Source organism: Neophocaena asiaeorientalis, unplaced genomic scaffold, assembly GCF_003031525.2.
Source record: "Neophocaena asiaeorientalis asiaeorientalis breed wild unplaced genomic scaffold, Neophocaena_asiaeorientalis_V1.1 scaffold25, whole genome shotgun sequence".
NCBI classification, from domain to species: Eukaryota; Metazoa; Chordata; class Mammalia; order Artiodactyla; family Phocoenidae; genus Neophocaena; species Neophocaena asiaeorientalis.
In genome coordinates this window covers 1-107,706 of record NW_020172492.1, presented here as the reverse complement: position 1 = coordinate 107,706, position 107,706 = coordinate 1, and the positions used below count along the sequence as shown (strand labels likewise).

General features: G+C 36.3%; 1 protein-coding gene across 3 annotated transcripts; it reads left to right on the top strand.

The window, feature by feature from the left end:
* The first annotated feature begins 14,180 nt into the window (after positions 1 to 14,180).
* CFH (complement factor H) lies at positions 14,181 to 107,163 on the top strand. Of its 3 annotated transcripts, XM_024738212.1 has the most exons (22): positions 14,181 to 14,347; positions 21,994 to 22,179; positions 22,621 to 22,726; positions 26,256 to 26,332; positions 27,867 to 28,058; positions 30,279 to 30,449; positions 37,874 to 38,047; positions 41,757 to 41,939; positions 42,379 to 42,555; positions 70,511 to 70,693; positions 72,538 to 72,714; positions 76,658 to 76,834; positions 77,842 to 78,024; positions 78,132 to 78,311; positions 80,675 to 80,842; positions 85,531 to 85,713; positions 99,582 to 99,791; positions 100,516 to 100,689; positions 101,392 to 101,568; positions 102,856 to 103,029; positions 106,103 to 106,285; positions 106,746 to 107,163. In XM_024738212.1, exons 1-22 carry the CDS (start codon positions 14,290 to 14,292, stop codon positions 106,952 to 106,954), a joined length of 3,702 nt encoding a protein of 1,233 aa, XP_024593980.1. In that variant the 5' UTR covers positions 14,181 to 14,289; the 3' UTR covers positions 106,955 to 107,163. The 3 variants fall into 3 exon arrangements, with proteins under 3 accessions (XP_024593980.1, XP_024593982.1, XP_024593981.1); XM_024738214.1 differs by lacking the exon at positions 27,867 to 28,058; XM_024738213.1 differs by lacking the exon at positions 37,874 to 38,047.
* Positions 107,164 to 107,706: the final 543 nt, after the last annotated feature.

Sequence of the window (107,706 nt, the reverse complement as noted above, 5' to 3'; positions counted from 1 at the left end):
CCCAAAAAAAAAAAAAAAAAAAAAAAAAAAATCAATTTCTTTGAAATGACTAGTAAAGTAAATAAACCTTTGATAAGATTAAGATTAATCAGAACTGAAAGGAGAATGGGTAGAATTAACCACTATTAAGAATGAAGTATTGTACATAAATAATGCTACAGAAGTTAAACAAATAATGAGGCTATTATGAACAAATGTATGCCAATATATTTGAAAATACGTGAAATAAATTCCTAGAGTTCCTAGAATTATTATTTAAGTAGAAGTTGATAAAAACGTATTTAAAAAGAAAGAGAAAATCTGAACAGTCATAAAACCATTAAAGACATTCAGTTGAAATTCATGTGCTGACTGTAAGCAGTCCTGAGAATTCTCATTATTTCACAGCATGGACCAGGCATGCATGGACTCTGTGGACCACGGCCAGGAGCCTGGGCAAGATGTGAGTCTCCAGAGGAGAGAATAAGCCCTGTCTCCACTTCATGTCACATATATTTAAGTTAGTTTAAGGGATACTTGCGAATGCATAACTTAATTAACAAAAAATGTTTCAAGAAATCGCCAAAAGAACACTACAGAGAGGTCATTCTAAGACCAAAATCTGCAAACCAAGTGCTATAGGGAAAACCTTGAACGCCAGGAGTGCTGTCATCAGTCAATGGTTTTGTTCCAGTTAAGCTAGTCAGATCTTTGCTATGCTATGAAAAGGGGCACGGACATGAGCCTCCAAACCATCCTGATGTGTCTCTCATACCCTGGGGAGACACAGTAATTGTAAGTCATTCTATTAGTTCTGATTGACACAAGCTCCTAGTGGGTTTCACGGTGTGTCTGGGAGTTGAGATGTTTGCCCACTATTTTCTGAGAGTGGAGCATCAGTGAGAAGCCGTGCAGCTGGATCAACTGGGATGTGGCATAGCCACACTTAGGAGGGATTCAGATTTATAAGGCATTGCCTAAAAGCTTTGTAGAAAGATATTTCAGGCTGTTTGTATATGTCTGTAATAGAAAGAGGAAATATTTTATTTACTTTCTTCCCCCTACTCATCTTCCAGGGTCAGGGATTTTTATTTCCAACTAGCTAAGGTCTGAATGCCCTCTTGGGAATGAGACAGACCGATTGTCCTGTGTCCAGAATAATGAATTGAGTAGGGACATAAAGCCATCATGTTGTTCGCATAAGCAATCTATGGGGCTGAGAAGGGGGTCCATAAAACCACTTGAGGCAAACTCAGTGTCCAAGGTCATGTCTGCTCAGGTGTCCTTGTTTGAGCAATACAATCTTTGCCTCCACCTACTGAGGTTAAAGCAAGCATTTAAAATTTTTTCCTTGTATCTTCAGAGGTCAGAAAAAGCACACACACGCACACACACACACGGTAGATGTTACACATATTTAACAACACTGCTATGAAAAGGAGGAAGACGTACTGTTTCTTCTCAAAATTTTCTCATTCTCCACTCCCTGATTCATGGGTTTCCAGGAGTACTGCCAAGGCAGAAGGGGTATGGGCATGTGAAACTTACAAGAATTTGAAGACAATCAGATCATTTGTCCTTGCTTGTATAATCACAAATAATAAAGGCTTTGAAAATAACACTGCCATTCTTATCTGGTTTCATTTTCTTGGTACCTTTGAGTGTACTATGTGGGCTACACCAGAAGTAATAGCTCTATGTTCTTGATTGGGCTTTGTCGGAAAATACTTTGACTGAAACATAGTCCCTTTACTTGGACATACATGTGTGTGATGTAAAGATTTAAGTTCATGAACAAGTTATTATATCCGGTTTCATATAGATGTATTTTTAGTATTATAGCCCTAAGTTCGTATCCAATAGCCTGACAATTTTTAGGCTTTTAGTGTTGGCCCACGAGTCTGTGTAAAGATGAATTTCAGTTAGTGTTGAGATGATGTGCTCTGTGTCTAGAACACTTTTGACGTTCAGCCCACTTTGCAGAGCCTCACTGCTGTGGGCTCTTGGTGGTCCATCATTATGTTGGAAGGCTGCATTAGTCCACTAAATGCGTCCTCTTTGTGTCTAAAGGTGGATTTGTTAGGGAGGCCAAGGATGCAAGGCCCTGTTTGGCTCTTATTTGGAGGTTCCATTAGAGAGTCATGACTTGTAGTGAGACAATCTCTGAATCTCCTGGGCAAGCTATAGGCCCTTTCATGCAGAATCCTGGAGGCTGAGGGGTACTGATGGTCTATGGCCAAAGGTTCCAATCAAAAAGCTGTGAGGCCATACACAGATATGTGTAATATTGTGGGTTCTGAAGGAAGTATGGGCTTCAGGACAGCACTTGAGGTATTAGTGTTTGGATTGATTTCAAGGCCTCTACCTCAAGAGATTAGGCTGTCTGTCTGTTGGCATGGTGCAGAGGCCGCAGCAAAATTTCCGCTTGTGCTATATGCTATCTGCAACATCCAAAGAAGTCGGTCAGGTGTTGGACCTAACTTCTTTATACCTGCTGGCTGAAGAACCAACAGTTCATCTCTACCATGTGTATTAGTCACTTAGGGCTGCCATAGCAAGATACATAAACTGGGTAACTTAAACAACATGCATCATTTTCTCACAGTTCTGGAGGCTGGGAGTCCAACATCAAGGTGCCAGGGTTGGCTTCTAGTGACACCCCTCCTCCTGGCTGGCAGATGGTGGCCTTTCCTCTGTGCATGTGTGGAGGGAAGAGGATCTCTGCTGCCTCTTCCTTTTCTTACGAGGACACCAGTCCTATCGGATTAGGATCCACTCTTACGACCTCACTCAATCTTAATTACTTTCTATAAGACCCTATCTCCAAATACAGTCACATTTTGGGTGAGGGTTTTGACGTCTGAATTTGGGGAGGTACAATTCAGTCTATAACATAACTATAAATTACGGTCCAGAAAGTTCCCAGAGTGGTAACTTGGTGGTACCATGGACTTTGGCTTCATTCAAGGTTGATCCATTTTGTCACTTGTGCTAGGATGGCACATGATGTGATGTAAGGGGTTTTCTCAGAATTGTTACATTCAAAAATCATCATTATAAGAAAATCTGAACATACACTGAGTCAGTATTGTTTTACTATTTGTCCAACTTATTAATGATTTGTCATTCACATGACTTAGTTTCTTTCTTCAGAGTCACTGTTATTTCAGTGTGGAAACGATAACCACTATATGCCTCTACAGTGTGAAGCGGCTCCATTGTCTGGTCAGGGCTGTTAAAATCGGATATAACTTGAGACAGTGTTTCCACTTCCACTAATGCCTCTGTGAAAAGACCAAATACTGTTTCTTCTCCTAGTCTGAGACATTGTCTCAATTGTTCAAGCTAGACAAGCATCCCAGTGACCATTCTCAGTCATGCATTACTCTGACAGAGGTCACCAGTAACTATATCCAATCAAGATATTTTTGCATTTAAGCAGCTGGAACATTTGTATCAACAATATAGAGAACCTTTTGGGAATTCCCTGGCAGTCCAGTGGTTAGGAATCTGTGCTTCCATTGCAGGGGGCATGGGTTCAGTCCCTGGTTGAGGAACTAAGATCCCTCAAGCTGTGTGGCAGGGCCAAAAGCAAAACAAAACAAAAAAGAACAACAACAAAAAAACCCAAAACAAACAAAAACCAAAAACAATATAGAGAACTTTTAGTTCCAGCAAGTCTTCACTGCTGTCCTTACAAGAAGAAAATCTGGATAAATTGAAAATCAACAATTTTTCTTGAACCCGAAAAAGAATTGAGTTTGCAGACAAAGCACTACCCTGAAATCTGGAAAGAGAGGTAAATCCAGAGAATCACAACCAAGATCTGCTTATCTGGAGCACAAGTCACTTGATCCATGAACTGGTAAGATTTAATTGATAATGTTGACAATTGTTGGAGACTAAGTATAGACTAGAGTAAGATGAGAAGCTCCTGGGGGCTTTAGCCTTGTAGGAGACCCCCACACTTTTGTGGGCTTTACTTCCCGGAACCCCATCAGGTTCTCAAAATGAAGATCTGAGAATTATTCCCCTCCTGAATCTGCAGGGACAGAGGGAGAGTAATCCTTGCAAAATATGTCCAGACCTTCTCCATAACAAAGCCCTTCCCTCCAAGAGGAAAAACTTGACCTGAGCCTTATCCCAGAATCATAGGAAGGACATTCCTCTCACTCCAGCCCCCTCTGTCCTTCCTGTCTTACCTTGAGAGGAGGGATTTTTCTAAAGGCTATACAAGAAAAAAAAAAAAAAATCCCTTGTGAAGGTCACCAGCCAAAGATTAAGGCTCACTATAAGAATGAGACTTAAATGGAAAATTACAGAACATTCACCCCACACACACACACTTTGCCACCACACCAACAGGGTTCCTGTTGATCACAGATGAAACTGCTATAAGACACATTCTTTCCATAGACGGGTATGTAGGAAAGCCTGAAGTCCAGAAGGGAGACAAAACCAAGGACGCAAGAGAAATTTGAAATCCCTGGCACCTATAGCTTGATTAAATATGAAACAAAGCTCAGATCCTGATAAGATCATAAATTCTCATGGTAGAGGCCTGTTTACCTCAATTCTTATTACCTGATATAACATGTCTAGAATTCAACAAATAAATTACTAGCTGCACCAAAAGGCAACAACAACAAAAACAGTCTGAAAAGACAAAGCAAACATTAGAACTACACTCAGATGTAACACAGATGTTGGTATTATCAGGCAGAATATCTTAAATAACAGTGATTAATATGCTAAGAGCTCTAATGGGATAAAATAGACATGCAAAAACAGAGGGATAATGTAAACAGAGATAGAAATTCTGAGAAAGAATCAGAAGGAAATGCTAGAAATCAAAAACACTGTAACAGAAATTTAGAAATGCTTTTGGTGGGCTCATCAGTAGACTGAATAAGGCCAAGGGAAGAATTGGTGAGCTTGTAGATTGGTCAATAAAAACTTTCCAAACAAAAATTCAAAGATAAAAAAATGAATAATTTGAAAAAACCACAGAACTACTAAGAACTCTGGGACAAAACAAAAAGGAATAACGTATGTATAATTAGAATACCAGAAGGAGAAGAAACATAGAAGAGAGCAGAAAAAATAATTGAAGAAACACTGGTCAAGAATTTTCAAAAATGAATGACAAACTCCAAACCACAGGTCGAGGAAGCTTAGACAATAGCAAGCAGAATAAATACCAAAAACTACTCCTAAGCATACCACATTCAAACTTAAAAAAAAAAAAAGACAAAGTAAAGAGAAAATTTTAGAGTCTAGGGAAAAGAAAAACAAAACTGATTTCTCATCAGAAAACATAGAAGAGAGTGGAGTGAAATATTTAAAGTGTTGAAAGAACAATATACCAACCTAGAATTTTATACCCAGCAAACTTAGCCTTCAAAAACGAAGAAGTAAAGACATTGTCAGACAAACAAAAGCTGAGGGATTTTATAATTGATAGACCTGCCCTATGAGAAATGTTAAAAGATTTTCCTTAGGCAGAGGAAAATAATATAGGCCAAAAGCTTGGGTCTATATAAAAAAAGAAGAGCATCAGAGAAGAAAGAAATGAAGGTGAGATAAGATCTGTTTTTCTTATTTTTAATTGATCAGCTATGTAGCATGGCCGAAGAACTGCACGTACAGTCCAGACACAAAATACAAAATAAAAGCCATATAAAATCTGGTCTCTGGCAAGTTCAAGAATGTTTGAAGTCTTCCACCTGCGAGGCAAATGGGGGACCAGATCATATACCTAATCTTTATTCCTGATCCCATCTCTGTAATTTTTTTGAAGCTCAGTCCAGATTTTTGTATCGACATGCTGAGGATAAAGTAGACTTTCTTGGGATGGAGTTGGTGAATCAAGAACTTTGTTTTATATATGTTAGGCTTAAGATGTCTATTAACTAGTCATTGATGCTTCAATTCAGAGAGTCTCTTGACATAACTATATTAATAAAGCAAAATTTAAGAAACCACTGATAGTGCCATAGATCACAACAGATATTTGGCAAACTTCAGTTATTTGGTTCTTTAATGAAACAATTAAATAAGAATAGATGGAAATTTGATGTTTAATGATGAAACACTGGAAGAATATATATTAATGTCAGGATATGACACTATAGCCACAATTATAACAAGCTTTAGCAAACAAATTAAGGTAAATAATGTGTATAAAATATGGATATGGTGACAAATTCATTAAATCTTGTTGTAGCCAGATTTGGTTCATTGAATAGCTCCATTGATGCATTAAGAAATATAACTCAAAAGAAAGTAGTTTTTCAGAGCTGGAATTCCTTATATGTTAGCAAAGTGAATGTTTCAATATTATACTCCCCTTCTCTCCCAGCCTTCATTATAATAATTCAGAGGAGAGACAATTTAAGACTTTAACCAAGACAATAAGAGATTTACTGGAGAACAAGGGAGCCAGATAATAAAAATTAGTGAGTTAAAAATTCACAATTTGTTTAGGTGAAACACAGGGGAGTTTTTAGGGCAGTGAAACTATTATGTATGGTACTGTAGTGTTAGATGATGACATGCATTTGTCAAAAGCTCATAAAACTTTATATCACAAGGAGTAAACATTAATATATCCAAATTCAAAAAAATTACAAGGTTGAGGGAACTCAGAATGAAATGCAGAATGTAAAAATTATTAAATATATTACAAATGTGTGACCGAACCTCACTGTGGGGGGGGAAGGCAGGGAAGAAAAGCTGCTGACCTAAGTAACTTTAGAAATTATTGGACCTGTAAGACTAAAGGCAAAGGAACTGTGTGTAAGCTCTACTCTAGTTGGTAAAATTATTTCTCATGTAGACATGGGTTAATAATTCTGAAAATGCTATGCATGTATACTGGAATTAAATAAAACTAACTAGATGTTAGATGTGGGAACCAGGCTTCTCACCATTGGAAAGGGAGATTATAGATAAGCAAGAAGGAAGGCTAGAATAAACCTTGTAGAACAGGGTTATAGCCAGAGCCATTAGCCTGAATTCATGTTTGGCTTAATACATAGGTGGTTAGATTTAGAAGTTATTATAGGTATATGTATAAACATAGACTGGGATACACACGTATATTTCCTAGCTCTGCCGGCTGAAAGATCCTAGAAGAAATAACACTCCAGTAAAACAAGCACAGTTAGTATCCAGATCTTTGTTTCTAATACTATTTTCCAATAAAAGGAACCAGGGCTCCTCAGAGAAATCACTGATTCTAGGGCTGGGGCAGAAATCTACAAGATGATCCTGAGTTCAGGATCGTCTTTTAGTACTAGAAAGTAAGGAAGTGCTAAAAAACCAAGATGATGGGGGCATGCCAAAAGTACACTGGAGTCAACCTAAAAGAACTCTCGATGGCCAAAGTTGGAACAATTTGAGAAAAAATATAAATATGTAGTATTGGATTATCACCTAGAGAATAAACTGAACATCCACAAATCCATGCTGATATATGTCAATGATCAAATAAATAAATAAAGGGGAGTGAAGAACAAATTTTCAGTATGGAAGAATTCCAAATAATTTATGTAAAGACTCTCCCATCAAGAGGTGGGGCTTCATTCCCCACCTCTTGAACATGAGCTGTGCTTAGTAACTAGTTTCCAATGAATACAATATAGGAAGGGGGGAAAATAGCTTCGTGTGGAAACCTTACAAACATCACTTCAGCTTAATTGAAGTTAGCATCATCAATGATGTCATGATGATAGCATGTACCTTTGATACGATGTAATGAGAATGACACTTCCTTTCTTTAATCTTCCTCCCCAAACCCATAACCTCAATACAGTCATGAGAAAAACAGCAGACAAACTCCAACTGTGGGACATTCTTCAAAACAGCTCATCATTCCCCCTCAAAATTGTCAAGGAAATACGTCTAAAAATCTGTCAGTCCAGATGAGCCTAAAAAGACATGATGGCTAAATATAATGTGATATTTATGTTTAATATAATTTGGATGGGATTCTGGAAAAGAAAGAGGACATTAGGTAACAACTAAGGAAATCTGAATAAAGCATGGAGTTTAGTTAAATACAATGTATCCATATTGGTTCATTAGTTGTAACAAAAGTACCATGGTAATGTAAGATGCTAACAATGGGGGAAACAATAGAAGTATACAGGGGTTCTTGGCACTGTCTTTGCAATATTTCTATGAATTTAAAACCATTCTATAAAAAGTTATTAAAAAGTTAACACAAAGAGAAATAGTAATATGAACATTCCTATATCTATTAAAGAAATATTCTTCATCATTAAAACCTGTCCATCAAGAAATAGTGTAATAGAAATTCATGAAAATTAGCCTGGTAAACACTTTTTCATTTTTTTCAAAATTCAGTTTCAGTGTCTTCTCAATTCTGCAGGCTTTCTTAATGTATTATTTATGTCCCTTTTCTATTCAGTTTTATACTTATTGATATATCTACATATGTAAGTTCCCAAGCAGGGACTATGATTAATTTTCTCTACATAGCCAGTGTCCAGCAAACATAAGTACGTGTAGTTACCGGTATGTGCTTATTAAATGTATGGAGATTCAGATTATGGAAGAAAAAGAACTAAAGCCAAAGTTATTGGAATAGAGGAAACAAGAAGATAAAATAAGAAGACAGAGCCAAACAAGGTTAGAGAAGATTAAGAACAGAAAAACCCAGTATCACAGAAAACAAGAAGGGGGAGTTTCAAGAGAAAAGGTCAGTAGTTTCAAATGCATCAAAGAGAAGATGGGGAATTTTTATAAAGACTGAGTGTTGTGGTTGAACCATGTCACCCAAAATAGTACGATCAAGTCCTAACCCCATACCAGTGAATGTAACCTCATTTGGAAATAGGGACTTTGCAGACGTAATCAAGTTAAGATTAGGTTAAACTAAGAGTAGGGTCCCTAATCCAATGCTTTGTGTTATAAGAGAAAGAAGAGGAAGGTTTATTCATGTAAACACAGAGACAGCACACAGGGAAGACAGCCACATGGTGATGGAAGTAGAGATTGGGGTGATACCACTGCAAACCAGGGAATCACAAGGATTGACGGCAACTACCAGAAGCTAGAAAAAAATCACTGAAGGATTCTTCCCCAGTGGCTCTGGTGGTGGTCTGGCTCTGCTGACACCTTGACTTCAGACTTTTGACCTCCAGAATTGTGAGAAAATAAATTTCTATTGTTTTAAAGTACCCAGTTTGTGATAATTTATTATAGTAGCCCCAGGAAACCAATACCTTGAAAGGGACTAAATGATTAGAGAGTACTAGGAGTGTTCCAGATAATTGTTTTCAAGGGAAGACAAAAGCCAAAATTATGAATAGCTGGGAAATGTATGACAGGTGAAGAAAATAATTACGTGAACATAAACCACTACTGCAAAAATTTTTAAGTGATCAATCCAAAAATAATTTATGTTAACTACACATCATAGGAAAGACTCACTTTATTTTCCCCAAGAAATTATTATTTCCATCTTGAAGTACATAACTTATTAGATATTTTTAGGATAACTTTCAATAAAATTACAGTCTACCAAAATGCAGCTTAATATCATTATAACACAAAATACTGTGTTGAATCTCTATGAGTCCTCATTAGAGACTGGAAAAAGACCGATTCTAAGAGTTTCCTCTCTCCAGAGGAAAAATTGATGATGAAGTTTTTGGAATAATACACACTTGGGGTCAAAAAGGTGGTGAGTCTAGTGTTTAAATATTCAACTGTGGGATCAGACAGTTTGGGTTCTAATATAATTAAATAAGTTGCTTAACCCTCTCTGAAATTCAGCCACCCTATGTGTAAAAAGGGAATGATAGAACTATCTCGTAAGGTTTCTGAGGGAGTTAAAGTACGTAATACAGTACCTGACACAAAAAATTAATCATTATTAATTATTAACAGATTAATAGTATCTGGAAGGTTGAAGCAGTGTTAGTGCAGGAGCAATCAAGTGACTTTGCTCACAGATTTCTAGAAAAGCCTCATAAATGTGCAGCTATGTTGTGTGTTGTACCCTATGGTGAATGCCTGGAAAAAGGACATTAGGGAAGGGACAACCAGTTTTCTCTGAAGGCTTTTAGAGCTTTCTGCACGTGCTCCATATGCTTGAATAAGTTGCCAAGGAGACAGCAACTTGTTTTTTCTTCTTCCTCTAAAGGGTTGAAATATTTGGAAGAGCTTGCAATCTAGTTTTAGAAATGCACCTAATAAAATAAATGCAATAGTTAGGAATTGAGGCCATATGTGTTTTCACTTCCTTGCAACTAGAATTAAACAAATCCAGAGTCACTGTTCTTCACTTCTATGCAAATTATTAAATTGGATTATGCTGGCGGTGCCCCCATAGGAAGAAGTAAAGGTACTAGCCTGCTAAGGAGTGGGAAAGGGGACTCTGGAATGTTTAGGGCTTCTCCATGCAAGTGAGGAGATATTCTGAAATAAATCTGAAGGATGATCTTTATCTAAGGCCATGCTTGTATAGTGCAACTTGTACATTGTTTTTCAGGATATCAAGGAGGAAAGATGACAAGGAAATGTGTCAGGATGTTTTAAGCTCTTTCCTAAAGGAGATCATTACACACCTGAGTAGGTAAGGGGAGGAAAAGTTAACCTCAGATCAGGAACAGTGATAGAAAATGACAAGCTGTTCCTGGTTTAAATTAATTAGAGAAAGGATAATGAACTCTTCACAATTCCTTTTCCTATTTTTTGCAACTCTAATTTGTATTTGCAATAGTAGTAGTGCTCTCAAAATGGTTGTATGAAAAAGAAGGCAACATTTTCTATAGGCTGACATTGATATATACTCAAAAGAGGAAGACGTGAGACAACAATTACCAAATTATATACAATTGTGAATGCAGAATATACCTCACTCATCTCCAACTACATGTATTCTCTCCTTGACTTCTTGGTTGAGTCCTCCAAAGCCTGTAATGCCAACTAACTCAGTGGAAATATGATGAAGGGGGAAATTAGAGTAGAAAAAGACAGTAGTTTATTCTCTTGCAATTAAGACATCTTTCCAATTTTTACAAAAATATACGACCTCGAAACAACATCACTAGGGTCCCTCTCAGGTCCTTGATGGTGTCTGTTCAAACGATAAGCTCCGAAGTGTAAACTCCACCAGCCTCAAAGGAAATCAAGCTCTTAACTCTTTTCATCAGTTTTTCCCTTTTTCCATCCGTTGAGCTTCTGTATAATTGTTGCATGTTGAATTCATCCAGTTATCTGCTTAATCTGTTCTCCTACGTCCTTTTCTCTCCATCCATCCTAACACAACGGCCAAAGCAATGCTACTTAAACTGCATTTCCTACATTCCTTTTCCTTAATTAGATCTATCAATGATTACATATTGCTTATAAAATAATTTACAAATGTTTTATCTGGAATTCAAACCTTTCCTCATTCAAAGCCCCTCTTACTTCTTCCACAGCTTCCTTGTGCAAAACCACTGCTCTGCTGTTGATATTCTCATTAATTCTAGAACACTCTCTACACTTTTCCATACCTCAGAGTCTTTGCTTGGATGTCCTCTTCCCCTAAATTAGAATTTAATGAGTAAATATTCTTGAGACCCTCCCAAATCAAGTCTTTGGAAGAAATTTCTCTTTCCTTCAACTCCTGTGGTACATAATTGACCATAATAGTCATTTGTTACTTAGTACGGATATTACTTACTTATAATTTTAAAATAGGAGAATTTTTAAAGTCTCTTAAGTCTTATAAATTTTCCCTAACTTTTTGCCCTACAAATACATAGAACACATTTGTTGAGAATGTGGCAACATGGATATTGAGAATAAATACAAGTGTTTGGGGCTTAAATTTAGTACTAACGGTTAACTATTTGCAGTCTGTTCTTGCTAATGGTAATCTAATATGGTTAAGTCCCCTACACAGGAACCTTCAAGTTGCGAACTTTCAAAGATGCGAACGTGCCCCTGTATGCCAGCTGTTGTGCTGGACTACTGTACTTTTCAAGGTACTGTACTGTAAGATTAAAAATGTTGTCTTTATTTTTGTGTTTGTTTGTCTTTTATGTATTGTGTGAAAAGTATTATAAACCTGTTACAGTACAGTGCAGTACTATATAGCTGATTGTGTTGGGTACCTAGAATAACTTTGTTGGACTTATGAACAAGTTGGACTTACAAATGCGCTCTCGAAATGGAACTCGTTGGGGGACTTACTGTACCATATAGCAACTTTGTGTTATGAAATAATAACATGTTGGTAATTTTCTTATGTTCTTCTAAATATCTTTGAAATAAATACTTGGTTTTAAAAATATTGAGGAAGATAAAAAGGAAACAAAAGCACTCAACGGATGACTTAGCCATCAGTCTCTGAAATCAAATAGAAGAGAAAAAACAGTAAAAATAACACATCTAAAAGATATTGTTGAAATTAATTTGAAGCCATTATTTTCACTTGAACAGTGGAGTGGCATCTTAAATGTTCAACAACTGCAAATAAAGTGAAAATCTGTAAAGTAAAATCACTCCTGAAAATACTTTAAATTCTCCGTAAACATATATGTGTTTGTACATTAAAAACCTGTATGGTAATATGTTTACATAATTATAAAATAAACACATAAATGTGAAGGTATTTACTAAAATACATTTGCAAATATTTATAGCATTTTAAATTATATAAAGGAGTTATTGACAATTTAATTTATATGCATTTAATAGTATGGGAAGCAAATCATTTGAAAGGCAGATCTGTATGGGTTAAAAGTAAGATTCAGGGAATCGGATCGCTGGCTTCCATCGTGGTTGTAGCACAATGTCTTTTGACTTTGAGGAAGTTGCTTAAATGGCCTGCGGCTCAGCTAAATGACCGATTGTGGCATGAAAGTCACTCAACTTCATTCCTTATCAGTAAATGCATATTAAAACCTCAGAGAATTACTGCTTCCTGCTCATCAGAATGTCCAAAACTACAAAGATGGAAAACATCAGTGTGTTGAGTGTGTGGAGCAACTTACACACTTGCTAATGGGAATGTCAATCGATATAGACCTTTTGGAAAACTGTCTGATGGTCCCTACCGCACCTAGAGATATGCATACATTATGTCCTAATATTCCACTCCTAGGTATGTACTCATCAGAAATGAGAACACGTGTTTCCCCCAAACCTCATAATTTGATGTTCACAGTAGAACTATGTGCACCGTCTCCGAACTAGAAGCTACCCAGATGCCCACTGACAGACACACAGATAAATAAAATGTGGCATATTTGAAGAATTGAATATCAAACAGCAATAAGGGTTAATAATCTACAGCAACACCCAACAGTGTGTTGGAATAATCTAAACACAGTTTTTAATGGAAGGCTCCAAGCACAAAAGAATAAATGTCTTATTATCTGATGTATACAAAGTACAAAACCAGGCAAATCTGTCCCCTGTTCACAGAGATCAGGAGAGTGTGTCATGGGGTAGGGGGGGAGGGGGTACTGAAGTGGAGGCTGGGCCTTTCCTGAGAGACTGCTGTTCTTCACCTCTGTGCTCTTAGCACGTGTGTCTTCACTTTCTCCGTATTCAGCAAACCATTTGCTTACATTCTCTTTACGCATATTATATTTCAGTACAAAGTTTAAAAAATTCAGCATTTCAATTTCTTGATTTTTGAATTATTAAACTCATTCATACCTAAGGAGAGTGAGCCTGTTGCTTTATACACACATTTATAACAAGTCCTTAAAAGACTAATTTCATGGACTGCAGGCGAAGCAGTCTCCCCAAATCAACCAGCACTGCATTCCTGGCCAAGTTTAGTTCTGTTGTCTGGGTCTTGATTGTGAAAGCATTGCCTAACCTCAAGTTCTGTAAGTGATTTCTGAAAGAGCTTTTATTTATTTAAATCTTCTGAGGTCTACCAACGGTAGATCTGAATGGGGTCTAAATAATTGGAGGGTTTATGAAATGCAGAGAGTATCACCAGTTATGCACATTCCAAGAACCTGAACGTTTCCAGTGAAGAACATGCCTGGGTTTTATAAAAACAAAACAAGGGCAGGTCACGACATTAGCTTTCAGTGGGAGTGCAGGCTCAAACTCTGGCACTGCTGGGGCTCCCGGCTGATTGTTTTCTTTTACTTTGCAAAAGTTTCTGATGGGCGGGACATCTAGCAATGGCTTTAATCCCTAAGCTGGGTTTCGACTTCCTTTTGGGGCAAGTAGTTTCCTGCACTTTCCATAGTTTTTAACCGAGGAGAGCCTGACACAGTGTTAAGCACTGTCAACTACTAGATGTGCCCCTGAAGGGTCCCCAAAATGAGATTTCCAGCAACAATTGTGTGGTTTATGTTATGGACTGTTTGTGTCGCAAAAGGTAAGATTTAAAAAGGAAGGCTTTTTTTTTTCTATATTGCAAAACATTTGCTTACATGCTTTTTACGGTGGTAATAAAAATTTGGTCTAGAAAATGTGTTTAATTACTGTGCTGTAGCCTAGTGTGTGAGATGCTTTTGGCACTGTTCAGTTTAAAAAATATAAGCAGCTTATTTGAATGGCATATCTAATTATTCATCATAATTTTATTTAATGTAGAAGTTCAGAAAATGTTTTAATAATTATTTTCAAAAAATGTGACATGTCATGATCATTTCCCTTGTGATTATCATAAAATGTAATTTAATTTTTTTGCCTAGAATTTTCACCAAAATGCCTATGTGAATATATTAAGAAGTAGGTGAACATAGAACAAGAAAATGAATTAGACAATAAAAGCCTTCAAGCTGCAATGATTGGACTTATTTCAGATAGAGATGTGAACTCTTGCTAAAGAAAAATTGATTTACCATTTACAATTGATATTGCCATGGCTTTAAAAAGTCTTGGAGACAGCCATCACTTGTATCGTTTGAATGAAAATGTATAAATTTGAAAACAAATTGAATATGCAACCTTTGTAAAATTTACTCAATAGGATTTTCTTCCCCTATGGTTGATATAAGATATGCTAGTAGGAAAGCCTTTAGGAGTAGTGAATCTGAGTGCAGGAGTTTTTTGCTGATACCAGTAAGAATTTATGGATAATTAAATTTACTTCTATCACTTTTCCTTGATAGATGAAAAAGTTTCTTCTTGGAGCAAATTTGGTTTCCTAGTTCATGATAGGTAACCAATAATGTGATACATGTTTGACTGACGTTTTTTAAAGTTATTCATAAATTCCCAACATTCTTCACTAGGTCAACAAATTTCAATTGAATGCTTATTTCAAGTCAACCTCTAGGCAGTGAGGAATATTAGCAAATAAAAAAAAACCCTGTCCTTGAGGGTCTTTCAATCTAGAAAATAAAGCCAGATGTCTTTTTTAAGTTGTATCCTTTAGTAATTTTTTTCAGGTTTTTCTCAAATGTGTTTAAGAGTTTTTGAAAGATAGTCTTTTTCTCAGTTATACACACTAATATGCTATTGCTTGATCTTTAGCTTGTAAACCTTATATCCAGCCACTTTTTAAACTAGGTGTACAATCATTTCCCTGTCCATAAGAACATTACAACTAAAAATAACTAATATTACAACACAATATACCAAAATATGATTATATTCGCAAAGAGTTCTGGAGCAATGCTAATGTTACCAATAGCAAACATCTTTTTCTTTACACAAGTGTTTTTGTCTTTTCTTTAATAGGAATACTCTTAGTGCTTCACGATTTCCATATTGTTTGCTGAGGTTTTATGTAGATTGCATTTGTCGTGCACGGAAGACTTGTTAGCTCAGGTTTAAAGCTAAGAATCCATGCTAAATTTAATGAAACTGTTTCAGGGATGACAACGTGGAATTTGAAATATTATTAAAATTGGGTGCTACAAAGTGTAAGTGATAAAAATTAAATAATAGTGATTTAAAAACTCCCTGCATCCCTAATTGATTCCAGCTGATTCATTTCACTTGTATTTTATATTTCATGAACGTATGTTGTAACGTGACAGCAGTTTCTGCTGGTGAATTGAGCATTACAGTGAGAGTGGCTGTAAATCTGGCCACTTCCCAGATAAAGTACAGCTTTGGTATTTAAAGTAACACGTACATTAGCCTCATGGCTTTCACAAAAGCTCACACAACGCACAACCAATTCCATCAGTCTAGCCCTAACAGAAGTTTTACTCAGCAGAGTGGCCTTGATCATTAAAACTATCCACATATCCTTCAACATTTGCCTCTGTTTTTGTCTCCCATGTAGAAATGACGATGGAATACAGATTGAGAAACTGAGAAATACTAAACTGAATACTGAATGCTAAGTTGAGAAAAGACAGTTGTGTATACTCTCACGATCTGCTTTACTCAACTAGAAACTGCATTTCAGCCTTTCCTAAGTGGTCTCCATCCTGTTAAGAGTGAACATTCCTCAAAAATACTAATCACTACTAAAGAGGAGTAGGAACCAACAGCAAGAATTTATAAGCTTAACTTTCTATTTTTCCCCCTTTTTAGAAAAGGATATTGGAGACCAAGCAGTACCTTTTTAACGCAATAGGTGGTCTGCGTCTTCATCTCTAGCTTTACAGGAACGTCAGCTGCTTGCGGGGTAGGTCACCCCAGGCTACTAAGAGCCGGGTCAGATTTACAGAGTTCAGAGTAACCGTTCCTGAGTTATACCACATCGTTTCTGCTTTCTGGAATATCTTGTGACCAAGCTTTTCAAGAACTTTTAGATTTAAGATCCAAAAAGCGTATACTCTTTGAAATTAGCCACGGCCCCCAAATTCCAGGCTGATTAAAGTAAATAAATCAAAACACAACTGAAATATGTCCATGCTGGCTATGTTGTTTGGAGAGATGTGTTTTCTAATTCTGGAGGTTTAAAGGGCAAAAATGTTCTTTCAGGACCTGAAATATGTTACATATCAGAGAGCTTCTATTCCAACAGAGAGAGGAGAGTTTATTTCTTTTTACTATATTGTTTCAAGTACAAGATGGTTTTGAATTTGAATTAACTAATACAAAAAAATCAATATTATGATCATAAGAATTAATTATAAATTCATAAAAATTACTCTTTTTTAAGGATAGATGTGAATATTATGTATATTCATCTAATCCAGAAAACTTGTGATAGCGGTTTATAATCCTAAATTCTATGTTTCAGTTCCAGTGTGATAAATAAGAATTCCCCATCTCCAAAAAAAATCCCACATTTTCAGAGGTAGTAGTGTGGGTATTTACCTATACGGTGGGATCTAAAGTGGAGCAATGGCCCAATTGTCTTCAACATCTTCCCTTCTCCTAAAATGTTTTACATATTAATAATACCATAAATTCAACCAGTCTGAAACTTATGTGGAGTGACAATACTCTGTGTAAGAGTTGGGACAGTTAAATTTAGTACTATGTACCACACTTATGTGAATTATTATCCACAGTAAGTTTTCTGTCTGATAAGTTTTCTGCAACAATTTTAATGGGCAGAGGTAGAACTGAATGAGGATGAGGTAAGAACAGGACCCAGCAATCCTGGAAGATGAGGTTTTCTCAGGAAGGAAGATCTGATAGGGGAAGCAGTCTCGTGGGTACTTTGACCAGGGGTAGAGGAAACACCCCCAGGAATGTCACGAGAGCGAGAGCCTTGCTGACTTTAAGTTTAGGCACAGCCTGGGAATGCACTTGCTACTCTTCTGCCTGCACGTAATTTCAAATTAGAACTAAATTATTTAAGTATTGCTAACAGTATTCTTAGCTAGAAGTAAGTTTTCAAATATACGTGGAAGCACAGTTTAGGGAGCATTCTTTATTTTGGTTCTTTGGTTGCTAGGGCTGGAGCCTCGGTCTGAGTTGGCCCACTTGTTTTATCCCCTCCATCCCTGACGGTTTCACAGCCTTGGGCATGTTTCCTTCTTCCCGGCTCTGTTTCCTTCTCCTCACCCCACACACCATCCCCACCTGCCTGCCTGTGAGAGTCTGCCAACCAGCCTACCCCGTGCTCACTTAACTAATGTGCACTTTGCCCACTTCTTAACAGCTTTAACCAGTCTCAGAACACAGTGTACAAAACGGGCGCAATGCCCCTGAAAAACTAAAGTGTTACGTTCTAGCTTAAGGTTATAAGGAAACACTATAAAAAATGGTTCAGAGAGAGTAAAGTAATGGGACAGAGAAAAAAATCACAAAACGAATAAAAAGGAAGGGAAAGAAAAAGAAGTGACAGAGCACTTTTATTTGTTTTGACATTTTGACCAAGAGAGCCAAGTTTCTCCTAACCCTTGTAAAACAGAACTGTAATAGATAGAAAAGTGATTATAGAAATGCTCCTTCAAAGGTTCCCCGAAGTTTTTTGAGCTAAATTAAAATGATACCTTACTTCAAAAAGTATAACATACATTCAAACATAGGACACATAGGATGTAGAATGGAATTTTACAGATGTTAGATTTCTTGGGTTCATGCAACAGAGGTTTAAGTGCACTAAACATTTGTTCCCTTATCTTATCTTTTATGTTTGTTACCGTCTGCAATGCCTTTTCCCCAGGTTATCCATAATCTACAGATAAAATTGAATGTCTTCAGGATAGCTTCACATTCACTCATCCATTCATTCATCTATCTATTTGCTCATTCAATGATCATCTTTTTTCTTTTGAGTGACTGCTAAGGACCAGGCACCGTGACAAGCGCTTTCCGACAGGAGGTCACTTAGGAGGCAAAACAGAAGGGACGATTATTGTATTTTATCATATAAAGTATTTTGATGGAGATAACTGAAAACACTGTAGGGTCACTTAGGGAAGGCAAGATGCTCAAACTGGAATGAAAGAATGGAGTAGGGTGGTGCTAAGAAGTTGGTTTGTAAGAGGTGCAATGAAGAGAGAGAAATATATCAGGGTTGTGATGACATCATGGGTAGGTTTTGACGGATTGTGGTGACGGTCCTTATTCTTGGGGAAGTTACATTCTGATGCGAAGATAGATACATAAACATAACTATGAACCATGAATTATGTTGTGAAGGAAGTAAAGTAGGGGCTGAGGGGAAATGACAGAGATGGGGTAGTGGGGTGTCTTGCCTACCTTGCCTAGAGGTAAGTGGACCACTTGGAGGAAGTGGCTGAAAGCTCCATGAGCTGTTTGTATATTTGGAGATTAATCCTTTGTCCGTTGCTTCATTATACAGCAGAAGCTAACACAACATTGTAAAGCAATTTTACTCCAGTAAAAAAAATAAAGAAAAATACACCAAAATAAATAAATAAATAAAGTTTGTGGAAAAAGCACCAGAGTTTTAAATATCATTTGAAGTAAAAAGTGTAATGAATATGAGAGCTCTTTATATGTAGTAAATATGTATACACAGAGTAAATATTGTGAGAATCTGGTAGAAAGACGGTATGAAAGAGGTGTATCCTTGTCTTTTATGTCTGGGTGTTAAAAGCAAGTAACACATGATTACTCTTTGGGTAAATGCATTGCTTTAATAAAAATCATTTAAATTGAATAAGTTAATTGATAAGAAAATTTTATTACTTTTTTCCTTGCATGAGCTTAATAAAAGGATAGGAATTAAATTTATCAAAATGTTAATATATTAGTGAAAAGTGGTTCAACTCCACTCACAATGTTGGCATCTACATTTGAAATTTAATTAATTTTTCCAGTAACCTAAACGCCATGAAGTGGATCTGAATTTAGAAAGTGGAAAACACACATATTATCCTGTAGTTAAACACAAAATTTCCATGTAAAAACATCCTTAAGTTGAAAAAACAAAACCAAAAACTCGGGGTTTTGGGGGGAAAGAGGGTTGCTGGTAGGAAGAGGCGCAGGCGGTTTGTGTTGTTTTATGGTAGGGTGTTAGCACCATCTAGTGGAGTAAAAGTATGTTTACTTAAATTTTAGAAATCAAAACTAATGTGGAATCATCGATTACAAAGTTTCCTAACAAATGTGCTAAACATTTGCAAAAAAGTCAAAGAAAAATTAGTGCATATGAAAGCCCACACAAGTGTTATTTATTACACAAAAATGAAGTTTCATATGGAGTTTCTGTTCTACGAAATGTAGAATGTGTTTGTAATGGGATCCAGCTCCGTTGATTATTTTTTCCCCTTGCCTTTACAAAAAGAAATTCTAGAATAGAATGTTAAACCATTCTTATAAAACCAAGTAAGAAAAGGAGTTTAACAATGAAAATTATATCAATAAATATATATATGGTGAGAAGTATCTGAATTTGCCAATTTAAAAGTAATGTGTTAAAAGTCAACTAATGAAATCACCCTAATATCAAGGGTAGTTGTATCTAAACTAAGCAGCAAGAAGTATTAAAAAGATTAGCAATTATAATCAGTAGGCATGAGTTTCATTACTAATTTTATGTATTCCCTTCTTTATATGTCATTTTATTAATGAATTACTTTTTTGGAAAAAAAGAATCATACGGTACATGCAGATTCTATTACTTTAGTATCTTTATTGTGAAGTATATGAGTGAATAAAATATGAATGTACTGTATTTTAAAATAGTTATAATTACCCATGTCAAGAAGTAGAGCATTCCCAGCATCCCCCAAATACCCTTGCGTTTCTTCTAGATTAATACCCCTTCCTTTCTTCTAGAAGAAAACATTACCTTAATATTTATGGTAATTATATTTTTGCTCTTCTTTAATACTTTTTAACCATCTATATACACGTACCTATTATATATGTCTGTTCATAACTACAATTTTCTGAAAAAAGTAAGGATTCAATTTTATTCCATTTCACCTCCGCTGGTTTCTAATTGCTAAACTGCCAGAGTGGGTTTCAATTTGAGATTGTCAATCACATTTACACAATACACTTGACCTCTCCAGTTCCAAGGTTACTGAGCTTCAAGAGATAATACAGAATAGGAGTATAGCAGCTGGTACAAGAGCTTGATGAAGATTTCGGAAACCCGGAAACATTATCTCTTTGAATTTGTAGTTAATAACTAACCTCCTTACTAGAGTGAAAACACTTTGAGAGCAGATATTTTCTCTCTTTATCCATTTTTTTTCCTTCAGAGCTTATATTAGTGCCCAATATTTCCTGAATTTAAGAAAGAATAGTATTAGAGAATGCAGTGCAGCAGTTAAGAATAATATAGTAAAGTATAATTATTTATCTGGAAAGTTATTCTTACAAATCTATGTAGATTTAATTTCTGTACAGTAAAATATATATCTTATATATATTAAGACTTACATTTGCAGATAAATGAAGGCTAACAGTGATATTATGATTAATAATAAATATACATTTTGGCCTTAATCCATGGTTCCTGGCACACAGCTCCAAAACTCTTATAATTTCCTAATTAATACAGAGCAAAGGAAGTATCTTTTGTTGATAATTTTTGGTCTTTTGTTCTCAGTCCTGAAATAGCTCCAGAGGACAAGAGGTGAAAGTAGTGTCTTTTGTTATTCACAACAAGCCTCTTTCAACCACACCTAAGTTTATGTTAATGAGGTGATTTTTGGAAAGGCCCTAGAGAACCAAATGATGGGGGCTGGTTGCCAGGAGGAACTGACCACTTGATTAGAAGGTTGGAACTTTTAGTCCCACCCTCCCCACCCTACCCCAGTCCCCAATCTCAGGGGCTCTGGGAAGGGAGGCGGAACTGGAGGTTTAGTCAGTCACCAAGGGCCAGTGCTTTGATCAATCGTGTCTATGTAATGAAGCCTCCATAAAAATCTCTAAAGAATGGCATTTGGAAGCTTCCAGGTTGGTGAACACAGGGAGGTGCTGGGAGAGTGACACACCTGGAGAGGACATGGAAGCTCCACACCCCTTCCTCCAAGTCTTGCCCTATGCATCTCTTCTATCTGGCTGTTCCTGAGTTGTATCCTTTCATAACAGACTAATAATCTAGTAAATAAATAAAAAAGAAAAGACTTACATTTGGATGGACCTGTATAGTTTTTTTTTTTTTAATAAAAAATAACCTAAACATACTGCATTTTTAATAGTTATTTAAACACCTATTGTGTTTTAATTTTTTTGTAGATTGTCAAGAACCCCCTCCAAGAAAAGAAAGAGAAATTCTGTCAGGTTCTTGGACTGAACAAACATATCGAGAGGGCACTCAGGCTACGTATAAATGCCGCCCTGGATACAGAACTCTTGGGAGTATTGTAATGGCATGCAAGGATGGAAAGTGGCAATCTCTTCATCCTTCGAGGATATGTCAGAGTAAGTCGTTCTTACATTTGTGAAATCTGTGAAAACTTTTAGTTGTGAAAATACTGGGTGCTACTATGGAAACGCTGGCTGAATTCTATCACTATTGTCATTTAAATACAAAATGATACATCCTCATTATTTTCTTTTTAACTTTTTATTTTATATCGGAGTATAGTTTATTCACAATGTTGTGTTAGTTTCAGGTGTACAGCAAAGTGATTCAGTTATACATACACAAGTATCTATTCTTTTTCAAATTCTTCATCGTCATTATTCTTAACAAGGTGTTGTCATCTTCCAAAAGGTACAGATAACTTTGCCATTTTTCACTTTTCCATATTTTCAATTCTGTCCTCTAATACAATATCAAATATCCCTGTCCTCGAACTCATGTAAATTGTTACTCCCCGTGCTGCATACTAACATTACATCCTTTTTTTTTAATTTTAGAAAAGCCCTGCGGACACCCTGGAGACACTCCATTTGGTTCTTTCCATCTTGCAGTAGGAACTCGGTTTGAATACGGTGCAAAGGTTGTTTATACCTGTGATGAGGGGTATGTAGCCAATAGAAAAATTAGAGGCTTCTAATTCAGATAATTCATAATGGAAATAGTAAATAGAAACTGTACTAATTTATGTGTTTAAGGTTACTATATTTTTCTATGAACATATTTATAAGTAACATACAAGCAACCTGAAAATTTAAACTATAATGGAAATGATTATATATTGATACAATTATCATCTCCTCAACACTGAAAAATTAAAATGAATTATGATTACTCTGGGAGAGTGTAGTTATAGGAGAGTGGGAAAATAGCATGCATATAAATAAAAATTCACTGCAATGAGTCCTCACTACATTCTATTATGTGCAGAGTATTATAGGAGTTTGATATGTCAGGGGGATCAAGAAATTACACATGGAATCATTATTCTCTTTCCATTTATTTCTTGAATTGAGGCAGTAAAATAAAATATTTTAAAGCTTAGGCTTTGGAGTAAGCCTATATTCCAAAACTCTACCACTTAATAACTATATGTATATTTTAAAAATATCTCTTTACTCCCATGTCCTCACTTATAAAAGCAGAAACATATCAAGTGCGTCACAGGATTGGTGGGAGAAATAAATACGACACACACTTGTGGCCCTTAGAAGAGTTCCTGGGATATTGTAAACACCCAATAAGTATTAGTTCTTATAACTTAGTCTCTCCTTGGTCACTACCAGAGGGAAATTTTTCAAAGAGTTTTTGCCCCAATCTCTGAAATATCCCTTTCCAATCCAGGCTAATCTTGTCCCTTTAAGTTCCACCCTTGACCTAGCAAAAGGAGTCAAAACTCATAAACTTCTCCTACTAGATTCCCTGAATCTCAGTAATAAATAATATTTATAAAATCTCAGTAATAAATATATTTATAATTATAATATCTATAATAAAGAGATTAGTGACATACATGCTTTGACTCTGGCTCTGTTTAACTCATCTTTGCCACGTTCGTCTTGTATTAACTATGGATAAACTGTCATAGACCCTGTAAGAGCGACTGTCTCCACCACCCAGCTTGGGCTTTCAACAGGACTAGATATTTGTCAGTGAAATAAAAGTCCTTGGACTGTTGTAAGGTCAGCATCAGAGGGGATATAAGTCTTCTGACCCAATAGTGGAATCTGAACATAGAGTGGGTTTACTGTACCCACGGTTTCTGCCAGCCAACCCACCCTGTGTGTCCCCTTGTCCCATCCCCCTTTTGTCTGCTGTGCACCCATTTAGCTGAATACTAGCCACTTACCAGAATACTCAATATGGAAGACCAGTTTGATCCTCCTACAGGGAGGGAGTCTTATAAGAGGCCCTCTGCACAGTGTTTCTTGTATTTTGCCAGCTTGGGGTTGCAGAAACACAAGCCCTTACTTTTCTCCAAACCAACATTTGGACAATCTCTCTATCTTTCTCTCTCCCTCGATGTACATGGGCCCTAGCATTACTGACCTTTTCGAGTCGTCTTAACAAGGGTCCTTCTGCCCGGTGTTCTTTCAGCCAATAGAATGAGACTGAGTTGGGTTCAGAAGCAAAGGAAAAATTCATTTTTAAAAAAATTATTTTTTATTGGAGTATAGTTGATTTACAATGTTGTGTTAGTTTCTGCTGTACAGCAAAATGAATCAGTTATACATATATCCCCTCTTTTAGATTCTATTCACATATAGGTCAGATTGTCATACTGAGTGAAGTAAGCCAGACAGAGAAGGAAAAATATCATATGATATTGTTTTTATATGGAATCTTAAAAAAGGGTATCAATGAACCTATTTACAAAACAGAAATAGAGTCACAGATGTAGAAAACAATCTTATGGTTACTGGGGGGGGAAAGGGGAGTGGGGAGGGATAAACTGGGAGATTGGGATTGACATGTACACACTACTATATATAAAATAGATAACCAATAAGAACCTGCTGTATAGCACAGGAATGCTTCATTCTCCCAACAGGTTGCAAGTGAGCAGGGCTGCTTTATAGGGTCTTGTCAGCTGGGAGGGGGCAGGGCAGCCGCTCTGCTCAGGATCCAGACCACAGTGCTGGGTGCAGCATCTCTGCACACGGCCCGATGCCACCATCTTGGATGGAGTGTCGTGTGCAGGGTCTGCGCATGGCCCTAAGCTGAAGTTTAGGGGCAGCCATTTTGAAGGAGGAACTCTAGTTTGAAAAGCCAGGTGCAATTCCTCGACAGGTGCGACCCTGTGAGCCAGTGAAACTAGACTAAGCACAGTGGGGGTGGGGGAGGGGGAAAGGTTAGATTTATTCCCCAGATTCTAGTTTTATTCCCCAGGAATTGTGAATGGGCTTTGCTGGTGACGCTAGGCGGTTTTGTGTAGAATTTTGCAGAACTCCTGAGAGAGATTTGGACAAGTGGATGAGTCCCTGGTGTAGATGGAAAATATTCACCAGGAAATCTTCTTTCTCCATTATAAGGTAGAGCCAAGAGAGGAACCAGAGAAGAACCTTTAATAACCAATTATTTTGTTCCTTTGTGTGACAGAGGAACAGAGTAAAAGTTTGACTTCAAGTTCTGTGACTCTCATTTACTCTGTTGAAATGTTTTCTTCCTGTAGAGAAGTAGGAGCAAATCAATCCCAATCCAAGAAAGACACAGTGTTTTTTGAAGGAGAAAATTTCTTTTACTTGTGTAATTTGCAGAACAACTCTTATTTGCAGACAAAGGAAACATTTGTCCACGTAGAATTCTTTAGAAGTTCATGAAAGACCATTTTTCAAAATTCTCTCTTTTGTGGTTATCAAAATGCCTTCCATTATTTATTTTTTGAGAAAAAGATTTTGTTTGTTTTGTTTTTTGCCTCCAACCGTCCAATGTAATAAATATTGAGAAGGATGCTTTGCCTTCATCTGAAGCATCTGGGGATGACAGCACACTGTACACCTGCCCAAGGACCTTGCGTTAAAGTACAGCATCTTTGGTTTTAAGATCAGACTTGATGAGTTACTATAATTCGACATTGAATGAGTTCTATAAGCCAACTTGACTCAGTGACTGCACTCTGGAAAGCATCTCGGATCTCGGGGATGGAGATAGGGAGATGGAGACCAGTGCTGAAAATAAGCCACACTAAGACATTTTTGTTAGCACTATCCTTGATCATGTAAAAAGCCCAAAGCATCCAGAAAATATCACAATCATGGAGGGTAGGAGTATGGATAGAAATATGGAAAAAGTGTGGACGGGGGTGACATACAGTGACCTGTTGTTTACTATCATGTTTTTATCTTCTGTTTTTGGTGATTGTTCGTGGAGCTTATTACATTGTTAAATGTACCTCATTAGTGAAAAAATAAATGAATGAAGGAATAAAAGTGCGTTGTGCATGAAACAGTAATGACTTTGTGTCATGAACCAAGGGTTATGATTATTCCAAGTCCATACACCTGAGGGTTTGAGGGCCTTTCTTAAGAAAGGAAGGAGGGAAGTATATGCTGTTAATTTTCCATGAAATGGTATCAAACTTAAAAGTGGGCATAAACATGCATTAGCTCACAACTCCGTTATTGTTGGTTTTCAGGTATCAGATGCTGGGAGAGATGAATTTCCGTGAATGTGAATCAAATGGATGGACCAATAATATTCCCGTATGTGAAGGTAGATGTAAAACTGATTTACAAGTATATTAAAACATACACTTAAAATATTAGGATTTTTTGAAATGTCTTACATCAAATATTCATAAAGTCTATAATTAAATATTTCTTACTGAAATTATTTTTGTGGATTCTACTGTAGTACAGAGTGGATATCTAGTCCTTTTATTGCTACAGTATTATGTGTTTCAATAACCAAATATAAATACAGGCTCATCTGATCTAATGGTTAATGTATTACAGATTAGAAAAATCTATTTTTTTTTTCCTTTTGGATCCTAACCACTAGAAATAACACAAGTATCACATCAAAATGAAGCTGAGAATTTCAACTTTATTCATGAAGAGGCACTCCCCCAAATAACGACCCCAGTGCAGGGATCTCTGGTAGCGGCTGAAGTGGAGAACATGATTTAGCCACCTCCTCCCTCTTGCCTGGCAAGGGGAGTTTTCCTCTGGTCTTAGTTGTACTGAAAAGAGGCAGGAACTAAGGAAGACCTCTGTCCTTTCTTACAGATCCATAAAGCAAACAATGAGAATGAGAAAATGTACATCCTGTTCCCAAATTTTGAACTAGTAATTCCAGTCTCTAGTCATCATGAAAATAAGAGATCAATCAGAATTGTTTTTCAAAGTTCCATGGTGAGGAGTAAGGAGAGAGGGAGAAGAAGAGAGAAGGAAAGGGAGACAGAGAAAGAGAGAGAAAAACAAGGAGGAAGCGGAAGAGGGAGAAGGGGAGGGGGGAGGGGGAGGAGAAAAAACATGATGACTCAAAAATCCCGTTGTCTGAAAAAGAGAGTGGATCTTTCATCTGCGGAAATGAGGGGAAGGACATCAATGTTCTAAGGAACATCCACATTGGAATCGCCTGGGGTGCTTCTTAGAAACTGAAGTTTTTGGTTAGTAAAGATGTATGGAATCAGTATCCCTGGGGTGGTAGGGCAGCCATAGAATTTCCATTTAACAAGTATCCTGGGTGATCATTGTAAAATAAAGATTGAATATCATAAGCTAAGGGATACTGGAAAATATTAAGGAAAATCAAAAAAGTGCTCAAGTTATTTTGATGCGGAAAAAGGAAAATTAAAGACTATTTATTTATTGAAATAAACATAATCAGAAAGTTTGCTTTTACACCTTTTAGGGATACAGTTTTATATTATTGTGGGACTTAAATGGAAATTTTGTATTTAATTATCCCAAACTTTATATTTCTCAATTATTTAAGAAACACTTGTTTGCTACTACAAAATATATAAACTGTCATTCAAAAATTCAAAGTAGTAATTTTCTTTGTTCACTCTCATAGAAAAGAATCAGAGATAAACTTACAGTTTTCTTTTGTTTGTTTTTTTGGGGTTTTTTTACTTAGTAGAATTTATTTCCGGCTAACAGGTATATCAAATACATCTTTAAAAAGTTTAATTTTCTCCAATCTTGCTATTGGTTATATATATATGTTATATTTCTATATACTCATTTTTCATAATAAAATTTTCCAATTCTGTTAGAAAAATTTGTATTTATTTTTTCAGTTGTTAAGTGTTTACCAGTAACAGAACCAGAGAATGGGAAAATTTTCAGTGGTGCCCTGGACCCAGACCAAGTATATACTTTTGGACAAGCAATACAGTTTGAATGTAATTCAGGCTACATACTTGATGGACCTAAACAAATACATTGCTCAGCAGATGGTATTTGGAGTGAAGAAAAACCGAAATGTGTAGGTAAGATACACTTACTGTTTGATTATTTGAATGAGTTTAGTTTCTTTTTCATGAAAATATGCCTTTCAAAACACTGTGCATCCTACAGAATCTGAAAAATACTAACTCACTAGCATTTATTCAGCACTTACTATTTCCCAGTAAGTGATCTAAGTTCTTTACACGCGTCATCTATTTTACCTTCCAAATGACTATGTGATTTATGTACTGTTTTCACCACTATTTTATAATTGAGGAAATCATGGTGCAAAGAAATTAAATCACATGTACAAAATTATCATGGCATATATGGTAGAGGTAAGATTTAAACGTAGGTTATCTGACACTAAAGTCCATGCTCTTAACTATAATTAAATTGTAATTGACTAACATAAAATCTTAAGCATTTCTGCTACAAGTTTAATATTAAAACTCCAGAATGAGTCATTTTTTTATTTGAAAAACTATCATTATTTATTTCTATTGATGTGTCATGATCACATTGTGTTTTTGAATAACACTTCTAGGAAGTGCCCCTGTTTTATACTTGCACTGGGAGTTTAGCATAAATATTGCTGAACTGAATTGAATCCACTAAATAAATCTTTGTCTTTAAAAAAAAGTTCCATAGTTAGCTAGAAGTTAGCATTTCTTTAGTTTTAATACTACTGACCTGTGCCTGATGGCCAATATGATGATTCTGGCTTTTGTAATAATATATTTTGGTCAACTTATTTAAAAGTACCATACTTCGTTTGACCAGTATTTCTTTGGCAGACATTTCTGCATATTTGTTTTTTAACATTATCTAAAATCCCCAAATTATTTACACTTTCTTAGTCTAGTCTGTCCTACAGTGAGATGAAGAGAGAAGCGTCCCTCTTCCTAGGAAGTCTTTTTTACAAAACTAGGTCTTCGAGTTAATAATGGCAAACATATTTATATTCAGTGTAGCAATTACTGTATACTCTAGAGGTTCATGGATGGGACTTATTTCTTGCAACTAAATTTCTGTGGTTAGTTAAACCTTTCTGGAATGACTGATGCAGAAGATAAGTCTTAAAGGAAGAATGAGAATCTTTCAGATGAAGTTGAGGAGGGCAAAAGCAAACCAGTCAGAAGAAGTTAGTGGAGAGGAAGGGACAATGGCCTTGAGGCGTCTTTGAGCATGAAGCTCCCCTATTCCCACTGTTTTCAGGGACCTTAACTTAGGATGGAGGCAGGGAAGAAGTTAGTGATGGAGTGAAGATTGGCAGTCCAAGGTTCTGCGGGGCTACATACACCATGCTGAAGAATTAGGCTTTTATACAGACTGAATTGGGAATCAATGAAGCATTTTAAATGGAACAATAAAGTGACAAGAAGAAAAGATCATTAAGTTACAAATAGGATAAAAAGATTAAGATGAAGGGAGAATAAAATCTGGGAAATTAGTCACTGTTGCTGGAGTCCCAGAGAAAAATTTTGGAGTGACGATAGTATGAAAGATGATGGCCAGCTCTTTATTTTTTTTTTTGGACGGAAAACTTGGATGGATAGCAAAACCACACAAGCTGATCAGTTGCTTTTTGGAGATGTAATAACAATGAGATATATTAATTTCTTTGACAAAGTGTTTTGTCAATAATTACTCTATTATCAATAACTAAAAAAATATGTAATTTTTACAGGTCACTCAGTGAAAATACATATCACATTAAACCTATTTCTTTTTTTCTTTTTTTTTTTTTTTGCGGTACACGGGCCTCTCACTGCTGTGGTCTCTCCCGTTGCGGAGCACAGGCTCCGGACGCGCAGGCTCAGCGGCCATGGCTCACGGGCCCAGCCGCTCCGCGGCACGTGGGATCTTCCCGGACCAGGGCACGCACCCGTGTCCCCTGCATCGGAAGGCAGACTCTCAACCACTGCGTCACCAGGGAAGCCCTAAACCTATTTCTGTATTCAATTTTATATATACAGTTGATGAATGTTACTGGCCACTATTTATTTCAAGAGGACTATTTTATCCCCAAACTAAATAAATTAGCAACATGATTTAAATCAGAATTTTTACTTACTTCAAAAATGAATGTTAAGAACAACCGATGAATTATTCACCAAGCATTCAAGTCAAAACAGGACTTTTGTTTAGTTGTCTGATTTACCTAATGGAAACAAGAGTTGTATCTTTATATAATTATGTTTGGGACACAGTCCTTTAATATATAACAAACCTGTTGGAATTTAATCCCTTTTCTTTAGAAATTTCCTGCAAACAACCAACCATTTTAAATGGTTATCCTATACCTCGGAAGGAAATTTATAAGGCAAATGAACGAGTTCAGTATAAATGTACAAAAGGTTTCGGATATGGTGAAAGAGGAGATGCCGTATGCACTGAATTTGGATGGACCCCAGTTCCTTTATGTAAAGGTAATGCTATGTTTCTCTTCTATATCTTTTGCTGTATATTTTTACCAGTTGTTTTAATTCATATACTCTTTATGGTTAAGCAGTTTATTTTTTCTCACAATGGAGTATTAATGCTTATAGGAATCAACTATTACAGAGACATAACATTTTATGTGTGCAAGGCCTGTTTTGAGATCAATTGGTGTGATTCTCTCACTCTGAAGATACACGTAAACAGGACCAGAAAAGTTCAATAGCTCATTAAATCTTTGGTCTATGGTCACAAAGCAAATCTAGAGCAGAGCCAGGACTGTAACAGGTTTCCCAATCCCCAGGTATATGTACCTCTCAAATAATTAGAGTCCTCTCGTAAAGCCCAACATTTCACTTTAAAAAGTAAATTATACTAATACCAGATGAGGTAATCCTCCATGGATAATGGAATTAAGTAGAAGAAACTGGAGATTTCATTAAGCACAGGCTTCATATGAATCAACTGTGGTGATGGTGCTGAAAACAGCTCCTCTTTTAGGCTTTGTAAGGGAAGGATGTTACCCAGACTCAAAGAGTTCGTTTCGACTGTGCTCTTTGCCCACCAGAAATTATGTCTGCTTTTTTGTTTTCTGCTTAGCCTACCTCATTTAGAAAGGGATAGTTTCAACTATCATGGCTTAGAAGAGAAAAATATATCAATAAATAGTTGAGGAATGTAAGAAGTCATAAGAAGAGCAGGCAGATACAGCTATAGCATGGTAATAAGAGTGTTGAGTTATTTGCAAACACTTATGAAAAGGAAGGAGTTACTTTTGATGAGGGCTGCTTCACCGAGTAAAACAAGTAACAGTATTGTCACACATGACATCCGAGACAAGTGACTTCCTAAGAGGGTGACTTTTACAGGTATTGCCACACTGTGATCTTCACCTCTTAAGAGCCCTCTGAACTTTAAATCATGCTATTCGTAATAACATATATAAACCTTGCTTTGGTGATCCTCTTTTACAAAAACTAGAGATAGCTTTTGAGCTGATTTTATTCTTAAAAAAATTTAGTTGAGCCCACAAGCAGCTCCTTGGAAAATACATCCTCCTGAATGACCTTCACTTTCAAGCATTGTTAAGAAAATATTTAGAAAGAAGTTAATGAACACAAGACAGTGATAACTGTTACCGAACCAAAACTTGGGTCTGCTCACCTGCACACAGTAAAGCTGATCTACTGACACCAGGTTGTGGTGAAGGGAAGTGCAGCATTTATTGTAAGGTACCAAGCAAAGAGTCCAGGGCAGCTAGTGCTCAAAAAGCCCAGCCTCCCCAATGGGTTTCAGCAAAGCATCTTTAAAGGCCAGGTGAGGGAGAGGTGTCTCAGGGTATGTGATCAGCTCCTGCTGATCAATCAGCAGAATAGCCGATCGTAACCCAATCAGTTATCTGATTGGTTGATGGTGAGGTAACAGGGCAGTGTCACAGGGGTTAACATCATCAGTCCTCAGGCTCCAGTAGGTCTGGGGACTACATGCTCATGGTCATCAAGTAGTTAACATCTTCCATTTGGTGGGGTTTTCAAATGTGTAAAACAACTCAGGAAATGTGCATCAGATACTATTATCTATCTAGGAAGTTCAGAGAGGAACTACAGCAGAGGATATGGGGGAGGGGTCTGTCCCGGGAAGGCCCCACAGGGTCCTGCTCGGTTACACAACCATATGAGATCTGTGTGAGGCTGATGCTGTGTGGAGTCCAGCTGTTTATCTCCGTGGCATTCGTGGCTCCTGAGCAAAGAAGGTGGATGCACAAGTTCTCTGGTGTCAAACTCTGCCATATATGCTACTTCCAGAGCCCCTCTTCTATCCATCCAATCACCAAAATAGAGCTTATAAACCACTTATTTTATATCAGGACTCTTGTCCTGTATTGAGGATAAACATTAGAACAAAGTTTCAATGAATCCCAGGTTTCAATGAATTCAAAGTAAAGCTTCAGGAATTCAATTTTACTTGGACATAGGACTCAGGATAACATGACGTAGAAGTCATTGAATTATTCCTTTTTCTTGGTCACTTACCTACCTACTTAAAACTGTTCCTTAGAACAGATCCGTATTAGTAGTGGGAAATCTCTGTTTTTCCCACAGTGTTACTACAATTTCTAGGCTTACTTCTCTTAAAACTAGACTCCTTTACACACACACATTAAAGAATCCACATTTATAAGACATTTTCCTTTTAAAAGTTCATTTTCCCAGTCACAAGTCATAACTTAAAAATTCAAGACTGTATGCTTTAAGGTCCTGCTTTCTTTAGCGAGAGAGATACCAGGATTAGGATTGGTACTCTCTCTTTTACAAGATAATTTGCTAAAGATCAATATAAGTAAAGAGTGGTTCACCCAAAATTAGATAAGCATGTTCTGTCTCTTAAAGATGCTTCATTTTATTAAAATGCAGTTTACATTAACTAGATATAGAGAAGTCTTTTATTAAAAGAAACTCCACTCTCTTACCTCAGCTAATGACACAAATACCTCTCCCTATTTTCATGGTACATTGGAAGGATCTACCTGCTGATAATGATAAATTCCAGATCTACATATCTTATTTTGTAGAACTCTATAAGAAATTTGGAATTAAGTCATAAAAGTAAATTTAAATAAAATAGTCTAGGATAAAACACTTAAATTGTCTTCTATCTGGTCTATGTTTTGTACGTGTCAGGGGTTTTATTTGAGGGTGATTTGTCAAAACTTTGGTCTCTGTATCCAATAAGGGGTAGTCTCTGACAACAAGTCACTCACAGGAATAAATAAAAGTACCAAGACCTGTTAAATAAAAGCCACCTTTGATGCAAATCTCTCTGTTCCCTGTACAGACTGGATTTTTTACGATTCACAACAGAGTGTTAACCTTGAATTAATTATTCTTATTTCAAATGCTTAATGGTTGCTTCTAAAAGTAGAAAAAATTTGGCCTTACATATTCAGACAGTCTCAAATATTATTATTATTATTATTATTATTATTATTATTTTAATAGAAGCACCTACCTAGGCTAACTTCTCTTAAACATTGCCCTGGCAATGTTTTAATAACATTATTTATTTTAATGGAGATCATGATTATTTTAATGGAGATCCCTAGAAGTTCTTCTACTCTTAAATAATTTAACAAAATCTCCCAATATTATTTAGTAGGTATCTTAGTGAAACACGTTTATTTATATATTGTGACTTTTGAGTTCAAACTTTGGTACTCAGTTCAGCTGTAAAAACTAAGACATGGGGCTTCCCTGGTGGTGCAGTGGTTGAGAGTCTGCCTGCTGATGCAGGGGACACAGGTTCATGCCCCGGTCCGGGAGGATCCCACATGCCGTGGAGCGGCTGGGCCCGTGAGCCATGGTGACTGAGCCTGCGCGTCCGGAGCCCGTGCTCCGCAACGGGAGAGGCCACAACAGTGAGAGGCCCACGTACTGCAAGAAAACAAACAAAACTAAGACATGTAAACTGGACTTCAATGTGTATATGAAAATATGATAGATATAGCAGAATGTAGTGAAAGAGAAAAAACAGAAAAGAATAAATGAACACATTTAAGGTTCATTTGAAGTTAGTGTTAATTAGTGAAGACCTATTTCACATAAAACTTGTGTTTAGGTGATCACATGTAATTTCTATTATTTCTAATATAATCGTTGCTAATCATGTTAGCAACAGAGGCATACTGAAGCTCATCTGGCAGAATGGAATATAAAGTTAAGACCAATTAGGAGACTACTGTACTACCTCTAAAAGCTGACCATACACAGTGGGGGTGTCTTATGAAAGGGAGGAGATATATAAGCAATAATACCAACTTTATAGAACATGGTGTTTGACTGAATTTTGAAGTGATGTGGAGGAAGGAATATAGGGGTAAATTTCCAGGCTTCTGTCATGAGGTTCTTGTGTCACAAATTCCAATGTTATATACAGGAAGAAAAGCATATACTGAAAGAAGGATGATGATTTAGTTTGATATATGATAAGCTGAGTATGCTTTTGAGTTTTACACATGGACCTGTCCAATGTGAGCTGCAACTGGATATATGGACTGAAGAATTTATTAGCATAACAGGGAAGCTTTATGTCATGGACAAGTCTTGAATTACACAGAGAATATGATGAGGAAAACAACAAAATCAAGGACAAATACTCATGTAGATCCAAGTACAAGGCATCTCTCTTCATTCATACAACACTTACAGGGTCTTCAGGGAAGATGTTTCTGGCGTGGTGATAAGCATCGCTATGAAGATTTAGAGGAGAATCGTTCAAGACACAAGGAGCAGAAAGTGCAAATGATAGGCCTAAGCTTGGCATGTGTGAAAACCAGACTGAAGGTTAGTGTGGTGGTAGCACAGAAAATAAGTAGGAAAGTGGTAGGGGATGCGATTGGAAAAATAGGCTGGGCCTAAGAATTAAGTGGAGTGGTGGAAGAAGAGGAGTAACTATAAGTAAACTAAACAAAATTAAATTGTGTTGTTCAGACAAAGATAAGGAGAAGTAGGACATAAAAAGGCAATGCACTGGGGAACTTCAAGAAGTCGGTGATCAGCGGTGTCAAATATTACAGAGTTTAGCTAATAATATACACCAGACACTGTAATATGTGGAATACAAAGATTTTTGAATTTGGAAATTGTAGGATATTGGTGACTTCTGTCAGAGCAATGTCAGCACAATGGTGGTGTGAGAAGCCAGATGGAAACAGGTTGAAGAATAAATGGGAGGAGGAATATAATACCTTAGTGTAGTGTAAGTGTCTGCGACATTAAACTTTTGATTGCCAAGGCATACATTTTTTTTTTTTTTTTTTTTTGCGGTACGTGGGCCTCTCACTGTTGTGGCCTCTCCTGTTGCGGAGCACAGGCTCCGGACGCACAGGCTCAGCGGCCATGGCTCACGGGCCCAGCTGCTCCGCGGCATGTGGGATCTTCCCGGACCGGGGCACGAACCCGTGTCCCCTGCATCGGCAGGCGGACTCTCAACCACTGTGCCACCAGGGAAGCCCCAAGGCATACATTTTAAAGGCATTTATCTTGAGTAAACATACTGTCAGCTGTATGACACAGCTACTGTCAAAATAACTAGTTAAGGAACCAGATTGCCGTGCCCATGAAGGTCCCTTTATAGAAAGCCCTGGGTGACCTAGATAACTGACAGCTTTTCCCTTCCCTCATCCTAATTCCCACTCTTCTGCTTTAAATTCACCAATAAAGGGTGAACCTGAGAACCGTAGACACCCACTCTGTGACCCTAATAAAAACAGAGCTGCAAGTTCGTTCTGTCTCTGTCTCTCTTTCTCTTTCTCTCTTTTTCTACCTCTGACCTCACTGTGGGGTACACTGCTCAGGTGTACTGGGTACACTTGAGTAATACTTGACCTGTGAGTAATAAATCTTGTTCTTCAGAGTTTCCTGATGATTGTTGCTGAGGGGCCTCTTGCAATCATAATAAGAACCACAGGGCTGGTCCACCCACAGCATTGACTCCTGTCGGGAAATGTCTGTGGAGGCTCCACACAAGCAGTACAGCCCAGGTGGGTGCCTCAGACAACCCAGCTGACAGCGTCCCTATGGATAGGCTGAGAATGATACAACAATTACCTAAACTTGGACAAAGGGTAGAGAGAAGGAGTTTAAAATGGGAGAAGTTTTCATATCCGTCTAAGACAGAGTGGTTGACAAAATGAGAGAGAGAGAAGAAATAAACAATGGTTCAACATCCATGGAAAAATGAGAAGTTTGAGAAGCTGTCTTGAATTTGAACACACACAAGAAACAAACAACAACAGCAGCAACAACAACACCACACCTTATTATCAAAGACTAAGGGAAAGGCTTAAGTCCAGGATAGATGCAGCTAAAGTTGAAGAAATCTTGGGAAAAAAACGCTAGGGAACTCACGACTGGTAGTCTCAATTGTTTCCTGTGAATGCAAGGACTTATTATCTGTTGATGAGAGAGCAATTGTATTAGGCGCCTTGAGCAAAGTAAGGAGACTGTGGGTCACTGACTTCGGGAAATGGAAACAAAAGTAAATTAGGAGCATATAAACAAATGAATTTCAGGCAATGCTGAATGTCCACCACAGGTTTTTAGCCCAAAATACAATATGGCACCATTATAGATGGCTCTGTAACATTTCTACAATAGTTAAAAAGCATGATATTTTATTAGAAAAGGAATATTGCAAATTGCTCCATTGTTGAGATATAGCAAAGTTGACATAAGTGACTGAGAAAAGCTTTATAAATTAGGAAAAACTAGGTAAAGGGATAACACACTATAATCCCCGTGTCAAATCCAGCCTGTCCCCTTTTTTGTAAACAAAGATTTATTGGAACAGAGCCATGCGCATTTGTGTATGTATTGTTTATGGCTACGCTTGCCCTACAATGGCAGAGCAGAGTAGTTACATCAGAGACCTTTCATCTGGCCCTTTCTATAAAAGGTTTTTCAAATCCTGGGTTCGGTTATTCTATTACAGGAAGAAAAATGTATTCCAAAATCTCAGTGGCTTAATACACTAAAGTGTATCTCCTATTCATGCTCCCTTCCAGTGTAGGTCAGAAGGGTCTCTGCTCATCATTTTCATTGTAAGAATCAGGGGATGGAGACATCACCTTTCCATGTTCTTTTTGTTGTTGTTGTGGTGGTATGTGGGCCTCTCACTGTTGTGGTCTCTCCCGTTGCGGAGCACAGGCTCCAGACGCGCAGGCTCAGCAGCCATGGTTCACGGGCCCAGCCGCTCCGCGGCATGTGGGATCTTCCCGGACCAGGGCACGAACCCATGTCCCCTGCATCGGCAGGCAGACTCTCAACCACTGCGCCACCAGGGAAGCCCTCTATGTTCTTCCTTTAATCACTGCAGCTGTGGGGAAGAGAACATAAAAATTCACACAATGACTGTTACAGTCACAATGACTGTTCCTCCCTAAAGGAAAACATATTACTTCCATATTCATTTCGTTGTCCTATGCAAGCCATGTGTTTATGTCTACTTCAAAGGGGCTGGGGTATACTATCCAACCAAGCGTTTGCGGGGAGGAGACTCAGAATATTTGTAAATAGTACTTGTGAGAATGACAGAAGCTGAGGAACTTGCAGAAAGTGGAAAGAATAGCTGAAGTGATATACCAAGAATTCATTGCCAGGTATGGAATATCATGAAGCATGTGTTGGCTTTGGAGAAAGAGGATTCAAGAATCCAGGGGGCACAAATACATTAGATGAGAAATACAATGGAGGGAAATACGAGTGATACGGCAGGAAGGGCATGAGGCTGTGCTCATTTTCATGACCTTTTGTGCTGTACTAAGAACAAATAACATCCACTTTTATATTTTTATATGCTTGATTATTTTTAATGGATAGTTATTTCTATATTGTACACATACCTTTTTTCTTTTCAGAAATAACATGTGATCCTCCTGATATTCCAAATGGTATTCACACACCTCAATTAGCCAAATACAGAGGTGAATATGAAATCACTTATAAGTGTAAAAGTGGCTTTGTTCCTGTGATCCAGGGAAATGTAGCAACGTGCACCAGCCAGGGCTGGTCACCTGCTCCAAGATGTTCCTGTAAGTTTCACTCATATCTTTTTTTTTTTTTTTTTTTTTTTTTTTTTTTTGCGGTACGCGGGCCTCTCACTTTTGTGGTCTCTCCCATTGCGGAGCACAGGCTCCGGAAGCGCAGGCTCAGCGGCCATGGCTCACGGGCCCAGCCACTCCGCGGCATGTGGGATCTTCCCAGACCGGGGCACGAACCCATGTCCCCTGCATCGGCAGGCGGACTCTCAACCACTGCGCCACCAGGGAAGCCCCACTCATATCTTGACCTACTTCTTAATTCTGAAGTTTCTTTCTCTTAAACACACAAAAATGGGGACAGAATAAATCCAAGTATTTGCCCTACTGTGTATGCAAAGTAGAGGTTTTAGAGGCATTCTTCGCTTTTCAAAGTAGACAGTTCTAAGGAGGAATAAAAACATTTTTGTAAACTAAAAACTCTTTAAATTTTTTGCTACTCAAAGTTAAATATATGTCTGTGTGTATGAATATATAATTCTCGAATATAATTCTAATATCTGAACTAAAACATTGAGTAAGACTTACATCACCTAACACCTAGTATATTAGTTATCTAGTGCTGTGTAAAAATATTCTCCCAAAACATATGGGCTTAAAACAACACACCTTTATATTCTTAGAGCTCCTATGGGTCAGGAATTAGGAAGTGGCTTAGTTGGCTAGCTCTGAGTCACACTTCTTGGGTTGCAGTCGGGGTGCTGGCCTGGGCTGCAAGTCACCTGATGGCTCATTTGCTTCCTAGGCTCTCTCACCTGGCTTTGGGCAGGAAGCCTCAATACCTTACCACATGGGCATCTCCGCAGATTGCTTGAGAGGAAGCTATCTTTCTCCAGAGCTAGTGATCCCAGAGAGAGCAGGAAGTTTCCATACCATTTATGACCTGGTCACACACTGTCACCGTCACTTCAGCCATATGTATTCTTTAGAAGTGAGTCACTAAGTCCAGCACATTCAAGTGTGGGGAGTTAGGCTCTAATTTTGGGAGGGAGGAATGTACAAGACATTGTGGAATTTTCTAAAACTATCACATTTAGAAAAATGTCACTCAACTGAACAGAGTATTTTATTTCTAGGGATGCTTCCTTTACCTTTTTCCAAGTGTTTTCTGTCTCTACAATCATATTCTTTTTCTTTATACATCACAGTTTATTGTAAAGATGCACTACAGTTAAACTCGATCCTGCATGAAAGAAAAATGTAATGATACAAATAATAGATCAGTGACCTCAATGTTAATTCCAGGCATAAGTCCAAAATGATTTTTCAAAGTATGAGTCCCTTAAAAAGGAAGCCATTATCAGTATGAAACAGATTTCAATGTGCATAAGAAATATAAGAGAAATATTTAATCATGTTAAAGTTTGGTTTATGAATATGGCAGATGAGCCTGACTGTACCTCAACGAGTTTATCCCACAAGGGAACTTCCGAAGTTCTTGCGGACAGGATGGGGAAATTGACCAATTAGATGGTTTATCAGATATTCATAATTTCATTAAATAAACCTATCTTATTATCAGATTCAGGACTGTGTTCTCAGGCCTGCTCCATTCCTCCAGTTTAATGGTGTAGAGGAGATGCAGTACAAATTCACCGCTGGAATGATACTGGGGTGCTGAAAGAGAATCTGCATTAGGACAGATTCATCACTCAGAAAGACTCCCATGTGTGAGGTTGGATCTAATAACATGAAATTGAACAGTGATAACTGTAAGATCCTGGGTTTGAGCCATAGAAGTCAGCTGCACAAGTACAGAAAGACTAGAAACACTTTTAAAAATTAGTGAATATTTTAATCAGTTTTGAGATAGTCTGAGCCAACACAGTGATGGCACAGCCAAAGCTGCTCATGAGACCAGAGCTCGTGTTGGTAGAACTGTGAGAGGGTAGTGAGGCTGTTGTAAGTCCTGCCAATGTTAGTGCTGATCTGAGCACAGTGGAATAGTACACGTGCTTCAGGAAATGATCTGGTTAGAGAGATACAAACACATTCACATGTGACCGAATGAAAGACAAGAATAGGAACAGGGCTTGGGCCAGTGATAGTAATAATACTTACTTTCAATTATGCCCTCTGTGTGTACCTTTTGGAAACGAATCTCAATGGATTATTTAACTGTATTCATATTGTATGAAGAAACATAATGAAGTGGATAAACATACTAGTTCTGAAATCAGATCATCAGGATTCAAATCTCTGCTCTACAATTTAATGGCAAAGTTAATTGAGTTCTTTAAGATTTGGTTCTTGCAAATACAAAGACCCAAGCTTGCCCAACGTAGAATTATTGTTAAATATACATATCTTGACATAACATGATGGAATTTGTAAAATCCATGGATGAGGAGAAAATCTTCTAAATCTCCAAAAAGTAGTGTGAAAAACACTAGTCTGTTACTTAAAAAGAATGAGAGTAAATAAGCATTTCAATCTTAAAAGAGTGGGAAGCTTCACAAAAGTGGGGGAAATCTATCAATGATGAGAGATACAGACTATAGGACAAGAATCTATACCAAGAGAAGGTATCATTCACAAGTCTTTGTTAAAGAAAGACATTAGGATATGCAAAGATTCAAAGTTTATAATTCACATAGCAAGTCTGTAAAAACAGCTTGAAAGATTTCTGTAATCATACAAAAAAGAAAACGGATCATTGATCTTAAGGAAGATATAAATGGTAATGAATATTGTGTGTGCATGTTGTACATTTCTTTAATATGTTGCATATGTGTTCTTTTAATATCATATTTCATGATGTAAAATAAATACTAGTGTAGTATTAAAAGTATTAGATTATCTCCAAACCATCCAATAAAAAGGGTAAATTTTTCTGAAAAATATATATAAAATTGTTATAAACAACATAACACTTAAGAATACATGTGAAAATCACTCAATATATAAGAATAACAATAAATGTGATTATATTATACCTCATTTAAAATATTTATAAGAAACAGTGAAAAAAACATCATTCTCCAATTAAAATTAGAAATAAGCATTCAAGTATTTCCCTTAATCGTAACCATTTGGATATTAAGAATTATTCATTCATTGTTCATTTCTCTGATTAGATAAAGAAGGGAAAATATGCCTTAATGTCTAGTTTGAGAGTTAAGTAAGAATGTTTTTTTTCTGTGTAATGTGATCAATGGATCAATGGATCAACTGTTGTGCTTCTCTACACTTATCACACATTTCCAATAAATAGAAAAGTAAACTAATGAGTGTTAATCTAAAAACAAAAACTGTTTTCCTACATTGACTTGGTCTGAGAATAAAAGCCAGGATCCTGATTTTTGATGAGAATGAAAGAGAAAGGAAAAGAAGACAGATGAGCTGCATGGTAAAATTTGTACTTTCATCTCTTGATTAAGATGCTAATTTAGTCAACCAAGGCTAGGACTTATGTACTTAAGGATAGTTAAATCAATAGCTCTGTATAGTTTTCTACCAAGAGAGCTCACATACAAATTTTATGTAATATGACCCACAAGACATAATTTGATCTTCATTAGCAAGGACCTCCTTACATACCTCAGTCATCTGAGTTTTCTATAACTTTTCTTTTCCTAGAAACTCTTAATGCAATGAGGGTAATTAAGCTAATAGGAATATAATTCATAGGTGAAACATCTGATCTCTAATTTGATTGCTTACTAAGGTAAAACATTCATACCGTTTTTTTTTTTATTCCAAGTGAAACCTTGCGATTTTCCAGTAATAAAACATGGAAGGTTAATTTATGCATATAGAGGATACTTTCCAGCAAGCTTACATCAACGGTTCCCCTATTACTGTAATCACTATTTTGTGCCACAAAATCACGAGTCTTACCTTACATGCACACGAAACGGATGGTCTCCAGAAGTACCGTGCCTCAGTAAGTAAACCTCTTAATTTTATGTGTATAAATCTTCCAAAGAGTGGAGAAACAATAGTACATAAGTGAGTACAATTAAGTCTTACACAACAAAAATAAGGCCAAGGGTCAAGTTCTGTGAGCAAAAAGACCCAAATACGCCTTCTTTTTATGAGGAGCTTTCCATGGAAATCACATGAGAAATATACAGACTTTATAAGAATATTTGTATCATTTACACATATTGTAATTATAAAAACTAAAGATAAATAACATGGTATATTGATTTTTTTTTCTTTTTTAACAAACACGTGGTAGTAGCTTTCATTGTCATTAAGTTATTTGTTCTTTTTGAATACTAATGCATTGTCAGGTAAATACCATAAAGTTAATTTTTAATGTGCTATTTTACCAAATATATGTTATTTTTTTTCTTTTCTCTTGTCTTTATGATCCTTAGGACAATGTATTTTCAATTACTTGGAAAATGGATATGGCCCAAAGAACGACGAAAAATGGTTACAAGGTGCAACTGTAAGAGTTTATTGCCATCCTGGCTACAGTCTTCAGAATAACCAGAACACAATGACCTGTACAGAGAATGGCTGGTCTCCTCTTCCCATATGCACCCGTGTCAGTGAGTAAACTGGTCCAAGATCCCAGTATATTTATAATTTTCTAAGACTCAGCTATATTATCCACTGCAAAATGTTTTTATCAACTTTTTCTTGTTTTGCCAAAGGACTTATTTAGTTTTATTTTTTACAAGTGTGTGTGAGTGTATGTACAGACTTCTTGATAAGTCTATAACAAAATAAATGTGCCTATTGATAGACATTAGTCAAGAATACAGGGGAAAAAAAAAACACAAAGAAGAAACCTATAATAACAGAGAGATGTCAGCAAGATGACCGAATAGGAGTTTTACTGTCTCTCCTGATACAAACTTTGACAATCATGAATCGATAAGAATATATTTGTGGGATTCTAGGAGTCTAGCAGAGAAATTATAGCACACTGTTGGAGCACAGAGATTCAGGACTGAATGCATCAAAGATGGTTAGAGGAACAGTTTCACTTTACCTGTGTCACCTCTTCCCTAAAGTAGCACAGCTTAGTGCCCAGAGAGACCCCCTCAGCACAGGATTTCACCTGTGGGGGAAAATAAGAGCATGTGAGTAAGGGCCAACTTCCTCAACTTGCAATACTAATCAAAAGGCCCACTTCTCTTTCACCCCTTCCGGAATACTGGGGTAATCTGCATGACTGAGGGGTGGCGAGAGGCCAGGAGTACAGCATCCAGGGCTAGAATTCATCAAGAGACAAGGATCCTACTGACCATTTTGTAGACACCACCAGCTGGCTGAGGTAGAGGTGAAGAAGTTCAAGAAGATGACAGAGGGCCTGGGGCCCAGCATCATCAGGGACCTCGCTGTGGCAGGACTGGAGATGCAGGTAAAACTGCTCCAGAGCCTGGGCCTAAAATCAACCCTCATCACCGATGGCTCCACTCCAATCAACCTCTTCTTCAACAAAGCTTTGGGTCTGCTGGAGCTCAGGTCTGAGGCCCAGCCCCCAGCCAAGAAGGCAGCCTAGGGGCCCAGAGCCCAAGAGGGCTTGCTTCTCCCCTCCACTGCTGGCTCTCTAACTCTTAGAAGCAACATGTCATGCCTTAGCCCCCTACTGCACTGACAAATAAAATTGACACTTCTGGGCATTTAAAAAAAAAGGAAGCCCACCCTCTAACCATTGCAGACACCTAGTTTGTGAATCCTTCTCACCCATGGACACCCTCAACACATCCACATCCCCCTGCCCCATGGCCAGCTCCCTGTGTATGTCCCCAAGGTGGCGATGCAAACTTTTGCAGATGACTAGTGGGACATCTAGAAGCCAGCCTGACCCTGTGGGATTGTGAGAAAATACACAAACATGAGCATTTGTCATTGCCGCAGGGAAAGCAACCAGGAAGCTGTCAGCACACAGACTGGCTTTGCCAGATAGGGGGAAGCATACAATCTTCAAAATTCTCTCCCACAAGGGATCAAGATGTGTGGAACTGGCGTGTCCTTAAAAAAGGTCTGGAAAAGCCTGTAGCAGTGTGACAGAATGTATTTTCCTCCCCGGTCAGTCTGTAAAGACTGGAGGAAGCAATTGCTTCTTTAAGTGTGAAGACAGCAACAGGTGACTTCAAGAAACAAAAAAATCAAAGGACTACAATACAAACAAAGGAGCATATCAGTTTTCTGTTAACTGACCTCAAATAATGGATATGTACAATTTATCTGATAGATGCTTCAATATAGTTACTTTAAAGAACTTCACTGAGATGCAAGAAAACACAGGCAATTCAAAGGAGTCAGATAAACAATAATTGAACAAAACAAGAAGTTTAACAGTGAGATAGAAAACATAAAAAAACAAAACAGTAATTCTGAAAGTAAAGAATACAATGAATGAAGTGACAAATACAATGGAGAGCATCAACCATAAACTATCAAGCAGAAAAAATAACTCATTTGAAAGTATCCTGTCAGAGTGAAGAAAGCCTACAGGAATGATTGGAGACCATCAAGAGAAACATTGTAGAGATTATGGGTGTCCCAGGAGAAGAATGGGAGAAAGAGCAGAATGTTTATGTAAAGAAATAATGGCTGGGAAGACATGGACATTCAAGATCATGCATTTCATAAGTCCCCAAACAGATTCAAACAAGAGATATTCTATATACAAGACACATTGTAAAAAACTGTCTAAAATCAAAGGCAAAGAGAATTTTTGAAGCTGAGAGAAAAACCTCCACAAACAAAAGGGATTCCCCATAAAGATATAAGCAGGTTAATAAAACTGTAGAAACACTGCACACCAGGAGAGAGAGGGATGAAATATTCAAATTACTGAAAGAAAAAAACCTGCAACTGAAGAATTATTTGCCTGGGAAAGCAGTCTTGTAGCAATGAATGGGATATAAAGGCTTTCCCAGACGAATAAAAACTGAAGGAATTCATTAGTACTAGATCTGTCTTACAAGAAATGCTGAAAGGAGTTCTTCAAGCTGAAAGAAAAGGATGTTAATTAGTAATGTGAAACCATGAAAATATACAAAATAATGTAAATTGTGATATCAAAAACAAAATAGGTGGGGAGGAAAGTGAAAGGGTAAAGTGTGTATGCAATCAAAGTGAATTTGTTATCAGTTACAAATAGACTGTTAAACCTGTAAGATATTTTGTGTAAGCCTTGTGGTAACCACAAAACAAAACCTATTTCAGATACACAAAAGATAAAGGAATCAAAGTGTACCACTACAGAAAATCATGAATTCTCATGAATTCTCTAAGAAAGGGTGCAAGAGAAACACCAAGGAACAATATTTACTATATAGTGGCCAGAAAACAGTTAATGAGATTGTATTAGTAAGTCCTTACCTATCAATAATAACATTGAAAGTAAATGCATTCTATTCTCCAATCAAAAGGCATAGAGAGTGCATTAAAAAAAAAAAAGGGAGAACAAACAGAAGATCCAACTATAAACTACCTAGAGGTAAAACTAAACTGAAACTCACTTCAGCATTTAGGACACCCAAAGGCTAAAGTGAATGAAAAGACAATATTCCATGCAAATGGACATCAAAAAAGAGCAGGGATAGCAATACTTATTTCAGAAAAATAGACTTTTAGTCAAAACTGTAAACAAGAGACAAGAAGGGATCAAATCAAGAGGATTTAACAACTGTAAATATATATGTATCCAGCATGGGAGCACCTAAGTACATTAAGCAAATTCTAACAGATCTAAACAGAGAAATAGCAGTATAATAATAGTAGGGGAGTTCAATACTCTACTTTCAAAAATGGGTAGATCGTTCACCGAGAAAATCAATAAAGAGCAATTCGACTGGAACCAAACTTAAACAAATGTACCTAACAGACATATCAGAACATTCCATTCAACAGCAGAATATATATTCATCCTATGCATACACAGAACATTCTCCAGGAGAGATAACATGCTAGGTCACAAAACAAGCCTTAAAAACCTTAAGATGATTGAAAGTATACCAAACATTTTTTGGACCACAATTGTATGAAACTAAACAATCAATAACAGGAAGAAAAGTAGAAAACTGACAGTATGTGGAAACAAAACATTTCTCAACAATGGGTCAAAATAGATATCAGGGAGAAATAAAAATATATTCTAAAGGAAATGAAAATTTAAGCACAACAAAAGCAGTCCTATGAGGAGAATTTATAGTGATAAAATCATACATTAAGAAAAAAGGAAGATCTCCAAAAAACAAGCCAATTTTATACTCAAAGAAAAAGAACAAACTAAGCATGAAGTTAGCAGAAAGAAGGAAATAACAAAGATCAGAACAGAAATATATGAAATAGAGGCCAGAAAATACAACAGAAAAGATAACAACATACCTGCTTTTGCAAAAAGATAAACAAAATGAACAAACCTAAAGCTATATTAAGAAAAAAAGATAAAACTCATATAAGTTAAATCAGAAATGAAAGACGAGACATTACAATTGATGCCACAGCAATGCCAAGGATCATAAAAGACAACGATGAACTATCATATGCCAACAAATTGGATAACCTAGAAGAAATGGATAAATTCCTAGAAACTTATAATTCAACAATACTAACTCATTTAACAATAGAAAATCTGAACAGAATAAAATTAGAAATAAAATTGAATCAGAAATTTAAAATCTCCCAATGAAGTAAAGCTCAGGACCAGATGATCTTATTGGTAAATTACACCAAGGATTTAAAGAATAAATGCCAATCCTTCTCAAACCATTCAACAAAACCCAATGGCATATTTTACATAAGTAAAATAAATAATCCTAAAATTCATATGGAAACACAAAATACCCCCTTTTCTTGAGAAAGAACAACAAAGCTGGATGCATTACACTTCCTGATTTCAAACTATAGTTTGAGAGCAATAGTAATCAAAATAGTATGATTCTGGCATAAATAATAGACACATAGCCAATGGAATAGAATTGAAACCCAGAAATAAGCCCGTGTGTCACCTAATATTTAACAAGGCAATCAAAAATACGCCATGGGGAAATGATGGTGTCTTTAGTAAATGGTGCTGGGAAAACTGGATATGTACAAATAAGAATGAAATTGGACCCCTATATGAAAACACCAACAAAAATTAACTCTAAATGAATTAGAGACTTAAATATAAGACCTGAAACCATAAATGTCATAAAAGAAAACTTGGGGAACTAGTTTCTTGACATTGGTTTGGGCAATGATATTTTTTGATATGTCACCAAAAGCACAAGTAACAAAAACAAAATTTAAGTGGGACTGTATTAAACTAAAAGTTCTGTTCAGCAAATCAACAAATGAAAAGGTAAACTATGGAATTGAAAACCATATATCTAATAAGAGGATAATACTTTAAAAAAAGGACTTTTACAACTCAATAGCAGAAAAATCAAATAATCTGATTTAAAAATGAGCAAAGGATCTGAGTGGACATTTTTCTGAAGAATACACACAAATGGCCAACAAATACATGAGTAGATAGTAAAACAATTACTAATCTTCAGGGAAATACAAATCAAAACCACAATGAGTTATTACCTCACACCTTTTAGAATGTCTTTTATCAAAAAATATAAGTGTTGGGCTTCCCTGGTGGCGCAGTGGTTGAGAGTCCGCCTGCCGATGCAGGGGACGCGGGTTCGTGCCCCGGTCCGGGAAGATCCCACATGCCGTGGAGCGGCTGGGCCTGTAAGCCATGGCCACTGAGCCTGCGCGTCCGGAGCCTGTGCTCCACAACAGGAGAGGCCACAACACTTGAGAGGGCTGCATACCGCAAAAAAAAAAAAAAAAGTATATATAAGTGTTGGCAAGGATGTGGAGAAAAGGGAATCCTTGTACACTTCAGTTGGAATTTAATTTGTTACAAGTCTATTGAAATCAGTGTGGAATTTCCTCAAAAAAATTAATAGAACTTTCATATGACCCAGCAATCTCATTCCTAGGTATGTATCCAACAGAAATAAAATCAATATCTCAAAGACATATCTGCAGTCCCATGTTCATTTTAGCATTATTCACAGTATCCAAGCTTTGGAAACAACTTAGGGGTCAGCAAATAAATAAACAAATAAAAGAATAAAGATGTGATCTATATATGTAAAATGGAATATTACTCAGCCACAAGAAAAAAAAGAAGTCCTGCCATTTGATACAACATGGATGAACATAGAGGACATTATGCTAAGTGAAATAAGAAAGAAAGAAAGAAGGAAGGAAGGAAGGAAGGAAGGGGGGAAAGAGAGAGAGAGAAAGAAAGGGAAAGAAAAGATTGAATTCATAGAAACAAAGAGAAGGAAGGAAGGAAGAAAAGGAAGGGAGAAGGAAGGAAGGAAGAAAAGGAAGGGAGAAGGAAGGAAGGAAGGAAGGAAGAAAAAGGAAGGGAGAAGGAAGGGAGGGAGGGAAGGAAGGAAGGGAGGGAGGAAAGAAGGAAGGAAGGAAGGAAGGAAGAAGGAAGGAGAGAAGGAGAGAAGGAGAAAAGAAAAGAAAAGAAAGTGTGGAATGGTAGTTACAAGGACATGAAGGTGAGGGAAGTGGGGAGATGCTGGTCCAAAGGTGTAAGGTTTCATGTATAATATGAATAATTCTGGGGATGTACAGCTTGGTGATATAGTTAATAATACTATATTGTATGCTTGAAATTTGCTAAGAGAGTAGATTTACAGCATTCCAAGCACACATACAAAGAAAAGGTAATATGTGAGGTGATGAATGTGTTAATTAACCCTATTGTGATAAATGTATATGTATACCAAAACATCTCATTGTATACATTATACATATAAAGTTTTAATTGTTAACTATATATCAATTAAGCTAGGGGGATACCTACAACATACACAAAAGATAAAAAGAAAGTAAAAAATTACAAAACAATCAAATAACAATGAAAGGTAGAAAGACATTGAAAAAACAATTGCAGAGTAAGCTAGTTAACAAAATATCAATAGTAAGTGCTCACTTATAATGATTAATTTAAATGTAAATGGACTACACTCACCTATCAAAAGGAATAGAACACCTGAATGGTTAAAAAAACAAGATTTAATAATTTGCTGTCTATAAAAGGCTTATTTTAGAAATAAAGACACAGATGGGCTAAACATGAACATATGGAAAATGATATTCATGCAAATCAAAGCCAAAAGACAGCAGGAGGGGCTGTCAGAAAAAATTGACTTTTTGTCTAAATTGTTTCTTGCAACAAAGAAGGTTGTTATATAATAATAAAAGTGTGAAATCAACAGGAAAATGGATTATAAACATATAAACACCCACCATTAGAACTCCTAAATATATAAACCCAATATTCACAGGTCTGATTAGAAGAAATTGAGAGCAATACAATAATAGTAGGAGATTTTAATACTCCATTTTCAATATTGGATAGAATGTCCAGACAGAATTTTAATAAAGAAAAAGCAGATTTGAACAACACTGTAAACTAAGTGAACCTAATAGATATGTACAAAACTTTCCACTCAACAACAGAAGAATACACATTCTTCCCAAGTCCACATGGAATAATCTCTGGAAGGATATGACCTGTTTGGTCACAAAACAAGTCCTGACAAATTTTAGAAGAGAGAAATCATGCCAAGTTTTTTTTTTAACCACATTGAAATAAAACAAGAATACAGTAACAGAAAAAAAGAAGAAAAGAGAAAATCTACAGATATGTGCAAAATAAACAACAAACTCTTGAACAACAGTTTGATCAGAGAGGAAATCATAAGGAATTTTAAAAAAATCTTAAGACAAATGAGAACAAAATAGGACATACCAACAATAATGAGATACTGCAAAAGCAGTACTGAGGGAAGTTTTTTATTATAAATGCGTACATTAAAACAAAAGAAAGATCTTATGTAAACAACCTAAATTTATACTTTAAAGCACTAGAAAAAGAACAAACTAAGACCAAAGTTAGAGAAAGGAGGAAATAATGAAGATAAGAACAGAAATAAATCAAATGAACAATAAAAAAAATCAACAAAATGAAAGATTGGATTTTTGAAAAAATAAACAAAATTGATAAAAGCTTAGCTAGACAAAAAAAGATAGACCAATCAAATTTAAGACAAGTAAAATCAGAAATGAAAGAGGAGACATTATACAGGATGACTCAAGAATAAAGATAATCATAGGGACTAATGAACAAAAATATGCCAACAAATTTTATAACCTGGAAGAAATGGACAAATTCTGAGATACATATAACCTACCAAAACTGAGTCAAGAAAAATATATATAAAGTCTAAAATGTCCAACAACAAATAAGGAGATTGAAGCAAGTCTCCACCAAAAAAAAAAAACCTCCCAAAAGAGAAAATACTGGGAACAGATGGCTTCATGGGTGAATTCTTTGAAGCATTTAATAAGAATTGGTAACAATCCTACTAAAAACTCCTTAGAAATCAAAGAAAATTTACATTCCCACTTGTTATAAAGCAGAAACTAACACACCATTGTAAAGCAGTTATACTCCAATAAAGATGTTAAAAAAATAAACTTGGTTAGACTATGACTGTCCCAGATTAAAACAAAAAAAAAAATCAAAGAAAAGAGAATACTTCCAAACTCATTTTGTGAGCTCAGCATCAGTCTGATAGCAAAGCTAAAGATACCATAAGCAGAGAAAACTATAGCTAAAGGTACCATAAGCAGAGAAAACTATCTGAACATGGATGCAAAAAATTGTAGTACAATGATAAAAGAAATTAGACATAGATAAATGGAAACATATCCAGTGCTAGTGCATCAGAAGCTTGAGTGTTGTTAAAATATCCCTACTACCCAACGTGATGGACAGATGCAATTCAGTCCCTACCAAAATCCCACTGGTGTTCTTTACAGAAATGGAAAAAAATCATAAAATTTGTATGGAACCACAGAAGGCCTGAATAGCCAACGCAATCTTGAGCAAGAAAAAAAAGCTGAGGACATCATGCTTCCAGATTTCAAATATATTACAAAAATTACTGTAATCAAAATAGTATGCTACTGGCATAAAAACAAATATACAGTCCAATGGAAGAGAATACAAAGCCCAGAAATAAATCCATGCATTTATTAATAATACATAATTGAGACACAATCAACTTATCTATGACAAGGGTGCCTAGAATACACGAGTGGGAAAGGATAGTCTCTTCAAATAGTTTTACTGAAACTGGATATCCACATGCATAAGAAAAAAACTGGGACCTTATTTCACACCACATACAAAAATCAACTCAAAATATATTAAAGATTATATGTGAAGTCCCTTTATCATTATATAATGCCCTTCTTTGTCTTTTTGTTATAGACTTTGACTCTGGCTACCCCACGTTTCTTGGCATTTCCATTTGCAGGAAATATCGTTTTTCATCACCTCAATTTTAGTCTGTGTGTATCTGTTTTTTTTTTTTTTGGTGGTACATGGGCCTCTCGCTGTTGTGTCCTCTCCCGTTGCGGAGCACAGGCTCTGGACACGCAGGCTCAGCGGCCATGGCTCATGGGCCCAGCTGCTCTGTGGCATGTGGGATCTTCCCGGACCGGGGCACGAACCCGTGTCCCCTGCATCGGCAGGCGGACTCTCAACCACTGCGCCACCAGGGAAGCCCTAGTCTGTGTGTATCTTTAGCAGGCAGCATATAATAGGGTCTTGTTTTTCTATCCCATCAGCCACCCTATGTCTTTTGATTGGAGCATTTAGTACATTGACATTTAGAGTGATTATTGTTATGTACGTACCTATTGCCATTTTCTTACATGTTTTTTCGTTGTTTTTGTGGTACTCTGTTTTGTTTTTTTTTTATTTTTATTGGAGTATAGCTGATTTACAATGCTGTGTTAGTTTCAGGTGTACAGCAAAGTGAATCGATTATATATATACATATATATATATGTATGTATATATATATCCATTCTTTTTCATATTCTTTTCCATATATGTTATTACAGAATATTGAGTAGAGTTCCCTGGGCCATACAGTAGGTCCTTATTAGTTGTCTATTTTTATATATACTAGTGTGTATGTGTATACATTAACCCCAATCTCCTAATTTATCACTTCTCCCTGTATTTCCCCTTTGGTAACCATAAGTTTGATTTTGAGATCTGTGAGTCTGTTTCTGTTTTGTGAATAAGTTCATTTGTATCATTTTTTTAGATTCTACATATAAGTGATATCATACAATATTTCTCTTTCTCTGTCTGACTTACTTCACTCAGTATAATAATCTCTAGGTCCATCCATGTTGCTGCAAATAGCATTATTTCGTTCTTTTTTATAACTGAGTAATATTCATATATATATATATATAAAATACCATTATATATATATATGGTGTGTGTATATATATATATGGTGTGTGTGTATATATATATATGTAATATATATATGTATTATATATATATATACCACATCTTTATCCATTCATCTGTCAACAGACATTTAGGTTGCTTCCATGTTTTGGCTGATATAAATAGTGCTTTAATGAGCATTGGGGTGCATGTATATTTTCGAATTATACTTTTCTCCAGATATATGCCCTGGAGTGGGATTGCTGCATCATATGGTAGCTCATATTCAGTTTTTTAAGGAACCACCATACTGTTGTCCATAATGGTTGTACCAGTTTACATTCACACCAACAGTGTAGGAGGGTACCCTTTTCTCCGCACCCTCTCCATCATTTATAGTTTGTAGACTTTTTGATGATGGCCATTTTGACTGGTGTGATGTGTTACCTCATTGCAGTTTTGATTTGCATTTCTCTAATAATTGGTGATGTTGAGCATCTTCATGTGCCTCTTGGCCATCTGTATGTCTTCTTTGAAGAAATGTCTATTTAGATCTCTTGCTGATTTTTTTTATTGGGTTGGATTTTTTTTTTTTTGATATTAAGCTGCATGAGCTGGTTCTATATTTTGGAGCTTAATCCCTTGTCGGTCACTTTGTTTGCAAATATTTTCTCCCATTCTGTGGGTTGTCTTCATTTTGTTTATGGTTTCCTTTGCTGTGCAAAAGCTTTTAAGTTTAGCTAGGTCCCATTTCTTTATTTTTGTTTTAATTTTCATTACTCTAGGAGGTGGGTCAGAAAAGATATTGCTGTGATTTATGTGAGAGAATGTTCTGCCTGTGTTTTTCTTCAAGAGTTTTATAGTATCTGGTCTTACATTTAAGTCCTTAATCCATTTTGAGTTTATTTTTCCATAAGGTGTTAGGGAGTGTTCTAATTTCATTAGTTTACATGTAGCTATCCAGTTTTCCCAGCACCACTTATTGAAGAGACTGTCTTTTCTCCATTGTGTATTCTTGCCTCCTTTGTTATAGATTAGTTGAACATATGTGCATGGTTCTATCTCTGGACTTCTTATCCTGTTCCATTGATCTATATTTCTGTTTTTGTGCCAGTACCATACTGTCTTGATTACTGTAGCTTTGTAGTATATTCTGAAGTCCAGGAGCCTGATTCCTCCAGCTCCATTTTTCTTTCTCAAGATTGCTTTAGCTATGCATGGTCTTTTGTGTTTCCATACAAATTGTAAAATTTTCTATTCTAATTCTGTGAAAAATGCCATTGGTAATTTGATAAGAATTGCATTGAATCTGTAGATTGCTTTGGGTAGTATAGTCATTTTCACAATATTCATTCTTCCAGTGCAAGAACATCATATATCTCTCCATCTCTTTTTGTCATCTTTGATTTCTTTCATCAGTGTCTTATAGTTTTCTGCATACAGGTCTTTTGTTTCCTTAGGTAGGCTTATTCCTAGGTATTTTATTCTTTTGCTTACAGTGGTAAATGGGATTGCTTCCTTAATTTATCTTTCTGATCTTTCATTGTTAGTGTATAGGAATGCCAGAGATTTCTGTTCTTTAATTTTGTATCCTGCAAATTTACCAAATTCATTGATTAGTTCTAGTAGTTTTCTGGTGGCATCCTTAGGATTTTCTGTGTATAGTATCATGTCTTCTGTGAACACTGACAATTTTACTTCTTTTCAAAAGTGTATTCCTTTTATTTCTTTTTCTTCTCTGATTGCCATGGCTAGGACTTCCAATACTATGTTGAATAATAGTGGTGAGAGTGAACATCCTTGTCTTGTTCCTGATCTTAGAGGAAATGCTTTCAGTTTTTCACCATTGAGAATGATGTTTTCTGTGGGTTTGTTGTATATGGCCTTTATTATGTTAAAGCACGATCCCTTTATGCCCACTTTCTGGAGATTTTTTATCATAAATGGGTGTTGAATTTTGTCAAAAGCTTTTCCTGCATCTATTGAGATGATCAAATGGTTTTTCTTCTTCAATTTGTTAATATTGTGTATCACATTGATTGATTTTCATATATTGAAGAATCCCTGCATCCCTGGGATAAATCCCACTTGATCATGGTGTATGATCCTTTTAATGTGCTGTTGGATTCTGTTTGCTAGTATTCTGTTGAGGATTTTTGCATCTATGTTCATCAGTGATATTGGCCTGTAATTTTCTTTTTCTGTGATATCTTTGTCTGGTTTTGTTATCAGGGCGATGGTGGCTTCATAGAATGAGCTTGGGTGTGTACCTTTCTCTGCAACTTTTTGGGAGCGTTTGAGAAGGATGGGTGTTAGCTTTTCCCTACAAGTTTGATAGAATTTTCCCATGAAGCCAGCTTCCCTGGACTTTTGTTTGTTGGAAGATTTTTAATTGCAATTTCAATTCCATTACTTGTGATTGTTCTGTTTATATTTTCTATTTCTTCCTGGTTCAGTCTTGGAAGGTTGCACCTTTCCAAGAATTTGTCCATTTCTTCGTGTTTGTCCATTTTATCGGCATATAGTTGTTTGTAGTAGTCTCTTATAATCCTTTGTATTTCTGCAGTGTCAGTTTGGATTTCTCCTTTTTCATTTCTAATTTTATTGATTTGAGTCTTCTCCCTTTTTTTCTTGATAAGTATGGCTAAAGGTTTATCAATTTTGTTTATCTTCTCAAAGAACTAGCTTTTAGTTTCATTGATTTTTGCTATTGGTTTCTTCATTTCTATATCATTTATTTCTGCTTTGATTTCTTTCTTCGTACTAACTTTGGGTTTTGTTTGTTCTTCTTTCTCTAGTTGCTTTAGGTGTAAGTTTAGATTGTTTATTTGAAATTTTTCTTGTTTCCCAAGGTAGGATTGAATTGCTATAAAATTCCCTGCTAGGACTATTTTTTGCTGCATCTGATATGTTTTGGGTCGTCATGTTTTTGTTGTCATTTGTTTCTATGAATTTTTTGATTTCCTCTTTTATTTCTTCAGTAATTTCTTGGTTATTTAGTAGTGTATTGTTTAACCTCTGTGTGTTTGTATTTTTTAGTTTTTTCCTGTAATTGATTTCTAATTTAATAGCGTTGTTTTTGGAAAAGATGCTTGAAAGGATTTCAATTTTCTTGAATTTACTGAGACTTGATTTGTGACTCCAGATGTGATCTATCCTGGAATTTTCTGTGTGCATTTGAGAACAAAGTGTATCCTGCTGCTTTTGGGTGGAATGTCTTAGAAATATCAGTTAAGTCTGTTTGGTCTTATTGTGTCATTTAAAGCTTGTGTTTCCTTATTTATTTTCTGTCTGGATGATCTGTCCATTGGTGTAAGTGGGGTGTTAAGTCCCCCACTATTATTGTGTTACTGTCGACTTCCCCTTTTATGGCTGTTAGCATTTGCCTTATGTATTGAAGTGCTTCTATGTTGGGTGCACAAATATTTATAATGGTTAAATCTTCTTCTTGGATTGATCCCCTGATCATTAGGTAGTGTCCTTTAATGTCTCTTGCAACAGTCTTTATTTTAAAGTCTATTTTATCTGATATGAATATTGCTACTCCAGGTTTCTTTTGATTTTCATTTGCATGGAATAACTTTTTCTCTCCCCTCACTTTCAGTCTGTATGTGTCCCTAGATCTGAAGTGGGTGTCTTTTAGGCAGCATATATATGGGTCTTGTTTTTGTATCCATTCGGCCAGTTTGTGACTTTTGGTGGGCATTTAATTCATTTACAGTCAACGTTATTATCAATATGTATTTTCCTACTACCACTTTCTTAATTGTTTTGCGTTTGTTTTTGTGGGCCTTTTTCTGCTCTTGTGTTTCCCACCTAGAGAATTTCCTTCAGCATTTGTTGTAAAGCTGATTTGGTGGTGCTGAATTCTCTTAGCTTTTGCTTGTCTGAAAAGCTTTTGATTTCTGTGTTGAATCTGAATGAGATCCTTGCTTGGTATTATAGTCTTGGTTGTAGGTTTTTCCCTTTCATCATTTTAAATATATCCTGTCAATTCCTTCTGGCCTGCAGAGTTTCTGATGAAAAATCAGCTGATAACCTTATGGGGATTCCCTTGAACATTATTTGTTGCTTTTCCCTTGCTGCTTTTTGTATTTTTTCTTTGAATTTAATTTTTGTTAGTTTGATTAATGTGTGTCTTGGCATGTTTCTCCATGGGCTTATCCTGTATGGGACTCTCTGTGCTTCCTGGACTTGTAGTTTAGTTTTATAAACTAAAACTAAAACTTATAGTTTTTGCCTATGATCTCTTCAAATATTTTCTCAGACCCTTCTGTTTCTCTTATTCTTCTGAGACCCCTACAGTTTGAATGTTGGTTTGTTTAATGTTGTCCCAGAAGTCTCTGAGACTGGCCTCATTTCTTTTCATTCTTTACTCTGCTCCTTGACAGTTATTTCCACCATTCTATCTTCAAGCTCACTTATTTTTTCTTCTGCCTCAGTTACTTTGCTATTGATTCCTTATAGTGTATTTTCCATTTTCCATTATTTTGTTTTTCACCACTGTTTGTTTATTCTTTAGTTCTTCTAGGTCCTTATTAAACATTTCTTGTATTTTCTTAATCCATTCTTCCATTCTATTTCTGAGATTTTGGATCATCTTTACTATCATTACTCTGAATTGATTTTCAGGTAGGTTGCTTTTTTTCCTCTTCATTTATTTGGTCTTTTAGGTTTTTACCTTGCTCCTTTGTCTGCGACATATTTTTTGTCATCTCATTTTTAATTTTGATGGGTAGGGCTGTGTTCCTGTCTTGCTGGTTGTTTGGCCTGCTGTGTCCAGCACTGGAGTTTGTAGGCAGTTGGGTGGAGCCAGATCTGGGTGCTGAGATGAGGACCTCTGCGAGATCTCATACCAATTAATATTCCCTGGGTCCTGAAATTCACCGTTAGTCCAGTGGTTTGGACTCATCACTCTCACCACAGGAGCTCAGACCCAATCCCTGGCCTGGGAATGAAGACCCTGCAAGCCATGCAGCATGGCAAAAAAAAGAAAAAAAAAGAAAAGAAAAGAAGGCCAGAAAAAGCCTTGGGGGTGGTGGGGATTAAGCTCAGGGCCTGTGCTGCCAGAGGGGGCCCAGGAGTGCAGAGTTTCAGGCCCAGGCCTCCAGCAGGTTTGCCGGGTCAGAGTGGGCAGGGGAGACACTGGTCATGTTCCCTTCTTATCTCCTGATCCCCTGAAGGTCTCTCCCCATTCCCACTGATTCCCTCACTGTGAGTTGGCCCCTCCAAGCATGGTAATGCCTCCCCTCCCCCAGCTGCCCCTCAGGCATGCCCATCCCATCCCGCCTCCACTTTTCCTCTCCTCCTCCTCACCCCCTCCACGTCCTACCTCGTCACATAGGGGTTCCTCCCTTCCCCTTAGGTGTCCAAGGTCCCCCACCAGCGCCTCCTAGGTGCCCTAGTTATGAGGAGACACGAACTCTGCGTCCTCCTACTCCTCCATCTTATCCATCCTATGCCTTTTTATTGAAGAATGTAGTCCATTTTTATTTAGAGTAATTATTGATAGGTAATGACTTACTAATACCATCTCTTTTTTAAGACTCTTTTGTAGTTTCCTAATTCCTTTCTTTCTCTCTGACTGCCTTCCTTTGTGAATTAATGATTTTTATAGTGGTATGCTTTTAATAAACTTCTCTTTACCTTTTGTGAACCTAGTGTGGTTTCTTGCTTTGTGTTTACCATGAGACTTAAATAAAACATCTTACAGAGACAGCGATCTATTTTATACTGATGAAACGTGAGCATCAACCGCATACAAAAACTCTTTCCTTTTACCCTCCACCCTTTAATATTTTTGATGTCATGATTTGCCTCTTTTTATAGTGGGTACTTATTAGCCAATAGTTGTTGCTGTCATTATTTTTATATTCTTGTCCTTTAACTTTAATATGTTAAGTGTTTAACATTCCATATCAAAGTACTATAGTATTCTGAATGTGACTGTATACGTAAATTTACCAGTGTATTGTGTATTTTCATGTTATTAATTAGCATTCTTTTACTTTACCTTGAATAACTCCTTTCAGTGTTTCTAGTAAGACAGGACTACTGGTGTTCAATTCCTCAGTATTTGTTGGTCTGGGGAAGTCTTTATCTTCCATTCATTTCCAAATGACATTTTCCAAATAAAGTATTCTTGGTTGGCAATTTTCTCTTTCAGCACTTGGCTTTCTCCTGGCCCACTAGGTTTCTGCTGGGAAATCTACTTAGAGCCATATGAGGGTTCTGTTGTAAGTTCCAAGGTCTCTTTCTCATGATACCTTTAAGACTTCTCTTTTTTTCTTTGATTTTTTCTGTTTTATTATAACATGTGTTGTAGAGGACCTTTTTATGTTGATTTTATTTGGTCACCTAAAAATGTCATGAACTTATTCAAATCTCACCCTTGATTTGGGAAGTTTTCAGCCATTATTTCTTTAAATAAGCTTTCTGCCCCCATCTCCACCTTTTCTCCTCTGGAACTTCAATAATTCACAGATTGGTTCTGTTGATGATACCATATATCTTGTAGCCTTTCTTAATTCTTTTTCATGCTTTTTTCTTTGTTCTCCTCTGACTGGATAACTTCATTATATCTGTCATCTATCTTACAGATTCCTTCTTCTGCTTGTTTCATTCTGTTGTTGATGCTACTCTATTGCATTTTCATTTCATCATTGGAATTTTCAGCACCAGAATTTCTCTTTGGTTCTTTTTTTGGATTTCTATCTTTTTGGTAAACTGCTCATTTTGTTCATGTATTGTTTTCTTGATGTTTTTCAGTTGTCTTCCTGTATTTTCTGGTAGCACATTGAGTTATTTAAAACAGCTATTTTGAATTCTCCATTGGGTAAATCACAGATCTCCAGTCTTTGAGTTTGAATACTGAAGACTTTTGTGATATTTTGTTGATGCCATATTACTTGATTTCATGTTCCTTGAAGTTTAGTGTTGTTGTGTTTGCTTTGGAAGTACCAGTCTCCTTTGGGGGTGAGAAAACTTCCTTCAGCCCTGCTACAGACTTTTAGACTATCTCAGATCTTCTATGGGAACACCAGCTCACACTTCTTCTCCCTCTAGTGGCAGAACTTCTGTGCTTGTGTGCCTTGTCTAGATCCTACAATGCACCAGGATGGGTGCTGACAGCCTGTCTTTTGTTTCCCCAAAGATGGGACTACATCTTAATCTTGTATTCTCTCCCTGGCCCACAGATTTGAGCCAGATTTCTGTGTGTGCTCACTAGCTGTCTATCAAAGCTTGCTTTTACCTCCAATGTTAGTTGTGCCCACAGGGGCTGGCCACAAGATGGGAGGGTGTGTGAGTGAGGCAGACAGAGCCCTGAAGGGGCCAGTGGGCCAGTTGAGTGAATAAGAAGGTGAGGCATTCCCAGCAGCTTTTGAGTGAGTTCTTTGATGGAGTTTGCAATGCAGTTAGTAGGATCAGCCTCCCTTTAATGCTCTGTAAGTGTCCTGTCTTCTGCTCTCATAGCCTCTTCGTGACTCCCAGACATATAGCTCATTATTAGTACTCTGGACGGAATGAAAGAGAAATGAGCCTTTTGGCAGATCCCATACAGATGAGGAAGCTGCAAAATCATACACACACTCCCCCTTTCCCCTGTGGGAGAAATCAGGGGCCCAGGAAGTTTTCTATTAGCCTTAAGCTGTGCCTCCTTTGGGGGAAGGGTGATGAAGGTAAAGTTGAGCTGTTCCTCTTACCCAGTCCAATGAATCCAAACTTATATATTTTTTTCTCCAGTGTGTGCTGCAGCTCCTCCTGTGAAAACGTGGACTTTCACATAAGTACTCTCCTCCATGTGTGACTGTTTAAGACAGTGTTTCCAGTGACTACTGGACTGAGGCTGAGAGAGGATAGAGCTGGTTCATGGGCCACTGCAGACACCACAGTCAGGACAGAGATCTCTCTGCCTTTTATTTCATGTGTATGTAGGTGAGACACCTCCTGGGTCCCTTGGCATATTGTGTTGAGTCCCACACCTCCCTCAAAGACAGGTTTGTTTGTGGATGGATGTCAAATTTCTGTTGTCAGTTCAGGAACAAAAACAATGAATGTCTTGTGTCACCATGATCCCATGTTTTCTGGTAAGGGTTTAAAGTTTATTTTGTCTAACACAAATATCACTAACCCTGCTTTCTTTTGGTTACCATTTTCATGGAATATCATTTTTCATCCTTATATTTTCAGCCTGTGTTTTTCCTTAAAGTTAGTTTCTTATAGAAAACATAAAGGTGGAGCTTGTATTTTTATCCATGCATCCAGTTTATGTCTTTTAGTGTTGCATTTAATATATTTACATTTAAAGTATTTTTGTTGATTTTTCTTTCTTTTTTTTTTTTTTGTGTGTGTGGTACGCGGACCTCTCACTGTTGTGGCCTCTCCCATTGCAGAGCACAGGCTCAGCAGCCATGGGTCATGGGCTCAGCTGCTCCACGGCACGTGGGATCTTCCCGGACTGGGGCATGAACCCATGTCCCCTGCATTGGCAGGCGGACTCTCAACCACTGCGCCACCAGGGAAGCCCGATAATTTTTTACTTTTATCATTTTATTACTTATTTTGTTTGTCTTGTAGTTCTTTTGTCTCTCTTTTTCTTTCTTGCTATCTTTCTTTGTTTCATTGGGTTTGTTTCCTTATTTGTTTGTTTGTTTGTCAGTTTAAGTAGGCTTTGATTCCTTTCTCTTTTCCTTGATGTAATGTATAGGTATACTCTTGTTGGGGCTTACATAAAATATCTAATTTTTACAGTTGTAAACTTTTATCTCTCTCCCCTTCCATGTAAGTTGTTGACACCACAATTTACATCCAATTTTGTTTGTAACCATTTATATAATTTGTTATATTTATTCATAATACTTTTGCCTTTTAACTTTTATACTAGCATTAAAAGTGATTTGAGGGGGCAGTGTCAAGGTGGTGTTGTGTGGAGGCATGGAGTTAGCATCTCCCAACCACTAGCATGCCTGCTGGCTGCTGGTGGGGGGCTCTGACCCCCCAGGAGACAGGAGGAACCCCCAAGTGAACGTTTAGGATGTGGGGGGATGGAAGGGGGAGGAGAAGTTGAGGCCAGACAGGATTGGCACCCCGGAGGTCAGGGAGATCAGGAGAGGCAGGTGGGAGGGACACTTGGGAGGAGCGGGAGAGGAGCAGAAGGCAATGGCCCCACCCATTCGAGCCCAGGAAGCTTGCTAGGCTCCCAGGTGAGGTCCCCTGCCCTCTGAGACCAGGGATGGGGGGCACGCCTGTGCCCCTTCTGTTCCTTGAGCCTAAGCACAACCCCCTACAGCTCCCAGGGCCTTTTCTAGCCCTGTGGGTCCTAAGCATAGGCCCTGCCCACCACCCAAACTTCGCCCTTGCTTAGGCCCCACCCTCCACAGCCAAGGCTTTCCTCCTCCTTTTTTTTTCTCTTTTTGTTTTTCTTCTTTTCTCTCCTCCGCTTTTGTACTATTGTGGTACTGATGTACCTCCCGGTTGTTGATTCATCTGTATTTTTATTTTTATATTCTTTCTAATATATCTGTTAGTTTCCTAGTCTAATTTTATTTTTTACTTTGTTATTGTTCTCTTTTTATTTACCACCCCATGTGACTTGGGGGATCTTGGATGCCCCATGAGGCAGGGGTTGGGCAAATCTTCTTCCGTGGGAGCTCCAAGTCCAAACCATGGGACTAAAAGAGAACCTAAGACCGCAGGGAATATTCATCAGAGTGAGGTCTCAGGGAGGTCCTCATCTCAGCATCAAGACCCAGGTCTACCCAACATCCTATAAACTCCAGTGTTGGAAGCCTCAGGCCAAACAACAGTAAGATAGGAACACATTCCCACTCATTAAAAAAATTAAAAAAACAGACAACAAAAAAATATGTCACAGATGAAGGAGCAAGGTAAAAAAGTACAAGACCAAATAAATGAAGAGGAAATAGGCAATCTACCTGAAAAATAATACAGAGTAATGATAGTAAAGATGATCTAGAATCTCGGAAATAGAATGGAGGCACAGATTGAGATGATACAAGAAATGTTTAACAAAGATCTAGAAGAACTAAAGAACAAACAAAAAGAGATGAACAACACAAAAACTGAAATGAAAAATACACAAGAAGGAATCAGTAACAAAACAAATGAGGCAGAAGAAGAAATAAGTGAGCTGAAAGACAAAATGGTGCAAATAACTGCTGAGGAGCAGAATAAAGAAAAAAGAATGAAAACAATGAAGACAATCTCAGAGACCTCTGGGACAACACTAAACATACCACATTCGAATTATAGGAGTCCCAGAAGAGGAATAGAAAAAGAAAGGGTCTGAGAAAATATTTGAAGAGATTATAGTGGAAAACTTCCCTAACATGGGAAAGAAAATAGTCACTCAATCCCAGGAAGCACAGAGAGTCTCATACAGGATAAACCCATGGAGAAACACACTAAGTCATATATTAATCAAAGTATCAAAAATTAAATTCAAAGAAAAACACTAAAAGCAGAAAGGGAAAAGCAACAAATAACGTTCAAGGGAATCCCCATAAGGGTATCAGCTGATTTTTCAGCAGAAACTCTACAGGCCACAAGGGATTGGCAGGATATACTTAAAGTGATGAAAGAGAAAAACCTACAACCAAGATTACTCTACCTGCAAAGATCTCATTCAGATTCGATGGAGAAATCAAAAGCTTTTTCTGACAAGCAAAAGCTAAGAAAATTCAGCACCACCAAACCAGCTTTACAACAAATGCTAAAGAAACTTCTCTAGGTGGGAAACACAAGTGAAGAAAAAGACCCACAAAAACAAACCCAAAATAATTGAGAAAATGGTAATAGGAGCATACATATCAATAATAACCTTGAATGTAAATGGGTTAAATGCCCCAATCAAAAGACACAGACTGCCTGAATGGATACAAAAACAAGACTCATATATATGCTGTCTACAAGAGACCCACTTCAGACCTAGGGACACATACAGATTGAAAGTGAATGGATGGAAAAAGATATTCCATGAAAATGGAAATCAGAAGAAAACTGGAGTAGCGTTACTTGTATCAGATAAAATAGACTTTAAAATAAAGCCTATTACAAGAGATAAGGAGGGACACTGCATAATGAGCAATCCAAGCAGAAGATATAACAATTATAAATGGTTATGCACTCAACATAGGAGCACTTCAATACATAAGGCAAATGTTAACAACCATAAAAAGAGAAATTGACAGTAACAAAATAATAGTAGGGGACTTTAACACCCCACTTACACTGATGGACAGGTCATCCAGACAGAAAATAAATAAGGAAACACAAGCTTTAAATGACACAATAGGCCAGATAGATTTAATTGATATTTATAGAGCATTCCACCCAAAAGTGGCAGAATACACTTTCTTCTCAAGTGCACACGGAACGTTCTCCAGGATAGATCACATCTGGGGTCACAAATCAAGCCCTGGAAAATTTAAGAAAATTGAAATCGTATCAAGCATCTTTTCTGACCACAACACTATAGGATTGGAAATCAATTACAGGAAAAAAACTGTAAAAAACACAAATACATGGAGGCTAAACAGTGCACTACTAAATAACCGAGAGATCACAGAAGAAATCAAAAAATACCTAGAAACAAATGACAAGAAAAACATGATGACCCAAAACCTATGGGGCACAGCAAAAGCCATCTAAGAGGGAGGAAAGTTTATAGCAATTCAATCTCACCTCAAGAAACAAGAAAAATCTCAAGTAAACAATCTAACCCTACACTTAAAACAGCTAGAGAAAGAAGAACAAAGAAAACCCAAACTCAGTAGAAGGAAAGAAATAAAGATCAGAGCAGAAATAAATGAAATAGAAACAAAGAAAACAATAGCAAAGATCAATAAAACTAAAAGCTTGTTCTTTGAGAAGATAAACAAAATTGATAAACCTTTAACCAAACTTATCAAGAAAAAAGGGGAGAAGACTCAAATCAATAAAATTAGAAATGGAAAAGAAATCAAAACTGACACTGCAGAAATACAAAGGATTATAAGAGACTACTACAAACAACTATATGCTGATAAAATGGACAAACACGAAGAAATGGACAAATTCTTAGAAAGACGCACCCTCCCAAGCCTGAACAAGGAAGAAATAGAAAATATAAACAGAACAATCACAAGTAATGGAATTGAAATTGTAATTAAAAATCTTCCAACAAACAAAAGTCCAGGGCAGTTGGCTTCATGGGAAAATTCTATCAAACTTTTAGGGAAGAGCTAACACCCATCCTTCTCAAATGCTCCCAAAAAATTGAAGAGAAAGCTACACACCCAAGCTCATTCTATGAAGTCACCATTGCCCTGATACCAAAACCAGACAAAGATATCACAGAAAAAGAAAGTTACAGGCCAATATCACTGATGAACATAGATGCAAAAATCCTCAACGGAATACTAGCAAACAGAATCCAACAGCACATTTAAAGGATCATACACCGTGATCAAGTGGGATTTATCCCAGGGATGAAAGTATTCTTCAATGTATGCAGATCAATCAGTGTGATACACCACATTCACAAATTAAGGAATAAAAACCATTTGATCATCTCAATAGATGCAGAAAACTCTTTTGACAAAATTCAACAGCAATTTATGATAAAAACTCTCCAGAAAATGGGCATAGAAGGAACTTACCTCAATATAATAAAGGCCATATATGACAAACCCACAGCAAGCATCATAATTATGAAAAACTGAAAGCATTTCCACTAAGATCAGGAGCAAGACAAGGATGTTCACTCTTGCCACTCTTCTTCAATATAGTTTTGGAAGTCCTAGCCATGGCAATCAGAGAAGAAAAAGAAATAAAAGGAGTATACATTGGAGAAGAAGTAAAACTGTCAGTGTTCACAAATGACATGATACTATACATAGAAAATCCTAAAGATGACACCAGAAAACTACTAGAACTAATCAATGAATTTGGTAAACTTGCAGGATACAAAATTAATGCACAGAAATCTCTGGCATTTCTATACACCAACAATGAAAAATCTGAAAGAGAAGTTAAGGAAACACTCCCATTTACCATTGCAACAAAAAGAATAAAATATCTAGGAATAAACCTGCCTAAGGAGGCAAAAGACTTGTACTCAGAAAACTATAAAACACTTAATGAAAGAAATCAAAAATGACATAAACAGATGGGGAAATATATCATGTTCTTGGATTGGAAGAATCAATATTGTGATAATGACTACATTACCCAAAGCAATCTACAGATTCAATGCAATCCCTATCAAACTACCAATGGCATTCTTGTAGGGAAACACAAAAGACCCCAAATAGCCAAAACAATCTTGAGAAAGAAAAACGGAGTTGGAGGAATCAGGCTCCCCGACTTCAAACTATACCACAAAGCTACAGTAATCAAGACAGTATGGTACTGGCATAAAAACAGAAATATAGATCAATGCTACAGCATAGAATGCCCAGGGATAAACCCACACATATATGGGCAACTAAGTTATGACAAAGGAGGCAAGAACATTCAATAGAGAAAAGACAGCCTCTTTAATAAATGGTGCTGGGAAAACGGTACAGCCACATGTAAAAGAATGAAATTAGAACACACCTTAGCAACATACACAAAAATAAACTCGAAATGGATTAAGGACTTAAATGTAAGACCAGACACTATAAACTCTTAGAGGAAAAACACTCTTTGATATAAACCACAGCAAGATCTTTTTTCACCCACCTATTAGAGTAACAGAAACAAAAACAAAAATAAACAAATGGTACATAATTAAACTTAAAAGCTTTTGCACAGCAAAGGAAACCATAAACAAGACAAAAAGACAACCCTCAGAATGGGAGAAAATATTTGCAAAGAAACAACAGAGAAAGGATTAATCTCCAAAATATACAAACAGCTCATGGAGCTCAATATCAAAAAAACAAAAAATCCAGTTAAAAAATGAGCAGGAGACCTAAATAGACATTTCAACAAAGAAGACATACAGATGGCCAAGAGGCACATGAAAAGATGCTCAACATCACTAATTATTAGAGAAATGCAAATCAAAACTGCAATGAGGTATCACCTCACACCAGTCAGAATGGCCATTATCAAAAAATCTAGAAACAATAAATGCTGGAAAGGGTGTGGTGAAAAGGGAACCCTCCTGCACTGTTGGTGGGAATGTAAATTGATACAACCACTGTGGAAAATAGTAAGGAGGTTCCTTCAAAAACTAAAAATAGAACTACCATATGACCCAGAAATCCCACTACTAGGCATATACCCTGAGAAAACCAGAATTCTAAAAGAGACATGTACCACACAATGTTCATTGCAACACTATTTACAATAGCCAGGAGATGGAAGCAACCTAAATGTCCATCGACAGATGAATGGATAAAGAAGATGTGGCACATATATACAATGGAATATTACTCAACCATAAAAAGAAACGAAATTGAGTTATTTTTAGTGAGGTGGATGGACCTAAGAGTCTGTCATACAGAGTGAAATAAGTCAGAAAGAGAAAAAAAAATACTGTATGCTAACACATATATATGGAATCTGTATATATATAAAAAAGGTACTGATGAACCTAGTTGCAGGGCAGGAATAAAGATGTAGACATAGAGAATGGACTTTGAGGATACGGGGTGGGAGGAGGAGCTAGGGCAAAGTAAGGGTAGCATCAACATATATACACTACCAAATGTAAAATAGCTAGTGGGAAGCAGCAGCATAGCACAGGGAGATCAGCTCAGTGCTTTGCAGTGACCTAGAGGGGTGGGATAGGGATGGTGGGAGGGAGGCTCAGGAGGGAGGGGATATGGGGTCATATGTATGCATATGGCTGATTCACTTTTTTGTACAACAGAAACTAACACAGTATTGTGAAACAATTATACTCCAATAAAGATCTATTTTTAAAAAAACTTATTTACCCATCACTGTATTCTATATTTGTCTCTATATTTACCATTACCAATGAGTGTCATACTTTCTTATGCTATTGTGCTGGTGTTTAGCACCCTTCTTTTTCGACTTGAAGAACTGCCTTTAACATTTCTTGGTATGCAAATCTAGTGGCGATAAACTCCCTAAGCATTTGTGTGTCTGGTCATATTTGTACCTCCCCTTTATTTGTGATGGTCCAATTTGCTGGTATAGTATTCTTAGCAGTTTTTTCTTTCAGCACTTTGAGTGTATCATCCCACTCCCTTCTGGCCTTCAACGTTTCTGCTGTAAAATCACCTGGTGGTTTTACGGTTCCCTTCTTTGTGATGTTTCCTATTGCTGATTCAATATTTTACTTTGTCTTTGACTCTAGACAATCTGATTATGTGTATCAGTCGGGGGGAGGGTTGTATTTTTTGCAGATTCAGTTTTCTGCCCCTTTCCCTCTCTATTGTCCTTCTCAGTCTTCTGTAACATATATAGTGATCATTTTGGCAGTGTCCCATAAGTGCCGTAACCTATGATCACTTTTTTACTGTTTTTTTCTTTTTGCTCTTCTGACTCAATTACTTTTAGTGACCTCTGCGTCCACTGATCCTTTTTTCTGCTTGTACTAGTCCGTTGTTGAACCCCTTTATTTAATTTTTCAGTTTATTTATCACATTTTCCAGTTCTACCATTTCTCTTTTGGTAATTTTTATATTTTCTATCTCTCTGTTGAAATTCTTACTTTGTACATTTATTGCTCTCCTGTCCTTGGTAAGCATGTTTATGATGGCTATTTTGTGGGTTTTGGGGTTTCTGTTTGTTTGTTTGGGGTTTTTTTGCCATTGAAAAATGTATTTTATTTCTAAATATTCCCTAGTAATAAACCCACAAGCTTTAGTTACAAGAGGGCGAACATCAGAAGCAAGAGAAGAAGCTGAGTACTTAGGTTTGGACATGGGAGCTGCCCGTGACACTCACCTGGGACATATGTCAGGCCCAAACCACCTCTGCTTTACTCTTTTGTCAAATTTTTTGCTCTATGACTGCTATTTTGAATCTCTGTTGGGGAAATCACTGTAAATGTAAATCACCTGTCAGGTGATTTACATTTAGTTAGTGTTGGTTTATAGATACTTATCTTGTTCTTCTGACTGGAACGTATTTCTCTTATTATTTTTCTCGAATCTCTGTGTTGATATCTGTGCATTAGATGAAACACCCACATCTCCTAGTCTTCACAGACTGGACTCATAAGTAGAAAGCCTTCATCAGTTAGCCTGGCCAGAGATTTTGGATGTCTCTCTAACTTCTATGCTCATCCAAACTGCTGTCTTTGTACCTAGCATCTTCCAGGGGTCTAGAGTATGCCAACTCCCATCTATGTCCTGAGACAGGTGACCTAGAAGCCAGAAAAGCTGCTGAAGCTGGGAGCTGGACTTTATCCCCTCACTCACTCTGCACTGAGCTGGGGAGAAGGGCTGTGGAAATGCCTGCATGCTCCTTCAAACCCTGTGCTCTTCCAAACCATGCTTTTGCTCTCTGTAGTCCCCAGGCACCAACAAATTCTGGGCTTCATCAGCTCTCAGAGAGAGGTTAGTTAGGAGCCAGTTCCTTAGGCAGCAGCCAGAAAAGACAAGAGTCTAGGGCTTCCCTGGTGGCGCAGTGGTTGAGAGTCGGCCTGCCGATGCAGGGGACACGGGTTCGTGCCCTGGTCTGGGAGGATCCCACATTCCGCGGAGCGGCTGGGCCCGTGAGCCATGGCCGCTGAGCCTGTGCGTCCGGAGCCTGTGCTCCGCAATGGGAGAGGCCACAATAGTGAGAGGCCCGCATACCACACACACACAAAAAAAGGATGAGGGTCTAGATGTGTAGTCTAACTCCTTCCATGGAGAAACTGGGAGCTGCTCCCTTTGCACTAAGGTCGGGGATGACCTGTGAGCAGTGCTAGCACAGCCATTCCACTTTGTCCTCAGTAGTACCAGGAGACTGGAAATGCTGGGCCCTCCCAGAGGCAGGTGAGTTAGAAGCCAGACCCTGGACTAGCAGTTGGAAAACTGGAGCCCTAGATTGTGGTTCAAACTCTTTGCTCCTCCAGGAGAAGCTGGGAGTTGAGGGTTCCCTCCCAATTATATGGTGCTGTGCCTAGGTGGGATTTATTGTGACAGTGTGTCTCAGTTTTTCCTAACAGTTAGGATTTTAGCATTTTCTCACTTACCTTGAATGCAGGAGCCTCTCAACTAGTGTTTTGAATAACGGGAGCTGATACGTGCATAGCTGTTAATTCAGTGTGTCTGTGGGGAGAGGTCGAGGCATCCTATTCCACCATCTTACTAATGTCACTCTATTCTTTCAAATTTATATATGTTGTGTTTGTTTGCTTTTCTTTTTATAGTTTTTAAGTAAAAGGAATTACTGATTTTCAATCATTGTTTTCTATTACAGATTTTCAATCTTTATTATTTTCTATTATTGCTATTTAATGTTAAATTTCCCCTCTCAGCACACTTTCATGTCATTTCATAAATCTCATAAAATTTTACTTATCATGTTTTTATTTTCATTCAATTCAAAATATTCAAAGTTTTCTCTTTTGATTTCTTCTTTATCCACGAGTTATTTAATAAATGAAGCTGAGCTCTGTGAAGAGACCTAGTAAGTGACAGAAATGTACTTTACTATTTCAAGTTTAGTTATACATAGTTTGACAAAGCATCATTTAGTCCTTTGTAGACTGAATACATGTGTTGATCATTGTCATCTCCATTGAACTCCATATATTGACATGGCTTTAAGCACCCAGTTTTGATGACAAACATTTCAAATTCTCAGATACAAAGCCCATGGTAACTGTGGTGGAAGATTCCGAGATCATCACCTAATCTGAGATACCCCAATTTGTTAACTGTGTTCTGGGTTGCTTAAGAGATCCAGACTAAGCAATGTTTCTAACAAGTCCCAGGAAAGGAAACCCATTGTTAATAGAGTTCTGACATGCTGTAGGATTCCAGATCCATTCGACAAACAGATTTCTAATAATTTCCTAGTAAGGATTCTGAGTACTTTAAATCTTGCTTTGTTCTAAAAACATGAATAAAGTGTCTTGATTTAATATCTTTGGAAACTCGTAGATTTTTTTCTCTCACACAAGAACTTAAATGATTAGGATTTTTCTAGGTTTACATTTATAAATGACTCCCCATTTTTCTATAGTTATATTATTTGCATCCTTATAAAATGTTTATCAAATATATGCTTATCTTTTCTTTATGCTTTCTCCCTTTTAGAAACATGTTCAAAATCAGATATACAAATTAAGAACGGATTTTTTTCTGAATCTACCTTTGCATATTCTTTAAATAAACAAACACAGTATACGTGTAAACCAGGATATGTAACAGCAGGTGGTAATACATCAGGATTAATTACATGTCTGCAAAGTGGATGGTCAATGCAACCTGTATGCATTAGTAAGTAATTGATTGTTTTGTATTCATTATCCTAATGATCACTCTAGAGAAGTTTTCTTTAACTTCATTCTTTTTACCGTTTTTTTTTTTTGCTGGGGAGGGGAGGTATGAGGTGTTGATGTGGTCCCATGGCTGTATTTGAAAAGATAAATTTTAAAATGAGTATCATTTTTTACCTTTTATGATTAATTACTAGTAGGGTAGAATATCACTGCATCCTTCACTTCAAGTTTTTTTCACTTTAACACATCCTGTGATTATAAACTAATTTAGCTAGGAGACATACCTGTATTCTGGTATAAACTCATTTATTTTTACCTGAATCCTTTATGCCAATTGCATCTGATTTTATTTTATGAGACTTTTATGTCAGAATCTTTCCTCCTAAGCCTAAAGGTTATGTTTTTAAGTGAAGATATGAGTCCATAGTGCATAATCTTCAAATAATATAACTTGTAAAATTTATATGTTTGAAACTGTAGGGTAGATCCACTTGCGAAAAATTCTCTCTGTTAGGAAATCTTCATAAACATCTAGTAAGTGGAGACACAGAAACACTTCTAGATAGGACCAAATTCTGCTGTGCTGAGAGGTTTTTTTGTCCCACCACACAGATGTTTATGACGATTTTCTAAGGAAAATTTGCTGAGTTTATTTTATTCACCCCAAAGCTGTACAATGATATTTTTGAAGTGATATTTTACATAGTCACTTCAAGTGAAGTGGATATTTAAAATATCCCTTTCTACTGTTTACATTTTATTTCTTTTTCTTTCCAATGTCTATGCTTAATATGGGCACTAGCCAAAGAGAAAATGATAAAAGTTGCCCCCATATCAAACTCACTTCGTACTAATATGTGACCAATTTTCCATTCTAACACTCTTTTCATGGAAGAGAAAACTTCTCTATTACTTTTGTTTTTACTAGTATAGTTTTGCTTTAATTTTTTAAAGTTTTAAGCTGGCTGGCTACATAACGCATTATGAAATTTGAGATTAATTATTTAAACCTTTATTAACATCACTCTATTACAGTGTTAGTGAAAATTGATACTGTTCAATTTTACTTTCTTGTAAAGAAACATTTTACTTTCTTGTAACTTGTTATAAATAATAGAGCTACTTTTGCATTCAACCTTGATAAATATAAAAGAATACACAACCATTAGAAATATATTTGGGAAAGCAAAATCAGCATGTGACTTTAAATATTAGTGTGTTTTAAAGTAGAATTCTATAGAATGTTTAAAAATTTACTTACCTTGTTGAAAATTACTCTTTTTTTCAATTAATCAATTTTTCTCTGGCATATATGTCACAACTTCTAATAAGTTCAGCATATTAATTCAGAAAATGCTGTTACAAAAATAGTACAATACATCTGTAATGGCTTATTTTATTACTAGCCTGGGAAAAATGCATAAGTATAATTAAATTGAGAAAAATGTTCATAAAAGAAATATTTCAGAGCCATTAAGTGTTGAGAAAAATGTTGTGTAGAAACATATTTTTTCAGGAATTCCCTGGCTATCCAGTGGTTAGGGCTCTGCACGCCCACTACAGGGGGCACAGGTTCGATCCCTGGTCGGGGAATTAAGATCCCGCAAGCCGTGTGTTGCAGACAAAAAAAAAAAAAAAACAATAACAAAAACATATTTTTTTCATTTTGAGTAACTATTCCAGGACAGTGATCGATCACTGGTATTCTTGGATTATTTTTGCATCATAAATTATTAGCACATACTAATTGGTAAAGCCCCCTTTCCCCTTGAGATGAAACTTAATCAGATTGCCCACTAAATAATATTAGAAATGAAATATTTTTATTACATTATCCCTTAGAATCCTGTGATATGCCAGTATTTGAGAATGCCAGAGCCAGAAGTGATGGCACATGGTTTAAGCTCAATGACAGTCTGGACTACGAATGCCTTGATGGGCATGAGAACCGAGATGGACACACAACAGGCTCCATAGTGTGTGGTGAAAATGGCTGGTCTGGTAAACCTGCATGTTATGGTAAGAACTCCTTTACAGCTGTTATTCTTTTCAAATGAACATAATTAACAATAATCATCAAAAATGTTTTATTTTTACCAAATTTGACTGATCTAGAGTCATTATTAAGGCATGATGATTAAAATCAAGATGTCTCCTTCTGCTTTAATGTAAACTGGATGGAGGGGAAATTTTGAAGTCCAAAGACTCACTCATTACCAAAATGACAGTGTCTTACAACCTCTTCAACTATTTTGCTCCTGAGTTTCTGCTCTATACCTCCTAGCTTGAGTATTAATTTCTGCAGGTACTGAGAGGAGCTTTTTATTTTCCCACCATGACAAGTTCTGAGGACAGTGACATGAATCTCTTTTATGTTTGCCAATCAGCGGTCTTTTCTCCAGGGCTAGGAACAGGGCTTCAATCTCTGGCCAACTGAATGGATGTTGAATGTTCCAAGCCAAAGGAACAGTATATGCAAAGCTTTGGCAACAAAACAATGTTTGGGAAATACCAAGGTTAATGGATTCTACTCAAGGTGTGTGAGAATTTTATGAGCTGAGGCTGGATAGGAGGCAAAGGAAAGATTATCCAGGTTACTTCAGGGCATGTTCACATTTGGATTAATTTTATGATTGATGAAAAGTCATAAGGAATTTTAAGGAAAGGAATGATATAATTTTATTTGGATTCTTGAAAGTTTTTTTTTTTTTTTCAGGAAGCCATGTAGGGTGAGAAAAAGTGGGGATTAGATAAGGTTATGGCTGAAGAGATGCACAGCAGAGGATAGATTTGAGATATATTTTGTTGGCAGAAAACACAGATAATGTCACTAAATGATGGATGTCGAAAAGAGCAAAAAGACAAGGGACTCGCGTGCTTGCTCTCCATTGCTTCATAAGCAAGCAGGTAAATGGAAATGACTTTGTCAGGTGCTACTGGCAGGAGAGAGAACACTTTGGGAAGAACATGGCAACTTTTGACTTGAACACATTGTGATTGGGCTGCCCATGGACCATAAAAATTGGATATATCCACTACAGAGTTGAATACATGGATCTAACCAGGAGACACACCTGTGAGATTATCACCCTATAAATAATGATATCACATTGGGAAAGAATGTAGAATGAAAACAGAAGAGAGATCAAGACTGAGCCCTGAAGCATTCCAGCATTTAGGTGTCAGACAAAGAGGAATAGATGGCAAAGTAGATAGGAAAAAGGAGAACCCAGAGAATTTAGGGGAAAAACTTAGAAATGAATGTTTCATAGATGTGGAGAGGAGAAAATGTGTAAAGGTAAAGCAAGTATAATAGATCAACTAATGGTGAATCCTGTGGAGTCAGCCTGGATGGGTTCTAATTCCAGTTCTACAGTTTGCTAGGCATGTATCTTAGGGCAACAACCAAGCCTATTTGAAGCTTTGTTCACACTTCCTAATCTGGAAAATGGATTAATAATTACAAATGTTCTAATATTTCAAAGGATGTTGGACTAAATTATTCATATAAAGTTCTTGCCATAATGCCTGCCATACAATAAAATCAAGGAAATTGTCATCTAATTACATTATTATGATTGTTAGAGTGGTGGATATTTCTAATTCAGTAGATATGTCCCGTTAGAAGACTGTAAAAATGTGGTGGATTTGGCTACATAGAGGGCAACAAAAACTGCAACAGAGATGGTTTTGGATGGAGTAGACAGGGAAAAACCTACATAGAACCTGCTGAAAAAATGATTAATAAGAAACTTATCACAGCATGTGGACATAACTCTTTCAAAAGATTTGCTTGTGACAGAGAAGAGGAGGTTCAGGATATACTGCTAGGGGAATTACACACTGAATAAAGAATTGTTTTAATGGGAAAGATGAGAGTGTGTTGAACGCTGAAGAGGATATGCTAGAGAGGGGAGCAGGCAGAGACTGAACACAGGAAGTTCCCTGTGAAGGAGAAGGGAAAGGAACCCGCGCTGCTGAGAAAATCCTGGGCTTTGGTGGCAACAGCTCTACTTCCAACTTCCTATCAGGAGGAAGGAAGGAAAATGGATGTGTAAATCTAATGCTGAAAAGAAGCAGTTGCTGATGGTTTCTATTTTCCTTTGTGGTAGAAGACAAAGTCATGTGAGATTAAGTGGTGCACAGGGGAAGGAGGAGAAAGAACACTAGGCAGAGTAGAAAAGATTAAAAATAGAGATTTCAGACAGACACACAGAGTGAATTTATAATGGAAATGAGACAGGCTTGTTCAACAGTGTTCTGGGCACAAATTTCACTTTTCAGGCTGTCAACAAACACCTAATATGACCTAGAAGTAGGCTAAGAGAAAAATGGTGAAAGATAGAAACAGGGGACCTGCCTTTCAAGAGCTTTCATTCCACTATGAAAAAACAACAAATAATTAAGGTAAATAATGAACCAAAAGGTAAAATATTTCTAGTATATTTTCCAAATAACTGTATTCGAAGAACAAAAGAATCCAAGTGCTTAGAAAATAGGAGGGGACTGAAGGCTCTAGTTCCTACAGGAAGACATCTATGCAAAGAAAAGTTGGAAACCATTCATTCAGCATAGAGATAAGGGTCTGTGCAACAGCCGAGGCAGCAAAGAAATTGACCTATTTTAAAAATTCTGTATTGACTCTGACTCCAGGGGCAGATAGATGACATTGGAAGTGTAGGCAAGGAATGGATTGTAAAGTGTTTGGAGCTTACTCTAAGTAAAAGGGGAGGCTCTTAACATGATCATGGCTTTCTTAAAGTCACTTTCTTTATGTGAAGACAGCAGTTGGAAAATAGCCTACAACCGATGTTATTGTTAATGCAGCATTTTTCACAATATGATAAAATAGGAAATGTATATACGCACAACATATATAAACACAGACACATACCAATAAAAGTATTGCTATGTGGAAATTTGGAGTAGAATTTTCGGAAAGGAATCTCAGTTGTTCTCATCAAGCGTGACCTTCTCAACGAAGCTACAAAACTCAATATTAACACAAAACGAAAACTATTTTTTGAGTTATTTTTTGTGACATTACTTTTAAAAATAGTTAACTTATATCTAACTTTTTGACTATGTGTTAAGACTTGACTTTCAGACAGTATGAATTTTCATTTTGGTGAAATTCTAATTTTCAAATTCCAGTTTTGAATTTTATAAATTAATTAACAAGATAGGAAGACTCCGAATAAGAAAAATGCAATTTTTCATAATTTGTAGCAATGTCACAAATTTCATACATTTTATAAATTTGGGGGTATAATTTTACACATTTCTAAATTGAGTTAGAATAATTATAAATATATTAATAGTAAGATCATTTATAGGTACAAGAAGAATAGGTACTTGTATATCCTATACATAATCATGACACCTAGAATATGCCTATCTCTGTGGCCTTGAACATGTTCCTCATTTTGTTTCATGTTTCAATTTGATCATGTTTCAGTTTGATTTCCACAGTTGTAAAATTAAGGGGTTTTTAATGTTCCTGTAACTCAAATACATGAGAAATGTCTCCCTTGTGTGTTCTGGTTTCCCAATTATATTTTTAAAAATACCATTTTTCATTTGTGTGCAAATTAAAAATTGTAGCATTCGTTTTCTTTAACATGAGAGAATCTTTTTACGTTTTGAGACAGAAAAAGTAACATTAAATTATATAAATGTCAGTGATAAAATCATATCCAGTTCAAACAAGCTGACTTAACAAATAAATTATCAGGACACATACGTTGCTGTTCAATACCTTAATATTTCTCAAAGAGCCCCATATGAATGGAGAGGGTTTATAAAACCTAATATGTAATGTTTTTCAAGGAAGAGCATTTATGTGCTGCCCCTCTGTATATGCACGCAGTACCCAGCACCTCATTTTTACATGACACATATAGTATTTATTTGGCAATGATTAGTTGTATATTCTCACTAAATTATTTGTCTCTTTCTATAGAAAGAGAATGCAGTATTCCACAAATGGAAAACAATTTAGATGCTAATCCCAAGAAAGACAGATATAGACTTGGAGATGTGTTGAAATTCTCCTGCATACAAGGACTTATTATGGTTGGAGCAGATTCAATTCAGTGCTACCACTTTGGATGGTCCCCTAATCTTCCAACATGTAAAGGTAAATATTTATCTTACAGCTGCTGAACAAGAGTTAAAACCTTAGACATCAACCATTTCTTTCCTCTCTTAATTTTCTGTCTGCTTCCAGTGCATCTATAATCTAATGCATTAAGCCAGAGGTGTACCCACCAAGGACAAGTGTTGGGTTGTAGATAAAACAGTTTTCCTTATTTAAGAAATTAATCTCCAGTTGCTTCTTGAAATGTGTGGTGGAAGTATCCACAGATATGTATAAGGAACCTGACACTGGCAGAATTTCTTGTTAGGTTTCCTTTTGCCTACAATTCCACCATTAATATTGGACATTTTATATAATGTGGGACTTACCTTAAGTGTCATCAAGTGTGTCTAAACAATGTTCAAGTAGCTTATAGTCAATTCAATCATATGTATGGCTGGAATAAAAGTTAAAACTTGATCAAGGGGCTTCCCTGGTGGCGCAGTGGTTGAGGGTCCGCCTGCCGATGCAGGGGACGCGGGTTCGTGCCCTGGTCCGGGAAGATCCCGCATGCCGCGAAGCAGCTGGGCCCTTGAGCCATGGCCGCTGAGCCTGTGCGTCCGGAGCCTGTGCTCTGCAACGGGAGAGGCCGCGACGGTGAGAGGCCCGTGTACCAAAAAAAAAAAAAAAAAAAAAACTTGATCAAATACTTGTTTCGAAGGATAATATTTTTTCCAAAAGTTTTGATACAATGTTTCCATGGAATAAGAATATTCTTATAATTTACACACCCATATTTATTAATTGGTTTGCATACCTATTTAGGGTATCTGGATTATTGAACATGTTTTCTGGGCTTACATAGACTTCCAATATGTTAGCTCAGGATGAGTAATAGAACTAGGAAACAGAGTCTGGTGTAAACACCATTGTTTTTTCATTGTTTAAAAATGCTAAAATAAATTATGTAATAAATAATAAACTAACAAAAAATCTCTGCATTAGCTGGATTTTTAAGCTGTAAAATAGACCACGTGACCATTATTTACACAGCATGTCTACTGTAGGGCAAGTAAAATCGTGTGCTCCACCTCCTCAACTCCTCAGTGGGGAAGTTAAAGACACACAGAGAGAAGAATATGGACACAGTGACGTGGTGGAATATGTCTGCAATCCTGGATTTCTGATGAAGGGCTCTCATAAAATTCAGTGTGTTGATGGACATTGGACAGCTTTGCCCGTGTGTATTGGTAAAGTATTAAAAATAGTAATATTTAAAGGTAAGTCAACACTTTTATTTGTACTCTTATACAAACTTAAATGATAAAGACGAACATATTTTTGTGAAATTTTCCAGAGGAGAAGAGTACCTGTGGAGATATACCGGAACTTGATCACGGCTATGTCACCCATTCTGCCCCTCTCTATCACCATGGAGACTTGGTAGAGTTCAGTTGCAGAGAAGCATTTACAATGATTGGACCCAGATCAGTCACATGTATTAGTGGAAAGTGGACCCAACCTCCTCAGTGCATTGGTGAGAATGCACTTCTCAAATTGACATTTAACATTTGCAGCCATATTGTTGAAATTTAGTTATCCTTGAAAATGTCAGCTTAAATTATAATGATTCCCAACATTTGTTGTTTATAATTCAATATATGTCTGAAGAGGAAAAGTATAAACTAGAAGAGAATTTTATGAATCTTTCTGTCCTGATATTAACATTGTTTATCTTTACAAGTGTGAAGCTAAATCTTACTGATATTCACATGATTAAAATATGAGTACTAGTTACCAGGAAAATACAGCTATCTCTGCAGAAATACCAGTTTTGTTTTTATATGATACTCTTTCTTTTAGGACCTTTAAAACAAGGAAATATAGCTAAGAAAATACCCATTTCATGCATTCCTTTAGGAATCTTGCCTCTCTCAAAACTTCTAACAATGATGATTTCTCAGTCAGTTTCAAATGCAGCAAAAAGAAGTTAATGTGCTGGAGGGAAGGTGGGCTCAGGCCCTCCCAGTCAGTAGGTAACTCAGTCACAGGAGGCCCTTGGGCTGGGGCCAGGAACCTGCCCTGACTGATGCATTTCACTGTAAGTGAATCATCCTGACCTTTGGATGACCAAGTCTTTGATGACTGACCGGGAGAATCTTAGCTATCTTCCTTCACTTTTCCCTTAGATGACTTCTTTCCTGGAGTTTTCCTGGGTCCTGCATTCAAAGAGAGCCCTGGATGCCCAGTCTTATTTATTCATCAGATTTCTAGTCATTAATTATTCCAAGAAGAAGGTAGAGCTTAGGCTCAGGCTCCATGAGAGCAGGGATTCATACCTGTTTTGTTCACCGATACATTGCCCATACCAAAAGACTGGCTGACAGACGGGAGATATTCAATAGGAGCTTATGAAGTTAATCAGTAAATTTCATTGTTTATTACTCCCTACATTTTTACTAAACACAGTCTGGTCCAAGGTATTGCCAGTTCTTCACCAAACCTCATCTTTATCCTCTTCCATCTCCACAAATGACCTCGCCTCATTAACTTTTCATTCTACCTTACACCAAAACATGTGCTTCAATTATTACTCCCCTGATCTCAGAGTTTTCCTTGCAAAGGTTAATCCTCTACCTGTATTCAGTTTAACATAATCCCTCTCAGCTATAATAGACCTTATTCCAATTTTCTCCTCTCAGTGTTTATTTTGTAACTCTGTCTAGTCTAGCTTTTCATTCTTCTTACTATATTTATTTTCTCCTAATAAATAAGTTTGCTTTCCTTTCAGAAACCAGTCAATCATAGGATGATGACAGCAGCCACCACTGCTCCTTTTGAGTATACATCTTCCTTCAGTTACCATTCCCTGAAGAATACTATCGGCTTTGTCTCCCTCAACACTCTGAACAAATCCTAAAAATAGGGCTGATTCTCAAGCCTCTAGTGTGTTTTGAATTCATCTCCTTATTTCATGTTATTTTTTCAGGGTTGCATTTTCAAATCACTACTTTTCGATAGCCAACTACTTGACTTTTATTTATTCTGTTATCCTCACTTGACTCTTATCACTAACAAATCATAACAAATACTACCAAAGACCTATACTGATATTTTGTCATATTCAAAAAGGACTTCCACCTGCATTGATTTTTTGAAATAGGTAGCTATATAAAAAGCTTTTTTAGTCCATATTTAACTTTTTTTCTGGAGCCAGAAAAAAAATTGTTATTATGGCATTATATTGGATCATAGAATGACCTGGTGTATAATATAGCTTCTCAAAGACTCTACATGTATATACAGAAAACAAGTTTTAACTTTAAGTACCCACTTTCTTATTCCAAGTATTTGTTATTTTTTGGTGATCATTCAAAAGATCTTAAAAATTAAGATTCTATTAAAAAACCCTTAGATGTACTTTTCTTATTATGTTTCATTACTTTTCTTGAAAAAATATATATAAACTAGCAACTTGATATTCTATATCCACACATAATTGTTTTTATTTTAATGTTTTAAGATTGTGAATTAAAAGCAATGCAGACATGCTTGAGATCTAAAAACAAATGAATGTGAACATTTGCACATGTTTGAAGTTTGGGACCAGATTATTCATGCGATGACTATTCACTATGTAGATCATGCAAAAATGTTCCAATCCGAAATGCAGAATGTCTTTAGGATGGATATTTTCTCTGAAATTTCAAAAACTGGATGCAGGACTCAGGTTCATATATAATAGTCCATTTCATGTAATTTGATCAGTAATAACTTTGTTGGTGGAACTTGTAGGCATAAATTGTAAGTTCATTATATTACTGACTTCATAGCTATTTATTGTATTTGTTATTTGGTTCTTAGAATTAGTCTTTTCAAGGGAATATTTTCATTTTATAGCGACAGAGGAACTTAAGAAGTGTAAATGGTTAAAAATATTTGCATCTGAGAGAAAGACTGAACTTGACCATAACACCAACCAAAGTTACAGTTGTCAAGGAAAATCAGAAAAGAAACACTCAATCTGTATAAATGGAAGATGGGATCCTGAAGCAACCTGCAAAGAAGGTAAACTCTTCTTTATAATGTTTTCAAAAATGTATTCTATTTCTTTCTAACTTGTAAAAGTAGTATCTTTGTGTCTTTCAAGGAAATTTAGTTATTTATCATTACAAATAACTTTCAATCTGAAAGGTAATTTAGAAACAAACCAAAACACTGTTTCTAAATATTAATTGTATCGTGTGCATTAGTCAGCTATATGACACAACACCCAGAGCCTTGGTGGCTTTAAATTAACATCTGGGCAGTAGGTGTGCTCATTAGCATGGGAAAACCATTGCTTTTGATTTCTTACATTACACATAAATGTGCTTATGTCTATGCTGAACTATTATGTATTTATTCATGTATCTATTTATGTATCAATCTATCTATTTATATGTATCTATTTATATACATTTATGTATCTATCAAGTCATCTATTTATCTGTTTGTGTATCTATAGCTATCTTAAAAAGTCTTGAATCATATTGACACCACCAATTCCAACTGAATAGGCTCATTTCAGTTTTTTACTTTCACATCTGTATCTCTCTTCTCTAACTGTAGGACACCTTGACTCACTATCCTCAATATTTTTACCAATTTGTACAAGCCTATAGTATACAGAAAGTAGCTTCAAACCAATATAAAAACAAATCTACTATCTAATGTTCAACATCTTATAGTTCTTTCTTATATGCAGTTCTCTATGTAAAAATCATACCACACTAAAGCTGTTAAAGGAGAATAAATTATTTAGAAAAACATAAATATTTGGGAATTAAACAACAAACTTCTAAACAACTGCCATGGCAATATACAATGTGTACTGTATATTATACATGATACATTTATGATTGCTTAGTCCTTGTGAATTAACTCTTTTATAATTATAAAATATTTATTTATAGTTTTTGTAACACACCTTGTCTGCAAGTCTATATTAGCTTATTTAAATATAGTTAATTTATTTAAAACAATTTATTACTTTCATATGATAAAGGAATGCCCAACAAATTTCAAGTAATCAATGTCCTCAAAGCAAATATAAAATTAAAAGAGAACTTGCTACACAACTGCATCTTTAAGGAAACAAATAATATTTAGAGACAGTGAAGTACATGTGTTCTTCTACATTTTCTTCTAGAAGCTTTATAGTTTTAGTATGTATATTTCAGTATATTATCCGTCTTACATTAACATTTAAGTATTGCATAAAATAGGAGTTGATTTTTTTATATATGGATAGCCAATTGTTTTAGCAATATGTGTGGAAAAGACTTTGAAATGAAAATCAATTGACTATGGAAGTGTTGATTTATTTCTGGACTTGCTATTCAGTCCATTTATCTATTTGTCTGTCTTTATTCCTGCCAAATTGCCTTTGTAACTAGCTTTTTAGTAGACTTGAAGTCTGTGAAGTCTGATATGTAGTCTCCAAGTATGTTCCTCCTACTCAAAATTGTTTTAGTTATTCTGGTCTTTACATTAATATAGAAATTTCAGGGAAAGCTTATTAATTGTTATAAAATATTTTTTGTATATGGAAAGGGATGGCTTTATAATGAGAAATAAATTAGGGAGAATTGACGTCTTTACCATATTGAATATTCACATCATAAACATGGTATTCTCTTTATTTATTTATGCTTCTATTTTTCCAGTAATGTCTTAAGCGTAAAACACTTATAGTTCTAAAAAATTTTGAATTTACATGTGAAGTCATCTGATATGTAGTTTGCTTTTTTGGAAGTTTCCCTTGATGAAGAATTCAATTTCAATAGGGAGTGTGCTATTCACATTTTCGATATTGTCTTTTGTCAAGGTGTGAAAGTTGTATTTTTCAAGAAATGTCTCCATTTTACCCAATTTAGGAAATTGATTGATGTAAAATTCTTTCTAATAGTCACTTAACATTCTATTTTTCTTTTAACTCTACAGTATATTTGGTGATATCACTTCTTTCGTTCTTGGCATTGATAGTTGTTTCTCTCCTTTATTTTGATCTTCTCCCAAGAGTTTTGTTTTTCAATATTATTATTTTCAAATAACCAATTTTAGCACTCTTAATTTTCTCCATTTCCTCTCTTCTCTAATTTTTAGCTCTGTTAATTTTCTCTGTTTTCTCTTTTCTACTCATCTTTCTCAATTTTCTCTCTTTTGTGGACTTAATTCTCCTTCCTTATAATTTCTTGATTTTAATTTTACTCTCTCATTTCTTAAGATAGAAAATTAAAACATTAATTTAAGCCATCCTACTTTCTAAATGTAAACCTGTAAAACTACCCTTTTCCCTTCTAAGTGCTGCTTTAGCTGTGTCTCAAAAAATTATAAATACATCCAATTTACTTTCATTTAGTTCTATGTGGAATATTTTCTAATATTCCTAATGACTTCTTCTTTGACGTGGCAGTTGTTTAGAAGTTTGTTGTTTAATTCCCAAATATTTATGTTTTTCTAAATAATTTATTCTCCATTTAAGAGCTTTATTGTGGTATAATTTTTATAGAGAGAGCTGAATATATTTAATGTATACAGTTTGATGAGTACTATGGGTGTTTGCATAGAAAATTTATTCTTATTGATTTCTAATCTAATTCAATTGTCACAGAACACACTGTGTAATTTTTCAGTATTTTGAAATTTGTTGTTTCTTTATTGCACAGCATATTGCCTATCATTGTGGTATTTCCTTTTTCATATAAAGCATATGTATAATCTAGTTGCTAGATCAGGTTAAAGTGGTTCCTAGTGTTCTAAAAATTTATCTATGTCTTAAAATGTTTTTTTTCTAGTTGTTCTATCAGTCAGAGTAAGAAGGCTATCAGTATTGTTAACTAGGATTATGGATTTGTCTATTTCTTCTTTTAGCTCTGTCCATCTTTGCTTCATTTATTTGATATATTTTTAGATACATTATACATTTATGATTGCTTAGTCCTTGTGAATTAACTTTTTTATAATTATAAAATATCTCTTTATAGCTCTTGAAATACACCTTGTCTGGAAATCTATATTAGCTTATTTAAATATAGTTAATTAATTTAAAACAATTTATTACTTTCATACAATAAAGGAATTCCCAACAAATTTCAAGTAATCAATGTCCTCAAGTTATTCTCTCTAAAGTAAAAGCAAATATAAAATTAAAAGAGAGCTAGCTACACATCTTATTCACACATGTCAAAAATCCCTAAAAAAAAAAAAAATCCCTAAACTAAAAAACCCCATTTTCGGTGGTTTACTAACAGAAAATACGTTAAATTAAGTAAAATGAAAAGGAAAACAGTATACTTTGAAATCTATGGGATACAGCCAAAACAAAGATATTTGTAGTTTAAAGCATGCATTACAAAACAAGGAACAAACTTAAAGTAATAGGAAGTACAATCTAGAATCTTGAAAAGAACATACACCCAAAGAACATAGAAGGAAAGAATATAAAATTAAAATATCAATTATTATAATAAGCTAAAAAATCATAAATAGCTGATTTACAGAATATTAATTCAGTTTATAGGGAAATGTAGTGGATAGACCAACTTCTGCAAGACTTATTAAGAAGTACAGATTAATATTATTAGGACAAAAGTGGTTAAACATCAGACACAAAAGAAAATAAATTCTTGAAAATACATTGAAAAAAATGTCAAGATAGTTAAAACAGAAATAAGAAAAATATTTTGGATGAAATATAAAATACTTCTATTGATGTAGAGCAAAATAGAAAATCTGATATTAGTTAGCATGAATGAAGTGTATTCAGTCAAATATTTCCCTGAATTTAATAGAAAATATTGAACAATTGAAAGAATTTACAAGACTTTCCAGTATATACTTGCATATGCCTTCTAATGAAATAAAAATGCAGTATGGCAGGAAAAAACAAAATCAAGAAGTCACAGAGAGGTCCAAAATCGTCCAGGTATAGTCATGCAGAGTCTTCCCTCAGTTGAGCAGGACAGGCTTTGTCTTCAAATTATGAACTGCCAATATATATCTGAGGTATCTCAATTTTATGGGACTCAGACACAGTTTACAGAGGGGTCTTTTATACCCTGCTGGTCATGTAACTAAAGCCAGGTTGTCTAATCCGTTAAACCAGGTGTATTTCATCAATCTGTATATCTCTTAACAGCACAGGAAAGCTAGTAAATTGTACCTCCAGAAGAGCTCTGAACTGTAAACAGTATACTATAAATCCCAGTGAACATATCTAATATCTAATTCTTACCTTGGCCAAGACTCTGCATCAAATTAATCGATCATTAACTAAGTGTAATTTTTCCTCTGGCTAATCTGCTTCCACTGGGAGAAAATCTTGTGGGGATTTTAAGCTGATTCCAATACATCTGATCACCAATATGTGTAAAAAAAAATACCCTGATGTCAGTTTTTACTTAGTGCCTGTAATTGAGTGAGCAATTCACTTAGAACATTCTAAAGGTTAGAAGTAATTAAAATCGATTTTATGTAAATTATGCAAGATTGACCACAGAAATAACAGAAGGAAGAACCTACAAGGAAGACCATGACACTGTAAACCAAGTGTGATATATTAAAGTGCTAAACAAGCTTAAGAGTATAATTGAGTCTAATATTGTTTAATCATTTATGATATATTATTAGAGCTTTCTATTTATTGAAAATTATTCCTTTAATATTTTTAACTTATGGTTTTTAATCAAGAAATCTAATTTTAATATTTTCAGAAGCACAAATACAATCATGCCCACCCCCACCTCAGATTCCCAATTCTCGAAATATGACAACTACAGTGACATATCAGGATGGAGAAAAAATATCTATTCTCTGTCAAGAAAATTATCTACTTGAAGATGAAGAAGAACTTGTGTGCAAGGATGGGAGATGGCAGTCAATCCCACGCTGTATTGGTCAGTAGTGCATAACGTGCTTTATAAGATTCTTTTAAATAAGATTAATACTCCTCTAAGCTTTGTATGGATCAGCAAGGTCAAGATCTCTCTATTCCACTTTATCTTGAAATGGTAAATCACAATTAAGTATATAAATTAATGAACGTTCTTTCACTTCTAGTGAGAAGTAAATACAGACAAAATCTTTGGCCTACTATGTAAATACCAGATAAAATTTATGTTTGTGCATATTTTATTCCTAATGATCAAAAGGACAAGAATGAAGGGGCAGTTGGGCTGCCCAGCCTGGGAGTCACAGACTTGGAAGATAATTCCCCCAGCATGTCTGACTTAGAAGTCCAGTGTAGCTTGTGTACAGGAAAGCCAGAGGGCTGTAGGAAACAGAGATTCTGTTCTTAAAAGGCACACAAAAATTCTCACTTGCTCCATGTCCCAGTGCAGAGGCAGCAATTAGAAAGAAGTCTGGGTTAGACTGACTTGCTGATCTTTGTGAACCTCCCAGAGAGGCAGGAGGCAACTGGGGACATGGATACTGGTGCCAGCCATTATAAGAGAAAAGTGCCACTTTGGAGTTCTCCCTATAGCTTATTAGCACCAGAAGCTTACCAACCCATGACAGCACCAACCCCAGGCCCCACCAGGCCCCACAGCTCCTACAATGGGACCTGGCCCTGTTCCTGGGTGGGACAGCACCAGCGCAGGTACCCTTGGGCCCTGCAGCCAGCTGCCCCAGGACTTGGTCCTGCCCACCAGTGGCTGACAGCCTCTGCATGAGGCAGAGTCTGGTAGCCAACCAGGTGGGGGGCCAGCCCCACCTACCAGTGCACCCACAGTAATTGGCCTTGCTACAACAGATGGGCACCCTTATAGCATATAGATCTGGTGTATAGATCCTACAGAGGGGAGCATGCTGCTGGGTCCCATAGACTTTTCCTACATAAGGTCACTCCTCCAAGATCAGGAACATGCCTCACACATATTAATAGACACAGAGAATTAGGCAAAATGAGGAGACAGAGAAATACATTCCAAATGAAGGAGCAAGACAAAATCTCAGAAAAAACTCTAAACAAAGTGAAGGTAAGCAGTATGCCCAATAGAGTTCAAGGTAATGACCATAACAATGCTCAATGAACTCTGGAGAAGAATGTATGAAAACAGTGAGAATTTTAAGAAAAAGGTAGAAAATATAAGGAAGAACTAAACAGAACTGAAGAATACAGCAGCTGAAATGAAAAATTACACCAGAGGAAGTCAACAGCAGATTAGAGGATTCAGAAGAATGGATCAGTGATCTGCAAGACAGGGTAGTGGAAACCACCCAACAGCATAGGAAAGAGAAAAAAAGAATTTAAAAAAAATGAGGATAGCCTAAGGGACATCCACAACAACATCAAGTATAGTAACATTCTCATTATAGGGATCCCAAATAAAGAGAGACAGAGAGAAACAGAGAACGTATTTGAAGAAATAATAGCTGAAACATTCTAACAAGAAATATACAGACTTCCAGGTCTGGAAATCAGAAAGTCCCAAACAACATTTACCCAAAGAGGACCACACCAAGACACATTATCATTTAAATGGCAAAAATTAAAAATAAAAAGAGAATCTTAAAAGTAGTAAGGAAAAAGCCATTAGGTACAGACAAGAGGACTCCTCTAAGACTATTAGCAGATTTTTCTGCAGAAACTTTGCATGCCACAAGGGAGTGGCACAACATATACAAAGTGATGAAAGGAAAAAACTTACAACCAAGACGACTGTATCCAGCAAGGCTATCAAAGGATGGATCAACAGCTTTACAGATAAGCAGATGATAAAAGAGTTCAGCAGCAATAAAATGACTTTACAAGAAATGCTAAAGGGACTTTCTAAGAGGAAAAGTAAAGACCACAACTAGAAATAAGAAAATTACAAAAGAAAAAAATCTTAATGGTAAAAGCAAACATACAGTAAAGGTAGTAGGTGCTAGTAGGACGGTTAAAAGACAAAAATAGTAAAATCCTCTGTATCCACAATAAGTAGTTAATATAGAAACACAAAACAAAAGGATGTAAAATATGAGGTGGGGAATAGAAATGCAGGGTTGTTAGAATGTGTTTGAACTTAAGAGACTATCAACTTATAACCACATATGAATATATGTTGTTATATATGAATCTAATAGTAACAACAAAACAAAAAAATCTATAATAGATCCACACACACAAAAGAAAGTAATCCAAACATAACACTAAAGATAGTCATTAAATCACAAAGGAAGAGAGAACAAAAGGAACAAAAAAGAATTACAAACACAACCAAAAAACAATTAATGAAATGGCAAAAGGTACTTACCTATCTATAATTACTTTAAATATAAATGAACCAAAATGCTCCAATCAAAAGACATAGAGTGGCTGAATTGATTTAAAAAAAAAAAACCAAAAAGACGCATATATATGCTGCCTATAATCACTCACTTCAGATCTAAAGAAACAGACTGAAAGTGAGGGAATGGAAAAAAGCATTTCATGAAACTAGAAATAAACACAAATCTGGGGTAGCAAAATTTATATCAGACAAAATAGACTTTAAAACAGAGACTGAAACAAGAGACAAAGAAGACATTATATAGTGAGAAAGGGACCAATCCAACAAGATTATGCAACAATTTTAAATATATATGCACCCAAACTAGAAGCACCTAAGTACATAAAGAAAATACTAACAAACACATACAGAGAAATAGACAGTAACAAAGCAATAGTAGAGGACTTTAACTTCCCACTTACATTAAAAGACAGGTCATCCAGACAGAAAATCAAGTTTAAATCCAGTGAAGAAACATTGGACTTAAACTGTAAGTCAGATGGACTTACTAAACATATATAGAACATTCCATCCAAAATCATCAGATACACATTCTTTTCAAGTGCACATAGAACATTCTCTGGGATAGATTACCTCTTGGCCACAAAAGAAAGTTGAGAACATTGAAATCATAGCCAGCATCTTTTCTGACGACAAATGTATAAGACTAGACTTCAACTACAGGAAAAAAAAACCCAAAACTGCCAAAAGTGCAAACAGTTAAAGGTTAAACAATATGGTACAAAACAACCAAGGGGTCACTGAAGAAATCAAAGAGGATATTAAGAAAAATACTTGAAGACAAATGAAAATGGAAAAACAATGGTCCAACATCTATGGGACTCAGCAAAAGCAATTCTAAGAGGGAAGTTTATAGTGATACAGGCCTACCTCATGAAAGAAGAAAAATCCCAAGTAAATAGTCTAACCTTAGACCTAAAGAAACTAGAAAACGAAGAGTAAACAAACCCAAAGTTAGTAGAAGGAAAGAAATAATACAGAGGAGAAATGAATGGAATAGAGACTTAAAAAAAACAATAGAAAATATCAATGAGACTAATAGCTAGTCATTTGAAAAGATAAACACAATTGATAAACCTTTAGAAAGACTCATCAAGAAAAAGAGATGAGGGTCTGACTCAATAAAATCAGGAATGAAAGAGGAGAAGCTACAACTGATACCGCAGAAATATAAAGAACCATAAGAGATTACTATGAACAATTACACACCAATAAAATGCACAACCAAGAAGAAATTGATAAATTCCATGTAATGCACAATTTCTCAAATATAAATCAGGAGAAATATAGAAAATACGAACAGACTGATTACCAATATTAAAATTGAATCAGTAATTTTAAAACCCAAGAAACAAAAATCCAGGACCATACAGATTCACAGGTGAATTCTACCATTTACAAAAGAGTTAACACCTATTCTTCTCAAAATATTCCAAAAAAATTGAAGAGGAAGAACACTTCTGAACTTATTCTGCAAGTTCAGCATCACCCTGAGGCCAAAAACAAAGACGGTGCAAAAAAAGAAAATTACAGGCCAATATCACTGATGAACTTAGGTGTAAAAATCTTCAATCAAATATTAGCAAACCAAATTCAACAATACGTTAAAAGGATCATACACCACGATCAAGTGGGACTTTTCAGAGGGATTCAAGCATGTTTCAATATCTGCAAATCAATGTGATATACATCACCAAATTGAAGAATAAAAATGATATGATTATCTCAATAGATGCAGAAAAAGCTCTCGACAAAGCTTAATATCTATTTATGTTAAATCTCTCAGTGAAGTGGGTAGAGGGGAAACAAACCTAAACATAATAAAGGCCATATATGACAAACGTCCAGCCAATGTCATACTCAACGGTGAAAAGCTGAAATCATTTCCTCTAAACCAGGAACGAGACAAGGATGCCCACTCTCTCCACTTTTACTCAACATAGTATTGGAAGTCCTACACACAGCAATCAAACAAGAAAAGAAATAAAAGAAATTCAAATTGGAAAGGAAGAAGTAAAGCTATCACTATCTGTAGATAACATGATACTATACATAGAAAAACACCACCAAAAACTATTAGAACTAATAAATGAATTCATTAAAGTTGCAGGATATAAAATTAATATATAGAAATATGTTGCATTTCTATGCTCGAACAACAAAGTTTTAGAGGGAGAAATCAAGAAAGCAATCTCATTTACAATTGCATCAAAAAGAATAAAATAGCTAGGAATAAATCTAACCAAGGAGGTAAAAGACTTGTACTCTTTTAGGACAAGTCTAAAAGACTTGTACTCTGAAAACTATAAGAAATTGATGAAATAAATTGAAGATGACAAAACAAATGGAAAGATATCATGTTCACAAATTGGAAGAATTTATATTGTTAAAATGACCATGCTACTGAAAGCAATCTACAGATTCAATGCAATCCTTATTAAATTACCAATGGCATTTTTCACAGAATTAGAACAATTTTTTTTTTTTTGGTAGGGAAACACAAAAGACCACAAGTAGCCAAAGCAATCTTGAGAAAGAAAAGTGGAGCTGGAGGAATCAGGCTCCCTGACTTCAGGCTATACTACAAAGCTAGAGTAATCAAAATAGAATGGCACTAGCACAAAAGCAGACACACAGATCTAGGGAACAGATCAGAGAGCCCAGTAGTATACCCACATTTATATGGTCAATTAATCTATGACAAAGGAGGCAAGAACATCATGGGGAAATGATTGCCTCTGTAAATGGTGTTGGAGAAACAAGAAAGTTACATGCGAAAGAAGCAAGCTGGACTACTTTCTCACACAATATACAAAAATAAAATGAAAGTGAATTAAAGACTTAATTGTAACTCTTGAATCCATAAAACTTCTAGAAGAAAACAAAGGCAGTATGCTCCTTGACATCAGTTTTAGCAATATTTTGGGTTTTGGGGGATTTTTTGGATATGTCTCCTCAGGCAAGGGAAACAAAAGCAAAAATAAGCAAACGGGACTACATAAAATGAGAAAGCTTTTCCACAGCAAAGAAAACGATCAATAAAATGAAAAAGGTAGCCTACTGAATGTGAGAAGATATTTGCAAAGGATATATCCATTAAGGGGTTAATATTCAAACTATACAAAGAATTAATGCAACCAACATCAGAAAAACAAATAACTAAAAAATAGGCAGAGGACCTGAATAGACATTTTTTCCAAAGAAGACATACAGATGGCCAAAAGACACACGAAGAGAAGCTCAACATCATTAAAAGGCAGGCAAATGCATGTCACAACCACAGTGAAATGTCCCTTCACACCTGTCTTAATGGCTGTCATCAAAAAGACAACATCCAGTGTTGGCGAGGATGTGGAGAAAAGGAAATCTTTGTGCACTGTTGGTGCAATTGTAGATTGGTGCAGCCACTGTGGAAAAGAGTATGGAGTTTCCTTAAAAACTAAAAATAGAACTGCCATATGATCTGGCAATTCCACTTCTGGGTATTTATTCAAAGGAACCAGAAACATTTGAAAAGATATATGCACTCCAATGTTCATTGCAGCATCACTTACAATAGCCAAGGTCTGGAATCAACCTAAGTGTCCATTGATAGAGGAGTGGATTAAGAAGATGTTTTATATATACACACAAAATGAACTATTACTGAGCCATAAAAATTACACATTTCCATTTGCAAAAACATGGATGGATCTAGGGTGTATTATGGTTAAGTAAAATAAGTTAGGTAGAAAAAGACAAATGCCACATGATCTCACATATACGTAGACTCTAAAGAAGCCAGGAGGATGTGTATTCAGCATAAGGAATATGATCAATGATATTATAATAACTTTGTATAGGGACAGATTGCTATTAGACATCCTGCTGGTCATTTCATAATATATGTAAAAGTCAAATCATTATGTAGTAGACCTGAAACTAACACAATATTTTTTTTTATTTTTTTCACACCTTTATTGGAGTATAAATGCTTTACAATGTTGTACTAGTTTCTGCCATACAACAAAGTGAATCAGCTACATGTATACACACATCCCCATATCCCCTACCTCCCAAGCCTTCCTCCCATCTTCCCTATCCCACCCCTCTAGGTTGTCACAAAACACCAAGCTGATCTCCCTGTGCTATGCAGCTGCTTCCCACTAGCTATCTATTTTACGTTTGGTAGTGTATATATGTCCGTGCCACTCTCTCACTTCATCCTTCTCACTTCAACCTCCCCCCACCCCCATGCTCTCAAGTCCATTCTCTACTTGTGCATCCTTGTTCCTGCCCTGCCACTAGGTTCATCAGTACCGCTTCTTTAAATTCCATATATATACATTAACATATGGTATTTGTTTTTCTCTTTCTGACTTACTTCACTCTGTATGACAGATTCTAGGGCCATCCACCTCACTACAAATAATTCAATTTCGTTCTTTTTATGGCTGAGTAATATTCCATTGTATATATGTGTCACATCTTTCTCCATTCATCTGTTGATGGATATTTAGGTTTGTTCCGTGTCCTGGCCTTTGTAAATAGTGCTGCAATGAACATTGTGGTAAACGTATCTCTTTGAATTATGGTTTTCTCAGGGTATATGCCCAGTAGTGGGTCATATGGTAGTTCTATTTTTAGTTTTCTAAGGAACCTCCATACTCTTTCATAGTGGCTGTATCAATTTACATTCCCACCAAGAGTGCAGAAGTGTTCCCTTTTCTCCACACTCCAGCATTTATTGTTTTTTTGTTTTGTTTTAAATGTATTTATTTATTTTTGGCTGCATTGGGTCTTCGTTGCTGTGTGCAGGCTTTCACTAGTTGCGGCGAGTGGGAGCTACTCTTCATTGCAGTGTGCAGGCTTCTCATTGCAGTGGCTTACATGGGCTCTAGGCATGCGGACTTCAGTAGCGTGGCTCGTGGGCTCTAGAGCGCAGGCTCAGTAGTTGTGGCACACAGACTTAATGGCATGTGGGATCCTCCGGGACCAGGGATTGAACCCATGTCCCCTGTATTGGCAGGCAGATTCCTAGCCTCTGTGCCACCAGGGAAGCCCCTTATGTTTCTAGAGTTTTTGATGATGGTCATTCTGACTGGTGTGAGGTGACACCTCACCATGGTTTTGATTTGCATCTCTCCAACAATTAGTAATATTGAATATCTTTTCATGTATTTGTTGGCCATCTGCATGTCTTCTCTAGAGAAATGTCTATTTAGATCTTCTGCCCATTTTTGGACTGGGTGGTTTGTTTTTGTGATACTGAGCTGCATGAGCTGCTTGTATATTTTGGAGATCAATCCCTTGTCAGTTGCTTCACTTGCAAATATCTTCTCCCATTCTGAGGGTTGTCTTCTTGTCTTGTTTATGGTTTCCTTTGCTATGCAAAAGTTTCTAAGTTTCATTAGGTCCCATTTGTTTATTTTTGCTTTTATTTCCCTTACTCTAGGAGGTGGCTCAAAAAGGACCTTGCTGCGATTTATGTCATAGAGTGCTCTGCCTATGTCTTCTTCTAAGAGTTTTATAGTGTCTGGCTTTACATTTAGGTCCTTAAAACATTTTGAGTTTATTTTTGTGTATGGTGTTAGGATGTGTTCTAATTTAATTCTTTTACATGCAGCTGTCCATTTTACCCTGCACCACTTATTGAAGAGGCTGTCTTTTCTCCATTGTTTATTCTTGTCTCCTTTGTCAAAGATAAGGTGACCATATGTGCGTGGGTTTATCTCTGGACTTTCTGTCCTGTTCCATTGATCTATATTTATGTTTTTGTGCCACTACCATACCATCTTGATTATTGTAGCTTTGTAGTATAGTCTGAAGTCAGGGAGCCTGATTCCTCCAGCTCCATTTCTCTTTCCTAAGACTGCTTTGGCCACTCAGGGTCTTTTGTGTTTCCATACAAATTGTAAAATTTCTTTCTTTAGTTCTGTGAAAAATGCCATTAGTAACTTGATAGGGATTGCACGGAACCTGCAGATTGCTTTGAGTAATATAGTCGTTTTCACAATATTGATTCTTCCAATCCAGGAGCATGGTATATCTCTCCATCTGTTTATGTTATCTTTGATTTCTTTCATCAGTGTTTTATAGTTTTCTGAGTACAGGTCTTTTGCCTCCTTAGGTAGGTTTATTCCTAGATATATTATTCTTTTTGTTGCAATGGTAAATGGGATTGTTTCCTTAATTTCACTTTCTGATCTTTCATTGATAGTGTATAGGAAGGTCAGAGATTTCTGTGCATTAATTTTGTATCCTGAAATCTTACCTAATTCATTGATTAGTTCTAGTAGTTTTCTGGTGGCATCTTTAGTATTTTCTATGTACAGTATCCTGTCATCTGCAAACAGTGACAGTTTTAGTTCTTCTTTTCCAATTTGTATTCCTTTTATTTCTTTTTCTTCTCTGATTGCTGTGGCTAGGACTTCCAATACTATGTTGAATAATAGTGGCAAGAGTGGACATCCTTGTCTTGTTCCTGATCTTAGAGGAAATGCTTTCAATTTTTCACCATTGAGAGTGATGTTTGCTATAGGTTTTCTTACATGGCCTTCACTATGTTGAGGTAGGGTCCCTCTATGTCCACTCTCTGTACAGTTTTTACCATAAATTGGTGTTGTATTTTGTCAAAACTCTGTCTGCATCTATTGAGATGATCATATGGTTTTTATTCTTTAGTTTGTTAATACGGTGTATCACATTGATTGTTTTGCATATACTGAAGAATCTTTGCATACCTGGGATAAATCCCAGTTGATCATGGTGTATGATCCTTTTAATGTGTTGTTGGATTCTGTTTGCTAGTATTTTGTTGAGGATTTTTGATCCATGTTCATCAGTGATATTGGTCTATAATTTTTGTGTGTGATATCTTTGTCTGGTTTTGGTATCAGGGTGCTGGTGGCCTTGTAGAACGAGTTTGGGATTGTTCCTCCCTCTACAATTTTTTGGAAGAGTTTGAGAAGGATCGGTGTTAACTCTTCTCCAAATGTTTGATGGAATTTGCCTGTGAAACCATCTGGTCCTGGACTTTTGTTTGTTGGAAATTATCAGTTACAGTTTCAATTTCATTACCTGTGATTGGTGTGTTTATATTTTCTAATTCTTTCTGGTTCAGTCTGGGAAGGTTTTACTTTTCCAAGAGTTTGTCCACTTCTTCCAGGTTGTCCATTTTATTGGCATAGTGTTGCTTGTAGTAGTCTCTTAGGATACTTTGTATTTTTGCAGTGTCTGTTGTAACTTCCCCTTTTTCATTTCTAATTTTATTGATTTGAGTCCTCTCCCTTTTTTTCGTGATAAGTCTGGCTAACGGTTTATCCATTTTGTTTATCTTCTCAAAGAACCAGCTTTTAGTTTTATTCATCTTTGCCATTATTTTCTTTGTTTCTATTTCATTATTTCTGCTCTGATCTTTATGATTTCTTTCCTTCTACTATCTTTGGGTTTTCTTTGTTCTTTTTCTAGTTGCTTTAGGTGTAAGGTTAGATTTTTCATTTGAGATTTTTCTTGTTTCTTGAGGTGAGCTTGAATTGTTATGATCTTCCCTCTTAAAACTGCTTTTGCTGAGTCCCATAGGTTTTGGATCCTCATGTTTTCATTGTCATTTGTTTCTAGGTATTTTTTGATTTCCTCTTTGATTTCTTCAGTGATCTCTTGATTATTTAGCAGTGCATTGTTTAGCCTCCAAGTATTTGTGTTTTTTACTGTTTTTTTCCTGTAATTGATTTCTAATCTCATGGCGTTGTGGTCGTAAAAGATGCTTGATATAATTTCAATTTTCTTAAATTTTCCAAGACTTGATTTGTGGCCCAAGATGTGAACTATTCTGGAGAATGTTCCATATGCACTTGAGAAGAAAGTGTATTCTTCTGCTTTCAGGTGGAATGTACTAAAAGTATTAATTAATTCCGCCTGATCTATTGTGTCATTTAAAGCTTGTGTTTCCTTATTTATTTTCTGTCTGGATGATCTGTCCATTGGTGTAAGTGGGGTGTTAAGTCCCCCACTATTATTGTGTTACTGTCAATTTCTCCTTTTATGGCTGTTAACGTTTGCCTTATGTATTGAGGTGCTCCTATGTTGGGTGCATAAATATTTATAATTGTTACGTTTTCTTCTTGGATTGATCCCTTGATCATTAGGCAGTGTCCTTTAATGTCTCTTGCAACAGTCTTTATTTTAAAGTCTATTTTATCTGATATGAATACTGCTACTCCAGCTTTCTTTTCATTTCTATTTGCATGGAATATCTTTTTCCATCCCCTCACTTTCACTCTGTATGTGTCTCTAGGTCTGAAGTGGGTTTCTTGTGGACAGCATATATGGAGGTCTTGTTTTTGTATCCATTCTGTGTTTTTTGGTTGGAGCATTTAATCCATTTATATTCAAGATGATTATTGATATATATGTTCCTATTACCATTTTCTTAATTGATTTGGGTTTGTTTCTGTGGGTCTTTTTCTTCTCTTGTGTTTCCTGCTTAGAGAAGTTCCTTTAGCATTTGTTATAAAGCTGGTTGTAAAGCTGGTGGTGCTGAATTCTCTTAGCGTTTGCTTGTCTGTAAAGCTTTTTATTTCTCCATTGAATCTGAATGAGATCCCTGACAGGTAATCTTGGTTGTAGGTTTTTCACTTTCATCATTTTAAATACGGCCTGCCACTCCCTTCTGGCTTGAAGAGTTTCTGCTGAAAGATCAGCTGTTAACCTTATGGGGATTCCCTTGTATGTTATTTGTTGTTTTTCCCTTGCTGCTTTTAATGTTTTTTTCTTTGTATTTAATTTTTGACAGTTTGATTAATATGTGTCTCAGTGTGTTTCTCTTTGGGTTTATCCTGTATGGGATTCTCTGTGCTTCCTAGACTTGATTGACTATTCCCTTTTCCATGTTAGGGAATTTTTTGACTATAGTCTCTTCAAATATTTTCTCGGACCATTTCTTTTTCTCTTCTTCTTCTGGGATCCCTATAATTCAAATATTGGTGTGTTTAATGTTGCCCCAGAGATCTCTGAGACTATCCACAATTCTTTTCATTCTTTTGTCTTTATTCTGCTCTGCTGTAGTTATTTCCACCATTTTTTCTTTCCAGGTCCCTTATCTGTTCTTCTGCTTCAGTTATTCTGCTATTGCTTCCTTCTAGAATATTTTTAATTTCAGTTATTGTGTTGTTCATCATTGTTTGTTTGCTCTTTAGTTCTTCTAGATCCTTGTTAAATGTTTCTTATATTTTCTCCATTCTGTGTCCGAGATTTTGGATCATCTTTACTATGATTACTCTGAACTCTTTTTCAGGTAGGTTGCCTCTTTTGTCTTCATTTATTTGGTCTTGTAGGTTTTTACCTTCTCCTTCATCTGTAACATAACTTTTTGTCATTTCTTTTTTTTTTTTTGATGGGTGGGGCTGTATTCCTAACTGGCTATTTGGCCTGAGGCATCCAGCACTGGAGTTTGCAGGTAGTTGGATAGAGCCAGGTCTTGGTGCCAAGATGAGGACCTCTGGGAGGCTTCATTCCTATTAATATTCCCTGGAGTCTGAGGTTCTCTGTTATCCAGAGTTTTGGACTCGGAGCTCCCACCACAGGAGCTTGGGCCTGACCTCTGGCCTGGGAACCAAGATCCTGCAAGCCACATGGTAAGGCAAAAAAAAAAAAAAAAAAAAAAAAGATAAAAGATCAAAGAAAGGAGCTGTACAATAACAAAGACTAAAAGACAAAATAAAATTAGAAAGATAAAAACTATATTAGGAAAAATAAAAATATAATTGAAACAACCGCAATAAAGTAAAAAAAAACCACAACAGAAAAAGGTGGGGGGAGGGGGCAGGGAACAAGCCAAAAGGAGCAGAACAATGACAAAGTATAAAGAATAAAATAAAATTAGAAAAGTAAAAGATTTATTAGAAAAAATAAAAATATAAATGGATCAACAACAAGGTAAAACAGAACCCCAATCTAAAAGAAGAAAAAAGAAAAAAAGATAAAAAAAGAAAGGAAGAAAAAAAGAAAAAACCTTGGCTGTAAGGGGGTAGGTGTTTAGGCAAAGATGGAACTTAGGCAGTGGCGGGATTTAAGGTGGAGTGGAACCTAGGCAGGGAGGCTGACGTTTGAGCATGAGGCAGAGCCTAGGCCCAGGACCCACGCAGCCAGAAAAGGCCTTGGGGGTGGGGCCTAGGCGGGGCATCATTCAAGTGGAAGCAGAGAGACAGCAAGTCTAAAGGACTGCCTATGGAGTGTGGAGTTCCAGAGTTTGGAGGTAAGGCCCTGGTTGAGGGTGTGTGGGAGGGATTTAGGCCCAGCGTGGTTAGAGTGGGTCTCAGAGGGGGTCTCCAATTATAGAGGTAGGGCCCTTGATGGTGTGTAGGGGTGGGGCTTGGGCTCTGAGCCGCAGGAGGGAGGCTCCAAGGGCAGTGGATTAGGCCCAGGAGCCCAACAGGCTCCTCAGTGCCTAAGTGGACAGGGAAAGTTCTGGTTGCATTCCCTTCCATTCCTCTGTGTTCCCCCATGTCTCCCCCAGGGTCTCCCCCATTCCTGCTGGACCCCTGACTGTTGGTGGGTCTCGCTGGGTGTAGGAACTCCTCCTCTCCCCCAGCCGCCCTTCAAGGGTGCCAGTCCCAGAGGTCCAGACTTTACTTTTGCTCTCCCTTCCCACCCTCCCACTCGCTCAGGACCTCTGCAGCTGGAGGGGGCCTAGGTTGCCAGAGGATCAGTCCCGGGATCTCAGTAGCCTCCTGGAGGCCCAAGAGGGCAGGAGAAACCTGGCCACGCTCTCTTTTGATCCTCTGCCCTCCCAATGGTTCCCCAATTTCCCCCTTTGGGCAAGGGATCCCTTCCCCTCCCCCAGCCACCCCTCAGGGTGCCAGTCCCATCCCACCTCCACTTCTCCTCCCCCCTCATTCCTCCCATGACCCACATCCTACCTGGTTGCTGGGGGTTCCTCCTGTCCCCTTAGGTGTCCATGGTCCCCCAATGGTGCCTGGTAGGTGCCAATTGTGCAGAGACATGAATTCCATGTCCTCCTAGTCCACCATATTGACTCCTCTCCCTAACATACTATTATACATCAAATATATTTCAGTAAAGATAAATTTAAAAAAAGGATGAAGGGGCATACTGAACAAGTGGATAGCAGCATAGTGTTTATGAAGACAAATACCTTGCAAGTTTCAAATATTTTTCAGCTTTAAAATTCTTTAACTTGTTCAGATTATTTCTATTTTTTATTTATTTATTTTTTTTGCTGTACGCGGGCCTCTCACTGCTGTGGCCTCTCCCGTTGCGGAGCACAGGCTCTGGATGTGCAGGCTCAGCGGCCATGGCTCACAGGCCCAGCCGCTCCACGGCATGTGGGATCTTCCCAGATCGTGGCACAAACCCACGTCTCCTGCATCGGCAGGCGGACTCTCAACCACTGCGCCACCAGGGGAGCCACAAATTATTCTTATTTTAATGTATTTTTAATTTAAACATTACACTTATACTTTACCATTTGATCTCTGTTCTTCATGTAGAAAAACTTCCATGTTCTCAACCACCTCAAATAGACCATGGAACGATTAAATCATCTAGCTCTGCAGAAGAAAGGAGAGAAACATTTGAACCCAAACTTTATGCACATGGCACCAAGTTAAGTTATACCTGTGAAGATGGTTTCAGTATATCTGAAGAAAATGTGATAACATGCCACATGGGAAAGTGGAGTTCTCCACCTCGTTGTGTAGGTGAGGACAGTATGCAAACCAAAATTCTATTTTCAGTACCATTCTTTACTAATCAATTATCATCAAAGTCATGGAACAGAATCCTTTAGATTCCTAAATATATTAATTATTTATATATTTATAGGTCATTTATGTATTAATATATAATTTATATTTTTATACATTTAATCGATTTTTGTATATTCATTTTCTGTTAATTTCATCAGTTCAGTATAGAATCACTTTTAAATCTGGCACTTTCTTTTGTATTAACACTGTATGTGTAAAAAAACTAAACCTACCTATTCATATAGTTAAACCTATTTATATTCCTATTTATTCATATAAGTTGCAATGTATGCGTTGCCACCAAGTTTTTTCAAAAAAAACTTACGTTCTTCCTACAATGTCTCTTTTAATGTCTTACAATATATAGTACTTTTCTTAAGGTGATGAAGTCTCAGTGTGTTCTCTTTTATTAATCATAATTGCTTAGAGATGCACTGATAGTCTCATTCATAAATATATTGGTATTTTTAGTTTCAAGTTCTTGTTCAAGTGGACAGCTGGAAACACACCAGAATGGTGATTTTTGGGTGCATTTGTGCATTTCTCTGCAATGTGATGGAAGTTCCTGTAAAATCATTTATTGTTTTCAAGTAAAACTATGAAATATGGCAAGCAGTATATCAAATTAAATTTCAGAGTTAGTGAAACATGAAATCGTTCTTTCATTTATTCCTAGGACTTCCTTGTGGACTTCCACCTTCGATTCAGAATGGTGTTGTATCTAATGAGAAAGGCAGTTACCAAGATGGAGAAGAAGTTACATACGACTGTGATGAAGGTTTTGGGATTGATGGACCTGCGTCTATAAGATGTTTAGGAGGAAAATGGTCCCTTCCACCGGAATGCATAAGTATAGTATATTTTATTTTATTCTGAGGCTGATAAATATCTTTAATTCAGGACATAAATGGCACAAGTATGAAACTAAGCTGTAATTCTAGAATTAAACAAGGTGTCTTTGGAAAGTTCTGGATTCTGGTAGAGAGTTAATAACCCTAGTAATGATAAAAGTTTGATTCATGAACTAAATTATCTCACTATCACATCATCTTGTGTACACTTTGGACATCCTCTGATACACATTCTCAGACTTCTGGTCTCTGTTCCTATAACACAGCTGGCCCCTGCTCATCAGTCTTATCAGCACTCAATTTACTGTTAATTTATCAGTTATTTCTTTATAATATACAATTTTCTAAGATATTTGACATAATTCAAGGGAACAGACTTTGACAGAAGCAAAAAAAAGAAACACATCCATAATGTAGGTGACCTGTGATGGGGAAAAATAATTTAAATGTGAGAAGTGTGGTCTCAAACATCAAAGGCATCCCTGTCTCTTTGAGTATCACCATTCCCATGTTATAGTTTTGATGAATATAGACATAATCAATGTAACTAAGTCAAGACTTCTAACATTTTAAGTTGTAAGAGAAATATTGTACAGTATTCATTGGTTTGATATGTATATATCTATTTTTCTAGAATATAATTATTGGCCACTATTATTTTTAAAGATGTACTAAACAAATACAATTTTTCTTTTTTTCAGACACAGATTGTTTTAACGTACCCAGCTTTAATGGTGCTGTACTCATAGACCAGAAGAAGAAATCATATAGGTCAGGAGAACAGGTGGCTTTTAAATGTCGACCATCTTATCAATTGGATGGAGCCAATACTATACAGTGTATTAAGAGCAAATGGATAGGAAGGCCAGCATGCAGAGGTACTTTGGTAAATTTTAAAACTTTATTTATTAAAGTATCTTAAGTAACATAATACAGAAAAGTGCCTCTACCATCATAAAATGGACACAGATTATTTTCAGGCCAAGTCAAAGAAGGTTTATGCCTGAACATAAAAAGGGATGGAATTGTGTACTCAGTGCTCAGTCTTATAGCTCAATAATTCTCAATGCACAGCCCCTGACACAGCAGTCTTAGCATATTCTGGAAGGTTATTAGACATGCAAGCACAGATTCACAGGCTCACTCACACCGGTTGTATCAAAAACTCTGGGGATGGAACCCTGAAACTGTTTTAAAGATTCCCAAGGGATTCTATGCACATTTCAGTTTAGGAACCATAGCTACAGTGTATTATACTTTATATCCACCTGAATCTCACTGATGAATTACACATTACTCATTGTTGTATACTGAAGCATTTGCAAAAGTATATTATTAAAGAGCATTTTAATAAATACATACATTTATTTTTCTGTTAGTTTTCCAGATCTTTGTTTGGATCTTTTAATTAATCATCTTCTTTCAACTACGGTATTCTTCAAAGTATGCTAACTCTTGATCAAGTCTTTAAAGAAGTACCTAATGTGTTTATTTTTCTAAGGGCCTAAAGTTACAGTTCGTAAACAGGATGACTATAAACCGAATCCTGATGTCAAATGATCTTTTATTATGATTTTCTTATGGTTCATAAATTCATTTTGAATTTATATAATTTATAACACTTAATTTACTAAACTGAGAAAGAGATGTCCAGAAAAGCTTTCATTTTCACTGGCCTAAAAAATGTGTATCAACCTTCTAGTGAAGGATGGGGGAGAGATTTAAGATACAGAAGCTTAATTTGTACTAAAAAATATTGCTTTATCTCCTTATCCTCAAACTTACATGTGAGTTTATTAAAATTAGCAGTCTTTCATGACAGATTAACTCTTGATTTTTTTTTTTTTCTTTTTTTTTTTTTTTGCGGTATGTGGGCCTCTCACTTGTTGTGGCCTCTTCCGTTGCGGAGCAACAGGCTCCGGACGCGCAGGCTCAGCGGCCATGGCTCACGGGCCCAGCCACTCCACGGCATGTGGGATCTTCCCGGACCAGGGCACAAACCCGTGTCCCCTGCATCGGCAGGCGGACTTTCAACCACTGCGCCACCAGGGAAGCCCTAACTCTTGATTTTAAATGACCATATGGAATATATGTGACATCCCACTTGGTAGCTTGCTGTTCATAATGATCATTATATTAGAGATACTATTTTTCTTTCTATCTAGATGTTTCCTGTGTGAATCCGCCCAAAGTGGAAAATGCTATTATACAAAATAAGAAGTCTAGATATCAAAGTGGTGAGAGCGTACATTATGAATGCAACTGGCCTTATGACCCTTTTGGGGAGGTAGATGTGATATGTTTAAATGGAACTTGGACAAAAGCACCTCAGTGCAAAGGTAGAGTATCTTACACCACCCCCCCCCCAATTTTAGAGAATATATTAGGGACAAAATATGTTGATATAAATGTATAATGAAGTAGTTCTTATGGAATTTTTTTTTTGATGCAAATAAAATGAAGGTGCTTAAAATCCAGTTCTTTTGTGGACTGAATAAGTAATCTGACATATTTATTGTTTGAAAGAGTTGACCAGATTTGAACAGTTGGAATCTTGGAACATTTCTTATCTTAAATATTAAGACATTCAGTTACTTCCTGGTGAATAAATGTGTTAACGATACCATAAGTACATTTGACAGCCCAAGAAATTCCACTTTGAGACATGGAATATAGGCAGCCAGGGCCTGATCACAGAATGTGACTTAAATTTGGGCATCTTCAGCATATGGATGATATTTAAAGGCATGTTACTAGCTGAACTCATTCAGGGAATTAGTATACATATAAAAAAAGTAAGTCTGAGAACTTGGTCCTGGGACACTTCAGTGTTTAGAGTTCAGGAAGTAAGGGAATCCAAACCAAGAAATATATTAGCCACTTCTAGTTTTTCAAGTTAACTTTTTCCTGGTATGTATTTTTTGCAGTCTTCCACTTGAACATGTTTAGAGTGATTTTCTTGTAGACAGCATATAGATGAATCTTGTTTATGTGTCCACCCTGCCATTTTCAGTCTTTCCACTGATATATTAAGGCTCTTTACATTGAAAATATCTATTAACAAAATAGGGACAATGTCAGCAATTTTATTATTTGTTTTCTGTGTGTTTTCTCGGTTTCTCATCCCCATTTCCTTTTCTTGTCTTCCCTGTGGGTTTTTGAACATTATAAATAACTTAATTTTTATACATCTGCATTGCTTTGGAGTATATGTCTTGTCATGTTTTTATTAGCAGTTGCTCCAAGTATTAACAGTCACATAAGCGGCTTATCACTCCCTACTTGTATTGACATTTTACCACTTCAGGTGAAATGTGGAAACCTTACTTCCATTTAGATTCTTTTTATCTCCCCACATTTCAACATAAGTGTCTTTAGTATTCTCTCTATATACATTGAGCAATGTTTCAAATGACATAATTTTATACCTAATTTAACAAAATCATTAGGGAAAAGATATTCTTATTATATTTACCCTTATTTTTAAAAATCAATTCCATTGTTTTTTCTTCCTTCCTAAAGTCTCAATCCCTTTTCTAGTTTCCTTTATATTTGAAGAATTGCTTTAGCAATTCTTTAGGTATAGGTTTGCTAGAGACAAGTTCTCTCAGTTTTCCTTTGTCTGGAAAGATTTTTCTTTCTCCCTTTAATCCTAAAATATATTTCACTCAATATAGAATTTGGGGTTGACAATTCTTTTCTTCCAGCACTGAAAAAATGATGTCACTTCTTTCTGGTTCTATGTTCATGGATGAAAATCCTACCAGTTTTTGAATCCCTGTTCCATATAAGTATTGCATAATATCTATCTAGCTCTTTTGAGATTTTTTTCTTTTTCTTTAATTTCCAGCAGTTTGATTTTGATGTATCTTGACATTGATTTCTTTGGGTTTATCCTGTTTGGAATTCACTTAGCTGTTTTATTATGTAGATTTGTGCCTTATGCCCTATTTCAGAAATTTTCAGCCATTACTTTTACATTTTTTTTTTCATCTCATCCCCTTCCTTTTCATTTTCTGGGTCTCCAATCTTTTTCTATTTTCCCATGGGTTCCTGAAGCTCTGTCCATTTTCTTTTCAGTCTATTTTCAAAGTTAGTCTATAGTCAAGTTTATTTATCCTTCTGCCATCTGCAATGTATTATTGAGCCCATCCAGTGTGTTTTTTTAAAAAGTTATATTACTCTATTTTCCAGTTCTGTCAATTTGACTGGATTTTTAAAAACCATTGCCCAATAATTTCAATATGTATGTCATCTCAGTGTTGTCTTCTTTTGATTGTTTTTTCTCTTTTGAGGTTTTCCTCATCCTTGGTATGATGAGTGATGATCAACTGTATTCTGGACATTTTGGGTATTCTGTATTGAGATTAAAGACGTTATTGAAATCTTTTATTTATCAGACCTCCCTTACTGCCATGCAGGGTGCAAGTCCAGGGTTCCCACCTGGCCTCCACTGACTCCTGGAGAAAGGGGAGAGGTGTCTTCTTCCCTCACCATGTGAGTGGAAGTCTGGACTCCTCACTTGGCCCCTGCTGATCAAGGTGGGGATGGGTTGGTCTTAGGTTCTATGGTGTATTTCTAGAGAAAGTCAGGATTGTAAAAACTGTTTCTGTCTTACTATGCTGATCCTTTCCTGGGACTTTGCTTAAAGAGACCAAGTTCTTCTTGGGACTGTTTTTTTTTTTAATTTTCTTTCTGAACTTGCTATCATTTCTGGGTTGCAGTCTCAGTGGTCCATCCAGGATACAAAGAAGGGAAAAGGAAAACCCAAACAAGTCTCTGGAGTGTAATTCCTTGAATCCCAACGTCTCTAACCAGATATCTTCTCTACATCTTTCACAGTCTCCTGAGTTGGTTTATTATAATATGTTCAGGATTTTTAGTTAGCAGAAATAATACAGAGCAGATGCAATAAGCAGAAATATTTCTACCTCATCTTGTCCAGAAAAGGAAGACAGCATTCCCTCTCCCACTATTGAAATCTGTAATTCTTTGACTTTTATAAAAACAGCTGTTGGGGCTGATGTTCATTTTGTAATAAAAATGAAAATCAATAAATATGACTAGAGATTCAACAGACACTGCTGTATGTTGTATACAAGGATACTTTTTATCTTAGTTATCCATCTGTCCAGCATATATTCACTAAGAAAACATGTTTTAATACCAGAACACTGCAAAGCAGACATATTTGTTAATGTATTATGTGTACTTTCATGTGGGGTAAAAGTAGGGACTTAAAAATGTGCCTTTTCGTTTAAGTGTTTCAAATTTCTTCAATAAATCATTTCTGTCATCAGAAATCAAAAGCCTGATTATTACATATTAGACTACATTTTTATCTTTTTATTTTAAACTGTGGGGTTTCTTTTTCTTTTTTTTCTCTTTCAATAAATCAAACATATTTTTTAGACTCTAAAGGAAAATGTGGGCCTCCCCCACCAATAGACAACGGAGACATTACCTCATTCCCGGCACAAGTATATCCTCCAGGATCGAAAGTTGAGTACCAATGCCAGTCCTACTATGAACTTCAGGGAAACGGATACATAGTATGTCAGAATGGAGAGTGGTCAGAACCACCAAAGTGCTTAGGTAAATATTTCAATCTTCTTGTGGATCCTGGGAAAATCGGTGTATTGAGTATGATGTTTAGCTGTTTATAATAGAGTTTTCATGGATTAACTACCAACCATTCTGTTGCATGCTTGACTACCAACTAATAATATGTGTGAAAATAAATTTTGAAAATTTCCTGTTCAAGCAACAATAGCAACAAAAGATTCCTTAATGAAAGCTCTTCATATGATAACTGACATTATGAATCTTTGATTATAACATTTAATTATTACACTAAAAATAGTACCTCATTCTTACAACATTAACTGTTTAAAATGATGGAAACTACATACTGGATTTTCAATGAGTTGGTTTGTAAAAGGTTTTGAGAAGGAATTTTTGGACCAGAGCAAGAGATTCTACTTGAAAGCCTGAAATTCTGTGGAAAATATTTGTATACTACTTAACAGTTTATGTTTATTTTTTTTAACTTCAGATGCATGTGTAATTTCAGAAGAAATGATGAAAAAACATAACATACAATTAAGATGGAGAAAAGATAAAAAACTTTATTCTAAAACAAATGACACTGTTGAATTTATATGTAAAACCGGATATTGTTCAAAGGATAGCTCTGCTGTATTTCGAACAACCTGTTGGGAGGGAAAACTGGAATATCCTACTTGTCAAGAAAGATGTCGTTGAAGTGCAGTTGTAAAACTGAAATATGTACATGTATTCAGAATTTTTCATTATTATTCCAGTTCTCAGTTTCTTTTTATCAAGTATTGTTTAACTCATCTCTATTCATAAATCAGCTTCATGTTAAACATTATAGGGATGATGTAATTATAATCTTGGAGACCAACTAATCACTTCTTAAAAGCACCTCATTAAAACTTGGCAAACCAAAATGCTACGTGTCCTGTTGATAAAACATCTACGGCAAGAAATTAGATGCAATCACTTCAGTACCTCCTTTCATCCATCAGTTTCCTAACTTTCTAAAGATTTCTCCATAACTTCTGAGGTTTCCTAAGATTCTGTTTCAGAAGAAATGGGAAGAAATACTTGTCTCCATTTTCAAAATAACATCACTTTACAAACATGTAAAATGCAAACTATGTAATACCTATATTAGTAATTACATGTAAGTAGTTATTTCTTACTTTTGCTCATCCGTCAATAGATAAATATACCAAAAAATAATGAAATACATGATCTTTTACAAGACGCCTATCTAGCACACATAATAATTCACATAAAGAGGAATTAGAGGACTTCCCTGGTGGCACAGTGGTTAAGAATCTGCCTGCCAATGCAGGGGACATGGATTCATGCCCTGGTCCAGGAAGATCCCACATGCCGCGGAGCAACTAAGCCCAGGCACCACAACTAGTGAGCCTGCGCTCTAGGGCCCACCAGCCACAACTACTGAGCCCACATGCCACAACTAC

Bases quoted from the DNA above. Each gene is read 5' to 3' on its own strand.
- CFH (XM_024738212.1), top strand. From the start codon at position 14,290: ATGAGATTTCCAGCAACAATTGTGTGGTTTATGTTATGGACTGTTTGT. The intron at 14,348-21,993 runs GTAAGATTTAAA...ATTTTTTTGTAG, and splicing joins GACTGTTTGTGTCGCAAAAG to ATTGTCAAGAACCCCCTCCA. The intron at 103,030-106,102 runs GTAGAGTATCTT...CATATTTTTTAG, and splicing joins AAAAGCACCTCAGTGCAAAG to ACTCTAAAGGAAAATGTGGG.